This window comes from Acinonyx jubatus, chromosome B3 (genome assembly GCF_027475565.1).
Source record: "Acinonyx jubatus isolate Ajub_Pintada_27869175 chromosome B3, VMU_Ajub_asm_v1.0, whole genome shotgun sequence".
In the NCBI taxonomy this organism is placed as follows: Eukaryota; Metazoa; Chordata; class Mammalia; order Carnivora; family Felidae; genus Acinonyx; species Acinonyx jubatus.
The window spans coordinates 65,240,534-65,384,712 of NC_069386.1; the positions used below are offsets into that span (position 1 = coordinate 65,240,534).

Here is a 144,179-nt window from a genome sequence, read left to right on the forward strand (position 1 = left end):
CCACACACAATTTTCATGTTTGCTATCAGGCATCTCTTTTCTCTCCAATAATCACATTGATATTTACATTGAAATTACATTTGATTTATAGGTTCATTTATGGAGAATTTCATTTATACAGCATTAATTCATCTATTTAAAAACAGGTTTGGGGCACCTGGGTGGTTCAGTCAGTTGAACGTCCGACTCTTGATTTCCGCTCAGGTCGTAATCCCAGGGTCGTGGGATCAAGCCCTGCATAGGGGTCCATGCTAAGCATGGAGTCTGCTTAAGATTCTCTCTCTTTCTCTCTCTCGCTCTCCCTCTGCCCCTCTCCTATGCTCAAAAGCCCTCTCTCTCTCTTTCTAAAATAATAAATAAATAAATAAATAAATAAATAAATAAAATAAAAACAGGTTTTATCTTTCTGGTTTCTCCCTCTTTTATGTCCTTTAACAGTTTAAATTATTTTTTTTTCCAAACAAGTCATATGTATTTACTGTTATATTGTATCTCTAGTCACTTTGACTTTTTTCTTTTTTTTTTTTTGTTACTTCTTAAACTGTGATATTTCCTTTCTTTATATCTTCCAACTCATTTGTGAATGGGAAAGTTATTGATCTTTGTATAACACCTTGCTGAGTTACTATTATGCTTTACTTGTTTTTTTAGTTGATTCTCTTAGAGTTTCTGTGTACATAATCATATTATTGGCATATGGAAATAATTTTGCCCCCTCTATTCCAATATGTGGATCTCATGTATTTCCTTCAGTTCTGATTGGCCAGGATTTGTTCCAATTGATTGGTATATGAGTCACACAGTTTTTAAAAATATTTTGCATGTCACTTCTTGTGTTACATGACAGATTTCTATTCTTCATCAGAATAGAAGGTATATGTATATGTGGTTCGTAATGAAATCTTGTAATGTTACTGCACTTTATGTCGCAATTTAGCAGGTATTTCTTTCATTTTCATGCTGTCCCCAAGTTGATAACTTGGTTACTTTGACATTCTCTCCATCTGCTTCTTTCAAAGATGGCTCATCTGAAGGCTTTCCCCTAGGGTTTGCTTCACCTCAGACTGCACATTAAAAAAAAATGTTAATTAGGGGAGCCTGGGTGGCTCAGGTGGTTAAGCATCCACTTCAGCTCAGGTCATGATCTCATGGTTTGTGAGTTCGAGCCCCATGTGGGGCTCTGTGCTGATGGCTCAGAAACTGAAGCCTGCTTCGGATTCTGTCTCCCTCTCTCTCTCTCTCTCTCTCTCTGCCCCTCCCCCGCTCATGCTCTGTCTCTCTCTCAAAAATAAACATTAAAAAATTTAAAAATAATTAATATTTAACAAGATAAAATAATACTTGCACTTGGTAAAGTTTTCATATAGTACTAAGTGTACATATTAGCGTAATGTAACCTTGACATACATAAATCTGCTACATTCTTTTTAACCACTGTATATAGTTATTTCTAATACTTCATTTAGCCACTCTTTCATAAAAATGTATGGAAAGCATTGTTTAGACCACCTTGTGTATTGCCCACACTTTCAGATGTAACTATTCTAACTATGACAGAGCTGCTTAGGACTTTTGCTGATTCAGCATCCAGAACCTTTAAGAAACACTGCATCCTAGAGGAGAACCATCGAATTTTGCGCATGTTCTCGGGGCTCTTCTTTAATTTCAACCTAAATTCAAGGTATTGGCAGCTAGTTTTTATAAACTGAGGCCTGGGGTTTTGACTATGTCTTGGTTTTATAAGGAGGGAGATTATTGTTTTTATCTTTTTATTTTTCAATTTTTTTGATGCGAACGATAGAAGTGAAGGAAAACTCAAATCATGCGACAGTCTTCATTCCTAATGCAGCTGGTTTGCTTTATACTTTATCTTTTAATAAAGCTCTCTTTCATCTTATCTTGTTTGATAAAGTTTATGTTTTCTTATGTTTTATTGAGAACACAAAGTAATGCATTCTAAAATTGATGCATTTTTCATTTTTCTTCTTTATTGAAAAATGATTTTTATAGGTGTCATTCCTTCTAACTCATTAGACCAATTTTTCCTTCCTTCCAGGTTATAGATTTTTTTTTTTAAATACATAATCACTATCTAGCTTGTTGTTTGCTTTGCTTATACTTGAAAGTGGGGAGAATTTGCCGGGTCTTGCCAGACAACAGACTGTGTATAATCTCTTTGATATTTTTTATGGTTAATGTGGGGATGGGGTGGGGTGTTAGAATACACTGTTCAGGTTTTTTCCTGGAAATAACATGATGTTTGTAGCCCCCAGCTAAATGTGTAGTCTGGCAGACATTTATCTAATGCAGCTTGGATGGTTTGAGGTGAGATTAACTTTGTCGTTGAGTAGTATGTGTCTTTCTCTTTACTAGCTGGTTCTCTAGCTGTTTGCATACCAGAGTTCTACAGCAATTTATAATTTTTAATTTTCTGAGGCAGACGTTTGACTATCTGCTAGAGTCGCCATTTTAGAGTGTAGTCTGGCCTCGAGTAAGCCAACTCACCGTTTTAACATCCACACCACAAAAGATCTTATGGGTCAGTGTAGTCTAAACAAAGCAAGGCCTTCGAAGCGTGAAACAACTGCCATGTCTTTTTGTGGTTGTTGGTATAAATGGCTAGCCTTGAAAATGAATCCCATTGCTTTATAAATTATTTGAATCCTGCACTTATGGAATTATTAAAGGCTTTGAAAGCCTTCCTGTATATTATTGAATTTCATGGGGGAAATTATAGGCTAGCTCAGTGTTAAAAATGTGACTCTTTGAAGATTTGGACATTGTTTTGGCCCCTTACATGTCATGATTTTTTTCTCCCAAACTTCTTGAAGAATTTCTGTTTTGTTGTTGTTGTTGTTTTCAGAAACAAATTATCTGATTTATTTCTTGCCTCAGTTTGCTGCCTCTTGGTTTTGTTAATACTCCTTTAGCTATTTTACTGTTGTGTAATTTGAATCACGTCTGGGCTGAGCAAAGGAAGCAAGAAGAGAGGAATCTGATTTATGGTCTTGCATTCGCCTCATCAACACTTTGAAATGTTTGGACCTATTTCTCTACTACTAAGAAGAATAAAAGGGTCCTCTTATGTTTGGTGGTGATATTTCTATGTCTCAGCAATTAGAATACTTTCATCTGGGCTTTGAGATGTTAAAATCATTTACAGAAGTGTCAGAGCTGGCGCACAAATATATTCAACCCAACTCTCCTTTTAAGTGGGAATTTTCATAACAGTTGAGTCAGTGCCTAATTTGATTCTCTGTCAAATGCCTGTGGTTTAGGCTAATCCATGCCAGGCTTTTACCTCTACTTTTTAAGTAATCAAACACTGCTTGGATGTGCAAGTTAGTCTAATTCTATATTCATTCACTGAACTATAATGTCACTCTGAGAAACTCTTAGATAAATGACGCCCTCCCCTACCACTGAGAAGTGGATCAGAACGCGACACTCAACCTCTGTCCACACAGGCAAAGTGAAGTGCAGCCCTGAATCAATTAGCCAGATATTTCAGATAAAACTAATCTATTGAGGGGGAAAGTAGGAGTTTGAGGCTGGATTTTTTCCCCCCCAAATTGGCTAAATTCAGCAGATAACTAACTGCTCAACTCACAGGTAATTGGCAGCTTCTCTTTGTGGTTGTAGGTGTCTAGTCTCAGTCTTTCAAGTATTCAAATCCTTGGAATAAAATCCTATTAGAACTAGAGTTACTCTCTCCAAAAACTCTACTCTATTCTCGCTGAATTTAAACTTCTGTCCCCGACAGGCCAATCCTCTTTCCTTTCAGGATTACCTAATTCAGCAGGAAGGGCTAAGTTGATATTTAAAGTCACTCTCCCTAAAATGCCTCTCATAGTTTCAACAAGAAAAGAAGAGAAAGAAAAGAAAAGAGGAGTTCTTTTTCATTTTAAAGCCTCCCTCCTTCTCTCTTTTCTAGGTAGATAACGCCAACATCTATGAGCTTCATCATTGGTAATGTGTTTGAATGAACACCAGCCTCTTTTCTAAGTAAACTAGATAAGGTTTTCTTGGGATTAAAAATGATCATGGGCACGTTTGAAAACATGCCTGCAGTTAGTCACTGAGGCCATAACGAGAACATAATATTGGTTGATAATGAAGAGATGTCCCATATTTCCAAAGTATTTACCATGTAACTGGGGTTCAAGCCTAACTGGCAGAGAGTCCAAGAATATTCTCACATATACCATACCTGCCATACTAATTTGAGGAGGAACACCCAGAAAATGGATGAAATTCATCAGATCTTGTGGACTGGAGCAAGAAAGCCTCAGGGATTGATTTTCAAAGGCAAGTTTATAGCTTAAGTGACAAAAAAAAAAAAAAAAGAGGCAATTCTTTGTAATGGTGGTGGGGGGAAAGGTATCAAATATAAAATTTAGGAAAGAAAGAAGGTAGCCAAGCTTAATATAAAGTCACAGAAAGCCGAGTTAGTCCGAAACAGTAGGTTTTACCTCTAGGAAAATAAAGGAATCAGACCAACAGGTCGGGAGGAGATGCTCCTGGCTTTTTAATCCATATAGGTTTTCTGGCGGATTTAAGGCACACATTTCCAAGGTGTCCACTGAGCTGCATGGCCTTGCCACTTCCAAGATGCTGACATAAAGAGGACAGCAGGCGCTAAAGTAAAATTTACGCTGATCTGGTCATAAATGCCTAAATGACAATTCCTTGGGGTTCATGTTTTCTTCCTCTCTTGGGTCAACTTGAAACTAAGACACTCTATTTTAATTTCTTGATGGTGTAAAACTATCCAGAAATGAATATCCTGGGACCCTTTTTAAGCCAATAGCCAACAGAGCAGCAAATCTGTTCAAAGATACATTTCTTATGTGGTACATGCTTAGCATGAAATACCCAGAGAAGGACCATGAAAATCAGTGTAGCTTTTGAGAGGAAATGATCTGCTAACATTTTTGTATATCAGATATTAAAAAGAGAAAAACTTCATTGTCTGTAATAGAAGCTGTAAAACAAGTAATAAGAAAACATTTCCATTTACTTTAATCTACAAATACAAACTGAAATCGCATGGCATATTTGAACAGTAGTAAAGTTTAATTTTTTTTTTTTTTTGACCAAGTTAAAACATACTGCTATATCCATAGAGGACACAAAGGTTAGTGATCAGGTCTTCTTAAATCATTGTACCTTTAGGTTTGTGACTCCAGAAATGCTGAAAGAATCTGGTTCTATTCATTGCAACTACTATGTGCAACTACTATGCTTAAAATGCTGGGAGGAAACCAAGATGAATCATATATAAATCCTGCTCTCAGGAGACCTACCTCCTAGTAGTCAAGTGAAGGCAAAAATAACTAGGAGGCAATTAGGGGCTACAAGAAAGTACCTGGGATTGAGGATTAGGAAATGTAACAGGCAATGCTTTCTTTCAGCCAGGTAGATTCCAGGCAGTATAATGGAAGGTGTGAAATTTCAGCTACACTTTGAATACTAAGTAGCTTTTAAACAAACAAATGGAGGGGCACCTGGGTGGCTCAGTGGCTTAAGCGCCTGTCTTGATTTTGGCTCAGGTCATGATTTCACGCATCCACGAGATGGAGCGCTTCTCGGGTTACACACTCTGCTGATTCTCTCTCTCTCTCTCTCTCTTTCTCTTTCTCTGCCCCTCTGCCTCTTTCTCTCTCTCTCTCAATAAATAAACTTAACAAACAAACAAACAAAACAGATATCTCCTCCAGGCTGAGAGAATGAGCATGTCTATTGGCTTCTCTCCTGTTTACCATAAGTACAGTACTGGGCACATAGTAGGTGTTTAAGAAAAATTGACAGACTGAGTAACTGCAATAAATAGTTTATTTAGCAAGAGCATGAAGTAAGGAGAAAGAAGATGGAAAATGCAAGGTGGGAAATACAAGCCTCACGTGATACTTCAACACGGATGTTTGGATTTCATTCTCCAGGCCGCAGGCAGTCATTGAACACTTGTTTCTAAAAGTATGTCATTTTAAGCAAGAGATGATGAGTGACTGTTGCTTTAAAATGATCTTCTTTGCGGGGCACCTGGGTGACTCAGTAGGTTAAGCGTCTGACTTCAGCTCAGGTCATGATATCACGGTTCATGGGTTCTAGCCCTGTGTCGGGCTCTATGCTCACAGCTCAGAGCCTGCAGCCTGCTTCGGACTCTGTGTCTCCCTCTCTCTCTGCCCCTCTGCCACTCATGTTCTCTGTCTCTCTCAGAAATGAATAAACATTAAAAAAAAAAAAAACTCTCTTCTTTGCATGGTGAGAGTATGTGTGTAGATAAAGGGGAAAAACTTCCAGTATGGAACGAAGATTCCTCTCTGATAGATAACTGTAAAATAACCACACCAAAAATCAGATCTGATCACTCACCTTCCATAGAAGAGAGAGTCTCAGGCAGCAGGTTTTAAATGCTCCTCTTCTACAAGCAAATATTTTCACATTACAGAGCCTAATGTGACATGATGTGTTTGAATACTCACCATATAGACTGTCGACTAAAGTTGGTATCGTCATTAAACTTGTGTTTCTGTGTTTGTGTCGGCCAAGTGGACTGCACATCTCTTGAAGTCAGGGAACACGTTTTAGTTGCCTTGTTATCTTGTGCGTCTTCACAGGTGATGTTCAAAATCAGGGGAACAACGAATTGAGGAATAGACTTCCCATATTCCAATTTTCTGATGCCCTGCGTACCTAGGAACAGAGTTGCTAAGTTAGTTAAAGGGTTAATCATGCCACCAAGAAAAGAAGTTGGTTCTGTGCGTCAGTCTCCGCGAACTTTGTTGATCACATCTTCCCATGACCAGTAATTCCTTTGTCCCCTTGCTGACAAAATCGGATTTCTGAGCTTGCACAAATCAGAGGACCAGAGCCTGGATTATAACAACTTTGCAAGGTAAATGCCATCTTGTGTGAGAGAGAGGAGGCCTTCCCCAATGACATTTTGATCTCATCACGCCTGACCTTCCAAAGGGTTCAAATTAGACACAGTGCTAAGTTTTCTTACGTTAAATGAGAACAAAATAATAAACAAAGGTACCTTTGTTCCAGAAGGAGCAACCTGGGCTAAGTGGAAAGAAAAACTTTTCGACAACTGTCATGTGCTTTTCCCATATTCTGAGTTTCACTTTTTGAGATGTTAAGAAACTATCTCTGGGCCTATAAGGATTTGAATAACCTAAATGACCTGGGGGAGGTATGGTCTATGCTTGCTCTTTAATTCCGTGACGCTGTAATTTTTTTCTACCTAATTTGCTTTTCAAGCTTTACCAACGTACGAAGGCGAGCTTTACAAATGCATTAATAGCAAAACAGATGACAACTTTAGTATAGGCCCCATTAGCCATGTCAGTATAAACGCATATACTGAGAAAGAGAGCATTTTATTAAATATCACCTGAAGACAGCAGAATAGAAAACAGCAGAGAAGAAAAATGGTCCCTGAAAAATTTAGTGCTGAGGAACACACGCTATATTTTTTACCATTTGCCATATTTACTGTAAAATCAATGGCAGATCTCCCGTAGTATGACTGTGATGTGACAAACTCTTATTACAGGTTAACATCCTATTACACCAGTTCATTTGTGTAAAACTTTCTGCTGGATTGGCAAATATTAGTAGCATTGTCAGGAAACAATAGCTAGCATCTTCCAAGGATGAGAAGGAAAGGGGAATCTCTGAGAACGGTGATATTTAATTATTGCTTTTATTTTGTACAAATATCATACTCAACAAAAGATTAAAGATTACTTAAGAAAATGCACACAATCCAACGAGGTAGAATAAACATTTAAAGTAGTGAAGGAATGTAGTAAAGGACAAGAAGATTAGACAGATAGTAAGAAATGAGAATTGAGAGTAGTGTTTGCATCCCATATTGGGAGGTGTTTTTCTGGTTTTGTTTTTGTTTTTTAATTCTCCAGTGAATTGGGCCACGCATGTGGCTTTAAAATTTTGAGCAGCCAGCTTAAAGAAGACCCGATCAGCTTTATGATTCACAGTGTTTAATGAGATAAAAAAAAAAAAAAAAAACAACAAACCAGGTCATTGCTCATGAATATTCTAATTTTTTCCCATTCTATGCCCAGAGATAAATTTCTCTTGTGGATTCTCCGAGAGAGCACTGGAACATGGGAGACTTATATTCTTACAGTACTTTCACAATGAGCTTACTTATAATTTTCTACTACATAGCCTGGTGGAATTATACCCCAAAGCAACAAAGTAATAAATCTTTGGGGAACTAATAGAATGTGCTTGAGGGGTGGTGCTTCCTGCTGGAATGGTATAATGAAAGACAGATTTTAAAGTATAGTAAGGACTGGATAGGCTCTGCCTCCTCTCGAGGTGCGCTCTCTCTCACTCTCTCTCATTTTTCCTATCGTCTTTTTTATTTGAGCTTGAGATTTTTAAGTACCTGGCCTAGGTAACTGGCTAGACTGAGCCATACGCTTCAACTGTTAGTCCCGCTGGGAGTAAGATTAACATACCTTTATGAAAATCGAGGAGTGACAAAAACATGTACGTGAAGAGGCCATTCGCCTCCCACAGAGGTGACCTCAGGATGTGCCAACATTTTCCCCAATAAGAACAGTCTCTTTGAGGACGTGAAGAAACATCTTGGCCATGATGTTCAGAGGGAACCAAATTCATTTGGCAGCATCATGTCAGGGAGTAAATAAAAACTGATTTGTGTTCTCATAAAATTTTCAGTGGGAACTGACAAAGACAAATCAAATAGAAATGACGTCAATCACTAAAATTTAAATCCGAAAACTGATAGCACACACTTACCTGGGGGATGCAGAATTTCAGAAATTAAGAACCATGGGAATGAAAATATCAGGGGAAGAAAACACACTCAAGCCTCCATCACCATCTGCTTGTTCTTCCTTTGTGTACCTGAAACACCCATCTCGGGTCCTCAGATTTATCTGTCTTATAATATCCCCCATGGAACTGGAGCCCCGTGATGACAGGATTCCATTCGACTTATGACTTTACAGAAATTAGTATCAATTTTGTTTGTCTATTATGGTAGGGAAGTCAGTATTGTTTGAATGAATTAATATTGCTGTTTTTTTTAGCCCCATTTACTTAAGTGAAAACCACTTTGCTAGTTTAGGAATGGCCAAAAGTTGTATTCATAAATCGGTCAACTATTGAAATATTATACTTGCATTATAGATTTAGGATGGGGATCAGACAGGAAGAAAAAATAGGGGAATAGGTGATAAGTGTAAGAGCCTAGAACTTGACGGGAAGAAAAAACCCCTAACAATAGTTTTTTGTTTTGTCTTTTTCTATTTTTGCACATCATATTTCACATAGTTGAAACAAAACGGAACAACAACAACTAAAACCATTCGGTCGCACCCTCGTACAATATTGGTTCAATATCTGCCATCCAACATTTAATTCTGGTCTGGCTAAGACGAGAACTTTGAATTTTGATGCTGGTGGGCGGGGCTGCGGCTGCGTGGAGTGGGGTGGAGCGTCTGCTGGATCGGTGACTTCTGGATCTGAGTCTGGGAAGTAGGTGCACTTGCCCTGATTCTCAGCCGGTAAATGGGTATCCTCCCGACAGATTCAAAGTGGTTCTGGCCGTGTTTAACTTCTCTCCCCGTGGGGGGCTAATCTCATAAAGATTTCAACCACACAAGCAACAGTGTCTGGGGTGTAATGATTGCTTTGAAGTTTGTTTGCTCGGCAGTGCATTTAAAGCGTTTAAATGTTCCAGGAATAGGATTAGATGCCCCAGTGAATTCATTTCATTTACCCCCAGCAGTGGTTTCCCGATGCTACCAGGGGTTTACATGGTATCAATTTAGAGGCATGCTGCTTTTGAAGATTTTCCCCTTCACCCTCTCAATTTTCTCCCTCTCTCAAGGTCTTGCCTAGAAAAATATTAGGGGTCAGGGCTCAATAGAAAGGGGCATTATTGCGGCGCCTTTAGGGCATGCTAAAGATAATTTTCTGCATCATCTTCTGAAGTGTTGTTAGCTCCATGAGGAGAAAGAAGAAAATGAGAACAAAATTAAGGCTATTTTAAGCTTGCGCAAAAATTAAACGTGAGTGTTGAACCACTGTTCGGTCGCAACCTCTGGGTCAGTCATGCCTCTTAGAAGTGGAGAATTTTGAACCCGAGTCAGTGCACAAGCTATATCGCCGGTTCCTTTCAGATCGCCTTTTGAGGCTTCCCCCTTAGGAATTACGATGATGCTATACCATCAAAAAACCCACATACTGTCTTTGAAAATAAGTAGTTGACCTTGTAGTGGGGCCTCAATGCCTAGCACTTTTATACTGAGTCATGGCGTCCTGATTTACCAAACAAGAAAAAAAAAAAAAAGATTTAGTCTTTCTGTGTACATGGAAGGAAAAAAAAAAACGTTCTGCTCAGCTACTGTGCCCACTGCAAATCATCTCTGGGACCAGCAGGAATTAATATGGAGGTACTATTCTAATATTCTACATGTGGAAAATTTTCATGAACTTGAACAAGATCTTCATGGCATAGGGATATATTATTGTTTTTCAACATCCACACCCTCCTAGGTAGCTCAAATGATATATTGTAGCTAAAGGGAAATTTTGTTTTTGCACAAATTGGAGGGGATATTAATCCCGCACTTGTCAGATAGACTTTTCACTGAGTTTCTGGTCTTAGGGGATTGATGTATTTCTTAGGCATTTTGGTTGTTATCTTTTTCTTGAAAATAAATTGGAAGTACTATATGCTCATTTTAAAAAATTTAAAAAAATGGGAACTTATAAAGAAAAAACAAAAATTACAGGTAAATTTCCACAATGTTGATATAACCACAATTAAGATAGTGAGATATTTCTTATTGTTTTCTATGTATATTTTTCCATAATTATGATTGTGCTATAAATACTTTCTTCATGTAGGTTATATCATAAGTATTTTCTCATGTCGTTAAAATGATTATTCAATGTAATTTTAGTGGCTGAAGAATATTTCAGTAGATAAGTATACCGTAGTTTATTTCAGTATTCCTTTATTGTTGTTGTTGACCTATAGAATTTTCCCAACCTCTTGGTATATAGTTTCTATGTAGTTAGCAATAATTCTTTTATTAGGATGGATTTCTACAATTGGAATTATTGGGCCAAAAATTCTGAACATTTTAAGAATTCTGATATGTATTGTCAAATTGTTTTTCAGAAATGCTCTATCCGATTATGAGAGGTTTAATGTTTAAAAATATGCTTATTAGCTTTTTGTTCCTTGCCCAAACCCCAATCATTTGCCAATTTTTTTTCTTTGAAGATGTTTGTGTAACTCTTCATTATTTTTTTAAAGCTCATCACATTGGGGACATTACCTTTTTCCATGTTTGGTATACATATTTTCCCCCAGGCTGAGAACCATTAGATTTTGCATCTCCCATCACATTCTTATCTTGCTGTCATAGCCTCTGAATAAACTTGTTTAAATGACAGATGCTAGAACTTACATATATTATTGGTGTAAAATATAATTTTGTAGTTAGAGATTATTAGTAACCATTTCAGTGTTACAGAGAACCAATCACAAATTTTTCTACAGGTGTGAGAAGACATTTTCTATGGGAACCAGATACATTTCAACTAATTTGGTCTTTAGTAGATGATCATGCTTCTTCCATTTTCTCCATGCACCCCTCACCCACCTTTACCACCTTATCTCTGTTTTTCCCTGAAGGAAAAGACTTTTCTTTCTTTAAAGTAGAGTGAGCAATCAATTGATCTTGTTTTCCCACTGTCTGGTTAGATCACCTAGGGACCCGCAGCAGATCTTTTAGAGTATGGTTTGCTTACCACACACAAAAAGCTCTGCATGCAGAAAATGTTAATATCATTCTGCTTGATCCTATTTTAATAGACTTGGAACCTTCCATACTTAGTGTTATGATACGTAATCAACTAGGCAATGTGGCTTGAGTGCATTAATCTTTGTGGAGATACATCTCTAGATATTTCATTCATTATGCCAAAAGTGAATTTGTGTAATCTCTCACTGTAGTTACTTTATAGTTATTATATGCTTAAGAGATATTCTAGGCACTGGCCAGTTTTTTGTTGTTGTTGTTGTTGTTGTTCGTTTTTTGTTTTTGTGTTTGTTTTGTTCTGGTTTTTTGATGACCCAAGAGAAGTAGGTGGGAACTGCTTTTGACCTTGAGTTTAGTATTTCTGTTTTCCCGTAGTCAACACCAATTCATGATCAAGATATATTTTACCCTCACTTGAAAAAAGGGTGCCTTGGTTTCTTAGTTGGTTAAGCGCCAGACTCTTGATCTCAGGGTTGCGAGTTCAAGCCCCGCGTTGGGCTCCATACTGGGTGCGGAGCCTACTTAAAAAAAAAAAAAGAGAGAGAGAGAGAGGGAGAGAATTAATAATGGACAGCCTAGAATATATGCTCAGATAGCAGACAGTTAGAAATATTTGTTGCCTTTCCTGCAGTTATTTATTTTCATTGCTTTTTAAAAATGGTTATAATATACTCATTTACACAATTACAGAAGTATATTAAGCTTATGTTTTAGGGTAAAAAGGCTTGTTCCATGGCATGACCTACGGGAGAGATTATGGAGGTCTTCAACTATACACGCTGAAGGAACAAACACCACTTAAGCCAGGCTCTGCTTCCTAAACAAGTATTTAATCTCCTCATTAAAGATATATGAAACTAAAAAATCAATGAGCTCCGGTGGTTAGAGCTTTTTAGTGGAACTAATGGATACACCTTGTCTAACATTAGAAACTTCACTTGTGGTTTACAGCTGCACATGAGGAGAAAACATGAATCTAGAAATAAGGTCTCTGGCTAGAGTAATAATTGAGCTGTGAATTCTGGATATGCAGGCCTCATAAATATATAACGTATGGAATAATGTATTGCCAATTCACATTCTCTCACATTAAATAGATATAGTGAACTCTTACTATAAAGCTTAAGATTAAAGTCGGCAAAATTCTGCTTGGATACATGCCCTATTGAGCCCCATTAGACAGACTCTTAACTGTGTAAATTTAAACCTCTGACACGCTGACATCATGAACTATTTAAACTGAAAAATATTCCACAAGATGCGTTTGGAGATATAAAAAACAGACTTCCTCTCACCAGGAGAATGTAACTAAAATGTATGTTTCAGGTAAACAATATCTTGGTCATTTGGACAAACATCCAGAGCCTGAAATGACTCTCCTATAAACCACTTTATCAATAAAACTCCAGTATCCCTAAGAAAATCTTAGGGCATTCATTACCTATTCATTTTGCTGTTAGATATCAGCAGGTTTTTGGGCTTTTTTTTTTTTTTTTTTTGCCTACGCATATTATAAACGATGCAAAATAAAAATGATGAACACAGAAAATAGATAATAAGCTCCATGAGGCCAGAAACTGTGTCTGTCTTTTTCAAAACCTCAAGTGGGGCTCACTGCATAGTAGACACGCACATTTTGGCTAAATTAGTGAATGGGATAGTGAAGGTCATACAGGAAGGCTGGTCAGGGTGTGCACGAATGCAGTAATCCACCTTGGATCATGAACAGTTTTCAAGATACCATTGCACATAGTCCTGACTCCATTCATTTTTTCAGTCTTGGCTTCAATAATCTTTGTGGAGATCCATCTCTAGTCATGTCATTCATGCGTTTGGAGCTCTCACTTAGTAAGAAATGAAAGAGCCGCATGCATGCAAAACTCTACTAAATTTGCAGCCTGACCAAAGGGATTTGCTTTTACTTCTAAGCATACAGCCAGGTGTCCAGGAAGAATTATAGAACAAAATGTCTCAGGGAAAATGGACAAGAGTATTCCATGCAGAATTTTAGTCCATGTCCCTTTTCTCTGAACACTAGTGAAACTTGTACCACTACGGGTGCAGAAAGCATTCATGTAAGTTTGTCAGAAGGCATTTTTAAGAAGTTCAAAAGGATCGACTCTTCGGTGGTTATAACACTGCGCAAGCTATCGAAGCACACAACACAGAATTAGCAAAAGGAAAGAAGAGACTCCACATATAGAACAGATATGTGACCCTTGACCATACCAGAGAGGCTTCTACCAAAACCTAGCACAGAGTTCACTCAAATGTGCCACTGTACCTTTTACTTATGTCTATAATCATTTCTTGCTTTTTCTCCTTCAGATAAATATTTAGTAATCTGTCTGTGGTTGTTTTCATAGTGTAGGTGCAAATCCCAACTTTAAAGAACTCCTTTGGCCTAGAGGACTGAATTATTAGACCCAAATGACAACTTCGTCATTATCTATCCTGCTTTTCCAATGGGGCCGATACAGGTGAGCACACCCTTACAAGCTACTCGTCATGAGCTCACATAAAATGGCATGTAATGATGAAACACCACTCAGAATGATTCATTATAGCCATGCCATTCTGGGGATCACCACGTATCTGGGCACAGCTGCTGGACTTCTTCAGAAATCATCATAAACAGCTAACAGATCCTTGGGTCATTTCTCAATTTCAGTGGGCAAAATTATACTCACCTAATGACTCAGCATGAGAGAAGTTTTGAATCTCAAAATAAGGAACAAAGAAATTTAGCTGAGGTCTGGCTCAGCAGAAATATCTAGGCATTGAAAAAGAGCTCTCCTTTGTGAGGAGCATGAATTGATCAAACATTTGTAAATAAGATGGCCAGGTTCCTCCTATATGACTTTCATTTTGTGGAGTCTAAGGAGAGCAGAAAGCAGAATCTTCTTGCCAAGAACATAGCATCCCTACTAATAAAATGCCCTATCTTCTCCCAATCTTAATGAATTCTGTCTGCGAGATAACCTTTAGGAGAAGAATGAAACCTGTTTTTTGGCTCCTAGATTAGCGGTTGTATTTTTTTTAACGAGCTTATGTGATTTTACAATGGTATTTTTAAATCATTATGCTGACTAACAACTGTTCTTGTTTTATGTTTTATAGCCTTTGCAACTCCATAAATTTTATTTTGATAATTCACCCTAAGGCAATTCAAAGCCAGATATATAAACCAAACATATAAAGTAAATATTGTTGTGAGGGCATGCTTTTTGGTAAAGAAGACACGGTTGCATATGGTAAATGATAGCCATATGGGGTGCAGAGAGAAAATGATTGTCCATGATTTTGAAGAGAGGAGTCACGGAAAGGAGTGAGAATAGATGCTGCTTACCGTGAGGTATTGAAAGGGAAAAAAAGTAGCTTTAAAAGTTACTCAGAGTCTATAAACAGCAGGTTTATCGTAAAAACGCAGGCCGTTGTCTCCCCCTTTGTAAACTCCTCTTTAGTGGGAGGCCTTGCTGTTTCTTGAGCTTTCCTTTTACCATGTTCTCTACACTGAAACATGCATTTAGATCTCAGCTCAACTGTTACCTTGCGAGTGGCCCTTTCCTGAGGACCGTATGTAAATAGCAAGAATCCGTCCTACTTTGTGCCCCTTCACCCTGCTTCTTCCTTTATTTCTTCACATTGTACTTACCTGTCAAATAAATATATTACAACATATATATAAGAAATATAAATTTATATGTAATTTATAGATTATATTTCTGTAGTATTGGTCATCTCTTACTGTAGTAAGTTGCATGAGAAGAAAGCACCTTCGATTTCTTTTCTGTTATCTTTTTGGTGCATTAAACTTTGCCTGGCACATAGCAGGTGCTCAAAACATTTTGCTGAATGAATGAAATTATAGACAGATGGCAAGGAAGGGTTCTTAAATAAAATCTTAATGTTTAGAAAATAAATGTACACTTTATAATACATTCACAGTAAGCAAAATCCCTATCTAGTCATTGTTTTGTTGATGGCTTAACATGCAACCTTCAACCATAATAATTCATGTCATGCAAAATAAAGTGTGTATTCTACACTTTTGCATTAGCAAAAATTAGGCTTTATTTTTTAATGGAAAAGAAAGGGGATCAAAACATTAATGTTAAGATAAATACACAGTAGAAACATCTGAGAATTGAATACTGTTAAAAAATGATGTGGTTCTTGGGGCTCCTGGGTGGGTCAATCAGTTGAGCATCCGACTCTTGATCTCAGCTCAGGTCATGATCTCATGGTTTGTGAGTTTGAGCCCCACATCGTGCTTTGTGCTGGCAGCATGGAGCCTGCTTGGGATCCTCTCTCTTCCTCTCTCTCCGCCCCTCCCCTGCTCACTTACTCTCTCTCTCTCTCAAAATAAATAAATAAGCTTTAAAAAAAAAGATGGGCTTCTTTGCCAGAATGTAATTATAATTAACTTATTTTTTGTAAAGAAAATTGTTGTGTGTGGGTGTTTAACAGAAATTTTAGAGAATACTGGAAACTGTATGCACATTTTATTTTTATCATCAGAGGTAATTAATGTTAATTTGATACATACCTCACAGAAGTGTTTTAGATGAGATTTATAAAGAATTAGTATTATATTTTCTGTGTATTTTGAAACATGCTTCTTTTTTTCTATTTAATCATATATCAAAATATCTTCTCATATTGTTAACTGTTACTCTACATGACATTTTGGTAGCTTAATAGCATTTTACTTTATGGATGAAAATTGTTAATTTAGGTAGTCTCCTATTATTGGACATTCACATTATTTATTCCCTTTTCCTGTTAGAAACAAATTGCAAAGAACACCCATACAGTAAACCTTTATACCTACCCATGATTATCTCTTTAGGATGAATTTCTGTAAGTGGAAATTCTAGGGCATAGGGAGTATACCCTTTTCATATACTTTATGCTTACTCCCAAATTATTCTCCAGAGAAATTATAGCACATTATTTTTCCTAGTCAGTGTACAGAGTATAAGTATAGTAATTTTATATGATGGGGAGAAAATGTTGATATTTTGACAGCCAAAATTGAAGTTTATTTTCAAATGAAATTGTTTTTTATTTGAAAAAATGACTTTAATTCATGCTTATGGTAGAAGGTAAGCTCCCTGAGAGCTTACAAGTCATTAGCCGCTTTGTATGAGGCAACATGGTGAGAGGTCTGGGCTAGCTGAATGGTCGGTGAAATTCCATGGAGGTCAGGAGTTTCAATGGTTTGTGAATATAATTATTAAAACAAACAAGCAAACAAAAAAATACTATTGTAAAGTTGTTTGCAATCCTGTTATAGGAACTTATCCTTTATATAAAGCTAACTTTACTCATAGAGGAGCTTGTGTGTATAAATTTTTCAGCAAAATTTGAAGGGGGAGTTGGGGGTCACTGTGAAGCAGCATTTGAGTTGATAAATCAGGAGACAGGAGCCCAGGAGAAGAGGAAGTCATGAAAATCAAGTCCTCAGGACTGTGTTGAAATCTTGGCAAGAAGCTTATATTTCCTGTCTCGTTGAGACAGTGGAGAGATGGCAATGGTTGAGTCAAGTTCATTAAAATCCCAGAGACATTGAGACTCCCACCTGATATCTGGCTTGTATAGTAGTAAACTCTGGATATCATTTTTGAAGACCTTTTAACATGAATATTAAAGTTGTCACAGGAGACAATATTCAAAGTCAGTTCTGTTATAGTTGCCAGGAGATCAAGAATAGTGAGGAGAGTAGAACCTCTTAATTCATGTTTTCTATGGGTCATGATGAGATAGTAAAAGCATATAGTGACTATAAAGACATATCAGCATGAAGAACCTTAAACTTGGGCAGAGTTGCCAGATTTGGCAAATAAAAAGATTGCTTATTTATACCAAAAACTTGTTTGTTTCTCGGAAATTCAGATTTAGCAGTGTCCTATGTTTTATTTGGCGAGCTTAAGCTTGTGTGTCTTATACGGATGAAGTAACCATACAGGAGATGCATGAAATGATAACAATGTGAATTCTGTTTGAAAAACACAGAACATTCTAAACCAAAGTGGTAGATTCAAGGCCTTGCAGATGAAAGTTCTATGAGATTAAGGTCCAGTGTAGCAGTTGTGTTTACTGACTAGTTATCTCGTGAGCCAAGCAAACTTCACATAATTCCCAAATTACATGAAAATGGGATTCATAACAGTCTTCATTGGCCTGTGGCTAGTTCAGTACAGATGTGCAAGACTCTGAGGCCAAGGAACATAACTACTTTAAGTGGAGACCTACAAAACTTTATATTGATCTCTTGAAACATAAAATCGCACACACTCACTGCCATTGGCTCACTGTATCTGCCTGTCTTAAGAACAGGACGGATGAAAACCTCAGAATTTCCCTAATATAACTGATACCAGTACCTAAGAAAATCACCTTCCTGGTTTTGCTCAATGTTTAAATCTCCTGCCTCTCTAATATTGAAGAAAGTTACTGATATTATTTATCATTATTATTTATAATGAGTTATCTCGATAAAGCCAGCAGCCAAAAACAACTTTATCAAAGCATAATCTATTAATCTCTATTTCTATTTTTTAATGTGATATATCCTAGAAATTTAATGCATTCCATTGATTTTGGAATTAAAGAGACACGGGCTTGAGACCCCAGTTTGCCACTTCGTCTACCAATAATCCCACCTTGAGGTATATACTCAAGAATAGTGCAAGTCTATGTTGCCACAGACATGTATGATAATGTTTATGGCAACTATATGGATCTTCTTTGCAATATTGTAAAGTTTAGTAATAGACAAGAAGTAGAAACAATAAAAATGTCACTCAATAAGCACGAATACGTCAAAAAAATAAACTAGAGCTATATGAAACAACATCGTTGAATCTCACAAAGACAATGTCGAATGAAAGAATCCAGGCGCAAAAGAAGATATATTGTATAATTCTATTTATGTAAAGTTAAAGAAAACAGGCAAAAATAAATGATAAGGGTGAGAGATACATGCTTAGACATAAAGGTAAAAAAGAGCAATTTCCATAAAATTTTCCATAAAATCAGCATAATGACTATGAAAAGGATAATGAAAAAGAAGGGGTAGTGATTGGGAAGGGAAATGAGGGCACAGGCAACGTATTCATTCTTGATGTAGGGTACAGGTGTTTGGTTTATGAAAAATCATTGAGCTGTATCTCTTTCCTTTGTATGGCCTGTTTGTGTGTATATTTCACAATAAAGAGTTTTAAAAATCAGAACACAAAGCAAAATTTCAGCCCGTTATGAATGAAATGATAGGCTCTTTTAATTTATGGGAGCATGAATTAATGAAATTTTCTCACATTCTGCTCACGACTGTGATAGTTGCCTTGATTGTCCCTCTAATATGAAAAAAGTGATATGTTCAGTTACAAAAATGGCATCTTTAGCAGGCTGTCTAATTTCTTCTAGATAAAAATAAGAAAATAAGAGGTATCACTCGTGATATTATTAATTACATTCATATTTGATTTCAAAACATCTCTTCAAGATACTGCCCAGGATTCTTTCAGAATAATACAACTGAATATCTTCCATAGAGCTAACATGTAGCAATCGAGGTTTCTAAAGGCACCCCCAACCTAGACTGTTATTCACTCTAATTAGCAATACATAAGCCCATGTTCTGTTGAACAAAATGTATTATATTGTTTCTGACAGCTATTAATTTTAGCAGATAATTTAAACAGAAACTTAAAATTATAAATCCTGTTTCTTCTTTCTGATAAGGTCAGTCAAATAGATGAATAGCCAACCAAAACCAATGAACTGGGTTCAGACCCTAGATTTGTAAGCACTTCAAGGAGCATGTGTACATTTAAGGGCTTTTTTTTTTTCCTCCTCTGAAGTCTTGTGATGAGAAATGTCACCCACAGATTGGCTTAGGCCTTTAGCACAAACTTCGGGGCTGAGATAGGGGTAGAGCCCCACCCAAGCACTTAGACTGAATGGAAGGTGGGAGGCGCCCAAACCAAACCTAGGCTCTTGCCAAAAAAATAAATAAATAAATAAAAAAGAGGGAATAAATGCCAGAGTCAAAAAAACATGCTCACCACAGGGTTTATGAGTCAGCCTTCTCTTTTCTTTGGTATACATCCTTTAGAGAAACAGGCCAGAGGCCTCTTCTACTTCAAATTATTTACATGTAAGTAAATTCGTGAACCAACACCATCCCCTGGTCTACCAGCTCTTTGTGTAGACAGTCCTGAGGCTGAGGTGTTATCATTAGCCCCACTTGTACCGAAGTCCAAGCCGATATGCTTTGACAAAGGAGAACACAATGCATGAGAGGCTATACTGCCAGCTGGGCCAGCTCTACATGAAGAAGGAAGAATAAATCCGGACTCCTTGTTCCCATTTAGCTCAATGTGAACAGACAGCATTTGGTCCCAAGCTGGCCAGATGAGACAACCTGGTTACAGCTGATTTCTACAAATACTTTTTCTTCCATTCGTAGCCTGGCTGTATTGTGTTTGAGAGATATGAATGACAATACAGAGGTCAAAAAGACACTCTAGTTCCAGTACATCAGACAATAAGGACACAAACAAAGCTCCTTTTACCGGCTTCCATTGACGCATGAAGAAACCCATTATTGGGCCATTTGTATGTTTTCTCTAAAATGGCAACCCTTGGCAGTGATGTCTTGGTAATGATATGTTACAATGCCCTGCAAAGAGCTCATACAGGAAAAGGCTGTGGAAGAGCTGTCTCCCTCCTGTTTGGAGAAAGGTCAAGCTCGTGTCGCTCTTGCTGACATGGCATGAGTACTAATCTCTGCACTTCGTAGTCAACCAGAAATGGAGTGGGCACATTAGCTTGTTCAGGGTTCCTGACTGCACTAACGGTAAATTAGCTCAGTACTACACATGCACAAGCAAAAATCCCAGTTTAGACTTTCTTGCCTAAAGTACCGTAATGATAGTCCTAAAGCCTGTCATTACTTCTGAAATTACAGTCAAGTGGCTCTGATTCGGCAGCTTCCAGAGGATAAAGGTTCTTTTGTTGGGGCGGTTTGGCTAGATCATTCTGCACTGTAGCGATGTTGATGAAGACCACCTTAGAAAAACAGAAAGGAGGGCGGATAAGGAGAAACAAATTGGATCGGAAATGTTTTCAGAGCTTGTAAGCTGTTTGGAAATTTATAGTTACTGACTCTTAACGTGAGAATAACTACAGGCATATCTTAACTTAGGTTCACCTGCGTATGATCACTTTCTTTTTGATTTGAACCTGAGAATTCTTATAAAAATGATGTATAGTTCTGGTGAACTGAAGATGCCAAGATTTTATTCATTAGACAGGACAGCTTTAGGCAAATAAGTATCAATCTACCCTATTTAAAATATGCTCTCAGGTTTTGTTTCTTTTTCTTCTTTTATTACAAATAGTGTTCATGTAAGATATTTATATGTATTTTTCAGGCTTCAGATTTTTGTTTGTTTGTTTTTTCTTTTTTACTACTTTGTAACAGAAAATAGCCAGCATTTTCTCTTTCTCACATTTTGGTCCTCATTTTTGTTGTTCATTTTGCCGCTCTAAAGAAATCACAAGCAGTGATATGGTTAATCCATTCTTGCAGTTTTAAAGCTATTTTATTCCTGGGAATATTTAGCGTTTTATTTTTTTCTTTCATATTTTGGGAGAAAATTATAAATACAGCAGTGTAACAGTATTCTATTTCCTATTTGCTTTTCTCTTACTATATTCATTTGTGTCCAAAACTTATTATTGATTTTATATTGTGTAACTTTGGAGATCTGTGTCGTCATGATTGTCCTTCATAACATATTCTAATGCTCCACAACGGTCTGGAAGAAAAATTTTGCAATCCTCATGATTATTATATCTGTATCACATAATGTCAAATCCTTATATCAAAGTTTGGTCTAACAGTCATAAATAAAAGTAAGCATTAAATGGAAAATGGAGTGTGAAAGGATCAAAAGAAACAGAGGAGAGGAGGCTGGGATTGGGTCCAGGGTGAAAAATGACAAGGGAGAAAAGATGGTCCCTGATTTACGATGGTTTGGCTTTGGATTTGTTGAGTTTTTGGTGGTGCAAAAACAAGAATCTTGCCGTAGAAACTGGACTGCAAATTTTGCGTTTGGGATTTTTTTCCTGGGCTGGTGATACATGGCACAACACTTTGGTGGTCTTGGGCAGAGACAGCCAGCTGCTGCTCCCAGCCAGTCACACACTCGTGAGGGTAAACAGCCGATACACTTATGACCATTCTGTGCCCATGCAGCCCTTGTGTTTTTCACTGTTAGTACCGCATTCAATAAGTTACAGGGAATATTCAACACTTTCTTGTAAAATGCGCTTGCATCAGATGATTTTGCCTAACTGCAGACGAAGGTAGGTGCCCAGAGCACATTTAAGGTGGGCTAGGTTAAGCTATGATGTTGGGCAGGCTAGGTGTATTAAATGCATTTTTGTCTTAGGATATCTTCAACTTAGAATGGGTTTATTGGGACACAACCCCATCCTGAGGTAAGAAACATCTGTATTCACTTACAGTTCATAAACTCCTGAGTGAGGTGTGGAAAAGGAGTAATTTAGTTCTTAGCTGTTGTTACTGAGTCCTAAGACCTAAATAATTTAGGTACTTTTCAATGATTAATGTAGCCTTGTAAGAGAAACAATTAAACACAAGAAAAATGTTCCAGTAAAGAATGAGAGCGAGATTGAGAGAGAGAGAGAGAGAGAGAAAAGAACACATTCAATCCACTGTTTTTCTTGACATTTTTTTGGTGCCTACTTGGTTTTATAGTGGTTGATAGTGACCAGCTTTTTCCTATCTGACAAACACTAAAAAGAAACCTTTATAAAGCTTTAAGCCATTTCAGGAATTTGTGCTCTATTACATTCAATCTGGGAGGTACTTCAAGGAAGCTATGAGTATTTTGCTTTTTGCCCTCTGTCTTTAGGAGCAGTGTAATAAAATGGCTATAATAATAGGGAAAGGAAATGGGGAAGAAATCATGTGACCAAATGACTTATGGAGAAACATGTTTCCCTGGTGTTCCTATTCATTTATCTCTACTGTATAATGCATTTTTCTTGTTTTACTGGGTAATTAAACCTTCAACACTCCCAAGTTTGCGAGGAATCTGAATCCCATTATGGGGAGATGCCTGAGTTTGATTCGCTTGTATTATTATCAGGAGTTGGCCTCCTTCAAAGGGAATGCGTTTGATAATGTTTGGAGAGGTCTCTAAGGAGAGTCCCCACTCTGGGCAAGTTAAGCACTGTCACATGTCTTGGCAAGGTTTACTGAACTTTAGGTTAATTCCTACAGCTGTTTCTCCCCCTCTCACCTAAATTTTGTTTTAAACTTATTGCCTTGTCTGCTTCTTAATAGAGCAGGATCATTTTTCAGAGGTAGAGCCATTCTCTTCTTTCAAGTTACATTTTTATGAAAAGGAAAAAAGAAGAATCCACATCAAAGCCCTTATGGGAGAGACCACAGGTTTTCTGCATGTGTCTTCTCTAGTATAACAGTAGTCTGATACCAATCCTAAAAGATGAATTACTTAAAAGTTACACTTTCCATTCTGACCCCTTGGATTTAAAGCCAACTGTTGTGTCATGTGTCTTTAATCTGAAATCCACAGCGAGGACCAGAATTTACATTCATTTGTTTTCTGATCTAGAGAAGAAGGGAAGGGGAAGTTACACACTTCGGTTCTGAATGTTGCTTCTCCTTTGGATACTTCGGTCATGCATCTTTATTCAACTTTTTAAAAAAATCATAAATAAGCAAATGTAAGTGGTTCTAATTTTTTTTTTTTCAGAAAAATTACCTACAGAGTCAGCTATATGTCTTACCTACCTTAGACTTTATTTGGAAACTAAGAGACTAGGCAATTTCACAATGTGCCAGTTTGGGGCAAGAGCTTTGTAATATGCAGATGCTCCCAGAAATAGAAGATGAAGTTTGCAAGACCAAATACTATTTTTGCCTCTTTAAAGAAAAATCAGGAGATTCTAAAAAGGAGATATTCTAAGACTTCAACAACTAAAGGAAATAATGGATTAACAAGTAAAGGAAGATTTTTGAATCCTGAAGTAAGTTGGGTTTTTTTGAAACATTTATTGAATTACCTGAGCTTTCAAAAATATACTAGGCTTGCACAAAGCCAAATAGTTGGATGAAAAGAAACAATGAGGCACTGTCATAGGATTGTAGAGCTATATATGGAATTTTTATTAGTGTTTAATGATGTTATAATAAAAGGACTAAATGAGAAGTAAAATTCATATTGCTTAGATTTTTTAGTGAAAATTTTCTGTACAGCATTTTAATTTTTAATAAATGTTTCTTTGGGAAAAACCAATTAGAACAATTGGTTTATTGGTTTATTAAGGAAACCTAGAACTGTTATTTAATAGAAAAAAAAATCACTTGACAATTTGGAATACCTGGATTGTGGTGGCGGTATTTCCAAGAATTATGATTATGGATCAGACACTGAATTTCTGTGAGTCTCAATGTTCTTATCTGTAATATATCAGTTTAGGCTCTAGTCTGTAATTTTATAAATATATATTTTCTGAATGTATATTTTCAATGAATACCTCATTAATACTGTTATTATAATCCTGATTCCAGTTTTTCTCCCTTAAATCGTGGGCCTAAACTGTATGTTTTAACACAAGGAATGATTTTATCCCCCTCCCCTCCAAAAAAAAAAAAAAAAAAAACAAAGGAAAAAGAAAAGAAAAAGAAGAAAGAAAAGAAAAGAAAAAGAAAAAAAGGAACTCTCTTCAAGTGTACTAAAAGCTCAGAAGCCAGATGTGGTTTGTGTAGGTATTCATTATGAATTTGCTGCAAATTATAATTATAGAGACAGCCAAACCCAAAGGCACACTTTAAAACAGAGTAATAGGGTCATAGATTTAAGTGATTCTGAAAGAAAAAGACTTCTTAAGAAATATTTAAATGTCTTCATTATTTTAGCTTGGTAAGATGGTGACACGGATTAGGAGGAGTTCTCCTTATCCTTTTACCTTGACAAAAACTTCTGTCCCATTTCGTGGAGTCTTAGGTCAGTGTGTGAGGTTCACTTTGTTCCCTGGGGGGCATGACACATCAGAAGTTACAACAGCACGCTAATTTAAAATGAGCTGGGATCAGATCTTGGTTTGGCCATTTGCTAAATATTTCACCTTGGAAAATTTAAACTTTCTGAGTCTCTTTTCCCTCATTCAGTTATGAATTTGGACAATAACACCTACTTGGTAGGATTGTCGTTAGCATTGGAGATAATCTTTACGTGACACAAATTATATATCCAATAAGCCAGAGATGTTAGTAATATTATTAGTTGGAGAGCTCACTCTGTGTGTCCTTTCAGGGATAATTGGAAAGCCCTGGAGATTGTTGATCAGGGTTGCATGAATCGGGAGCTCAAAGACAAGAGGCACTATTTGTATGGGGGATGGCTGAGGAGCAGACCCCAGCAGCAGGCTTTGGGGAGAGCTTAAACCGTGAAAGGTGGAGAGATGCATAAAGTGCAAATAACTGAGTTATTGTAATGACTCCACTGTTTTATTGATAGCTGGCTCCAGGAGGCTGGCTTCGTTGTTGGAGTGGGAAATTGCTTTATGTCCTTCATATCCAGATGGTACAGTGAGACGGAAAAATACACATTTTAACATAGTAACTTTTATTTTTCTAATATTACAAACATCGTGTGCGTGTACAGTGGATGTTTATATTTTCTTTCCTTCCAGGATCCTTCCCACTTCTTCTGCAAGATGCCTTTGAATATCTTTTAGAAAATAAATTGCCCTCCTTCCTGACTTCAGCTAACTGGCTTGCATGAGACTGATACCACACTCAGCTGCTGGAGATGACCTCGAATGGTTTAAGCCAATCAGCATTAAATTACATCTTTTAAGGGGGAATGGGTTTGGGCTGGGAGCTTGAAAACCTGTGAGTCTTGTTGGAGTCTCAAGACTTTTGCTTGGAATTCTGGGGCTTGGATGCCATTTTCCCTTTTGGACTTGAAGGAAGAGGTCTAGAACCTTGAGAGTTGCCAGAGCCACCTTGGGATTACCAGGAAAGAAGATGCCCAAGGAAAGAATTAACAGCACAAAAGCAGGACATAGAAAGGAAAAGGTAAAATAGATACATTACTTTTAATGTGAGTTAGCTAATTATTCAAGCACATTGACAAATGTTAATCTTGTTCACTATATTACTTCATATAAGCTAGTTTTGGTTAGATTTTCTGAAACTTTGTAAGATGCTCATAGGATACCTGTTAATAATTGAAAATTTAGAAATAAAGAGAAAAACATACATTCTATTTATAATTCTAAAGTCTACAAGCATCATATTATTCATGTAATATATACATGTAGTCTATTTCATTTTAATAGTTTCATAGTAGTCTATTGTATGGATATACCATAACTTAACCAATTTCCTACCTTAGACAATCAAATTATAACTCTTTTCATTACTGTAAACAGTGTTGTAATGAGCCTTGTAGTGAAGGCTTAAGAAATGTTTTTAAATATTTTCAATAGGAAAGATTCATTAAATTGACTTCTCAGATCCATGTGCTTTACCTGTTTTTAAGCTACTGGTAATTTATGTGCCTTCCAGATGATACATACTAATTTATACTTGTAATAATGATTGTAAATTCTTGCAGTCAAAAAACATCAATGTTACTATTAGAAATTTGTTAGTATGGTAGATACAAAACGCTAGCTGTAAGATGCGTCCCATACATAAATGTGTAGATATGGGGTAGAGTTTTTGCAGGGTGCATCAAGATTTTTGTTCTCTTAAAAGCTGTGGGAAGTTTGAATTACGGGCATATTTACATGGAGCTGCAGGATTAACTAGACTGGTGATCCATTTTAGTTGAACAGATGTTTTATGTATTCTTACTGATTTATTGTTTATATTAACTATTTTTTCTTGCAAATTTTAATTTAAATTTTAATTAGTTAAAATGCGGTACAATATTGATGGCAATCGAATTCAGTGATTCATCACTCACATACAACACCCAGTGCTCTTTAGTACCCATCACCCATCCAGCCCATACCCCACCCACCTCCCCTCACCAACCCTCAGTTTTTTCTCTGTCTTTAAGGGTCTCTCATAGTTTCTCTCTCTCTCCTTCTCCAGCTCCCATCGCATTTGTCCATTTGTTTTGTTTCTTAAATTCCACATAGGAGTGAAATCATATGGTATTTGTCTGTCGCTGACTGAATTAATTTCACTTAGCATAATAGAGTCTAGCTCCATCCATGGCGTTGCAAATGGTAAGATTCCATTCTTTTTGATGGCCGAGTAATATTCCATTACATATACCACGTCATCTTTATCTCATCAGTCATCATTCAACGGACATTTGGGCTCTCTCCAGAGCTGGCAATTGTTAATAGTGCTCTTATCAACATTGGGCTGCATGTACCTCTTCGAATCTGTATCTTTGTATCCTTTGGGCAAATACCTAGTAGTGCAATTATTGGATCATATGGTATTTCTATTTTTAAGTTGTGAGGCAACTCCACACTCTTTTCCAGAGTGGCTGCACCAGTTTGCATTCCCACCAACAGTGCAAAAATGTTCCCCTTTCTCCACATCCTCACCAACACCTGTTGCTTCTTGTGTTGTTAATTTTAGCGATTCTGACAGGTGAGAGCGGTATCTCATCATGGCTTTGATTTGTATGATGGCTTTGATGTGATTTCCCTGATGAGTGACGTTGAGTATCTTTTCATGTGTCTGTTAGCCATCTGGATGTCTTCTTTGGAAAAGTGTCTAGTCACGTCTTCTGCTCATTTCTTCACTGGATGATTTGTTTTTTGGGTGCCGAGTTTGCAAAGTTTTGTTTTGTTTTATAGATTTTGGATACTAATCCTTTATCAAGTATGTCATTTGTAAGTATCTTCTCCCACTCTGTAGGTTGCCTTTTAGTTTTGTTGATTTACATGAACTATTTTTAAAGGTAGAACACTTCAAAGTCAGGGAGAGAGTGTAACAGAAATGAAACAAAAAGTTATTCTATACAGTAGCAGCTGGGGGTTTATAACCGAATATGATATGGCTTACCTTGGGAGAATAAAAGATGTACGGAAGCTTTTAGCGATGGATGGTTCTGTGTAACTTTTTTTTCCAGTATCTTTGTTCCTGTTCAAATAAAGGTGCTCTTTAAAGGTCCTTTGCAAAAAGCTGATGTAGTTACTTGAAATGTTGCATTTTCTAAGACCACAACAGACATGATTTTAAAGATTCTGAGCCAAAGAATGGAAAGAAATATGGTGGAAAATAGTGAACAACAGAAAAGGAAGATTCAGAGTAGCATTGAATGATACGACCCAATTGTGCCTCGAAGTCACTGTGTTCGGCTGAAGAAAGTGTGCAGGTCCTTGTTTTCAAGCCACCAAACTTCCCTGTCTCGAAGGCTGAGTGATTGGGGTCACCACAATGTAACACTTCAAAATGCTCATCTCGTTTGGTTGAAATATCCTCTGAGAAACTCACTAATTCTTTTGGGTCAGGGTTAAAGTACATATGACAGCACTGTTACTGACCAGAGAATTATCAGACCCCAAAAGATGTAATTGCTAGCAATGTGAGGGGCTGCAGGAGATAGAGATGATTTTTTTTTTAAATCCCATTTCAAAAATGGCTATACCTTTCTCACCTTGACAGGGAAAGTAGATCTTCTTGAAATGCTTCAACTGGCTGCTTTGTCTGGGTGACTATGAACACCTGAAGACAAAAACCTTCCCGATCCCTATAGCTGTTTCCGTTAACTCCTTGAAAACCAAATAATGTGTGCGCTCAGCTGCTGAACTGTTTTAATGAGGTGCCACTGATTTTAATGGGGCAAAAAGATGGATGATTTACACCAGATGTCCATAAGGGCCATTCGGGGATTGCTTTGCTGGACACATAGTACATCATGTTGCTCGTTGAATTCTTAAGGGGTTAACTTGACCTTTCCCTTTAACACAGCACTAAAAATAATGTAATTTCCATTCTCGGTGTCTCTTTTATTTATATAGAAAAGCTTCATGACAAACCCATCAGGCCTCTGAGAGCAAGTTTCTCATTTATGTCTTTGCCATCCATAAACCCCAGTGGGTGATTTTGAAAGTGAGAATAGACACTGGTGGATGCTTCACTCATGAGCATGAACCGGGCTTTTATTATCAACACTTCAGGCATTGAATCATTCCAGGATGAAAGGTATTATTTTCTGAAGATTGCTGGTCAGTGTTGTATGCCTCATCTGTGAAAAAGTATTTCAGCTCAGATAATCAATACTCTTGCTCCTTGAAGTATGAAAATAAAATTTAAAACAAAGAGAGTGAAACATAAATCTTCTTTGAAACATAACATCACAAGCATTATGTAACATTATTGTTCCTTATTTTCCAGATTTTGGTGGTAATATATGCTGCACCATTTAAGTTATCAAATAGTAAGATATCGTAGAATTTATAAAATGGAAACTCGACTGACATTTATCAGGATTCTTCAGAACATTTTCTGCTTAAAAACGGGGAACCAAAGTTCTGAGTGTTAACGTTTTGCCTCTTGCTTGGGCCCAACAACTAGATTTGCATTCTACCCTTGGTCCTGATGCATTGCTTCAACTCCTCATAAAAATAAAAGAACTTATTTATTTGCCGGTTATCCTGGCCTTTGCATCAAGAAAAGATTCATCTTTGGCTGTCTATTTCCTTTGAAAATCAGATAGTAGAATGGATTGAAAAAGAAATCCAGAAACTCAAATGCTTATAACAATCATCCAACTGTGCAGGCACATTGTAGGAGATGTAAAGGTTGACCAAATAATAATCCGTCACTTCTATTTTTGTTTCTTCTGTGTTTTTAGGGTTTACCTATCATTTTGGACTCTGGATGAGGAATTTCTTATCGCCTTCAAAGTAGTATAGCAATGTCCACATAGCCAAAAACAAACAAAAAACCCATGTTTATCTTGTTGCAATTTTGTCTATTAAGATTTTTTTTAGGTCTATGTATTCGATATTTTTTTTAATACGGAACAATTTATAATGAGATGGTTTCCTTAAAAATCTTGTACAAGCAAAATAAAATAAAAAAATACCCCGCTGAGGACCAGATATCCCTCCCCTTTTGTTTCTCTGATATTATAGATTGTAGGTTTTTGTTTGAGGGCTAATAGATTTCTCTTTTTAGTCTCAATGTAGTATTTACTTCTAATGGGAGTTTGCTAGTTAATTAAGCACAATGAACTACTTCACTTTTTAAGAAAAAATTTTAATGTTTATTTTTGAGCAAGAGAGAGAGAGAGAGAGAGAAAGCGCTAGCAGAGGAAGAGCAGAGAGAGAGGAGACACAGAATCTGAGGTGGGCTCCAGGCTCTGAACTTTCAGCACAGAGCCCCATGTGGGACTCAGACTCATGAACCGTGAGATCATGACCTGAGCCGAAGTTGGATGCTTAACTGACTAAGCCACCCAGGTGCCCCAGAACTCCTTTCGCTTTTGCTCAATGTATTACTTCACTGTTGAAGTACAAAAAGTTTTCATTATGTTAGCAATCTCATTTCACCAATTACTTGTTTGTATTCAGATGAAAAGAATGTGAACTTTGTTACCAATTATATTTAGTGGCCTTACTGTAGTTTTCCTATCTTTGGTATCACCTATATCTATGTGACCATATAATGCTGTGTTAATGCAAGCTAAAGTTTTGCAAAATTTTGCTTTATAGGCCTAAACCTACCTCCATTTCTTGTAAAATTTTGATCAGATTGTAAGTATACAGTAACATTAAGGACAAAAGTGACCCCGAATGTCCAGCTGACCTTATATATTCACTCATCCAGAGGTAGGGACCCCTTGAAACTGGACTGGCCTTGTTAGGCTGTAATTTTTGTTTTCAGTAGAATACAATAGAACTAATAGCATGCCTGTTCTGAGTCTAAGCCTCTAGAAGTCTTATATATACGTGTGTGTGTGTATATATATATATATATATGTATGTATATATATACACGTATACATGTATATATATGCACGTATATATATACACATATACACACATGTATATGTGTACATATGTACGCATATACATATATATACATAAATATGTATACATATACACAAATATCTGTTCTCTCTTTCACTCCTCTGCCTATACCAAGAGAGTACACCTGGAATAACCTGCTGGATGATGAGATCCACATGGCTCAGTCACCGACATTGTCCCATCAGCCATGTTAGTGAGGCAAACCTAGACCAGAAGAACTACCCAGGTGAATCCAGCATAATGGGTTAGAGCCCCAAGCCAGTGGGTTAGAAACACACAATATCATAATCCAAGCACAGTGCTTCTTAAAGCTTATTTATCATGTGTTTTGCTATATTGCAATAGCTTTAGATTCAAATAGATTTGGGTTTAAATAAACTTAGATTCATATGGCTTCCAAAGAAAAGACTGGACATAATTATACTCAACATTGAACTACCTATATGGTATATGGAGCTTTGGACCCACCTGAACCTGTTGGCTTTTGCTGTACTGTGCTCTCTTCTGGGTTTATAATTTATCTGCCAAGTACACACTTTTAAATGACCGTGTATCGTTTTCTCTTCTCTAGAGTCCGTTATTAGTGTCCACAAAGGGTTAGTAAAGACAAAGAAGGAAGAATTTCCTTGCAAGCCCTTCTTATTCTTCGAGTAGTAATTCCCAATATTTTATAATTAAAACAGATTGTTTTCTGCTTTTGGTTTTGCTGTGTTATTTTTATCCATACACAGCTGTGTGGTATCCTTTTTATAAAATTACATGAACTAATATCTGGAAACATTGAGAGCACTGGACAGTTTTTGATATTGAGTAAGAAACTCTCGGTTGTCACAAACTTCTATGGGAGTGTTACAGGGGCAAACCGCAAAAATTCCAGTTTATTAAGCAAAAACTGAATTATAACAATCCTCATAATGTTAATTTATCCCCAAAAGATTTCCCTGACTAGCTGGATAAGGAATATCTAACTGCTTTGCACTTCTATAATAGGTCTTTGCTCCCATTTGTTTTGGAATGTGTTGTGAATAAGAAGGAGTTTTAAATTATAAGCAGTCAAGAAACAAATGTCTTTTCCTATCTCTTTTGCTATCTAACATTCTCATGTACCATTTCTCTTCCAAATTTTCTTATGTTAAAGATAAAAGCTTCAGGAGCAATGACATCATTTCTGTGCAATCAAAAAATGTATTTATTCCCTCCTTAAAAGAATAGCAAACAAAATCTTATAATTGACTCTACCATACCTCAAGTCTAAGAATATTAGTCTTATCTCTTTGAATCTTTTCACAATCTTAATATTATATATCTCATGATTGAACTATGTTTAACAAGCAATGTATTATCTTTAATAATGAAGGAAAAAGGAAATGGCTTAAGTAATTGCACACATGAATAGCGAGAAAATAAATTTGTGTAGAGGCCACAGTCCTTGTTTTTAGATTTGTTGATAAGGACTTAAGTAGTATTGATAACTTTCTTCCACTTTTCATGCTTTCTTTGCTTTCAGCCAATACCTCATTTAATTGGTACTTTTTATCCAGTTGGGTGTCCACCATCTTTGTTCCCGAAGAACTATAGCTTTTGATGGCATTGCTTCTTTGTGACGCTAATACAACTTTCTGTGATGAGAAAAGTGTTCTACATCTGCACTTTCCAGTATGGTGGCTATTGGCCACATGTAGCTATTGAATGTTTGAAATAAGACTAATGAGGTGGAGAAACCGAATTTTATTTGTTAATTAAATCTTAAATAGACACTTTTTAGACAATATAGCTTCAGTAGTCTTTCATTTACTTTAACCCACATCTAGAAATACCTGAAGGCACTCCAGAAGATCACTTGGCTTCTATTTCTGTTTAATACTGGTTTGAGAGTCTTCTAGGTCCTCTTAGATGATATAATTAGTTTGTTGTAAGGTGTATGATACATGATAAATCTACTCCAATATTTTTATCTCCCTAATACTTAGGATTTTATCTTCTATTTTAAGTCGAGAGACTTAGGGCATTTCATCCTAATTTGCAGTGAATCTGTCTTATAATTTAGCTACACTGACTAGGTAATCAATTAATATCTACTTCCAGTTACTCAAATAAGCAAATTTATTTCATAAAGTAATATCAGTTCAAAATCTGTTTCCTCCTCCTATTACGGTCTGAATCTATTTCCACATATACTCTCAAACATCAGATATCTCCAAATATCAAATGTCTCAAAATAAAGTAGCAAAGGTCCAAAATTGACTTGGGGTACAGCCTTTTTTTGAGTTTTATTTTCTGTGAGAACTGCTGGATTGCAAATTTTTGTTTGGAAGATGGTAAAGGAGGGATGCATGTGTGTGGTGGCTGGGGCAGTAGGGCATGTAGAAAAACAGATTTCCTCTTAAGAGATCACCACTTCAGAAAAAGCAAGTAATGAGTCTCCAAGGAATACTGGACTTTAACTGTGTTTAACTTGCATTCCAACCCATGTTTCTCTCCATTTCCTTGAAATGCTCTTGTCTGAATCCCATTCTGTTACCAATTTCATTAGTAGTCAAGATTTTTATTTTTTGCAAGAAACAAAAACTGGTCCTGATAAACTTAGACAGGAAGAAACTTTACAGATATCAGAATCAACTGAATGGCTGGAGGAATAGTCAAGGTTAAGGTACAGTCAGGATCCCATGACCAGTTGCTAGTGTCAACATCATTGGGCATTTCCTGCCAAAGCTGCTGCTTCTGTACCCCTGGGCACTCATGGCCATGTCATTGAACTCTCTCTCTTTTTTGTAATGAACATTTTATTTAGAATGGTTTTATTGATGAAGGGATACAAACGTTCGATCCTTAATTGTTTCTATATTTTTGTTTTTGTTTTTTGATATACGAAAGTTCTGTTATTCCAATACCATTTCTTGTAAAGACTTTCCTTTTTCCATCAAACTGTCCTTGCTTCTCTATCAAACAAAGATTGGATGAATGTATTTGCGTGGACCCACATCTAGTCTCTCTATTCTGTTCCATTGATCTATGTGTCTACTTTTGTTCAAGAGTACCACACTCTCTTGAGTACAACAGCTTAGAGCAAACTTTGAAGTTTTGGAATGTCAGTCTTCCAAATTTGTCCTCCTTCCTCAGTGTTATGTTGTCTATTCTTGGTCTTTTACCTTTCTGTATAAACTTTAGAATTTGCTTGTTGTGTCTGCCAGGTAGCTTGCTGTGATTTTGATTGGGATTGTGTTAAATATAGGGGTCAAGTGGAGAAGATGAATATCTTGTTAGAGTCTTCTAATGTAAACTTGGAATATCTCCCCATTTATTTAGATTTTTAAAATTTCTTTAGTGGTTTGTAGTATTCTGGATGCAGACCTGTATATATTTTTAGACTTGTATCTGTGTACTTTAATTTCTGGTACTATTGTGAATGGTAGTTGGCTTTTAATTTCAAAATTGAGTTGTTTATTGCTAGTATATAGGAAAGTAATTAACTTTTGCATATTGTACAAGTCCACTGTAGTTATTATTCTTGTTCCTCTAGTTCAGGTGCTTCTTCTTACTGGCCCCCAACTTCTTTTGAGATTTTTCCTTTGTCTTGGTTTTCAGTAATTAGAATATTACATACCTCTATGTGTGTGTGTTTGTGTGTGTGTGTGTGTGTGTGTGTGTGTTTTGTATATATCCTGCTTTGTGTTCTCTGACCTTTCTGGATCTGTGCTTTTGTGTCTATGATTTGTTTTGGAAAGTCCTTAGCCACTATTACTTAAAATACTTTTGCTTATTATCTTTTTTATTTCTTTCTTGTGCCCCAATTATGCAAATGCCACACTTTTTGAAGTTGTCTCACAAATCTTACATGTCCGTTCTCCTCCCTGATGGCTGCTGTTCTCTTTTTCTCTTTGAATTTTAGTTTGGAAAATGTCTATCAATCTCTCTTCATGCTCTCTGATTCTTTCCTCAGCTCTGTCATGTCTACTGAAGAACACATTGAAGGCTTTCTTTGCTACATCTTTTTATTTCGAATTTTTTTTTTTATTTCTTAGTGTTTCCATATCCCTGCTTATATTGCTTATCTCTTTTTTCATGTTGTCTACATTTTCCATTAGAGCACTGCACATATTAAATGGGTATTAAGGAGGGCACCTGTTGGGATGAGCACTGGGTGTTGTATGGAAACCAATTTGACAATAAATTTCATATTAAAAAAAACAAAAAATGTGATTGCAATTATCAGAGTCATATTGGAGTCCGACTCTAATACTTTTTCCTCTTCGGACTGTTTTCTCTTGTCTTTTGACATACCTTTTCATTTTTTGTGGGAAGTCTGACATGTTGAGTCAGGAGTCAGGAACTGGAATAAGCCTTTAGTGTAGGATTTATGTTAATCTGACTAGGACGTGGGTCATGTTAATGTTTTTTGTGGGGTCAAAGGCTTCAGATTCCTTTTCTGTCCTTCTTTGTGTCTTTCCATGTGACTTAGGGCTTCCCTAAGTTCTCCTCCTCAGAGAGAGTATGTGTCTGGCAGCTTTTTGAGTTGTAATCTGTTGTTTTATCTCTGTGGTTGTGAATTGTGGGGGAGAGGGAATATTCTATATTCTGCAAGTTATCTTTCAATCAGTTAGTGGGCCTGTGTCCCAAGGCCATGGCCCTCACAAGTATTTCTCCACTAGGATAGCTTTTATCCTCTGCCCCCTGTTCTCTTCCCTGGCTGTATCAGTGGGTGATATGGGAAGGCTAGAGTGGGAAGAATTCCCTTCCTCCATCCAAAAAAAGGCACCAGCAAAGTCTTTTCTTCTGGAAAGTGGGTTTTTGTTATGGGGAAGGCTTCTGGAGAATGCTCTGGATGTATTCCTCACTGATCTCTCTTCTCTTCTCCTTGCCAAAGCCAAGAGGGAATCTTTCTCAGAACTCTACCATGAGAACCTGATAGGGTTTCTGGCGGCAAAGCAAACAAAAGTGTGGGAGCTTCCCTAAAACTGTGGCTCCTACAAGTTTCTCACTTTCATAGTAGCCTCAGACCCAGTCTCTGGCAATTGGCCGAAATTGTCATTTAAGTTCCTAGCAGTTTATGGCACAACAGACCTCAGCTGTGATGATTTGGATGTGCCTTCAGATTTTGGTGTGGCTGTTGGCCACAAGACCTTAGTTCTCTGGTGGGTCTGAGAAATACCCCTGATTTTCACTTGTCCAGCTTTTTCTTGTCGTAAGGACAGAATGAAGACCCCCAAGCTTTTTTCCATGGCAGAATTGAAACCACAAGTTCCTGATGGAACTCTTGGATCCACTGAAATAATTTCTAATGTTTTTGGCTGATCTGTCACTTTCTCAATATTCATAGTTCTCCCTTTTAGCAGGCTTCTCTGACAGCAGAGAACTAAGCTGTGCCTCTCACATGCAAGATCTCTTGGAAAGAACAAAACTACCTTGTGTCTGTGTGTACCAAATATGTGATGCCGTAATTTGAAGGCTGTTTTTCCAATTGAGCGTATACCATTAAATTTGTGTAATTAGAATTCTAGGTATCTTATACATACCGAGTGATATTTTGGAACATTTAAGATGTCGTTCTCCAACCTGAACAATCGTAAGTTGCTTGTCATTTCTTTTAGGACACAGGCCAATGTTATTCCCTGATCTGGTGCTACCTCTGTATGGCCTGATTGATGATGCCTCCCTCGTTCAATAACTTCTACATTAGACTATGTCTACCTGATATATACTTTTACAGAAACTTGTATATATATTTGGGGAGCAATATTGCATCTGTAATAAGTTATTAAATTATCAGGTAATTCTTTCTTTGATATCTGCCTCTCCCATTGAATATACATGCCAGGAGGTCAGGCACGGCCAGTCTTGTTCACTGTTGTATTCTTTGCACCAGCAGAATCTTGGAAGACATTTTTCATGTGCATGAATTATGAGTGAATTCAATCTTCATTTTCATTTCATGGCAAAGTGAATCCTTGATTTGTGCTTGAGGATGAGAAGCATAGAGAGGCATGAATGACACCACTAGGGGTTCTTGAGGAGAAAACTAGGAGCAAGAATTTAGTTTGAGTAATAATATATAATTTCTCCCCTTGAGAAACCCAGAAATATTTGTAATATTTTATTTTCTGCAGTTTTACAGATGTGGACATGACTTGCTTTCTTTGGATACCCAAGAAAAGGATAAACTGGTGAATTCAGGGATGCTCAGCTTAAAACAGTAGTAAAAATATGATTATTGTTATTATTGACTAGCTAATCTTTTCTCTTTAAGTTTCTCAGTGATAGCAGTGAAGTGTTTGAAAAATTCCTCAAAACCACTGACAACAGAATGATTCTCTGGGTGAGTTTGGTGATCACATTGAGTCTCCTGAGGTCATTTTAGGACTTCAAATTTGAAGACGGCCTTCAGTGACCACTTCTGACACTTCACTTACTTGTGGGGTGAGCTGTGGCCACACAATTATCTTCTCAATAACACCTAACATAAAAGGTTTATTAGGTAGAGATTTAAACTCATTAAACTCATCAAATAATTACATGGTACTCAGTGTGTTGTGTTCTCATGTATTATCACATTCAATTTTCAAAAGAATTCCATTGAGTAGGCATCTTTTCCATTGTTCACAAATAACAAAACTGGTTTAGGATGATTGAGTAACTTAGCCGTGATCGTAGAGTTAACTTAGTGCCACAGAGAGGGTCTGAACCTGTTTTCTAACATCATCGAGGTTGTAAGCCTCATTTTGTGAACAGCTTTGTGGTCATTGTCAGTACCCATGGCAGTTTTGAAATTATTTTCTTTTTTTTGGCACTGCTTTTCACACTTAAAATCTCTTTAAAGATTGATAACATTACACCTGGTAATTCATTAAGCAACAACACAAATTAATACTTTTTGTGCCAGATTTTATAATGATTTTCTGAACCTCAGTCCAAAGAAAGAATTCCCTACCCCCAACACCAAAGTTCTCAAAAAAATGTACATTAAACAAACAAACAAAAAACCCATGGAAATGTGTAGGATATCAAAGTTCTTAAAGCAGCTGTTATGCATAGAAAGTGAGCACACTTTATAGCAGTTTTTAGTATCTGTTCCAGCTGCAAATGTGCAATATAATCTGAAAATTATACAGAGTAGTATTCATTTAAATGTGTAAACTTTATTGACAAGAAGACAGCTTCAAAAGAAATAGTAAGAGCACATTGTGTCAATTTTGTTTGAAGGGATTTCTTGGTAAATAAGGGCAAGAACAGAGCATGATAACTTATATGATATTCTAAATTGCATTTCAGGGCATCCAGCCAATTCTGCAACTTGCATAGCATGAAGAAGAAAGCAATTTGGTCTAATTAGAACACAAGACAATCTTAATAAACATGTTATGTATTGATATTCATATATATGATGTGAATGTGTATTATTAGATACACTTGTTACACACACACTCACACACACACTGATATACAGAGCTTGTTTTTGTTATAAGAAAAAACAAGTGACAATGCAGGTGATTCTGGGCAAACCATTAACGGAAAAAATGTGAAGTTTATTCCCTACAGGAACTAATGCCCCATGGTCCACTTTATATATAACTATTTTCACATTGAGAAATTTACCTTCTATTAGTTTAGCAACAAGACTATTTCACCTTGTGCATATATTAAGATAATCATAATTTCTACTTAGTATTGCGAATTATATCACTAGGTTTTTTCATACTTGGATACGGTAGAAATAATGTATTATCTATTCCTTGAAAACTACAGAATTCACCTAGAAACTAACTGAACCTGGGTTTTGAGGTTATTGGTCTATGCTAATTTTTTGTCTTGTACCACTTTTTTTTCAGAGGTGTATTTATTTCCTTTGGCTTTCAAACATATTAGCCTATACGTTTTTTGATATTTTCATTATTTTAAAAGTGCTTTTTTAAAATCTGGAGTAATTTTCTTTATATAATTTGAATTTCCTTTATTTGCATGCTCTCTTTTTTGTTTAATCTGTCTTACAAGAGGTTCATCTTATTTTAAGTACCAGCTTTGTGTTTTATGAGTATTCTCTATTGCTTTTTTTTTTGTTCTGTATTTTATTGAGTTTTCTTTTATCTTTATTGTTTCCTTCTCCTTTGTCGTTTTTAGTTTTGTTCTGTACCTATTGTTCAAACTTTTTGATCAGAATGCTTAGATCCATTTTGTTTTGTCTTTCCAATTTTTCTGCATTATGTATCACAGATTTTGGATTATGTAGTTTTTACTGTTTAATCTTAAATATTTTATTATTTCTTTTGTATTTCCTTTTAAATACAGAGAAGCACATTACTTATGTATCACATATATAGAATTTTTAGCTAGTCCTTTGTTAATTTATTGTACTGTCTTCAGAGAATATGACCTACATGATTTCATCCTCTATAATTTATTGAAGCTTCCTTTATGGCTAACTACAGGAACGATTTTTATAAATGTTAAATATATATGTATATATATATATGTTGTAAAATATACATTCTCTGTTTAAGTGAATACATTTTTTAAATGAATATACTTTTAAAAATATAATGGTTTGGCATTATTAGCTGATTATTTATTCATTCATTTATTCATTCATTCATTCAACCATGTCATGGTTCCCTTTGCTGTACAGAAACTTTATTTAAAATTTTAAATTACAAAATAGTTAACCTACAGTGTTGTATTAGTTTCAGGTGTACAATGCAGTGATTCAACAATTTCACGCATCATCCAGTGCCCGTGGTGAAAAGTGCTCTCCTAATCCCCATCAACTATTTCACCCAGCCCCCCAACCACCTCCCTTCTTTAGTCACTGATCACTGATTTCTTCTTCATGGTTAAGAGTCTGTTTCTTGGGTTGTTTCTCTTTTGTTCCCTTTGCTTGTTTGTTTTGTTTCTTAAATTCCACACAAGTGATATCATATGGGATTTGTCATTTTCTTACTGCCTTCTTTTGCTTAGCATTATACTCTTTAGCTCTATCCGTGTCATTGCAAATGTCAAGATTTCATTCTTTTTTATGGCTGCATTTTCATTGTGTATATATACCACCTCTTTATCCATTCATCTATCAATGGACACTTGGGCTGCTATTGTAAAAAAAAATGCTGCTATAAACATAAGAATGCATGTTGCCCTTTGAATTAGTGTTTTTGTATTTTGGGGGCAAATAGCCAGTAGTGAAATTACTGGATTGTAGGACAGTTTTATTTTTAATTGTTTGAGGAACCTCCATACTGTTCTCCAGAGTGGTTGCACCCCACCATGAGTGCCAGAGGGTTCCCTTCTCCACATCCTTGCTAACACCTGTCATTTCTTGTGTTGATTGATTTAGCCTCTTTAAAAAGAATATGTTAAAATCAACAACAACAATTGTTTTTTCTACTTTTACCTGTGAATTTGTTAGTTTTTGCTTTATATATCTTTAGATAATAGTGTAAGTTGCAGACATGTTAGTTTCTCTCTATGTAGTAACTCTTGCATTTGGGGTGGTGTTTTTTGGGGGGGGGTGGCGCTTAAAGTTCTCTTTTGTCAGAAATAAGGATTATTACCTTAGCTTTCTGTTTGTTTACACTTGTCTGACACATTATTTCCATCCTTCAGCTGTCAACTTTTTCATATTATTAAAGTGTGTACCTTGTCAGTGCTTCTCAAAACAGCTCTGGTGAAGGACCAGGTTTTCTAAATTTACTATTCTATTTCCCTTGTACTTTTGTTAAATGCAGTAAACATGGTTTTCTAGAATAGAAACTAAAACAGAGTCATACAAAATACATGACTACCTTTTAACTATTAAACTCAATAGACAAGAAATTTCCATGTCAAATTTCTATAAAACATTTTAAATGGCCTCTATTTCTTCACTAATTTTGTCATAGGATGGTAACAAATAGGTTACAGACCAATATTATGCTTCAGAACATACTTTCAGTAGCCCCATTGTAGGCAAATATTGTTAGATCTTAGTTGTTTTTTTTTTAATCTGTCTTAATTGGTGATCTTTCTTAATTGGTGAGTTTAATCTGTTTAATTTTATTGTAATTACTGTTAAGATTTATTTCTCCTACCTAATGTCATATTTTTTATTTACTGTTTTTTTCTCACTATGAATATAAACAGTATCAATTCAGACTGATACGTGTAAGTTCTGTTTGTAATTCAGATACCACAGTAATTTTGCTGATGTGATATTTCTGAAATAGTGAATAATCTTGGGTAAAATTCTGAAAAAAAAAAACAAAGCATATTGATTCCTTGAAACTATAAACATATCTTGAAATTATGCAGAAATACTTGGTTTATAAAAAGTTATATTCTGGCTTAGATAATTACACAAATATGTAGTAGAATATTAGCATGTCATTTAGAAAAGAAAAATTAATTTTGTGGGATTGTTCTGTGTATTATAGAACATGCATTATCTCTGGCTTCTGCCTCTGAAATGCCAACAGTAACTCTCCATTATTGTGGTAATCAAATATACCCTCACAAATTTCCAAAAGACCTCTTTAGGGAATGCATTACTTTCATTTAAAAAAAAGTTTTAATGTGTATTTATTTTTGAGAGAGAGAGAGAGCAGAGAGGGAGGGAGACACAGAATCTGAAGCAGGCTCCAGGCTTTGGGCTGTCAGCACAGAGTCTGATACGGGGCTCAACCTCAAGGATGATGAGAACATGACCTGAGCCCAAGTCAGATGCTTAATCCACTGAGCCACCCAGGCACCCTGGGAATGTGTTACTTTTATTGAAAACAGTAGCCCTGAGAGGTGGCACCGAACTTGAACTAGATCAATTGCAGTCCTTCTCCCAGGATATCAGACAGGCACTGTGCAAGCTGTGAGGAGGATTGTGGAGACCATCAGTAGTATGGTCTCTGCTTCCTGGAATGGTTAGTTTGTAACAAGACAGATTAAAACTGACACACAGAAGGAGAAGCAACAGATAGAACTAGACTACACTGATATTTCCCTGCTTTCCCCTCCACTTAGTGATATTTCTTTTTTTTTTTTTTTTTTGCTGTAGCTAGTTCTGGTTGGGTTTTTGCTACTTGCTACTAAAATAATCCTAAATGAATCTAGGTACTTAATTGTGCATTATTATTTTACATCATGTATAATCGGTTATTGTTATAATATCCTGGAAGGAACTGAATAAAAGCGATGTTCAATAAAGGCAAAAGAATGAGACTAACAGCAAACAGAAAGTCATTTTTACGGTTGTGATAGATTAAACTCTAAAAATAAATTCCCAGGAACACTTAGTAGGTGAAGATGAAGGTTTGTACCTGTACTTTTAAAATGAAAATAGATTTGGTATAGAAATTGTGTACTAATTTTAAATAGTAACCAAGAATAGGTATTCAAGGATGACTAAAACATTATATCTGTTCCATGTAAATTCTTTTCTTGAAAATGGAAAGCTAGGGCATTTACTTCTCACACAAATTTTAATAGGTGTTATTAAGTGCTCTCTGGCAAGGCCAGTGTTTTCATTGGAAGTGGCTGCCTTGTTATATAGTAGATGCTTCCAGGTATGATACCAGCGTGTATCAGAATTTTGTCTTGGATCCAACTTTGGTATGGATATTCTTTGGAAAATCTGCAGAAAAGATTTGCGTTATAAAGAATGTTTCGTTACATAGAGATCAGCTGTAAAACGTGTGCTAGAATGTCTAATAATGCACCCCTTCAAAACAAGGAAATGCTAAAGAATGGTAAATAACTCTATGTCTTGTGTTGTTTCTCCAGTAGAGTATGGTGCACATTATCTCTGGCTGACAATCAACTGTAGTTAGAGATAGAGGACATGGATATTAGGATTTAAGGGGGAGGGAGAAAAAAAGATGTAGTGGGATAATCATTTAAAGGAAACTTATGAATAAATTCATAACATATTCTCACTTTATGTTTTTAAAAGTCTGTAATATTCAGATACATGTAAATGTTGATTTGTGAAGACTGCAGAGTGAAAAAACAAAGGCTGACATATTCATTTCTTGGTTAATTTCCATTTATCCTTTTTCCTTTTACTGAACTTGCCCTTTATTACTGAGAACCAGCCGTCTCCCAGCTCTTCCCTGGTCTCCTGACCCATGATGATTCTCCTGACTTCATTTGCTGGTCCACTTAGCCTGGATCTGTAGGTCAAACTTTAAGAATTGGCACACATAGGATCAAAAGAAAAGTTACATAAATAATATGTATCAGAGTGGGGGCTCAAAATCCAGCACTCCTTGCTGCCAAGGCCTTTGTAACAGCTGCTACTACTGCCCTTTCCATCCTTAATGCTACGATGTCTTACAGACTCTTCCAAATAAGAGCTGAATGTCCATTTTTATCTTTTTCATAGAGCAGAATAAAACATCTGACCTATGATAGGAAACAACATATTTTAGAGTAAGGGAATGATATTGTCTGTTTTTTTTTTTTTTTTGAATGCACACTTGAGTAAGATATTTTTGATGTTGATTCATAATCAAGAATCTGACTCTACACACGTATGCACTCTTCTTATTTACCCAGAAATTTATTAATACTATGAAATGAAAGCATTGGATGGTAGAAAAAATTCCTTCATTTGTGCAGCAATTGTTTGAGACATAGAAGGACTAATATTCTTAGAATATTACTCAGTAATCTTTAAACGCTTAGTAAGTAAGCTTTTTAAAACGCCAATTAAACAGGAACAAAAACAGGAGTACTGTAGGATTTATACACCTTAAAAGTAGTAAAATGGTTGGCAATTATCAAATTTAATTATTGGAAAGCAAAGCAAATAATTTTAGTATGAAATTTGATGGAAAGTACTTTTTTCCTTTTATCAGATCATTTGCCTCTCTATCTGATCCAATGAAAGCACCTCCTCTTTTCTTCATTGTGTGTTACACAGGCCTTAAAGTCTTGAAAAAAAATCTGGAATTCTTCAATACAATCTGTAAGTTACGATCTCATTCTTCAACAGTGTTAAGTTGCAGGATGCATTTCAGTGTTTTGCTAATTAACTTCAGCAATTTTATTGCTGTTATTATGGTAATATACAGTTATTTATAATATTGCATTATAACTCTATTTGTCGTTAATAGTCAGAAATGATATAGATCAATAAAACTTCTATATTGTTTGCATGTCTGCATTATTTAAAATGTAATAAGTTAGGAAAATATAATGGTGAAATATTTTTGATGACACACCCCTTTCTTCAAGAGATATGTTGGAAACTCTATGTCAGAAACCAGAACCCATGTTTCGGTCGTGTAAGATTAGAGTAGAAAAAGCTTTCAGGAATAAATATTATGAAAAATTAAAGTGTCTAATGAGACTGGCAGGATGACCAACCCAACTGTCTTCTCATCTTTAAATTTCATGGTATCTTTTAAATGGATTGCTATATCTTATTTCCAACAGTTTTTAACTAGTTTGTTTCCAAGCTACTATTGAGCATTTAACATTATAGATAGAAACATCATCAGAACACTTGGAAACAGCACCTTTGACAAGGCACCTGAGTTTGTAAAATTATTTCCTGCGATACTGCATATAAATGAAAAACATGAAATAAGTAGTTGAAAATCTATCTGAAGTATGTGATTAACATTGACCAATAATATGACTCTTTCGATTCCAAGATTTTAATCTTATTTTTCAGTAAATAGTATTTGTTTCTGGAATCATCTAGACAGTCATCTTAACCCTCTCCTTTGTTCGAATCAGTGCTACCTTAATATATTCACCTGTGTGTGTGCGTGTGTGTGATCAAAAACAAAGCTCCTTGCAAATATTCTGAGAAAATCTATCCATCTCTTTGAAATAGTCTTACTTGAATCATTTTACCCTGGAAAAATAATGAGATAGAATTATATTTCAGTTGTTATTTCTTTTGAAAAGTCGGTTATAGGTATAAGAAAAGTTTCAAGAAGATTCCAAAGTCTTATCATTCTATCTCCAAAAAGGACTTAACTTCCCATCTAATCTAGATTGTCCATAACAGCGTCTTCTACGTCTCTATCACATATTCTGTGCCATTGTTTTGTATATTTACATTCTCTCTCTGCTTTATGTATGTATGTATGTATGTAAAAGTTTCTGTGTATTTACTTGCTTTTTGACTCTCATCTCCATTAGACTGAGTGTCATGGAGGCATGAACTCTCCAATCTTCTGTGTTTCCGGTACCTCACCTAGAGACGAGAATGTAAGGCAAGGATCTTTGTCTGCTTTGCTTGCTGCTATATCCCTAGCATGTAGAATAGGCAATGTCATAATTTAAAAAAATTGTCATGGTGATGGATAGAATGGGCATTTGGTAACTATTTCTTGAATGAATATATTAAATTATTCCTCTGATTGAAGATTTTATTTCTGGACAGTGTTTCTAAGTATGGATTGTGCCCAGATTTTGGTTGTTCACATAGTAGCAACATGTTAGTTTTGCAAAGCAGTGCTGCAGGCCTGTCAATCTTGAGCCGGATGTGCTTTTGTAAAGCACTGCATTCAGAAATCAGAAATTCCCTTTTTTTTTTAGAAACTTTAAATTATGATCTGTAGAGGTAGAAGGCTTTTCCAGAAGAAAACATTTTTCAGGGGAAGCCATCTGTGGGCCTTGATTCATGAACTGAGTTTAAGAAAACTAACTGCATCTAATATACTCTACTTACTGGTAAAAGGCAACAGTTCACAAGCTCTTATCTATTGTCCATATCCTTGAGAGAATCTGAGGAAGAAAGTGGGGGAAGAAGAAGTTCTAGCTGTTTCCAGGCTTAGAGTTTCTGTGTCCTCACCAGGCATTTTCTGTATTCCCAGAAAGGTTATGGACTGGGATGGTGGGCATAATTATGACAATTCTCCAATTTAATAGTAAGAGTTTTCTTTGAGGGAGAAACTTTAATTATTTGGTGATGATAGAAGATTTTATGAGAATACACTCACTGATTTAGAATTGTCCTTTGTATTAATGCCAGGTAATAGATGAGAAACTTCAGCATAAAATTAAAATTAATTGGCTCTTAAAACTATGCCCACATGACCAACGATTATTGCATCTTTGTGTCAAGAAGATCATGGCTCAACATAATAATTTGGGGTAAAAAAAAAATACACTGTTGCCTCCCTGCTCTCTGCCCTTTTAACTCTTTGAAAAACCTCTTTCTCTGGAACTTGAATGGTTATTTTTCCCTGGTAGCAATGGGTCTAGAAGAGAGGAGGTGAATGGCTAGAAATGGGAATGGGGAAAATGAAGGAGGAAGGAAAAAAATAAAATAATTTCTCTCCTAAAAAACACCCAGAAGGATAATTTAGTTGATTTCAACGGATTATGGGTTATCTGCCTACTTAATCTCACCTTCCCCCGGCTCCCCAATTCACTCACACTCCTGAATATTCTTTGAAAAAAATGAAAGGAAAATGCATGTTGAATATATACCAAGTCAAGTTATGTTGATGTTTTCCTTTCTTCATTTCTGTAACCGATTTTGGCACCTTAATACAATGATGATAGCATGCAAATCTTTACACAATAACCTAGTTATGATTCCTACAATAAATAATTCCCATATCCATCACTTTTAAGCATCGTCACAAAGAGTGGAGTGTAGCAATGTGCCCTTATGTTTCTTATTTTCCAGATCAATCTGTTTTTCTTAATTTTAATTTATAATCAGCACAACTGAAGCTTCCTAATCATATCAGACATGCCAATCCTTTCAGAAGCAAATCTGATTTAACATCAAGGATCCTGGCTTGTGTTCACGAAAGAGTTTTTCTCCCACTGCTCTCCAGAAGTTTTTGTTGGTACTTAACACTTTTACACAGCTGAAATTCAAACCAGTTTCCTAATACTTGGTAGACAAAAATCTCTCTCAGTGGTGCCAGGTAATCTATCCAGTCAGCATAGCAGAAGGTGCACCCAGGCAGGTGATGCTGGAGTTTCCTTTTGTAGTTTTGGTAGAGAGGAAGAAAATCAAATATGCACACAAAAGGAGATTGCTCTTGAAAAAAGTCTGGAATAAAATAGAAGATACTGCTTGGAGGATGGAGATGCGTTTACCTTGAGCTTTAAACAGATGCATGGGGAAGGATAGAACATAAGCTTTTTGTCCAATTTTGTTTTGCATTTCAGGACAGTTTAACCTAACAAATACCACTGATCCTATCTTAAGGGATACACAATTTTGCAAGAGGGGACTTTGTGGGTATTTTTAGCCTATAAAACAGATAGCAAATAAGCTCTCCTTGCTAGCTGCAAGCTGGAGCGTGTGTCAGGCTTCACTAGGCACACAAGGCTCTGATTTTGTATCATTAAAGACTCATTATCTCTTTTAACTTCTGTTGAAAGCATTCATCCATAGCTCTAGCTACTACTGAAACAATAGAGGTTCCTAGCCCAGTAATAATGCTTCCCCCCACCCCCAACCCCCAGCTTAAAGAGCCTTTAAAGGATGGATTGGCTTCTGCAATGCAGAAACAAAAAGCTACTGCCCAGGAAAATATGAAAGGTTATTTCTGTAAGTAACTTCAATTTTAAGGAGTGGAGGAAAATCATCTGATCTGAGTTTCTCAGAGCTGGGAGTCTGAGTATACCTGCATGCTAAGTTTCTATTGGGGAAATATTACATTTTCCAAAGGAGAATGGCATGTCTTACTTATGTTTAGTCTCAAAGAGAAAAATAGTTTAATAAGAACGAAACAGGCTTGGTGTATTGATCTTGCCAATTTGTTTGGTATTAATATATATTTGGCAGGGAGGTAACTCTCCATTGAATTCAACAGTGGATTACATGAACAGTAATTTCTACATTTACCGGCTTTGTTTACACTTTCATTATACCTCTACTGCATTATCTGATGCCTTCATACAGTTTTCAATCTTATAGCCACTTTAATCTCCTCCTGCACTCAGCATATCTGAGTGAGTTTGTTGGCATAAGGGAATTTTGAAGGTTATATTACAGTACATGAATCAACAGAAAATGAAATGCACTGGAGACACGATCAGCCAGTTTTAATTCATTGCAGAAAGTTATAGATACCAAAATGCATTTAATGTAATCTGATCTCTTTATTCAGTCCTGAATTTATGAGCAATTCACCAGGAGTCAAATGACAACTTTGTTTTAAAAATAGTAGTCTATATCGGATGCCATTTTAATATATCTCTGACATATTTACATTTAAAGAGTAGGGAAAAGTGGAATCTTGGAACATAAATTTCTCTTTTCATAGAAAAGAAAAGCCTGAGAAAGATGCTACTTTTGTTCATTGAAACATTATTTGTCATTGTAACATAGGTTGGGTTGATGATAACTGTTAAATAAATCCGGCTCATCTGTATAGCTGGTAAGCAGATTAGAAGCCCCCTAGATTACTGTGCATTTCCTTTTAAGGAGCAGCAACATAGCGTCATTGTGCTCAGGTCTATAAAAAACATTTTATGTCAGTAAGCCTGCTCTTTGCCTAGAATGATCAAATGTTCTTGGTTCAGGCTGGTCAACAAAAAGCTATGGACAGTGGCTTCCAGACTATTTCCAGAGCAGCAACACAAATGGATGTTAAACATCAGTCAATTATTGTCTGGTTAGAAGATGTGATCTTTCACTTGGGGTCCTAAGTCATTTTTGGTAATGCTGACCCCATGAAATCCCTCGTCTTACCTGTGAAGAGATAAAGTAACCCCCTATCATTCATATTTGAGACCTCTCCTTTCTCACACACCATAACACTGGCATTTAAGTGGAAGGGTAAATGTGGGAATACTACTTGCTATTTTTATCTCAACATACAAAATTTGTAATTCATTCCAAAGCAAACAAAATTTCTTTTTTCGTGTCTCAAAAAATTTCTTACTCTCTACATAGAAAAATTTCTTACTGTCTATTTTATTAAGCCCAAAGGAATAAATCATGTTTTTGCAACTGGTACATTAACAATATCTTAGCTTGCCAAATGTGGGAATTATCATTATTATGCAAATAAGAGATAGTACTTACAGACTATAAATGTATTTTCTATGTGTATATTAGTTATAAATATAATTATATAAATAATGTGCTTTTGTTAAGTATGTGAATTAAAATTTAGGCTTCCTACCAAATTTTATGTAATAACAATGGCATTTGGATAGTGTTCATTTTGAGGAATTGGTCTAATCAATTTTGTAAGTAGAACTAAATTCTGCATTACTTTAGAATTGCAGCATTCGTAGTAAACATTTCTTAACAAGAGTCAAACGGCGAGTTTTTATTTAATAGATGTAAATTTCCATTCCAAGAATGCTGCAAACCCAAAATGGACCCCATTCAAATACTTTTGTTTCATTTTACTCTGGAAAATAATGAAATGGTGCTAGATGTCCTTTGTGTCCTTTAGAAGTAGATCATAGGGTTGGGAGAAGAGCAAAAAGAGTTGATGCATCAGAGGGGGAAGAGTTTGTTTTTAGAATCAGTGGCCAGATGACCTAAAATTTTTGGTTCACAGAAATCAGGAGTAAAATCAACTTATTAGGATCCTCCCCTGACAGTCTGTCCAAATAGACTCATACCCCTTGAGGGAAAGCTTGATACAATCCAGTTTAAATGAAGTAAGAAAAAACGGTTTCACCATTTCCTTTGAAAGGGTGACTTTTCCAGAGTCAAAACCACCATCAGTGTTAAAAAATACTTCTTAATACACAGCCCAAATATTTCCTCCCACAATTTCATTCAATTGCTCCATTTCTTCTGTGTTCCGTTCCCAAACTGGTTGACTGGCCTTACCTTCCCTCAGTTTTCATCCATTCAAGCTACATTTCGTTCTTTGTGTGTTCACGATGGTTCAATTCCTCTTCTCAAAGGTATTATTTATTTATTTTTTCGTTTTTAACTTTTTTTTGTAGTTTTGCTAAATTTGTGATGGCATTTTAATTATGTTCTTTAAATGGTAGGAAGAAAGAGGATTTTCTAGCTTGTGAACACTGAATCTCTACTTAAATAGCCCAACTTGTGATGCCCAGGAAAATCAAATAAATACGGGAAGTTTTTCAGTTTTAACAAACTGTTGCAACTTTTCCTTTTGAATATTCACCTAGTTTGAATTTTCCAGGATAAATCTTGAGTGATCTCTGTTTTCTCTACCTGTGCAACTTATCTTGGTTATGCTCTGCCAAATAGAATGAGAATTTTATATGATTCATCTTTGTTCCTCTGAGCTATCTTTTGATGATCTTAAGAATTACTTCAACTATATTTAAATTACAAAATGAATACAACAAAATACATACTTGATAGAAAAATAGAAGCATAACACCATCTTTGGGTATAATCGTAAAAATAATAAATGACTTAAGTTGTCATTATCTGTGTTCATAGAATCTTGAGATGAAGGGGCAAAAGCATTTGTCATTAAAAATGATTTTCTTTTATTTCCAGGCGAGAAGAATGCTGTGCTGTTGGAATAGAATAATTGAAAGGTAAGGTTTGTGATGGGGAACCATGAGGATGGAGTCTTAAGCCACAGTCTGGAGGAGGATGTACCTTTCACTTGGAAGCTAGGGCTTAGAACATAGAAATGGGTATTAGCGGAGGATGAGTCTCTCTAATCCACTTACACTATTCCAAAGCTCAAATCAACAATCTCCCACACCATCTATGTCTCGCATTCTTTCCTCCTCCTGAGCAGCATCTTTCTCATGTCTGTCTTTGCAAGTGCGCTTCTAAGGGAGTAAGATTTTATCCTTTCTATGAAAGTTCAAATTTTAATGAGAGTTTACAGATAAAAAGACTTCAAGGTTTCAGGTATGCAGAAGATACTTCTAAATAAGTTGTTACTTGCATAGATAATTCCAAGGTTCTTAGGGGTGGAGTCAATTCACCTAACCCATCCAAATGTCAGTTGTCTTCCAAATGTTCAAAATCATCTAGATACAACAGGATAATATTTTGGAAATCTCAGAAATGTGATAGAACTGATCTAAGTGCATGAAACCAGTGATGCAAATTGGCAAGTACGAGTAAGGATTCTCTATTTCCCAACGGTGCTAACACTGAAATATTTTCATCTTGGTAGAAACTAGTAGCAAGGGAAAACCCATGAGGATCAACTTTTTTGAAAGATCAATCATCATCTTGTCCTGACAACCTGGGCCTTCTCCAGTTTTTGTTTTGTTATATCTCTGTAGTATGCTGTCTCTGGCACCCCTTAAATTTGCCATCCCTCATTTTGTTTCTTCTTTAAAACTATGGGTCTTCTCAGCAGGGTGAATGTTATGAACAGCGATGCTTTCAATGGGAACAAGGAAAGCAACAGTTAATTGATGACACTCCTAAAAGAATAAATATACAAATGTTAATCCCCAACCTGTGGTCGTCACACTATACTTTCAAATTTGGTTTTGCCACTGGTCAGTAATTAAATACAATCAACCTTTGTTCCTTCTGTGTGTGTTAGTGCCAAGTATTTATAATTCTCTTGCTTTGGAAATTGACGGTCTAACTCTTTTGCCAGTGCTATCCCAAAGTGCAAAAAGAAAAGAAAAAGCACCGATAGAAGAGTGAGAATAGAAAGTCAAAGCCCCTAGTGCAGTTGAAGCTGAAGGTTATGGGGCAATGGTGTGGAAAGGAAAGCTGGGTACAAGATCATGTCTGTTAATTCATATAGCAACTGCATTCATCCATTTGAGGTAATGCAAATGCATGATAAAAGTAAAATAACCAAATCCAATTATATGCATCAATTCTATCTTCTTGAGCAATTATCATTCTTTCGTAAACTGCAATTTTGGCCACTTGTGTGTACCAACCCTTAATTGTCAGTAATTCTCTAGTTTTCTAGCATTTTGTAATGAGATATTTAGCATACAACACTGCTGCTGACAGCTATTCACACTGTGGAATTGAATTACTAGACATACAAAAATCATGGGAAGCAGTCACTGGGAGTATTCTTAAGTATTTGGCTCGTTTAGTTGATATTTAATACAGAAGATTACTGACCAAATCAAAGGTAATCTTAAGGGTCCTGAGCCATGGCTACTATTTTCCTTTCCATGTCCCAATCTCATCTAGATTGATAGAGATCTTCTTCCTGTAGTAAATGCTACCAGTATAGACAAGGAAAATCATGACCGCTTCTGATGGTTATTTAGGTATTATTAAAACTCTTCATTTTTCTCAGAAATATAATTTTTGATAAACAGCAGGAATAGAAACTAGTGATAATGTACAAACCAACATTTCAAAAAAAAAAATGACCATGTGGAACTCCTGAGGACTGTAGTCCTGAATGATGTTTTCTATATAATCAAGTCAGTAGGTTGGTGACATTATATAGGAATTTCTAATGCCATGGAGAATCCAGGGTGGGCATGGTTAGAAAGACTCTAGATTGCTTCACTCTTTCTTTAAAAAGGAAGCAACTGGCAACTTTAAGTGCATGTTACTAAGTGAATGAAGCCAATCTGAAAATGCTACATACTATACCTCTCCAATCAGATGACGTTCTTGAAAAGGCAAAACTATGGAGATAATACAAAGATCATTGGTTGCCAGAGATGGAGTGTCAGGGGAGAGATGAATAGGCAGAGCACAGGGGATTTTTGCAGGAGTGAAAATACACTGCATGATATCAAAATGATGGGTATGTATCACTATATCTTTGCTTAAACACATAGAATGTACAATATCAGGGGTGAAGCCTAAGGTATGTACTTGGGGTGCTTGTGATGAACAAGTGTAGGCTCTTCTCTGGTTAAGAAAAAAAAAAGTATCATTCTGGTAAGTGGATGTTGATTAGAGGGAGACTATGCATGTGTGGGGCCAGGAAGTTCTGTGCCTCCCTCTTAGTTTTGTTGTAAACTCAAACTAATCTTAAAAAGAAAGGAAGGTATTGCCCTGGTTCTTCTCAAACAAGCCTTCACAGGGGACTAAGAGTGGCCTTTAGTGATACTTTAATTGGTTAGTAAAGGTGATGTTGGTGGCTAATGGAAGGGAGTTGGCCCTGAACTCACTAGTTACGCAATTCATGTATGCTGCTTGGGGTTTGAGCTTTTCATCTGTCCCCTGAAGACACTGAATTAGATTTGTAAAATGCCTTCAAATCCCAAGTTTTTTTTGACTGCCAGTGACCTGTAAGTGGTATATTTTCTTAAGCATTGCTTTGCTCATTGTTCTTTGAAGCTCCTTTTTATGGTATCTTTACTGGTTTTTTTGTTTTTGTTTTTTGATTGCCTGTTCTTGTGTTTTTGTTTTTGTTTTTGTTTTTTCTTAAGTCTGAATTTGAACTACTTTGGAATGAGTAGTTTCTTATTTCTTTTATTATCTGAACCACTTTTTTCCCCATTATTTTTGGACAGCTAAAATGAAAATACTTTCAAAAACCTCTTCTGTTTTCTGTTCTCTCCCCATTTGGAGTGCCTTATGTTTGAATTTGATCTTGTTTTCCTGTTTCATTTAGTCTGGACATCCTGAGAAGTTCTTTCAGAAATCAGTATTCTCCCCACCTTATTCTTTTTTGTGTTTTCTTCACTGCATATTCATCAAAGCGTGGGGTCCCCATTCAGGTTTGGAATCTCTTCCAACTTACATTGTAATTTGTATTCATTTTTACTTCTAATCAACATTCCATTTAGTCCATTTCCATCTGGATATCCATCATCTTATATCCAAAACTTAATGCATTACCTTCCCATCCCAGCTTGTTCTGTGCCCTCTCCTCTTTTACAGAATGTCATTATCCATGATGTCTCCACTACTAGAAACAGAGCAGCATCCCAGCCTCTTCATCTTACTTATTCCTCATCCAGTACGTCACCATTCTTGTTGTCACAGCCTTACTTGACACATTCCCATCCCACTTTAGATGCTCCCATCACTTTTGGAGGTATAATCTTTATAAAGTGAAAACTATGTGAGCGGTGGTCCTGAAGATGGAGGACGCGTGTAAGAAGGGAGAGTGGAATGTTTCTCAGTTGGTCATGTGGCTGGGCAGCTGGCTTAGTCATTTGCCCTCTATCTCCATGGGAAGGACAAAAGTAAGCAGAGAGAAAGACATGACACAGGGGGAACAGAGGAAGGGAAGCCTTTATCAGACACACAAAGTGTATGTGTTTCCTACAGGACAGTGGGCATCCCAGAGGCCTGGAGGCTGGGACAAATGACTCAAAAAGAGGCTCCGTGGTATTTTGAGAACAGGAGAGGGAAGATTTGACAGAGGTTGATGCTTGCACACAGAGATTCATAACAGCCAGAAGAACAGAGATAGGCAGCCCAGACAGATGGTTATAGAATTAGGCCTGGAAAATGAAGGGTGCATCATGTGTCCCCTAGAGCAGACGACACGAACCCTACAGGCCCCAACAACAAGATCAGGGAGGGGGAAGAAGAAGGAAAGAAAACTTTCCCTTTCCTTCTTCAGGTCCCTGTGCCATGAGGCTGGTCTAAAGTGGGTAAATGGATATTTGAAATGTGATGAAAAAATAAAGTTCAAAGAAGATAACAACTGAAAATGAAAAATTATAACTTTAATAACTAGAAGTGCTTGAGAGATTTTGAAATTTGCCCAAGAGCCTACACTGATACATCACAATCATGTCTTGGGCAAGACTTTGAAATTTGCCCAAGATACGTAGACATATATTACAAGATAGGGAGATTTGATGCAGTGCAAGGGGCACTGGGTTTAAGAAAGAAAAGTATATCATGTCATCATGCTACCAATCTGAGACAATTCAGTAAACCATTTAGCTGTCACCATATGGCATGGCATTTTTCTCTTTACGTGTCTGTTCCCCCTCCCAGGGCACCTTTATCCCCAGTACCTTGCATTTCATACATGCTCGAAGATCTTTGTTAACGAATAAAGGAATACATGCATGAACAAATCAGTGTTCAAACCAATGCACAAAGGTGCATGTGAGGCACTCAAAAAAGAGAATTAGGTGAAAAGAATAATCTGCATTCCTAAGGTAACAGGTGCTATCTTAGTACCAAAACATGTATATTCATCACTAAAAATGAAATTCATAACAAGCTGCCTGCCTGTACTCCATCTACTCTCCTTCTCATCCTGAGCTCTCATTCTTTTTCTAAATTCTTCTCTGCCTGTGTACAACCTGTGATTGCTAATGTGCTTCTGAATAACCCCTGTGTTTCTTGGTCATAGTGTATTGACTGGCTAGTTCTAGATGTTAACTCCCATTTAGTTACTGGGAGGACTGATTATATAAATTTTGAATCAAAGAGGCCATCGTTTTTTTCCTGGGCCATCATTCCCCCCCTCCACATTTCTTCGTGCAATATTCGCACATCATCTGAGATAGTTGCCTAATCAGGTTTTGAAACTGCAAACACAAATTTTTCATGGCTTTCACCCATGCCTACATGAGGCTCTTTCAGTAGATAGAGTATATGCTCCTTTTCTTTAAAAAAAATTGTACTTTCCATTGCTTTCTGTTTTAGAGATGCAAACCAATACTGCCATCCACTGTTCCTTCGGATAATCTTTTCCCCACAGTTCTCACCAAGATGTTTTGGGAAAATAAAAAGACAGACAGATAGAAAGAAAATTGACAACAAAATTAAGTTCTTGGAAAGAATGGGGAGTTTGTTACTTTTGAGCAAGCTCACTGAAGATCGTAAAGGAATCAAGCATCATGACTTATCTTCTTTTTCCAAATGCTGCAATGGAAAATACCCACTCTCAAAATGTGACCAAGTAAATGAGCAATCTATAGAGTCCCCCTTTCCCCGGACATCACAGGGAGGGAAAAAATTACCTAGATCCTCTTTGGTCACAGTTTAACTTTGCTTCATTCAGCTCCCTAGGCTCGAGGCCATTTCTCAGCCTAGTCACATTATAGTGTTTCCGGAATAGAGTCTGTCTTCTCTTCCAAGCCAGTAAGCAGGGTATCTCTGTTTGTCTCACTGCTGTCAGAGAAGCCCTCTGACTCTGCAAGAGGATCACGTATTGCGAATGTCTCACACTTGCAAATGATCGTATTCCATTTTGTTCCACTCCACATCTATCCCACACAATTCTTTATCTCCTTTTAGCCTCACTCTTTCTGTCTTCAGTTTCCAGCTAATACTGGAATTCCTTAGAGATTCCTCATAAAGATTATGAGGAATTCCTTATTTTCCTCTCACATGAAATAGAATTGACCTTTCAGGTAATACAGGCAAAATCAAGGTACAGGCTTTAAGGCAGATAGTGTCATTGTTGGAAAGCCTTGAGGTGACCTGGCCTGATTCCCTGACTCTGTGAGTAAAGGAACTGAGACCTAGAGAAAAGTAAACTACCTGGAGCTATAGAGGCAGGAGATGGCAAGGCCAGTGGTGGAACCCCAGTCTCTCAAACCCTAGTCAAAAAACCTTTTTACAGCAAAGTGTTCTTCCCAGAAGCACAGTCCATGTCTCCATCCCTGGGTTATAGGACATTGTAAATGGCTTTTTAAAAAAAATAACACAAACCCCTCTGAAACCATTTTTGTTCCTCTATGCCTTTATACTCCTCTTGACTCCCACCTCCTGGAAAGGCCGCAGGATGTTTAGGTTGAGAGCTCACATCCTTCTTCCATCCTTCTTCCATTTCATTCAATGGTAACATCCTTCTTCCATTTCATTCAAGAGAGGAGAAAGTATGTGAGTGAGCATGATGGTCTGGAAAGGGGAACAGGGAGGAAGACCATCTGTCTTAGGCCTGTTTTCATACGCGGACAATCGAATGTTATTTTACTCATCTAGATTTATAGCTCCGACCTTAGGAGATCTCAATTCCTTCATTCATTCAGGCACCACTTATGTTTGAACTGTTCTTTGGATTTATGCAGGTCATACCTCCTTATTATCTTTTGAAATAGCTCTAAAGCAGGCCACATGATAATATTAGAAAGCCAAGTAGCTCTCTCAATGTTTGTTTAGTGCTATTCATTCAGCAACCACAACCTGCTTGAAAAAAACACCCCAACATGAAGCTTCTGTTCCCATCAGATTCCAATTCGACGGGGGCGCTGATACTTTTCACTTTATGGATTGTTATTGTGGGGGCATCAGGCTGAGCTATACAAAGTTTTACTGCTGAATAAGATGGTGCCAAAATGCTTCACAGAAAGTTCTCTAATGAAAAGATTTTTTTCCTAAATGAATGATTTAAAAAGATAAAAGTGAGTTAAAGAAGTTATTGGAAGTTGGTAGGTATAAAATACACTATGAGAACCTAAGTTTATACCTAAAAGAACTGGAAAAAGAACAGCAAAGAAAGCCCAAAACCAGCAGAAAAAGGGAAATAGAGATTATTAGAGCAGAAATCAATGATATTGAAATAAAAAAACAAACAAACAGTAGGACAGATCAGTGAAACCAGGAGCTGTTTCTTTGAGAATTAACAAAATTGATAAACCCCTAGCCAGACTGATCAAAAAGAAAAAGGAAAGGATCCAAATAAATAAATAAAATGAAAGAGGAAAGATCACAACCAACAATGCAGAACTACAAATGATAATAAGAGAATATTATGAGCAATTATATGCCAACAAATTGGGCAATCTGGAAGAAATGGACAAATTCCTATAAACACATAAACTACCAAAACTGAAACAGGAAGAAACAGAAAAAATTTGAATAAACCCATAACCAGTAAATAAATTGAATCGGTAATCAAAAATCTCCCAACAAACAAGAGTCTAGAATGAGATAGCTTTCCAGGGGATTTCTACCAAACATTTAAGAAGAGTTAACACCTATTTCTTTGAAACTGTTGCAAAAAAATAGAAGTGGAAGGAAAACTTCCAAACTCATTCTATGAGGCCAGTATCACCTTGATTCCCAAACCAAAGGCCCCACTAAAAAGGAGAGCTACAGACCAATTTCCCTGTTTAACACGGATGCAAAAATTCTCAACAAGATAGTAGCCAATCAGATCCAACAATACACTAGAAGAATTACTCACCACAATCAAGTGGGATTTATTCCTGGGATGCAGGGCTGGTTCAATATCCACAAATCAATCAATGTGATACATCACATTAATAAAAGAAAGGATAAAAACCACATGATCCTCTCAATAGATGCAGAGAAAGCATTTGACAAAATACAGCATCCTTTCTTGATAAAAACCTTCCAGAAAGTGGGGACAGAAGGATCATACTTCAAGATCATAAAAGCCATACATGAAAGACCCACTGCTAATATCACCCTCAATGGGGAAAAACTGAGAGCTCTCCCCCTAAGGTCAGGAACACGACAAAGATGTCCACTCTCACCACTGTTATTCAACATAGTGTTGGAAGTCCTAGCCTCAGCAATCAGGCAACAACAGGAAATAAAAGGCATCCAAATTGGCAAGGAGGAAGTCAAACTTTCACTCTTCACAGATGACATGATACTTCATGTGGAAAGCACAAAAACTCCACCAAAAAACTGCTAGAACCAATCCATGAATTCAGCAAAGTCACAGGATATAAAATCACTGTACAGAAATCGGTTGCATTTCTATACACCAATAATGAAGCAGCAGAAAGAGAAATCAAGGAATCAATCCCATTTACACTTGCACCCAAAACCATAAAATACCTAGGAATAAACCTAACCAAAGAGGTGAAAAATCTATTCATTGAAAACTACAGAAAGCTTATGAAACAGATTGAAGAAGACACACTCACAAAAATGGAAAAACATTCCATGCTCATGGATTGGAGGAAAAATATTGTTAAAATGTTGATACTATCCAAAGGAATCTATATATTCATTGCAGTCCCTATCAAAATAACACCAGCATTCTTCACAGAGCTAGAACAAAAAATCCTAAAATTTGTATGGAACCAGAAAAGACCCCAAATAGCCAAAAACAATCGTGAAAAAGAAAACCAATCCCAGACTTAAAAATGTATTACAAAGCTGTAATCATCAAGACAGCATGGTACGGGCACAAAAATAGACACTGAGCTCAATGGAACAGAATAGAGAACCCAGAAATGGGCTCACAAACATATGGCCAACTCATCTTTGACAAAGCAGGAAAGAATATCCAATGAAATAAAGACAGTCTCTTTAGCAAATGGTGCTGGGAAAACTGGACAGTGACATGCAGAAGAATGAACCTGGACCACTTTCTTGTACACAAAAACTCAAAATGGATGAAAGACTTAACTGTAAGACCGGAAGCCATTAAAATCCTAGAGGAGAAATCAGGCAACAGCCTCTCTGACCTCAGCTGCAGGAACTTCTTACTTAACATGTCTCCAGAGACAAGGGAAACAAAAGCAAAAATGAACTATTGGGACCTCATCGAAATAAAAAGCTTCTGCAAAGTGAAGGAAACAATCAGCAAAACAAAAAGGCAACCGACTGAATGGGAGAAGATATTTGCAAACGACATATCAGATAAAGGGTTAGTATCCAAAATCTGTAAATGACTTTATCACAATCAACACCCAAAAACCAAATCATCCAGTGAAGAAATGGGCAAAATACATGAATAGACACTTTCCAAAGAAGATATCCAGATGGCTAACAGATACATGAAAAATGCTCAACATCGCTCATCGTCAGGGAAATAGAAATCAAAACCACAATAGGATACCATCTCACACCTATCAGAATGGCTAACATTAACAACTCAGGCAACAACAGATGTTGGCATGGATGCAGAGAAAGTGGAACCTTGTGCATAGCTGGTGGGAATGCAAACTGGTGCAGCCACTCCGGAGAACAGTATGAGGTTCCTCAAAAAATTAAAAATAGTACTATCTATGACCCAGCAATTCCACTACTAGGTATTTCTCCAAAGGATACAGGAGTGCTGATTTTAAAGGGCACATACACCCCAATGTTTTTAGCAGCACTATCAACAATAGCCAAAGTATGGAAAGAGCTCAAATGTCCATCAACAGATGAATGGATAAAGAAGATATGATATATATATGCAATGGAATATTTCTTGGTGATCAGAAAGAATGAAATCTTGCCACTTGCAGCAACGTGGATGGAACTAGAGTGTATTATGCTAAGCGAAATAATTCAATCAGAGAAAGACAAATATCATATGATTTCACTCATATGTGGAATGTAAGATAAAAAGCAGATTGAATTGGGGAAGGGAAGCAAAATTAATATGAAAACAGAGAGACAAACCATAAGAGACTCTTAAATACAGAGAACAAACAGGGTTGCTGGAGGGGTGTTGAATGGGGGAAAGGGCTAAATGGGCAAGGGGCATTAAGGAGGACACTTGGGATGAGCCCTGCATGTTATGTGTAAGTGATGAATCACCAAATTCTATTCCTGAAATTACTATTATACCATATATTAACTAACTTGGATTTAAATTAAAAAAAATACACTGTGAGAAAAGGGCAATGATCCATTTGATTATAAGGTCTAAAAGGTAGTAAGAAAATGACTGTTTCCCTAAATCAGGTTATGTACCGGGCATCGTGTTAGGAATTTTGAATTTATTATCTCATTCCTCATAAAGCTGTAGAAGTAATTGTAATTATACCCATTTTTTCTGGTTAATAAGTGAAGACTGGGAAACAAGTGCTTTCCCTGAGATCGCTTAGCAGGTAAGGGCCAACGTGAGGAATGAGTCTGTGAAGGATGAGGTGTGTTGGAAGCCAAGCAGCTCAGGACATACACAGGCCACAGGAAGCCGACTGACTCGTCTGGAGTTGAAAAATATTGGGGCAGGGGCCTAGAAAGAGAGAAACTCTGAATGTTAGGGTGAAGTAATTTTATTCTGGAGATAATGAGGAATTGTTGGTGCTTTGAGAGATAGGAAGAGTCGTCAAAATTGTGTGTTACAAAAATAGATCTGGTAGTCTTGTGGACAGCAAACATTGTAAAAGATGAGACCAAGGGGAGAGCTGCTCCAGCAGCCCAGGAATTAGTAGCTAACGGGAAGATGAGGAGAAACGGTTTTTACAAGGTGACCTTAAAGCATAACACAAAGTAACCTGACAATGTCAATTGCTCATTCATTCTGCTAATATTTACCACTGCTCTAAGTATTGTCATCTTCTACTTCAGTTAGGAACCTATGCTTTTCTAATTGAACATTTCTTTTGGAAAGAACTATAGATTCGAATACAATATAAGAAATGATGCAGAGATATCTTGTGTTCCCTTTACCTTGTTTCCCCTATTGGTAAGCCTCTTATAAAATTCTAGTATAATATCACCCCAGGGTACTGACGTTGCTACAATCCACTGACCTTTTTCAGATTTCCCCTGGTTTACTTATACTCCACAGGTTTAAAAAACATTATTTATTCTATAGGCTTAGTACACTACTACTATGCTCAGTTAATCAGTTTCTATCATAAACCCTCACTACTTCCCTAGCTCACTGCAAGGAGAGTCTAAGAATGTCATTAAATGTACCATACAACAGCCCTTCCTTTACTCAGGTCTCAAACTAACAGTTCTGAAATGGTGTTTAAATCTTCCTTTTTTGGGCACCTGGGTGGCTCAGTCAGTTGAGCTTCCTGCTTCGGCTCAGATCAAGATCCCACAGCTCATAAGTTCGAGGCGCACGACGGGCTCTGTGCTGACAGCTCAGAGCCTGGAGCCTGCTTCGGTTTTTGTGTCTCCCTCTTTCTGCCCCTCCCCTGCTCATGCTCTGCCTCTCTCTCTCTCTCTCTCTCTCAAACAAATAAACCTTAAAAAAATTTAAATCTTATTTCTTGTGGTTAAAGTCTTCCTATGCTTTCCTTCAGGTGGCCTTTGTCCATCCTGAAAGTTAGTGGGGACTTGTTACGTATTTTTCTTCCGTCATTGAAGTAAATGTAGTCCATTTATGTACTAGAATGGTTTTCGTTCTTAGAAAGCTGGGTATTCTGTTATGCTCAGGATTCAAATTCTCCTCTAACCTGTGTAGATCTGTCTACTTGAGGACTTCCAACTGGAATATACCAGTCTCACAGAGGTTATTTCTGATTCGGCATGAAGAGTGTGACTTTGGATGATGTTAACCTCTCTGGTCTTCAATATTCTTGTTCCTTCCACTTCAAAACGTCATGATGCTGTGGGAAGTGGACCCTGCATTTTCTGTCCTTGTCACATTTGTTTTGTACCTGCTTTTTAGATTCTTAGGCTCCCAGGGCTATCATTTTCCCTGCTGATATCCCCAGAAACCTTCTCTTGCGAGATGATCTGAGGACTTCCTGCCACCATATACATGGCTTATGTAGCTAACAAGTAGCAAATGTGTAGGTGTCAGCCAGACCTTGGGCAATGGCGTTGGGGGAGATCCAGGATATCCTGTCTATGGGAGGTGGTATAATGGAAAGAACACTAGACCCTGATGGCAGACTGTCTGAATTTGAACCCAGGCTCTTCTGTTTACCAGTTATGTAACCTTGGAAAACTATTTACCTTATCTGAGGCTCAGTCTCTTCATTTGTATTATGTGAAAAGTTAATAGTACCTTCTTCACAGCATTGAAGTAGTAAGTAGTAGTAATGAGCTGTTATAACTAAAGCACTTAGCATTGTGCGTGGCACACAATAAACATTTAACTATTAGTATTATAATTTAAAAGTCATAGATATGAATGGCACAAGGCATTTATGTAGCACCTGTAGACCTCCTGCTGGGTGATTATTTTTGAAAACTGTCTTCTCTTATTTCTCAAATTTCCTCTCTTCTTCATAGTTGTATTACTAGATAATATGTCACAATTTTACCAACGCATGAATTTTATACTGAAAGGGCAATGAAACACATTTTAAACGGGAATTTTCTTATACCTACATCATGCCACAAAACTATCTGTGTGTTTTTACAAAAAGGGAAAGGAAAAGTGTAATTGAACATGTATTACCTATAGTCTTGTATTAACACCGTAGGCTAGTTAACGCATATAATCTTTAATTCTTTGGAGCAGGTATCCAATTCCGCATTATTTAGAAGAGCATACTGAGACTCAGAGAGATTGAATCCAAGGCCAGAGATCTAATCGCTGGCAGATCAAAAGTAGAACACAGTAATCTTTACACTATGATATATCTCCGCCTCTGTTTACTCGGTGTGCTCTTGGAGAAGCTACAGTACAAAGAAATAATGGCTTAATATAAATATCTTAATGCAATAAAAAATTCAAAAATTTGATGATCATTTTGTGAGAAAATAGTTTTTAAAGGTCTGTTTTGAAGTGGGACTTCCAAGTCTACGTTTTCAATTGCCAGTTCGAGAACAAGTTCAACCGAGGGTGTTAAATAAAATTAACTTTCTAGAAAATTCTGTTTTATTTTTTTAAGCTTGAGTTAGAACACTCTTAATAAATCCATGAAATGTTTCTCTTTTTAGTATCTTTGTTTTTCTTGCCTTGGATCTTGTATCTATGTAACAGTCCCAAAATAATATTTTGAGAGAGAAAATGAAAACAGTAGAACCAATGATTTTGTGGTCTTTGTTGATTTTCACCATGTCTACCCCCTTTCCTTTTCCCTACCCTTCTAGAATTCTCTGCCAGCAATCAAGATAAGGTTAGGAAGATTACCAGATGCAGCAAATGCTAAAACCGAAACTGAGTTAATAGCTAGGCAAAATGCCCTCTGAATAAATTCTTGTCAGGGTCAGAGGGGATTCTTCATTCTAGGAAGGGAAAAGTCCTTAGAAGGAAGGAAGGGTGGAGTTCAGCAGTCCCTGAATCCATACCTCAAAGGGCCCTACCCTCTCTTCCAATCACAGGCAAACACAATCATCTACCTGTGGTCCAAGGCCTTCTGGATTCTGAAAGTTATCACAGCTTTTTTCCTGATTATTTGTAATTAGTCTTTAGGCTCTGGTATACAGCCTCTTTTTCCTCATTGGTTATTTAATCTTGATTTTAGTTGTATGACCTCTGGTTTTGTTTGCTTGTTTTAGAAGTGACAGAAAATCAAAGCAAATTCAATTTTGTGAAAAGAGGAGTTTATTGGATCATGGAATCCATGAAAACATTGATCACTAATTAAACTTGGGATCTAGCTGAGGATCCATTGGTGTTAGTAATGACATTTGAATTATTCACTAAATTTTGAATGCGCAACTTTTGCCCTTCATAGTTTGCCTAAGATTTTTATAAAAATAAATATGTAACAATTTGCTTGTTTGTTTAGCGGAACTGATACAGTATTCTAATAAATTCTAAGCAACTGCCAGATAGCACCATCATGTCATTAATTAGATTTCTTGCCACATGATTTTGATCTCAGAGCTTTTGCTGTTGAAGCTGTATGTAATCTATGCAAATTTAGTTTAAATACAATCATAATATAAAATTTAATAAGGCCTTATAAAAATATTGGTAAAAAAAATTAGAAAGCAAAGCACCACATGCACTTGAATTACATCCAGCTATAATGAATGTGTTTTTTTTCAAATAACAGTCATTAGTCTTACTTCTAGACTTCCAATTATATATCCCATTCTGAAAAATGTGTACCCATTCAATTATTACTTAAGAATGCCCAGTTCAGCACACCCTACAGCTTAGTTAATACCTAGAAAAGCTGAATTGTTAACATATTCAGAAGACAGTCTTTCCACAAAATAATCATTTATCTCTACAAATACTCTGCTGATATGGTATAAGTGGGTGATAAAGAATTAAAAAAAATGACATACTGGTTTCAATGTTTTTAATGCTTCAATTTTGAAACTATTTTTTAGTTAAAAAGAAAATACTTCGCTATCATTGTACATTTCACATTAACATGTTATTTTCATAAGGGCTGGCATTATCTGCCAAATTTTCAAATAAAATTATACACTTTAATAAATAGTTCTTTTAACTCAATCAAAACATTGTTAGAAGGACTTTCATATGGGAGTAAGATGGAGTCGTTGTTGCCATACCAAAGCTCCCACTGAGAACAAGTAGAAAAGATAGACTAATTAAAGGATCCTATGTTTAACAGTGTTAGAGAGCTACTGAAGCAATGAAGGATAGGGGGTTTTAAGAATGGAAAGAAGAGAGCCATGGAGAAGTGGGCTGACATTTTGTAGTTTTACTCTGGCTATATTTGCAAACTCTGGGTCTGAGCAAGAGACCGAGTTCAACTTTGCCCAGACAGAAAGTAGCTGCTGCCACACTTAGAAGTCAACAGGGTGTTTGGCAGTCTTGCAGGACTGCATTGACAAAATGGGAAATGTGAAAGACCTCAAATTCATGGTCAGTTTCCCCCTTAAGACATCTGCTGAATTCTGACATTTTGGGTGTGGGAGGATAAATAGCTAGGTAGAAAATAGGAAAGCAGAGTGGAGTTTTCTTCAGTCTTACGTAAGGAGACAAAAACTCCATGTCCTGAAAAGAAAGGGGCTCTGGTAACGCACAAGGCTCTCACTGAAAGCCTTGGTAAGCTATGCCACATGCAGAAGAAGGGTGAATTACAATTAGACTGTATTCATCTCTCTCCCTAATTAGATCATGTTGATAAGCCTCCACATTGACTAGCTGAGGAAAGAGTCGAATAACTTTGGAGAATGAGCTCATCCATAGCCTCTACCATGTCTATCAGCAAACTTATGGCATAAAAGTTACTAGGCCTGCCAAAATATAGGACCATGAGACTAAAACCCAAGAGAATAATCATTATACAAGAATATAAGACCCAAAGGTAATCCATATATTGAAGTTAGCAGACATAAACTTTAAAGTCGGCAAAGATGAATAGTTTTAAGAACTAGATAAAAGATGAAGAAATATAGATGAAATATGAAGAATTTTACTAGACACTTTAGAATATGTAAAATAAAATAAATGGATAGTTTAAATCTGAAATCACAATATCTGAAATCAAATCAATGGCTACATTTATCCACTTATTCAACACAGCAGAAGACAATTTGAAAACCAGAAGACAGCTTAATAGAAGATATCCAAACTGAAACACAAAGGTGATTGAGAATACAGAAATGAGCATAGCTATATGTAGAACAATTTCCAAAGCTCTAGCCTATATGTGACTGGGGTTCCTTCAAAGGAGAAAGAACGAGGTTGGAGATGCATTTGAAGAGCTGACGGTGGCGAATACTCCCAAACAGGTAAAAGGTAATGACCCACAAATTCAACAAGCTCAGTGAATTCTAAGCAACATAATACAATGAAAACAAGATTTAGGAACATTATAGTTAGACTGTTGACAACCAAAACCAAAGAGAAAAATCTTAAAAATATCCAGAGAAAAAAAACATGAAATAATAAGCTTATAGTTGACACCTCAATATAAACTATGACAACTGAAAGGAAATTGAAGTTACCAAAAGAAGACAGTGTCAAATTATCCAGCAGTAGTGCAAATAAAATGAAAGGGAACAAACTAACCATCGATAAGTGAAAATAAAGTAGTGAAAATTAAGTTTATAAAGATCTGATTGTTAATGAAATGTTTTCTCAAGAAAATGGAAGCTGAGAGATTTTGTCACCAGCTGACCTTCTCTAAAACAAATATCCAAGTGTTCATCAACTGATGAATGGATAAAAAAGACATGGTATATACATACAATGAAGTATTGGCCATAAAAAAAGAATGAAATCTTGCCACTTTCAGTGATCTGGATGGAGCTAGAGTGTATTAGGCTAAGTGAAATAAGTCAGGCAGAGAGACAAATATATGATTTCTCTCATGTGGAATTTAAGAAATGAAACAGATGAACATAAGGGAAGGGAAGGAAAAATAAGATAAAAACAGAGCGGGAAGCAAACCATAAGAGACTCTTAACTATAGAGAACACACTGAGGGTTGCTGGAGGTGATGGGCTAAGTGGGTGATGGGCATTAAAGAGGGCACTTGTTTTGATGAGCACTGGGTATTGTATGTAAGTGATGAATCACTGAATTCTATTTCTGAAACCAATATTGCACTGTATGTTAACTAGCTAGAATTTAAATAACAATTTGAAAAGAAAACAAAGAACAACAACAAAACACAAAATGTCTCACAGGTAAACATAAAAATGCAAAAAAGGGAGATAAACTAAAGCATTCCAAAGTTCTAGCATTACTGGGGAAGAGATAAGAACAGTAATGTGTAGTAGTCTGTCCTAGGTCAAGGTTGTATACTGCAGTCTCTAACATCACAAAGGATAATAAAATAATGCATATCTAAGGAATTAATGGAGTGGGATAAATAATAGTTTTTTATTGATCCAAGGGAAGACAAAGGAAGAAGAAAAAGAGTAAACATGAAACCGGTAGGTCAAACAGAAAACAAATAGCAGGATAGTGGATGTAAATTTAAAAATACCAGTGATTACGTTCCATACAAAGAATATCTATAAATCTTTAAGAAAGGGAAAACAGCCCAGTAGAAAAATAAGCAAAATATTTGACTAGTCACTCACAAAACAGGATTACCAAATGGCCGATAGATGTGAAAAGTTCTCAATTTTGTTAGTCACCATGGAAATGTAAATTACCTTGTGATATGATTACATATACTCTGGGATGGGTAAGATTAAACAGGTAATGTTAAGAATTGGTGACAATGTGGACAAATTCCAAGTCTTATTCACTGCTTGTGGAAGGAAAAATCGGCAAAAGCATATTGAAAAACTGTTTGGCAGTTCCTTCTAAAACTGCATCTACTAAATCACATTATCTAGTTAATAGGAATATAGTAATTCAGCAATTCCCCCACGTTTATGCTCAGTAGAAATGTATATGTAAGTTTACCTAAAGACATGATAATATTCAATATAGTACTGTTTATAACAACCCACATACTATAGAATGAATCAGTAAATTATAATGTGCTGGAGGTAGAGCCCCTCCGTAAGGAATGTGGTGGGGTCCTCAGAAAAAAGGAAGGCAACCTGGCCTAATCAATTGCCATCCATGTGTGCATAGCTCTGACACGACTCTGTAACTTGGACTGTGTCCAATCAGACTATATGTGTCACCATTATATAGGAGACAAAGAAGTTGAAATTGCATAAAAGGCTACCCTGCTGTGCTCAGGGCTCAGTTTTTTGGGTATGAACCCGTTGAGCCCGTGCCAATGTGACGAATAAAGTTGCTTCCTGGACAAAGAAAGCCTCATGTTCCATCTCTCCGTGAGAGAATCCTGCTATAATAGCATATTCATTGAGTGGAATAATACATAATATTATAAATGAAAAATCAAACAAACCCCACAGGTACATGCAGTAGTAGGCATTGACCTCATAACACCAAGCTGAGTGAAAAAAAAACCTGCCATGAAAGGGTACCGATTATATAACTGCATTTTTGTAAGGCTTAAAAACAAGCAAAATTAATCAGTGCTGCAAGAAGTCAGGATACTGTTGGTACTTGATAGGTGTGATGGGTATGGACTTGAAGGATTCATGAGATGGGCTTTTGGGACGCTGATAATGTCCTGTTGTCTAAACTGGTTGCTGGTTCCATAGATGTCTTCACTTGATGAACATTCCCTTGAGCTGTGCATTGGAAGTACTTGCATGTTTCTATGGATATGTTATAAAGAGTTGACTTACGAGTTAAGTATCTTCTGAATGCATGGGACTGAGCTATGTGAGTCTCCCTCATGAATTGCTTTTATAGTATAAATACTCTGCTAATAATGGCCTATTGTTACATGCCCTGAAACATTGGAGAGTGGAAAAATAATAATGGTGATGCAGTATTTATACGTCGCTTTCCATGCCATGACAACGTACATATATTTCTCCTAACTTCACAACAATCCTGCTTTTAATAATATTACAAGAAAACAGTTTGTTTCTTCAGAGAGTTGAGTCATAAAAAAGACAAAACATTTCATAACAAAATCATAAACCGTACCACCAAAACTTGTGTGATTAATCAAAAAGTTGGAATCTGCTAAACCACGTAGCCCAGCATCTAAAAATTTGTGAATTGCATCTGTTTGCATGGCAGTTAAATAATTCAATTGCTAAGTACTGCGGAAGTTACAAAAGAACCATATACTGTGGTTTCATCCTTCAAAAATCAAATACTCCATTCAGGGACACAAGAGTTAAATCTTCAAAGCAATGAAAAGAACAAAGAAATGTAGTTTAAACTACTAAACTGTGTCAGGTGGTCCATGGATTGTCCAAAAATGACAGATATAGATGTAGGATGGAGTGATTGGAAGGCATATTGGAGGAGGTGAGGCCAGAGCTGGACTGTAAGAAGGTGACTGACTAGCAAAGTTTCTTGGAGATCTAATTAACACATGTTGTGTTGGACAGTTGAAGATTACCTTTTTATAATAGTCTGAATTGATATCAGGAATGGTTCTGATGCCATTATGATGTATCTGGTATGAATAATTCATGCATAGACTAATGGAGCCATACAATTGAACTGCAGGGGTGTTACAAATTAGAATTTATGTGCATTGACATAGCTGTGGTTAGAAGCTGGTATAGTGTTTGTCCCCCTCACTAGTGATTTTGCCTCACTCATACCAGGGCTAGTGTGTGTGTGTGTGTGTGTGTGTGTGTGTGTGTGTGCATGTGCACACACGTTTAGTTGTTAGGAAAACAAAATCAAGCTATGTACTGAATTCACAAAAAAAAATTTTTTCAAAATCATTCGTATAAAGAATCTTACAATGTATACCCATTGAAGGAAAATGGAAGGAAAAGGACAAAATCACTTGAGGTAGAGTTTTATGAGAATCTGTATCTTCTGCACATTATTTTTAACTTCTCTTAGAATTTTAGCTGAGAATATAATTTGGTTAACTTATCTTGAAAGACTAAGCTTTATTAGAACATTTCCTGGATTAGCCTACTGTTCATTTCATATTGCCATTGGATTTGTCTTTTTGGTTCTGAAATTATCAAAGCTAATGTATTAGTTTGCTGGGCCTTTCTGGTGGTGGTGGTGGTGGGGCAGACAGGGGTATAATTTAACCCATTACAACTGTTATGGTGTTTTGTAGTTTAGTTTCATGACCACAGAACACTGTAAATGCTATGCTTTGCTCATGGGATGTATGTTGCCACTTGGAAGTAAAGGAAGTCATTTAGAATAATAAATTCACAAGGCAGAGCACTTTAGCATAAATAGCTATTATGTCCCTGGAAGAAGGACCAAATTCATACGTAGGTACTGTCAATGCTCACTCAAAGATTCAGAGTCTTAAAATTGAAGAGGAATTGAAAGTTTCAGTAATTCCCAAATGATGATCAACGGATTCGTGTTAATCCGTGACAAGAGTTTTGCCATTTTGTATCAAAATGAGATAAATAAAACTCATGCCATCTCTTGATTTAGCTAGCTAAATTTGTGTCTGATAAAGTTAGGAAGGTTGTGTATTTTTGCAGACCGCCCTGAGTTTTCGTACTACATCTCCTTAAGTTTTCATTTAAAATATAATTTATTTTATGAAATGATACTGGTTGTTGGTTTTGGTTTGAAGGTCTTCACTCAGTATTACAAAAAACTAGTGAGCATTTTTTTTCCATTTTCCAGTGAATATATATAATATATATAACATAATATATATAACATATTATATATAATATATATAACATATAATATATTATATATAATATATATAACATATAATATATTATATATAATATACAATTATATATAATATAATTATATATATAATTATATATGATATAATTATATATAAATAATTATATACAATTATATATAATATATATTCCTGGTCCATGAAATTTTTGTCCAGGCATCATTGACCTATTCAAATGACCCATCTGACTCTTGAATCCCCTGAACTATATGCCCACCATACCATGGTTAAACATCCCTAAAAAAAAAAGAAGAAAAAAGAAATTCCAACATACTCCTTTCCATCTTCAGTTTTCTTAGAAAACTATTTTTAAGAATTTAGCTGAGATTTTCTTGAGAATTTATCTTTTTGTTTTTTACTTCTGAAATCATACTAAAGAAATATGCTCCCTATCCTAAACACAGCCCTTCAAATATATGAAGAAAGATACTATTTTCCCTGAGTCTTCTCTTTTTTTTTTGACTTAACAACGTAATTTGCTTTGTTCTTCACACAACAATGTTGCAAGTCACTCAACTTTTTCTCTCCATCAAACCTGTTTTAGTTTGTCAGTAATGTTCAAACTCCTGACACCTAGATCTGAATTAAAGACTAAATTGATATAAATATCGAATTGAAGAGACTATCTCTTCCCAGTCTCTAGATACTATGTTGTGGTACCATTTACTATCTTATTAGCTATTCTGTCAACTGCAATTCATCTCAAAATTTTCAATTTAATGAGTTCTTGCAATTATTTCTGCCTTTGGCGTACTGTTTTGTTCCAGAAAACTAGAAGGTATCATACAAAGAAATGACAACTAAAAATTCGCTTGTCGGCAGTTTACGTTAGGCAAATTACAGAGCCTTTTTACTTTTACTTATTTTTATTTATTTTTTTAATGTTTATTTCTGAGACAGAGAAAGACAGAGCATGAATGGGGGAGGGGCAGAGAGAGAGGGAGACACAGAATCGGAAGCAGGCTCCAGGCTCTGAGCCATCAGCCCAGAGCCTGACGCAGGGCTCGAACTCACGAACCGTGAGATCGTGACCTGAGCTGAAGTCGGACGCTCAACCGACTGAGCCACCCAGGCGCACCCAGAGCCTTTTTAAAAAGAAAAGATAAAACCAAATTCTTTCCTCAGTGTCCAGGGCCTCCTGGATGGCCATCTTCTTGTTAAAATCAGTTCTTGGTAAGGAAAATAAAATTGGATGGTAGTTAAAGAGAATTGTTCCACGGGCCTGCTCATTTTAGCCAAGTTCAGAGCCATAAACCAAAGCAAGGGTCAGCATACTACAGCCCAGGGGCCAAATCCACCTTGTGTGCCTGTTTTAACAAATAAACATTTATTGAAACCCAGCCACACTCATTCATTTTATATTGTCTGTGGCTACTTTTGCATTACAATGGCTGAGTTGAGTAGTTGCTACAGAGGCTATATTACCCACAAAGCCTAAAATATTTATTATCTGGCCCTTTTAAGAAAAATTTTGTCGATCCCTGAGGCTGCATGAGCATTTTTGCTATGGAAGTTTTAGAATAATAAACAGGTCAGATGAGTTGAAGCAAAGCATTACACAAGGTGAGACAAGGTTTCATAGACACCTAAAATTAGAGCCAGTTCTCAGTCCACCCAGCAAGAGGTCAGTATGGTTTGGGAGAAGAAATGAAGAGCACTGACCCAATTATTGTGGATTTGACATTTGCTTCAGAAGAGATCTGTTCCATATGGTAAAACTAAAAAAAATTAGATGTCAGCGCTGAGTTGCTGCAGAGGAGGCTGGACTGTGTGTAGATAGTGTCACTTATGACATGAATTACATTAAAGTTCTTTCTGTCACCATGCTCAAGCCCCCTTCAATTTGGAAAGAAGGTGGACCAAATAATCCTATGTTTCACCAGGTAGTGCTCACCAAAGAGATTTTTAAGTGCTGACGGAACAGATCCAAAAAGAAGTCATATTAACATTCATACAAACTGCACTGCTTTGGGTGGTACAGAACTAGCATCTGAAGAGACCACCATTTGTGATGAAGTCAGCTTTATCAACTATGTAGCAATAGGATGCGGATCACATATAGATGTAATTTATCTCTGAGTGGTGGTTTTTAAAAAGATCCTTTTCTATTATAACAGTTTGGACTCTTTTCTATCTGAAAAACAAATAAGAAGTCAACATATTCTTCATTTCTTTCCATGAAATGCATCCCAGCCTCCACAAAGGAAATGCAACAACAACAACAAAAAAAAAAAAAAGGAAGAAAAGAAAAAAAAAACTATGCTTTGAAATGATGTTAAAAATATCTTTGTGGGAATTGACAATTTATTAACAAACAAGTAGACAAATGAAACTCTACCTCTGCAGTGGAAGGAATTAGCATGGAAGACCATAAGCTAAAGAATGACCTCGACAAAATTATTTTCCATGCTTCATCTTCTTCCCTCCATTTTTATAGTTACCTCTGCCTTCCCTTCCCTAGGAATTGAATACACTGTGCTGCCCGGGATGGTCCAGGGTGTCTACAGTCTTGCTGATTAGACTTGATCTCTTTAGTGATTCTGGATACTTCCTCTTCATCAGAACTTGGTCCTATATGCCATTCTCTCAGGGCCTCTAAAGGATGTCGCATCCTGCCTAGGAGACCACAGAAGCTAATGATCACATGTGGCACCAACTTAGGCAGAAAAGTAGAAACTCCAGTTCCTACGGAATACACAATACCTACATTATATGACGTTCCTTGACTAAAGAGGTTACTGATCTACAGTGCCTTGCTAAGCCATACTGATACCTGAGGCTAAAAATAAAATATGTGCTCCATACCTATGCATCAAAATATCTTTCCACAATTTTAAACAAGTGGAAAAGTTAATAAAAACCCTGCAGTTAAAAAAAATTATATGTATGAGGCGCCTGGGAGGCTCAGTTGGTTGAGCATCCGACTTCGGTTCAGGTCATGATCTCACGGCTTGTGGGTTCGAGCCCCGCGTCGGGCTCTCTGCTGACAACTCAGAGCCTGGAGCCTGCTTCAGATTCTGTGTGTCTCTCTCTCTGCGCCTCCCCTGTTCATGCTGTCTCGTTCTGTCTCAAAAATAAATGTAAACATTTAAAAAAATTTAAAAAAATTATATGTAGAACTCTGTGTTGTGCAATCTCTTTACACACTGATAAGCCTTGTAAACCTGCCTTGAGGAAAACATCCTGATGTGATCAGGAACTGGACTGATTAGAAATAACTGTTTTCTTTGCACAGTAATGCATAAAACAAACAAAACATGCTAAATTAAATTCTCAACTCTCATGCAAATTAAAATTTTTTCTTTTTCTTTTTTTTTCCCCCTACTGCTTCCTCAGGTCAGGCTAGACACAGTTTAGCTTTAAACTACATTTCAGCTCACCTTTCCACACTTTGTTCCCAATACCCTATGATGTCATTGGCTTCTCCAGGATTTGAAATTGGGGAGAGAGAAATCAGAGACTGAAGGTGTCTTGCTTGATTGGCACAGTTGGTTATCTAGCATTGGTACCCTTTGAGTTTCACTGAGTTTCATTCTTTCTTTCAGGAGTCTTTTGTGGATCTTTCTGGAGCATCACACACACACACACACTGCACACAATTTTGCACATATCTCTAGACTTCTCACTGAATTTTTCCAGCACAGGTACTGTATTCTTTGCTGGCTGCTTATGACTTGGTACCTAACTTGTGAAAGTCCACTCACACAAATTTATCTTTTGAGTTCACTTTGTCCTGCTGATGTTTCTCTCAGGCAGCATCCAGGACAACCCAAGTCTTCTCTGAGGACACATCTTACCACAGGAATCATCCATTGTCACACTTCATCAAACTGCAGATACGAGATACAGGCTTTTCCTGGGGTAGGTGAGGCCTAGGAGTCACCAAGTCAGCTTTCTCCATCTGTGAATGCCTATGAAGTCCCAGCATGCCATTTTAGGTGGAAGAGTACTGAGATTTCGTAACTCTGGAGTTTTAACCAAACTTAGATAAGAGGCAAGCTCTCATTGTAATATTCTTTATAGCTATGTAGCTAGTTTTTAAAATAGATTTTGGGCAGGAATCTTTTGTTGATATTCTCCTGAATACTTCTTTTTTTATATTAAATATAATTTATTGTCAAATTGGTTTCCATATAACACCCAATGCGCATCCCAACAGGTGCCCTCCTCAATGCCCATCACCCACTTCCCCTCCCTTCCCACCGTCCATCAACCCTCAGTTTGTTCTTAGTATTTAAGAGTCTCTTATGGTTTGCCTCCCTCCCTCCCTGTAACTTTTTTCCCCTCCTTCCCCTCCCCCATGGTCTTCTGTTAAGTTTTTCAGGATCCACACAGGAGTGAAAACCTATGGTATCTGTCTTTCCCTGCCTGACTTATTTCACTTAGCATAATACCCTCCAGCTCCATCCACGTTGCTGCAAATGGCCAGATTTCATTCTTTCTCCTTGCCAAGTAGTATTCCATTGTATATATATAAACCACAACTTGTTTATCCATTCATCATTTGATGGACATTTAGGCTCTTTCCACAATTTGGCTATTGTTGAGAGTGCTGCTCTAAACATTGGGGTACAAGTGCCCCTATGCATCAACATTCCTGTATCCCTTGGGTAAATTCCTAGCAGTGCATTTGCTGGGTCATAGGGTAGATCTATTTTTAATTTTTTGAGGAACCTCCCCACTGTTTTCCAGAGAGGCTGCACCAGTTTGCATTCCCACCAACAGTGCAAGAGGGTTCCCGTTTCTCCACATCCTCGCCAGCAACTCTGGTGAGGCCTGAGGTGGTATCTCAGTGTGGTTTTGATTTGCTGCATACTTCTTTTTATTAACCCACTGGCCTCTGCTTATTTCAAGGCCAGTCCTGGTAGTGACCTGTGTGAGCTAAATCTGAGTCAGAAGAGTGTATGTTAAACATGCACTATGGGAAATTAAAAAGAAATTAGAGTTCTTGTCCTTGACTTACTTAATTTCAAATGCATGTGGCAGAGCTGTCACAAATAGGTTCCCAGTAGCACAACTGAGAGACATACATACAACTGTTGGTAGCTCACCTCTAAAACATATTCTTTGGTTGAAAGGGGGGAAATGAAGACAACAGAGAGTCAGAAAGTTGGAGAAGATCTAAAAGACTTCTTGAAAGAATATGGTCCAACTTGCAATATGCATTGTTAGCCTACTTTGAACCAGGGAGATAGTATTAAATTCTGGATTTATGTAATACAAAGATCCCATAAGGAGTTTATAATTGGATAGAAGATATGAGATATGTAATAAATATAATGAAAAGATATTATAAATTTAACATTAATTTAGATGCTGCATTTTTCCGAACATAGCTTGCTTCATCTTCAAAAAAAAAATTGACTAGAGCAGATCATTAACACTAGATTTTAGACTCTGAACTTGAAGTTACTTCCTTCTTTTGAAAAGGGAGGTGGAGTTGGGGGCAGAGGCTTCTGACCAATGAACTCAATCAAGTGGTTTTTCCTAAGGCTTCTGAAAGCTACTTGGGGCAAAGTGTTCCTTCATAGATTTCACAAATGCTTTAATCAAAAGTGCAAAACATTCATGCCTAATTTTAAGTGCTCCCCTTATAACTGCTTTCTATTTCTTCCTTTCTTTCTTCCAAAATCCAGCTCTAATGTATCCATTTTTACGTGTGGTTGTAATTCTCGTTTCCCTCCATGCATGTTATTCAACAGTATAAGTTCAGTGCAGTGAGTGAGTCAGTTTTATGACTCGACAAATGTTACCCTGAGAGATAGGTAACATTCCATGATTTTATGGTTGTTTTATATATATATATATATATATATATATATATATATATATATATATTTTTTTTTTTTTTTTTTTTTTCTTTCTAGTCCTATTATTGCTTAAGGGAGTGATCAGGCAGCAGATAAGATTGGGTCAGCAAATTTCCAAATGTAAGAACTGCTCTTTTTTAAAAAAAAAAATCTCGATTTTTTTAACATGTTTTTTATTTTTTTTATTTTTTTTAACTTATGATCTGACTTTATGATGTGGTACAAACTTAAAGTTCCAGGAGTTTTGCTGGAATTATGTTCAAAATCTTTAAAGTGGCCTACCAGTTCTTGAGTAAAAGAACATACTTCTTTTGTGGTAGCAAAAGACGGTCAAGGGTAAAAGCCTCAAAAATAAGCCTTGAAGAGCAGTCATTCTCTTGCCTCAGAGTCTTCCGTTAGGTAGAGTTCAAGGATTCTTAACAAAATGCCGAGAAGACTCGAAGAGAGCTTATGGCAGGAGAGCAATGAGGTACGGTTGGAGGTGGTGTAAGCTAAGTTGGGGTTAAGCTGTGTCAGCACTCAAAGACATGTGGGTGTTTCGTCTTCATCCTGTAGGCAGTAAGATGACTTCAAAGAATTCCCGGTGATGGTATGGTGTGATTAAATCTGTGGCTGACTGCAGTGTGGGAGAAAGATTTGAAAAGTGAAAAGTTGGAGGCAAACGAGGGTTAAGAGGCTGTTATAACGATCGTGGTCATGTATGACAGACACATTGTTTAGTGGAAGGTTACTCTGAATTATTACCATTGATAATTAGCCTAGAATTGCTTAAAAAATACCATGAAGTTTCACTGGTAATTATTAGGTCAAGTGTATTTAGGGACATCAGAGAAGTTTTGTCACTGGCTGTGAGCTAATATTCAATGATAATTCAGACATGAGTCAAAGATTTTGGTGTAAAATCTGAAGAATTTTGCTGCCAGCCAACCTCTCCCTTTGTCCTGCCCTTGGCCTCCAAATTCCACAGTCAGAGAAGTCTAAGCAATGAGAAAGTCAGAGTTAGGAAATTTTAGAGTTTAAAATATTTAACTATTAGTGTTTCACCGGAAATCCAGTAAGTTTCACAGCAAGAGTTTTTCTTTCTAAGGCATATTCATGGTTTCAAGGTTAGGAGTAAGACAAATCTGAAGACTTGGATGATGTGAATCGAGTGTGTTATTGATAGATGAACAGTGTTTAAGTGGTTAGAAGGCCTATTGGGGCATATATTCCTTTCTACTTTAGTTATTTAGAAGATAATGATGTACTTTTATTCAGGTTTATGCAATGATCACCCAGAGGAATATTAAGAGAAACATGATTCAGAGAATGATAGAACAACTTGTTGGAACAGACAAGAGATACGGCTTTGATATCACAAAGATCATGGATCTAGATAAAGCACTTAAATAATAATGAAGGCTTTAGATTCTCTTGTTGAATGATTCAGTTAAGCACTATAAAGTCCCAGGATATTCTGGCTTTTACCACCTGAAGTTAGTAGAAATGGAATTAGAAAGATCTCAGCTTTGTATTTATATTTAAAATCAGTGAAATTCTATCTTTTAAGAATAAAGAGATTTAGATTCAAGTGTTTAGACGGTCTGGAAGTATGTGTGTGTGTTTGTGTGTGTGTGTGAAATGTTAGCTTTTAGTTGGCAAAATACTGATCTTTGATGAGGGAAACCAAAATTGTTTCAAATTATATGTCACAGACCTCAATTGCTCTGCAGAACTATTTTCCAGTTTGGTGAGTTGTTTTATTCCTTGATTCCTGTTTATGCTTTTCCAATCCAGCAAGGGAAAATGAAATGGATCCTACTCAGCCAGAACTCTGTCCTTAAGTCTTATGAACTCAGTGGCCTGTTAACCGTGCTCCGGCACAAAACAAACCAGTCTTTCTATTGGAAAATTTCTAAGCAGGCTTCATCTCAACTCTGCTCTATTAAGGGGACCCACAAGCATTTTCAAGGAGCATGGATTTTATGACTGCAGCTTGAATGCAGCTGTGTCTTTTCCAATCTAGGGCCAAGAGACAAAATGCAACATGAGATTTTTAAACATTCCAAGGCCCATCTGCCATGTAACCCACTTATCTTTGTGGCTGCAAGTTCTTTATTGATCCAAAATGGTAAAGAAAAAAAAAAAGGCAACAAAGGGGTAAAATGTAGGGGGAGAGAAAAGCCATAAATCCATTCTTTTGTTGTTCTTCCAACAGCATCTGTGAGCAATTGTCACAATTACTAGTCAAACTGTATTTGACTTGTTGCCAACATGAATTTTCCAAAAACCCAATGTAAACAAACTCTGCAAGTACTTCCTCATTTGCCAAGCCAGTAATTATTTACTTTGTTTGGGCCTAGCATTAATGTCAGTTCAGCTTTACAGCCTGTAATGTGTTTGTTAATGAAACCGTGAGGTCTAAAGCTACATATTAACCTTGCCACCCTTCAATTTTGAGCTCAATAAAGTTGCACCATGGTTTTGTAAACTAGTGTTGGGGGACAGGCAAATGATTAATTATATTTTTCCTTTTTCCTTTATCCAAGCAAATTGTTAATCTTTAAACCTGCCTCTCATTTTAAAGTTAACAAACCCACATCCAGCCGCCGAGAGATATGATATCATTGAGACAAGTCACTGTTGCTGTTGTGATGCCATATTTGGAAGTCCTCGGCGATAGTGCTTGCATTCATATTTAGTAACCTTACAGGCACTGTGTACTTCTTGAAAGAAAGGGAAAATTCCTCAGGGAATCGGGGAATATCAATTTGGTAGGGAAGTGATGGAATGCATAGTTGGGACGTAGTATTCATCTTGTGGAGACTAAATGAAAGTCAGGTGTTTTGAGGATGTCTGAGCAATTCAGCTAGCAAAAGAGATAAAAATTCCTGATCTGCGTGAGGAAGTAAAGAGGTTGGGGAGAAGGAAATTTAGCCTAAGGATAGGATATTTTTCCCCCAAACACAAGCGAATCTGCCTTTGTCTCTGGTCTCTTAAACCTGTGTTGTGCATTGCTGGTGACTTAGAATACAACAGAGGGCACGCATAAGCCCTGTTCTCATAGAACTTATATTCTAGTGGGAAATGGGGAGGCCATGTAATAAAGAAATAGGCAAATCTGTTTCAGATCACAGTGAATAGTACAAAATTGGTGAAACAAAGGGATGAGATGTGAAATCTCTGGTGAAGCCACTTTTGATGGGTGGTTAGGCCTCCCTGGGAGGGGTACATCTGAGCTGAGACTTGAACAATAGGACAAAGCCCTATCAGAATGTATGGGGACAAGACTTTTCAGGTAGAGGAAACAATAGCAAATATCCAAGCAAGGACCAAGAGGAGGAAGGGCAATGTGGGTGTGCCCAGTGAGGAGGAGGGGGTGGGGGTGTAGGAGGAGACGGGCCTGTGTATTGCTCTCCAAACAACTCTGGATATGAAAGGAAAGAAATGATAGGGTTTTAGGGTTATATGTTCTCAGAAGATGAATTCTGCTGAAAATGAACTTGGCAGTCTTGATTTGTTTTGAGGAGGGACAAATGTAAAGGGTGAAGCATCTGGCTAATACTAGATAAAAATTTCCTGGAAAAAATACCACTTTTCATAAGCTCTTTCATGACCACCTCCTTTGAGTATTTGAAGGTTTAAATGCCTCAGGAACCGTCTAGAAATTTGACTTACAGATGAAATTTAGTTCTTCACTGTGGAGCAATGACTACTTGATTTACCTGACATGGAAATTGACTCCAGATAGAGGTGTCTGTTTTATCTAATGTAAAACTATAATGTTTCAGGAAGTTAGATGATTATTTTCCCCTTTATCTCTGGAGAAGGTGTGAATAAATCCCCCCAAAGGGATCATTTTGTTTAGCATCAGAAACTGATGGTTGTGTTTGATTATGTAGTTCTGAGCTCAGAATAGGCATTTTATGCAAAAATCAATATGAATTATGGAAAGAATCTAACATTTTAGTTACACAGTGTAAGGGTTTTATAGTTAGCTACAGTGAGGAAGGAAACTACAGAAGGCAATTTCAAGACTCTTTCAGGAATCCTTTTTTCTGGGGAAACACTCTACACTTAACAGTAGAAGTTGATGAAAAATGCACAAATTGGACATTCTCAAAATAAATGGTGATAGAGAATGTAAAGAGTCTTATGAATAATGTCAATTCCTTATGAAAAATCATATTTTAACTCGTATGCCAAGAGTCCTTGCATTCATATCTTGTGGATTTAATTTAACATATTTATTTTGAGGTAATCTTAGCTTATGAGCTAAAATTTTCAACTTGTCATAACCAAAAATATTTTTAAAACAACAACCCTCCAACCCTAGTATACATAAATCAGGAACAGAACCTAAATTCGTGGATAATTGGATTGAGCTCCCAGCTTTAAAGATGAAGGAAACAAAAGCATGTCCCAAAGCAGCGTTTGATAGTCTTAGTCTTATCTGTGGATGTTTTACACCAGGCGTAGAGACAGTATTTGTTTACAGTGGTTTGTGCTATTTGCAGTGACATTTTATTTGAGCTAGTATTCTGTATCCAAGCCAAAACATTTATGTGTAATGGCTTGTTTTTCCCTCTCCCTTTGGTTCAAAAGCGATACTAAAGCAACGTTGCCTATTCTGATGACCATGTTGGCAAACCGAGAAGGTGGTTTGTGATGCAGCGACGCAGGCTGTAGGGCAAGGATGATAACGGAAGACAATGACATGTCACGGGAGCTTTGTGACAGCTGTAGCCTACTCGGGCAGATAATGGCGTGGCAAGCACCCTTCGTAGATACAGCGTGTGGAACGCCGTGAACTCAAACTCACTAGACTTAGGAGTAATTGCGAATGGACAACCTCACTGCTTGTACTTCTCAAGTCAATCTTGAAAATCCCCACTCGTATCTGAGTTTTTTTAAAAGCAGCATAGTTTGTGATAACTGATCATTGGAAGATGTACAGTGAGGCAGGCTCTTCCATACTGTTCATGGCTGGGATCTTAAAGAACCACTGTTTTCTTGTTAACGTTCCTGAGCTACTCATGTTTTCATGCATGTCACGGAGCCGTGCTATACAAACGGGCACTGAGCAGTGCTCAAGGCATTTCCCACTTTTTTTTGTTGTCCACAGCCCTTCATGTCTTTTTTCTTGTCCACAGTCCTTCATATCCCTCATTTCTGGCCATTGTTTCTGGAAAGTTCTCTGCTAAGTCAGTGATGACCATCAAGTGGAGACTGACTTTAGCAGGTGTTATTCAGCTAAATGGTCAATGACTTAGTGTTTTAAAAAAATTTTAAGTTACACTGGTGATGGCAGAAATAGTTTTGTTTTTACAAATTTATTTTTAAAATTTCTGCCCATCTCTAGAAGAGTGAGGAAGGTTCAGATATGTAGGAAAGGGAAACCATGGTGAAAAATTAAAATCTATTCAACAAAAATGCTTGCTTGTTTTCAAGCCATACTCCTGGAACCCAGTGACAGTACCCATATTAAAACTAGGTTAAGAGTCATCCAAGATTTCTATGCCTGTATGAAAGGCAATGGCTTGATTTAATCAGTGTTGTAAACTTGAAGAAACTCTTGGAGGCAACGCAAACATTTCAGATTTGTTTCTATTTCTTTTTAAATTCTTTGGCCTATGTCTTTGATTAAGAAACCCACATGTGGTTTAATTACTTCATGTTTATTTGAATATCAAAGTCATGGCTTACGATATCTTACCATACACCCCAGTTGTATATTCTCCTTTCATCTGTCCATCTGCTTATGCATTGATTCACTTTTTGTAAGCACCTACTATGAGAGAAGTACTTAGGGTATAAGAAAAAATAAGACCCAGGCTCTGCCCTCAGGGACCTTCTTGCTAAGATGTATGCACCGCCCCGTCACTTGCACACACATATATATTACCAAAGTGTTTTATCTGCCAAACTGTGGCCTTGTTTGCCTCCTTGTTATCTGGTCGTGGTGGTCAGGGTGTGAAGAGAAACTTATTTTCAGCCTTAGGCCCAGAAAGTAACAGATTTGTCTGACGAGATATAAAATAGTCATGAGGATTCAAGAAAGAATTCCCTTTTCCCTTTAGAACGGACAGTATTGAACCGATCGAGTGGGGGAAAAAAATCTTAGTTTTATGTGTCTTCAATTATTCAGGTCTCAAAATACACTTTTGTTGTAGGTGTTAAATAGGTTATAATGTCTCACTTTGAATACAGACATATCAGACAGAATCCTTCCCAATTCTACTTCTCTAAAACCTTAGAAAACTGAAGGATCCAAGATATCTCAAATCCCACAACTATGTACATTGGTATTTGTGATATTCTCTCTCCCTCTCTCCCTCTGTGTGTGTGTGTGTGTGTGTGTATATATATATGTGTGTGTGTGTGTGTGTGTATATATGTGTGTGTGTATATATATATACATATATATACATATATATGTGTGTGTATCTATATCTATATCTATATCTATGCCTTCTGAATTGCAGTTTTGAATAAAAAACCTAGCTGTTTTATGTATTAGTGACCTAATATCCTGGATAAAAATTACTTTTGTTCATTTGGGAGGGAAGCGTATTTATGCTGAAATGTTTGAGGAGTGCATTTGTTTATAGCTTGGATTCTTCCAAATATCATTTGAAGATGCTGGAACAAAATACAGTCTTTAGCTCACATTATGTCTATGCCTATTTACATAGATATAATGGCTTCTCTGTATGTGTGTATGTGGAGTAATTTGATTAAAAGATTTTTTTGTAACGTTTTATTTTATTTTTTGAGATAGAGACAGAGCATGAGCAGGGAGGGGCAGAGAGATAGGGAGGCAAAGAATCCAAAGCAGGCTCCAGGATCTGAGCTCTCAGCACAGAACCTGATGTGGGGCTCGAACCCCACATGAGATCTTGACCTGTGCTGAAGTTGGACACTCAACCAGGTGCCCATGGAGTCATTTGATTTTAACAGCTTAAGCATCAACTCATGTCTGCAAGATGAATATCTTTGTAATCACATGTCTTATACTGCATTATAGCTCTACTCTTACCGTCAATCTGACAGTGAGTCCATTGAGCACACGGATTGTCTATCTTTCATTTCTACAGCTCCAATATCTAATTCTGAAACATAGGAAAACCTTGAATTAATAATATCTGAAATCAAAGCACAGAAGGGTCAATTTTGAAGGTGGCAACAAGGTGTAATTCTCAATGTAAATCATATTTTTGAAATGCAAACACACTTTCAGTGCCTGAGAAGCAAAGTCAGCCTGGGGAATAGCATCTACTGAACATACGGAATTTGAATGTCTGCTACCATTTATTGAGCTCTTAGTTTGAATTGTAGTCTGCATGCCAAGTGCTTTATATATATTATCTCATTTAATTCTCTCAACAACAGGAGGAATCGGTGAAGGCAATTACAGTAAAACAAAAGAGCTGTGTGATAGCCAAATAGGAACTATCCATGGAAGTGAGCATACTTCCTTATACTGTGTCTTACACTGTATCTCTGATAAATAGAACAGTGCCTGGCCCCAGAGGTAGATTTACCACAAAGGAAGGGACTGTGCTTGGGGCTGGAGGGGAATTGAAATGTGTAAGAGACAGTATTTACTCTGGAGGCCTGCGTAGAGCTTTCTGAACATATTTGGCATTTAAGAGAGCATTTATAAGTGTGGTGACAAAAGTTGCATCAGAATATTTGGGATTAAAGCCAGACTGCAATGGGCTGAGAATGAATTCAAGCTGCAGAAGTCAGCAGAATGTATTGCACATTCTTTCAAGAAGTTTGGTAAAAAGAACAAGAGAGAGAGGAGGAATCAGGGTTGAAAGATTTTCTTATCCATTTTCTCAGTGAGGAAATCGAATTCATCATTGGTAAACTGAAGGCAAAGAAGATGAAGAGAATATAGTAAAAATAACAAGGTGGGGGTAGAAGCCCATTACAGGAAGAAGCAAAAAGAGATGAGAACAAGAACACTGGTGTACAATTCTATTCAAACATTTTTGAAAATTTAAATAAATCTTATTTTTATATGCTTATTTATACCCTATGAGATATCTAAGGGGAAGGCTCTGCTTAGACTCCTAATTCAACTCTTATTAAGCTTATTATTTATGATGCTTCCAATGAATTCTGCAAGATGGTTAACATGCTTCTAAAGAATATTTTATTAAAAATAATAATTGTTCGAGAAAAACAAATGACACAATTAAAAGATGAGCAGAAGACATGAACTGACATTTCCCCAAAGAAGACATACACATGGCCAACAGATACATGAATGCATGCTCATCGCTCATCATCCAGGAAATGTAAATCAAAACCACAATGAGATATCACCTCACACCTGTCTGAAATTGAAAACACAAGAAACAACAGGTGTCAGAAAGGATGTGGAGAAAGGGGAACCCTCTTACACTGTCGGTAGGAATGCAAACTGGTGCAGCCGCTGTGGAAAACAGTATGGAGGCTCCTCAAAAAGTTAAAAATAGAGCTACCCTATGATTTAGTAATTGCACCAATGAGTATTTACCCAAAAAACATAAAACACTAATTCAAAGGGATGCATGTACCCCTATGTTTATTGTAGCATTACTTACAATAGCCAAATTATGGAAGCAGCCCAAGTGTCCATCGATAGATGAATGGATAAAGAAGATGTAGTATGTGTATGTATGTATGTGGGGAGATATATATATACACACACACACATACATACATACATGCACATACATACATACACACACACACACACACACCAAACTCCTTACATGCTGTAACACAGATCAACTTTGCAAACCTTCCAAGTGAAATAATCCAGATACGCATGCCACGGTATCAGTCAGGATTCTCCTGAGAAACAGAATCTCTTGTATATATATCTACATGAGACTTATTTTAATGAATTGGCTCACATAACTGGGTTCCATTGAAGTCTGGAATACAGAGGGCAAGCCAGCAACTCAGGCAGGAGTTTTATCTGCTGTCTTAAGGCAGAATTCTTTCTTGTCCACGAAACCTTGGTTTTTGCTCATCATCCTCAGCTGTTGGGATGAGACCACCTAGATTATCAAGGGTAATCTTCTTTCATTTAAGTGAACTAATTATATATGTTAGCCACACCTAGATCAGTGTTTTACTGAATAACTGGTACTACAGCCTAGCCAAGTTAATTTATAAGATTAACCATCGCAGCCTCATGTCGTAGGATTCCATTGACATGAAATGTACAGAATAGGCAGATCCACAGAAAGCAGATTAGTGGTTGCCACGGGCTGGGAGAAGGGAGGGTTGGGGATGGCTGCTAATGGGTATGGGTTTCTTTTTGCGCGATGGAAATATTCTGGAATTAGATAGTGGTGATAGATGAACAAAATGTTGCCATTTGCAGCAACATAGATCTAGAGAATATAACGCTAAGTGAACTAAGTCAGAGAAAGATAAGTACCATATGATTTCACTCATATGTGAAATTTAAGAAACAACAAAAAACAAAGGTGAGAGAGAGAAACCAAAAAACAGACACTTAACTGTGGAGAAACAATGGATGGTTACCAGAGGGGAGGTAGGGAAAGAGATGGGTAAAATGGGTGATGGGGATTCAAAGATACACTTCTTTAGATGAACACTGAGTAGTGTATAGAATTGTTATTGTATATATGGCATATCTGAAACTTAATATGTTAACTGTACTGGAATTAAAAACCTTAATAAAATGTTTTAATAAAGATTCTCAGAGTAACATTAGCATAAAGTTTCTTCATGTGCTGGGGGAATGAGCCGGGTCAGTGTAAGCAGCAAAATTCAGTGTTAAGTAAGGTGAAGAAGCCCATTTTCCCAAAACCTAATGCCCCCAAAGTGCATGTGGATTATAGACTTAAATAGACTACAATATTTTGATGAGGCTGGTCTAACATGGGAAAAACATGGTGCAGTGTATTGGGAGTTGAGACTGAATATAGTCCCACCTCTGTCACCAAATAACTGGGTGACACTGGGAATCATGAACTTCTTGGCTTTCACTGGCTCACACATGGGGTAGGGGCCATCGCCCAGTTGATTTGAGGTCATTTTATAAATATTGCATAAACACCATGTGCTTGTATGTCAGAGATTACTTCTTGTGGAGACAAGGAACAACACTCTGATTTTATTTCTTGCATTCCTTATGGGGCAAGTAGGAGAGCATCAACCATACCCCCTTGTCCTATCATTCAGACATTCATTGCTAAGAGGGTAATATGCACAGTCTGAAGAGGGCCCTACTCTCTGGTGTGATGGGTTCCTTCCTGCCTATCGAGGAGGATTTGGACACTGGACCGTGAATGGGAAAACACATTGAATGAATGATGGTAGCCCCTTCTAAATCATATGTAGCCTTATGTGTTAAGAAAAACTAGATGTAGTCAACTTTCCTGATTGCAATGATGGGAACGTGCTGGATACCTGAGAGGGGAATGTGGCATTAGGGCCTTGCTTTCTGCCCTCTAATTTAGGACGGCCCTGGAGATGTTCCCTGAGAGCTGCAACTGCAGGACAGAGGACAGCGAATCTGATGAAGCTTCTGCCTCAAATGGGGGAGTCCTACCTGAGTCTGGACCACAGGGAGCATTCAAATCCACTATCCCTTGCTTTCAGCCCATCCCACCTATCACAAATGTACTGTAGAAAAACTCTGGCCTCTGTGTGCAAGGACGACAGGGAGGAAAGGTAGAGACTTCACTGACTTGTCGCCAAAGCTCCTGAGTGAAAATGAGGTGGGTCAGGTATTGGCCAACAGCAGGACATGGAGTTGCGGTACAGGATTAAAAAAAAAAAAAAAGACAGGACTATAAGAGTGGATGAAAATAATAATAGTAATAATAATAATAATTGTTGATAAAAGTAATACATGTTTGTTGTAGAAAATTTGGAAAATATAGGTGAGCCCAATAATTTTGTATTTTGTATTCTAAATATATTCATTATTCTTCCTGCATAGGGATTATGAGTATCATATATCATAATCACCACTGAACCAGTCTCTCTCTACCATTTATATTTTGAAAAGCTTTATTCTTTTTTTCTGAAACAAAATGGAGTCCTACATCAAACTATTCTAAATCTATTCTAAAATCTGTTTCTTAAATGATATTTTTTAGTAAATTTTCACGCCATTCCCTATAATGTCTCATCATTTTACTTGCTGAGGAGAATTACATTGTATTTATTATAATTTATTGAGTAATCTCTCACTGTTAGATGTTTCAGTGCTTTTAGAATTTTATATCGTAACCAACCATCCATGACTATCCTTAGAATCCTAGGAATTAGTTGCTGAGTCAGAATATGCATCATTTTATGACTTTTGTGAAGTTTTTCCTGATCGTTCACCATAGGGGTTATATCAGAGCACACTATCGCCAAGAGAGTATGGGAATAGTTGCTGCCCACACCTTGGCCAATTCTCAGAATTAGCATTAAAAAACCTCTTCCAAGGGCACCGGGTGGCTCAGTCGGTTAAGCTTCCAGCTCTTGGTTTTGGCTCAGGTCATGATTTCATGGTTCATGGGTTCGAGCCCCACGTCAGCTCAGTGCTACCGGTGTGGACCTGCTTGGGATTTTGTCTCGCGCTCTCTCTCTGCCTCTGCCCTGTGCACGCATGCTCTTTCTCACTCTCGCTCTCTCAAAATAAATAAACTTAAAAAAATTCTTTCCAATATCACTTTTTTTAATGCAAACTTCATTATTGTCCTACTTTGCACTTTTACTGTAATCAGGTTTAACTTATTTCCAGTGGCTTTTTCTCTGTCATTCCTTGCTCACTTAAATGGTTATTTGATACATTTTGCATTAGGGTTGAATTTCTCAGCGTGTTGCAAGTACTTTTTAAATGTTATATATTGAAATATGAACCATTTAGTAGGCATTTATATTCTGTAAATATTTCCCCTTTTTGTCATTTGCAATTTACTTTATATGATTTAGGTCATGCGTAAGTTTCAAATATTTGATATATTAAGCCTTTTTCTTTATGGTTTCTACTTTTCCTGTGAGGCTAAAGGCTATAAATATTCACCTCGTATGTTTATGGTTTCACTTTTTACATTTGAATCCTTAAACCATTTGGGATTAATTTCATTGTATGGTATCAGATGTGCAGTTAGAATTTAAGATTATTTTTATGTTTGGCCAGTTGTCTAAACACTACTCATTGAATAATCAATTCTCTTCCTCACTTATCTGAGATGTCATTCCTACCATATATTAAGTTCTTATAAATACTGCATTTTAGGTCTAGATATTTTAATTTTCTCCATTGATATGTCTGTCATTTATTGTAATCATATCACATTTTTATATTGTAGATTTAGAATGTCATTTGGTTAAGACTCCCTCATCTTTTACACTTTCAAAAAATTTTGGCTCTTGTAACACATTTATTCCAGCAGTTACCTCACAGTCATTTGGGCAGCTATGGCCATATTGTGGAATACTATCTAGCAATAAAAAAGGAACAAAGTACTGGCACATTCTACACCAAGGATGAACCTCAAAAGCATTATGTTAAGTAAAAGAGCCAGACACAAGAGATCTCATCATGTGTGATTCCAGTTATATGAAATGTCTAGATAAGGCAAATTTATAGAGACAGAAGGTAGATTAGTGGTTCCCTGGAGGCTGAATTGGGAAGGGGAATGAGCTGCAAATGGGCATGAGAGAACTTACCGGGGTGATGAAAGTATTTTCAAACTCATTTAGATAGATGGCTTCACCCTGCGGTGAAATTACTAAAGATCACTGGATTGTATACTTGAAATGAGTAAACAGAATATACCTCAGTAAGGTTGTTATGAAAAAAGAATCATCCTGGAAAGTTCATAAAAAATTATTATGATGTGTTGCTTGAAATTGGATTACATTCATGTATTAGCTTCAGAACTGACATCTGAAAAGATTTTCTTTTCTAAATGATGGTATTTATCTCTGAGGAAATATTTGTAACTTTTTTCCAACAAATCTACAATTTTCCTATTAATTCCTTGGACCACCAGGTTTTATTTATTTATTTTTTGTTTTATTTTTAGGTGGTTGCTATTGTTGGTGATATTACCCCTATTGAATAGAGTAGCTGGTTGTTAGTGATATAGTAGGGGACTGCTTGATTTTTATGTATTTATTTTATAAACCCTCCCATTAATGAAATCACTTATTAGTTCTAATGTTACAGGATGCACTGAAAGGTGGGAGTTACATTAGCAATCTGACTGACCTCTGGCCCAGACTTTAGAATGACAGCTAATAGATCTAGCCGCGAGTTGAATAATTTCACTGTGAATTTTGCCCCAAAGTTGTTAGACGAAGGTCACTTGATCCTGGTGATTTATCAACATCCAGTCTGTCAATTTGGTTTAAATTTAGAATATCTACTACCAATATCAGACCTTAAACCTGTGACCTACCGACTTGAAAATAGAGCTGTAGAGTGGGAAATTTTATAACAGCATGTTCAGTAAATTAACTATCTAATGTATAACAGTGATTAGAATTTCATTGAATTCAAGCATATGTCAAGAGATCATAATCAGAACACTGGCCATCAGGTAAATTAACAAGCCATTTGGCCGGGAATAGAATGATTAGCACAGGGATAATCTACTCTGTTGCTGATGGTTATTGGACATGAGACAGTTATCTGAGATCTACATGTTTCAGTAAATACTAAGCAAACCATTGCCACTAAGAAAAAAGATAAAGGTTTTGGTTGCTCACATTTGGTTGCTGACATATTTTCCATTTAAATACACTCTAACGTACTAATGTACACTCTAATTACCAGATAAAGGTATAGAAGAAGTCAGAAAGGTCAGGTGGTGGTAAATTTATGAAAAAGATTTTTAAAAAAGAAGATATTATTGTAGAATTCACTTAGACATGTTAGAGGATATTTCAGGATAAAAGTAAATTTGGACAAATTGTAAAGCTCTGGGGACTGTAGCTTTATAGTGGGCAAGTTACACGACAGAGGGTCAAAATGGTGATCTTAACTTTAATCTTCCTGGTACATCTAATATATTTAACCTAAAAATTTTTATTGTATTAATTCAGTAGAAAAAGTTTATATCATTGTCATATATTGAGCCCAGAAAATCATTACATTATCCTGCTAGTAAACACATTTCTGTATCGGTCAAAAGTTTTGTTCCAGGCAACAGTGACTCTGGAATCCTTGTGCAGAAAAACTATGTATTTAGGGGCACCTGGGTGGCTCCATCGGGTGGGGGTCTGACTTCCGCTCCAGCCATGATCTCATGGTTTGTGAGTTCCAGCCCCGCATTGGGCTCTGTGATGACAGCTCAGAGCCTAGAGCCTGCTTCGGATTCTGTGTCCCCCTCTCTCTGTCCCTCCCCCATGTGTGCTCTGTCTCTCTGTGTCTCTCAAAAATAAATAAATAAATGTAAAAAAAAAAATACAAAAAAAGAAAAAGTATGTATTTAAAGGATATTGTAGCATAATAGCCCTGCTTGTTTAGATTTGTAGTAACTTTCACTGACTTCTTATCACTAAATGTTGTCATCTGAGAGGCATTTCAGAAATCTGCTGGTTCCATTTAAACATTTTCCATTGTATGGCAGTTATAGAACATTTCCCTTGACAGGTAGGATTATCACTGTAGCCAGTATTGTAATCCTTTATTGTTGCTGTTTGCCTTTTGGCACGAAGTCTCCAAAATTGCTAGACTGCAGTCTCAGCGTATCATTAAGTTGTCGATGCTTCATGGTGGAAGCATACATCTCAGAGTTACTAAACCTCTAAACCAGCAGAACCAAGAGTTAGAAGGATGAGGTAAAAGGTTATTAATGAGTCATCACTTGTACAGGCAAGAGCCACAACTTCTGTGTCCATTGCTTGGTTTCCAGGTGCTTGGATATGGCTATAAAAGAGACAGCCTCGTATATTATTTCTGGTTTGGAGCATACCTTTCCTTTCCATGTAAGTAGTCTCTATGCATTGAGATAGATTATAAAGTTAGTGAAGCCCATGGAATGTAGCCCATTGCACATTTTATTTTGCTGTGGAGTTTGTTCTTATTTAGGAGCAATATCGTGTAGCATTTCTGGAGGGGGTATAAGTGTTTAGAAGGTCCACAGATTCTAAAGTTAGATATAGCATGGCAGGTAGAGAAAAGAACTCAAATCCAGATTAAGTGTCTAATCTATGTCATGGATTGGATTCCATGGGAAGCAGATTCTGAGAGAGATTTGTACGCAGCATGTTTACTGAGGAGTGCTTTTGGGATCGTCACCTATGGGAGATTGAAGGAATGAGATTGGAAGGGACAGGTTGAACAGTGGGACAGATATAACAAAGTCCTTGGCTCATCCCTATAGGGAGTTCTGGAGTGGAAGTGGTCTCCTAGGTTCGTCCTGAATTGGGGCACTGAGGCTGAGGCTTTTATATAGCCCCAACAAATACACCTCAGTTATATCAAATGTAATCTCAATTAAATCCCAGTAGGATTGTTATAGTATTGGACAGCCAATCCTAAAATACATACGGAAATATAAAAGGCTAAGAGTAGCTAAGATGTTGAAGAAGGAACACAAGGTAGTAGTACTTGGTATTCTAGATACCAAGATTGAAAATAAATCTATACTAACTGTGAACTGGCATAGAAAGAAGAGGCAGAACGAGATTCCTGTGTATATGGATGATTGAAATGTGACAGACATAGCTTAGTAGCTCACTGGGGAAATGAAGACCTTTCTATAAATGGAACTTTGGGAATGGAGTACCCACATAGAAAATAAAATTGGACCCTTTCTCATATCAGAAACAAAAATAAACTTGCAATGCATCAGAGAGCTAAATATGAATGATAAAACTACATGACCTTGGAAGTTGCTGCAAGAGAACAAATTGCACCATTCAGATTGGTTAAAAAATTTTTTTAAGTCCGACAATACCAATGTTGGTGAGCATATGAAACAATAGGAATTCTCAGGCTGCTTGTCCAAGTGTAAATTTGATCCATTCAGTTTGGAATGCACTTTGGGAATACATATTAAAGTTGGCTGTAAGCATGCTCGATAACCCAACAGTTCCACTCTTAGCAGCAGCACTAGGCAGACAATCAGAAACAAACCCAAATGTCCATCACTAGTAGAGTGGTTAAAAAAAACCCAAAAAACTGTTGTAAGTTTATACCATGGAATATTATACAGCAGTGGAAATAAACTAGAATGATATGCAACATCATGAGTTAAATTTAAAAATATGATATTAAGCCAAAGTAGCAAATAAAAAAGAAAATATACAGTATGATTCCATTTGCATTAACTTCAAAAGTCAGGGCTGTGACTATTTCTGGAGGAAGAGAGGAGTTTTAATTCTGAAGGGACACATGGGGAGAAGATGTTCCTGTGGGGTCTGTAACGTTCTACCTCAACCTGTGTGGAATTTATGTGTATTTGCTCTAAAATTATTTGTTAACTTGTATAAATATTTTCTGTACTTTTTCTCTGTGTAGGTTATATTGCACACAAACAATTTGAAAAGCAAAGCACACACACAAAAAGAAATGTTTGGGCACTTATTCAGGACTTTTGTGTTCACTTGTACTTTTTCTGAGCTTTAATAGAAGATGAAATGCATAGCGGTAGCCTTTTGGCCATGAAATCCTTCTGGGAAGTTGGCGTCTTGAGCACTTACTCAGCCTGAGTTGTTAAAGCAGTCACGCACCAGGAATGGACTTTCCGATGCCGTGATTGTAGTTAGTATGTAAATTTATATCCCCAGCACCTAGCTCAGTAACTAGCACGTAAAACTGCTTACTGTTGTGTTCTGAATGGATGATTGAATAAATGAATGAGTGAATGAGGGAACAGTGCCCCTTACTGACACCTGCTGACTCATTCCAGAGCCTTCTTGCAGATTAATCCCTTATTAGAAAACCATAAATAAATTTTAAATTTTAAGGAATTTTAAGGAATAATAACCTCCAATTCTTTGGAGTTGGAAATAACTTTCAGAATGGTGTATGGGCCTTTAAGAAATGGGAGAAAACTGAGCCTCACCCAACAACAACTGAATTTGTTTGTTGAGGTAGGACCTTAGCTGTAGTGTTAAGAAGGGTCAGAGATTAGTTTAATACATTTCTCTGGTAAGATATGTGGCCTAAAGAACAAAAAATAACCAAGCTTGTTAACCTCAAAATTATCTAAACTTACCTGAAAAATTGGGAATTTTTGTTTCCTTTTCATGTTTATCTTCTGATAGATTTCTCTAAAATATACCACTTTTAGATTTCTCTAAAATCAACCCACTTTCTACCTTTTGTCAGTGACAGACTCCCATTCAGAAGCCAAATGGCTCTCCATGGTAAGCAAATATGTAATTAAGATTTACTGTGGTTCAGTGAAAATATGCCTTCTTTATATAGAAGGCCCCAGGCTAGGTTCAGAGTAGGCCAGGTTAGATATGGTGGATTTATTAGCATATTTAGCTCAATTTAAGAGGCATGCCTTCAAATCTATTAAAGATGGTACGTATGCGATATTCTGTGATGTCTTCCGCCTACGGATTTGGGCAATGCATGCAGTTTACTTTAGCCTTGAAAGTGGATTTATATGAGAGAAAAGGAAAGTGCTGAGAATTTTTTTCGTCTAACATCCTCCCTTTGACCACATAATAGTCCAAAAACTCACACAAGCAATTCCATATGGAGATGAGGAATGTCTAGCCAAAACAAGTTGTTCAGCTTATTAGCCTTGGGCTGAATAAATTACTCAGACTATCTGGCATGGTTACCCCATTTAAAAAGGAAGGGCGGGATGGCTATGTTTGCCTTTTCTTTCTCCCCCTAGAGTTTTAGATGAAAAAACAAACGGTTAGTGGGGCGACGCTGCAGGCCAGAAGCCCTGTGCTTGACTGTTTTCTCTGAATATTTGAAAAGCCTCGCAAGTGCAACCACGCAGATTTCTTTGCACTTGACTGGCTGCAGAGAAGGGCACATTGCACAATTTTTACTGCCGTCTAGTTTCACATTCAATCCTTCTTGGGCAAGACTATCAAGTTGCTTTGGTGTGAATCTTGGCAGAAAAAAACTCTTCTCTCCAAGAATTTGAAATACTGTGAAAGGCAAAATAAATTGGCTCCAACTGTAAGCTCTATTGTACAGGAGAGGCAAGATAGCAGAAGGAGAATTAGAATACATTTTATTTTTGAGATCTTCTAGAGAGTAAATTTAAAATTTTTGTAAGGGGTAGGCTGTATAAAATTGCATTCAAATTTAATTGTAACGCAATCTGAAGATTTTTTTTTTCTCTCTCAATCAGGCCAGTAGGAAACTTAGTCGATCCCTTTGTCTCTAGTTCAAGTATTAATTGGAACATCATGCAATTATTTGGCTTGCCCATTTTGGCATCATTCAGATTCACAAAATAAAGGACAAGTCATTTTGTATTACTTTTTCCACCAACTCTTACTCATTGTGCCCATATGTTTAATCTTTCTGCCTTTCTGTTTCTTTCCCTCTCTCGCTCTCCTTTTCCTTTCCTCTCTCTCTCCCTCTTCTCTTTCTTTTCAAAAACCACATGCATTCACTTTCAGATAGACTTTAAGAGAGTCCTTGAGAATAATTCTGAAAACCATGAAAGGTGTATAATATAAAAACCCCTTTATAAAAAGTGTTCAGAAAAGTGAATTTTTAAACATTTTCTAGACGACCACCAATTTCTAGATTCCCTGAGTTTTTTTTTTTTTAAGTTATTGGCTGTCTTTTGAGGGAGACCATCTACTAAATAATTCCGATGTCTGCAGCTTGTTAACTAGGCCAACCCAGCATGACACCCAAATGGAAGACTGGTGATAGAGCATGATAGGGCAAAGTACACATTTGCTTGGCCTGCGATGTAATTTTATGTCACATCAATCCAACCCCACAAAACCCAAGAGACTGAGAGACACTTCTAGGCAGCAGTTAAGAGTAATTGTGGCAACCACCCACAACAGGGTTCATTTTGCATGGTTGCAAAGCATTCTCATGGTGTACAATTTGCCAATAATTGCCTTGATATTTTGACGGGCCCTGACTTGCATATTTGTAAATATTTGTGGTTGCTAAGTTACCAGCTCTACTTATTTGAGTTTGTGTCCCATGTCATTTTGTGGCAAAAAGAGATGTTTTAGACTTCGTAGCAAGGGACTTCCTACCTTCTGATGGATGGATGCCTTCTTAGAAGTTTCCAATGGAAATCTTTTATACCATATAGTATGCTGAAAACTTCCAATGCTTTTAGTGACTGAGCATTTCTGTTTATTATGTTGCTATTTTGTAATAGACTGTTTCTATGGAATAAGATGAGATCATCGCTTATTCTTTCATTAATTAATTTAAATTTAATTCTTTAATTTTTGCAAGACCCTATCTTAAGTTCGTCCGGGCAATTTGAGGAGGTGTCTAAACTTCTAAGAGCCTAAGAAGGAAAATAAGATCTATAAAAATAACTCAAGTACACATATAACCTAATTGCTCCCAGTCCTCTCTAGCCAATGCGGATTGAAATCTACCTGCTCCCACAAGAACTCCAGACCAGCATCCCTTCAAACATTTCTAGAAAAGCCAAAAGCATGCTTCCCATGTGTTCACAAACTGGACTGTCAGCTTCAGTTATTAGGAGGCATCTACCCAACCTTTCCTTTTATCTTTGGTTTCCCTTATCATTGTCTTCTTTTTATGAAGCTCCTTGAGAAATCTTCACAATCACTCATTTCCTTGTTCAAGAGTGTCATCTGCTTCTTCTGAGGATAAGAGGTGAATACAACAGAAAAAATCTCCTGACTTAGCACGTGTGTGTGTGTGTGTGTGCGCGCGCGCGCGCGCGCACGCGGCGGGGGTGGAGTGGAGGGTGGTGCTAAGGAAAGGCAAATAAGATGATTGCAGATAGAGACAGAAGCTCCAAATAAGGATAAATGAGCCTAAGGCTGGTGGAGGGTATTAGAAAAGGTGGTAAGAGCAGGCAGGTCTCTCTCATGAGAAGCTGCTAATAATGTTAGTGTCCATCACTGTCCAGGGTACCATGGATACATGTTTCCCACCGCTAATCCTCATATTGCTAAAATTGTTATGGATTATGGACACACTCCCAACTTTTGCCATACTTTGTTATCCAAACCCTGAAAAGCACACTTGTTCCCAATTTCATGCTGTCTTTCGGCAGCATAACCCCTTCAGCTCTGGGTCCCACTCCTGTCCTCATGCCCCTTCTCCCCAGATGCTAATCAGGCTTTGTGGGGACATATACCTATACAATCTGGGACTCTCTTCAAGAGAAGGAAAACAAGAGTATGAATTTAAGTACGGGGAATTGGAAAGGGCCCAAGGTTACTCTTCCTCGTGTCCAAAACAGGAGCCCCCATGCAAAGCAACCCATGCATATACACCTCCCAGGGGCATCCTCTGCCCTTTATGTCTACATATGCCACAATATGAACCTCAGTCTGATGACCTAAACTACACAAATAGAAAGATATTTTCACTGTATGGTAGATAAGGGCAAATAGAGATGGGAGTTTATAAGAAGGAAAGATTACATCCCAGTGAAGGCAATCGGGGACACTTTATGCCAAACGTGCTATCTGAACCACATCTTGAAGGATGAATAAGATTTGCACATTCAGGAAAGATGGAATGATATTATTGAGTGCCTGATGTGTGAATGGCTCTCCATATCTTATATTACCCTTTTAAGTACATTGCACAGTGGGAAGCTTAATTTTACAGATGATGAAGCTAAAGTCCCCAAATTAAATAAATATTTCATTGCATAAGTCACTTAACTTGTTTAAGCCACATTTCCTACTCAAGCCCATCTAAGTTAAAGGCTCCTTCCATGATTTCAGACTGACTTTCATTTTGAGAGAAGGCATAGTGTTACAACAATACAGGTATAAGCATGGGGAATAAATAATTAAGGGATTGACTGAATCTCAGGAAGTAGTGATAGAGTATGAAAAATAGTCCAGGATCAGGTTATAGAGGGTTTAAATGTCATGAAGTAAGTGACATTTTATGTTAATACATATTAATAAACAATATCACAACTAATGACTAAGTTGCATCAGCAGAACCTCTTGTATGTGTAAATATAGTAAAGGCAAATCATAGAAGAAACTGTTTGTATTGACTTCCATCAAGGCTGCTCATATGCTATCGTTTCAGGAGTGCTGAAAAATCACCTTTACCATTTTACCAACTTTTGAGATACCACACTTGAAGTTTCCCCTCTGCCCCACTGTTAAGCTCTGACCTCTGAAAGAGGCAGACCATAAATGTCATAGCGATTTTTAGCTTCTCACATGGGAGCAGCTTTAAAGAAGAGGGGGACAGAAAGGTAGAGAGTGAGGGCAACTTAACATCACAAGTGAGAAAGCTTCACAATGTTTTGTTGTATTTTTCCTTTCAATCGGATGGATCAGCCCACTCTTGCTCTATTCAAAGTGGTGACTCCAGAGCCAAAGCCACAGGGATCAATGGGGCTGAGTTTTGAGTAAGGAGTTGCTGCTCTGTTTTGTTGAAACCATCTCCAAAGCCTCTTTTCATTTAGGGCAAACCCTAACGTGGGGAAGTGGTGTGTGGAAAACAAAGAGGAGGGAGAAGTCTGGTAAGTAGAGGATGACAGCAGAAGCCCTCCCAGCGACAGATCCTGTGGTCTCAGTGCTGGTGGGCTGTCAGCATCTTCCCAGCTGCTTCCTAGCTCTGGCTGGGTGTGTCTGGGAAGCTTCACACACTTTGATTCAAATTGCATTTTGTTCTTCTCCTTGAGAGCTTTCTCATCTGCGATTCCATGGGGGGACTGGCAGAGGCATGTGTTTCTGTTTTTGAGACTACAGTAGATGTTGAAAAAAAAATGTGAAAGGAAGTGCAAAGACCAGGTCCTGTGGCGGAGAACCTTTGGCCTACTTGGTACCTTTACATGGCACCGAGCTCCGTCTGGCAGCTCAGCCTTGATTTTGCTGTCAACCAAGAGTAAACAGCATTCCACAGAGTTGTGCAATCTCTTTTGAAACAAAAATTGATTGGACTTCACAGAGTCACTAAAATTATAAAGGGATGGGCGTCCACTAAGGTGTGCATAAGTGTACTTAAGTGACTCTAGAACATGAACTTCTGAGAGCAAGGGCCACATCTTTCAATCAATCACTGAACCTAGTATAGCATCTTGATTTAAATTTGTGGAGTGAATAAGTGAATGATCAGATGCAGTCCCTGACTGAAATGAATTTTGACATGGAACTCTTCTGCAATGGTCTTAACTATGTTGATGAAAACGTAAGAGTCTCTCTGATTGTTTATGGGATAAAGGCATGCAACATAGAAAACAAATTCTGAACTGAAGCTTTATTCCGTGTTTTGACTGTAAGTGAAAAAGAAATTTATCCCCTCCATCAGGCCATGATTATTGTCAGACACCTGCCATTACAAACAGAGTAAATACGGTGAAATGATCTGTGAATTTCATTTGTGCTACTTTCCTATTCAAAATGCTTCAGTGGCTCCCCACCATGTCCTGGAAAATACCAAACATATGAGTCAGATTTGCATCACCATTTTGGAGTAACTACTTTTCATCTGAAGGGAGATGTTCAATTAGACAGACATGAGTTCAAATCCCACCTTCTCTTACTTCCCAGCTAGGTAACCCTAGGCAGTTTCCTTATTTTTTTAAGCTTGTTAATTTGCCTGAAAAGTATTGGGGGAAAAAATAGCCATCTTTATCAAGGGTTTGATTTTGAAAGGTTTCATATGATCAAACCTAGAAGAAAAGCACCCAACTCAACTCCTAAAATTCAAAACATAATTAGTATCAACTCTATTCATTTGACATTTACTGTGGATTGTTTGGAGATGAGTTATTCTTCAATAGTAGAGTATAGAATATCTACTACTTACTGAAGTATGTAATTATTTAAGTGTATCTTTTCTATTCCATGCATCTGTTTTTTCACTGACAAAATGAGGGTAAAAATTTATCAGTTGTTTTAGTTCATGTAAGATGCTTAGCACAGTGTCAGGAACATAGTAAATATTTACGAAGTGTTAGCTACTATTATCAGATATTTACTATACATCAAGCTTTGTATACCTTATGTCATTTAATTTCGTAATAACCCAGTGAAGTAGGCATTACTATTCCCATTTGAAGATTAAATCAAAGCAAAACTGTAATTTACACAAGTTAAATAACTTGTTTGATGACATTATATTAAATGGTGGAACCAGGATTCAAGCCCAAATGTATGCTTTCAGTGCCCTAAGTTGTGCCTCCAGACTCCCAATTTTATTTGTCTGGGGTAGGGTCAAAGCATTGATACATATTAAAAATTCTCCCGGTTAAAAAAAAATCTGATGATTCTATATATGTGTATAGATGTTGTTGAGAAACACTAAGCTTTTTATCCCTTTCTTTCCCCTACCCCAAATGAATTAGAACTTCTAAGGATAGAACCTGGAAAACTGTATTTTAAACAGCCATCCCAGGCGACTCTAACGGTCACACAGTTTTGGTGCGATTCCCCTGCGTATGTTTTTCTCTTCTATCAGATGATCAGTTGCTTAAGATCATATACGTTTTTCTTTCCTTGTCTCTGTAGCACTTATTTTAATGCATTATAGATTTAAGAAAATAAGTTATCATTAGTGATTGAATGGTTGGGAATATGGTAAGAATGAGGCTTAGAGTTTGGCTTTAGAAATCACTGGAGGACAATGTAGGTGTGGACCCCACACTGTATTTGCTTGATGTGTTTGGGTAGAGGGGGTGGGGGAAGCAGGATATCTGGTTTCTCTTATAAAAGCACTGATCCCATCATGAGGGCCCACCCTCCTGACCTCATCTAAACCTAATTACCTCCTAATTATCTCTAAACACCATCACATTGGGAGTTAGGGCTTCAATATATGAATTTTGAGGGGACATAATTCAGTCCATAGCAGAAATATCATATCTTGCTAGAATGTATTTTTTAAAACTCATCAAAGCATACATACACTTAAATCTTTGCATTTAACCATATATAAATTAAACTTTGATGTAACAAAATTATATGCATATTCAATATCCATATATATACATTCATAATTATGTACATATACATTCAAAATTTTATATATATGTTCAACTTTGTATTTATGTGAATATATATGCATATAAGATATAGTCCAGGAATAAACAGAAAGAAAATTTAGAACTGAAGAACTTCCTTACCTTTAGGTTGAAAGAACCTACCAAATATAAAACAGAATGAATTAAACTAACCCACACATATACACATATTTTGTCCAAAGTTCAAAATTGCAAAATTTGTCCAAAGGACAAATATAAAATTCTTTAAAAGTTCCCAAAGAGCTTTCATATCTGAAAGGAATGAAAGTCAGATTGACATCAGGCATCACATTGGCAATGTTAGATGATAGTAAACCTAGAATTCTTTACTTAGATAAACTACCATTTGAGTATGTATAAAGAATAATCACACTTTTATATATCCAAGGACTTAGACAATTGCCACCCACAGACTAATTTTAAAAGGATTATTCAGGATGGTTTTCCATACAATAAAGCAAACACATTAACAAAAGCAGGGTACACACACACGCACACACACATGCAGAGCCAAGATGTAAATATAAGTTACTGAAAAATGTAGGAAAAAGCAAAGTATAACCTAGAATTAATGTGAAATACTTGTTAATGCAGGTGGTATAATTGTATATCTGGAAAATCAAAGAAAGTCCATAACAGAGTTCAGTATAAGACTAATAGCAATATCAGTATCAAAAAATATATATATTTCCAGTGACTTTGTTATATACCAGCAATAACCACCTAGACAACAAAATGAAGAAACACCCTTTTTACAATTATAATGACAAAAACTAAATAGAAATAAATTTAAGACATGTACAGAGTCTATATGAAGAAAGCTAAATCAAGGAACATGAACAAAATCATGAATAAATTTATACCATAATAGGTACCATTTCCTTGTATAAGAAGAATCAACAGTATCAATGTACACCTGCCTCCTAAATTAACTAATAAATTCAACAGTAGTCACCCCCCCCCAAAAAAATCCCAATGACCTAATATTTTAGAAACTTTACTAAATCATCCTGACATACAGCATAGACTGTATAGCAAAACTCTTCAGAAGAAAGAGTAATGGAAGGACTAACCCTATCAAATATTAATGTATTTTAAGAAATTATTGTCATTGAAAAAAATGTATTGTCGCTAGGGAAAGATACACTGATCAAAGGAACAAGACTTATGATATTTTAGATTGGTGTTATTGGATGAACTACATGTCCTCCCCACTCCCAAAACTCATATGCTGAAATACTTATGCCCAATACCTCAGGATGTGAACTTATTTGGAAATAGGGTCTTTGCACATATAAGCAGTTAAGTTAGGATGAGGCCATACTGGGGTAGGGTAAGTCGCGAAGATGAGTGGAATCCTTTTGACAAGGGGAAATTTGGACACAGAAACACACACAGAGAAAAAGATGAGGGCAGAGATGGATACGATGCTTCTTCAAGCCAAGGAATGCCATAAAGCCAGCAGAAGGTAGGGAAGAAGCATGGAACAAACTTCCTCGCAGCCCTCAGAAGGAAGAAACCTGGTTGACACCTTGAGCTCAGACTTCCAGCTTCCAGAACTGTGAGACCATACATTTCTGTTGCTTCAGCCAGCCAGTTTGTGGACCTTTGTTATGGCGACTCTACAACACTAATAGAGTTGAAAAAGAATGGACTATCAATAAATGATGAGATAACTAACTAGCCAGTTGGAGAAATAAATTGGATATTTGCCTCATTCCTTACACTGAATTCAATTACAGCTGTGATCAGGTTTTAATGTTTAAAAAGTATTGGAAGAAAATATTGATGAATATACTTTATAATCTTAGAGGGGAGATTTTTTTTAGCATTATAAAAACTTTAATAACTGTAAAAGACTAACAGCTATCAAAGTAGTAAAAATTTTAAATATTGATAATATAAAGCATTGGCTAAAGTTTTAGCAAATGGTACTTTAATACACTGGAGATATTTTCTATCTGACAGAATATAAATTCCATATACACTATATATATATAATTTAAATACATATATAAATATACATTATATAATTACATGTATCCTCTAGTTCAGGAAACACACACACACACACGCACATGTATGTACATATGCTTTAGCTCAGTAAAGCTATAATTTATTCCAAAACAGATCAAATATCCAAAGTTACACACACACACATACACACACACAGACATATGTACAGGTGTTTGTGTAGCATTATTTATGTGAGGATAACCAGAAGTAAAGTAAAAGTTCATCAGTTGAGATTGGTTAAATAAATTATTCTCCATTTGTAAAATGGAATTGTCTTCATCCACTAAACATGTGATATATTTCTATTTAACATTATGGAAAGATCTCCATGACAAATTGTAAAGTGAAAAACACAGGTTAAAAAGGGCATGTGAATATGATCTCACATGTGCAACCACCCTATACACACACAAGCCCCTCAAAAAGTTTAGTCATCTGAAGTCTAGAAAAAAAATTGGAAAAAATTATAGTATTGAATACAATTATAGTAGCAATGGAATTTAGGGTGACTTGTAATTCTATACTTTTCTATATTATTTGAAATTTCAACGTGAGTGTTCATTAGTAATAATTTAAAGCTATATTCGTTAAGAACTTAATTAAGAATAGTTTATAATATCCATTCTGTTTTCCCTAATAATTCTATTCCAGAAGTATGTCTTAAATAATAGAGATGCTCACACAGATTTGCATCCAAGGATATTTGCTTATAATTTTGAAAATTAGCAAACACCAGAGTAGGTAACAGAATTTGTTATATAAATTATGCTATATCCAACTGACAAAAAACTATGCAGCTATAAAATACAATATTGTATAAGATAGTGTATGGTCACATTTGTGGGGAAATACATATATATGTACAAATACCTACAGAAATTGAAAGATACATAACCATACCTTGTATTTTTCCTTCTGAAGAATAGAATTACATTGGTAATATTTCTTTGTAATTCTTTCTAATTATTACATAAAATAATAAAAATACATAGCACAGACAGGCTTTTGTTCCAAGTGTATACTCAGACACACACACACACACACACACACACACACACAATCTATATATATTATGAAAAACCACAAGTTTGAGATAAAAGTTTCTTTTTCCCTCCCTTCCCAGATCCGTCTTCCTTTTCCCACATGTTGCTCATCTGGAGGTAGTCCTTTCTGCAGCTCTTTTACTCAGAGCTCTGTAAGAGTGCAATGTACTCAACAGGAATCAAAGAAGTGTACCATCCAGGAGACAGATAGCCATTTCTGAGAAAAGAAGCTCTATTTTCACCCTTCCTTGCCCCTCCTCTTCTCTTTATTTGGGTACTTTTGGAGATTAGAGATTTTAATTGTATGACTTGTGAAATGCCGTTTTTCTTCCAACAGCTGTGTTTATGGTATATAATCTATTACCTGCCTATATGCCAACATTTAAAAGCATTCTGATGGATAATGCTCAGCAAGGGATTAATCTTTTCCAGCGTCACCCTCTTGACCTGCAAATGTACATTAGTGGGGGGTATAATGCCTGCTCTGACATTTGTTTGCAATGTATCCAAATACATTCTGGAATGCAAGCACATTCAGGTTTCCTGGCATTGAGACAGACAAGCGAAGTCAGCACTAAGACATATAGTTCCCATATGTCAGGGTTAAGGGAGCTAGGACTTGTGGAGCCTTTCCACTGAACTTTGTACTGCATACTTTCACATCGTCCTTCCCTCAACATTTCCTCTGCTACACGTCAACCATACCACCCGAAGTATGGTGAGGTCACACGGTAAATAAGATGTACTAGGACACGTTTGGGTCTCCTCTCGTGGGTTCTCTGCACATCATCTGGTCAGGATCAACCTAAAATATAGGTCAGTAGAGGATTGCCTTTGGGGATCTTCCCCACTTCACCCTCCAGTTTATCTGAAATTTCAGTTTCAAATCCTGGCTTGGCTGTCTACCGTCTGCATGAACTGGGATACATTACTTAATGTTTTCAAGCTCTATGACAGATACAATATTGTTACTATCAGAGGGACTGGAAGAAAATAAAGCAAATTGTGTAGGTAAACTGGTATAGACCTGAAACGTAAGAATTGTTCTATGCATGTTTGTGGAGAAAAAATAACATCTCATGTTTTAAGACTGATTGTTTAGAGTCATAAAGGAGTATTTTGTTGGGTGTTGATGATTTCTCTGTTAAGATAAAACTATTCTTGGGAGGAGCAGTACTATGAGCTGGGAGTAGCAGACAATTAATTTAGGTTAATTGACAGTTCCTTGAAACTAATAAGACCCACTGGGGAGGGATCACAAAGTGAGTATGGAGCGGGATCAAAGAAGCACACTTTTCCATTCGTCAATAGATCCAGTCTTCCACCATCAGTTAAAATCATTTAGCCCAGGTAATGTTTTCAGTAAGGCTTCTACTAAATATAAGCAATAAATTTTCTCTGTAAAAACAATTTACCTGCTATTTTATTTAGATATCTAGCTTTGTGACTTGTAAGCAATTTTAGTCTCTTTTTAAAATAATTTTTTAATGTTTATTTGAGAGAGAGAGAGCGCGCGAGCGCACGTGTGCGCGCACAGGGGAGGGGGAGAGGGAGACACAGAAACTGAAGCAGGCTCCAGGCTCTGAGCTGTCAGCACAGAGCCCGTCGCAGGGTTCAAACCCACAAGCCGTGAGCTCATGACCTGAGCTGAAGCCAGGTGCTTAACCGACTGAGCCACCTAGATGCCCTTAATCTCTTTTTATTAAACAATTCAGAAGAAGAATAGGGTATAAACAACACTAAAAATTTAGGTCAAACTGTAATGGTTTTTCCTCCTTTGAGTCAGTTTTGGAGTTTGAGCTTGACCTTTCTAGTTACGAGACTTAAAAGGGGAATGGAGAAAGCCTAAACTTTGAGATCATCCAGATCTTGGATCAAATCATGCTATCACCTTATTAGGTGAGTAATTTGGATCAAGTTCCTTAATCTTACCTCTGTTTCCTTGTCTGTTAAATGGCGATAACAGTATCTGTTTAAGAGCATTGTAATAAATATTGGATGAGATGAGATATGGAAGATGCATGTTTTACAGAGGTTGATGTGTTGACTGGCAAAAATGGTAGTCATTATTATCTTGTTATTTTGCTAGCTATGGTCATCATTCACACTCAACAGGAATGTTTTGAGGGGGGGAAGAAACCCCCATGGGTTACCCCAAGTGTGAGGTCCACTCTAAAATCGTGGTCTGAAGTAGTAATCAGTTCACTAGAGGGACTAAAAAGAGATGGCAATTGTGAATAATTATAAATGCTAAGTATTATTTTCTGCTTAGAGAGAATTTCAAATTTTAATTTATTTTTGAGAGGGACTAACTTCAACACGGATCACTGAATATGAATACTGCACTATGTCAATGTCCTCTAGCCAAAGAACACCAGGAACACACCTCTAGAGAAATAAAGTTTGATTTATTGGCCCATTGCAATGAGGGACACTATGGACCTCTAAGAATGATGGCATTAGGAAGGACTCCTGGGCTTTGAGCTTGCAGTAGGTGATTTGGGGGGCAATTTCGAGGAAGTGGGGCCTTGTGTTGGATTAGATGCTGTTAGGAGGTGGGTATGACTGGGTATTTTAAGAAATCCTGTACAGAAGATAGAAGGCCTAACGCAAGTCAAAAGGACAGGCAGTCATATCGGCCAGAATATTCTTGGTGGTTTTGTGGTTGAGTCTTTAGTGAGAAGTTTTCTTTTTGTCTTGATTCATTGTGGTCATAGAGTGGCCTTGTCCGATGATCCTGTGCTGTGAAATTGTTTATGTTCAACAGAAGAACGCCACAGCCTGGCTGTGAGTGCTAGGACAGGTCCTGGCAACATTAAAACCTGATAAGGGGTGCTTGGGTGGCTCTGTAGGTTGGGCGTCCAGCTTTGGCTCACATCATAATCTCAAGGTTTATGAGTTGGTGCCCAGCATCAGGCTTGCCACTATCAGTTCAGAGCCCACTTTGGATCCTGTGTCCCCATCTCTTTCTGCCCCTTCCCCACTCATGCTCACTCACTCGCGCGCGCTCTCTCTCAAAAATAAATAAACATTTACAAAAATACTTAAAAAAAAAAAAAAAAAGACCTAACTGATTTTGCCAGGCCAGTTCCCTGCTGCCAGGGGCTGCTTTCCTCTCTCAGTTTCTCATTCTCCAAGAATAACACTTACAGGTCAAGGAGGCATTCCCAACCAGCTATTTCAAGTTGAACACCTGACAAAAGTTGTACCTGCATCAAAATTTCCCAAACTTCATTCAGTGCCCCATTATATAGTTAACTTAATATTTTTAACCATTTCCATTCTAAATTAAATGAATATATTCTATAATGAAACTTCATATCATTACTGCAAATGGACATTAATATTACTCAAAATAGGTAAAAATAAAATAAAATAAAATCTGGGATAAAATAAAATAAAATAGATAATATAATAAATTTTAGCTGGATGACTTTGCCTGTTGAAGGTTCAGAGGCTGAAGCCCAGTCTCTCTTTGTTTTAAAGGGAGCCTTGAACTCGTAGAGAGATGTAAAAACTATAACCAAACTGAGGTTTTGTACTTGCTATAACTTGAAAGACTGAAAAATAAGCAAAAATGAAATAAATGTATTGCTATGGTCACCGCTCTTTAATACCAAGTCTGCCTGCTACCTAACACAATCGCACTTGCTACCTACCTTATCATAATTGTATACACTTCTTTCATTTTGAGAAACACCAGCCTGAACATTCTGAACATCTGACTGGCTCTTTTTGTCTGAAATATCCAGGAAAAAAATTTGTCTTTGGTGATTCGTAACAGTTGCCTTATTGAAAACAGGGTGCCTCTATGACTTGAAATCATGAGTTGCTCTAATCCATTTCATTAACTGTTTAACACAGTTATTTTGCCCCTTGAGAGAAGGACCTTGTATGCTGCATGGGGATTTACATAAAACTTGGTTTCTAATATACACCATCTTATAACTGCTTTTTGTTTACAATCGTCCATGCAGCAATTTCTAAAGGAGAAAGATCAGATAGTGCAAAAAAAAAAAAAAAAAAAAAGAAAGAAAAAGAAGCCAAGAAACAGGACGCTTGAGTCCCCCCTTTTAATAAGTATCACTGTGACATTGGGCACATCATTTGCTTTCATTTTTCTCATCACTAAAACGAACAGAGAAACTCCAACTCATGTCATTGTTGCAAGGATGAAATAAAATGATACGCTGAATAATAATATTATTTACTAATAAGAATCAACAGTCATGTACTCTCACAGCTTGTGTTGTGCTCTTAGGCGTATAGCCCTAGAACTGTCTTTCAGCAAAAGATTCCATGCAGCAGTTTTGACCACCCAATAGTTAATCTTAAGCATGTAACTTTTCACGATCATCTAAACTTTAGTTGTGGATTGTGGATTGAATGCTAAGTTGTTTTCCTTTCTTTTGAACTTTGAAGGCCTTTTTCCAGATGCTGTCATGTGGCACACTGCTTGTGCTGTAGTTACTGATGATTTTGAAAGCTCATTCCATCCGAGATGCTCACCACCCCACGAGGGACCCAGAATCGTGAGCCTTCCCATATGTTTCTCCATCCAGTTCTGTTGCTGCCTTGCCTGCATAACAAATATAAATATGGTTCTGGACCTGGATTTCTCCCAGATGAGCAGACTTCAAAGCATGTGTGAGGTCTCCAGGAGAAGACTTTGTCTTTGTCCATCTGTATACCCATGGCCAGCTATAGGTCTGGTTTTCTTAGCAATAGAATGATTAAAGGTGGTGGCAAAGGTAGGGAGAAAGTGCTTTGGATAGAGCTGAAAGCAAGTAGAGGAAGCAAGACAAAATTAAATTTTCCATCTGGAACAACAAATTAGGTTGAGAATGACAAATTTAGTGCAAGTTGCAGGTTAGCAGTGACATGGTATCAACACGTATACTGTAACTTTGCATGTCATTATTTAACATGCTAATATATCACTATTATATGCTCATTACTGGCAGCAGCATCACACTGAGCAAGAGATCATTATTTACTCGAGGGCCATGTCAGTGACTGATGAGGATTGTATAATGCAGCAGCTATCCTAGGTTTTTCATGATGGAAATGAAATAAGACTTATTATTTTATGCTTGCATAGAAGTTAAACTTGAGACATGATGGAGTGAGGTAGAAAGGTCTTCTGGTTCTTTTGTGGGGGCTTTAATATCATTCCAGTCTGAGTACATAAAATTCATCTGCATTATCCTTCCCCTTACGAGTTTTCACTTTGTCTCCCCCTATCATCTTTCTTTTATTTTTAAACTCTTTTTCCATTTTTTGCCTTTTCATGGTTTTTGTTTGTTTGTTTTTTTCCCTTATAGTCTCTTCCCCTTGGACTAAGGAGTATTCCCGTATAAGTACTCCATTTCTTTCTATTCTTAAACAACCTACAAGCATTCATTGACTATCTATTAGGAGATCAGTGCTCCCCAGTTATGGCATTTTATTCATGGCTGTTGCATCTAAACTGTCTTCCTTCAGAGATTGTACATAATGAGATCATGGGATGGATGGCTTGTTTTAATGTAATGGTGCCTCTTGGTAGGAGGTATGACGAAGGGCAAAAAGTAAGAGCCAATAGAAGGAAAAGTTCACCAGACTGTGACCTTGTAAGCAGGGCTCATTAGCTTTCTCATGTGCCATTTTGTAGCAGGGTGCCTTAGAAGGTGCTTAATAAATAATGCTTACAAAAAGAGAGTCATTTGCATTCCATGGAAGATGTTCACTAACAGTTTGTAGAATAAACAGATCAATGAATGGATTGAATAAATGATCGCGTTTGTTTACCTACCCTTGTTTAGACCGTAAGTAAATGTGAGAGAAGTTGAGGGAAATTTGGAACTAATTATGTCAAAGCAGTCTTTCTCTTATTGCTAGCTGTTAACTGATGGGGATATGAAGCAATCTATTCCATTTCTTTAGGGAGTGACATGATTAAAGATCACATTTGAGTAGTAAGTAACAGTTTACTTATTACCACAGATTTAGGGAATCTGGTATCCTCTTCTTCATCTTCTTGATCATATTTCGCTATAAGAAAAATGAGACTTGTCTAGAAAAACATATTTTCTAGGACAGTGTTTCTTTTTACCGTTTGTGTATTCTGTTAGAAGCACACGAGTTGCAGATTTGCCCTTAGGATTAAGGTCCCATAGAGCTGGATGGAGGGTAGCCAGGACCATGTGGAAAGCTCAGAATCAACGTCCTGTAAGTCCCTTTTCAACCTAATATCTACTAATTCCTGTTAGGTCACTTAAACTTGGAAACTGAAACTCAAGTAGAAAAATTTAATATGGTATAAAATGTTGGCACGCGTTTCAAATATTTACTGATTTACATTTTTTCCTTTTATTGGTTATTTTACTTTAACATGTTTTCAATTTAATATTCATGTGTAACCATTTCTATATTGTTTATTTTTCTGGCCTCATTACTATGATCGTCCCCACAGTAAAATTTTTCAGTATTTATTCATCTAAATGTTTATTGATATTACTGCCATCAAATCTTAATGGAAATACTCTAAGATTTTATTTGAAAAAGCAATATGTGTCAAAAAGCAAATGATTAATGGATTATAAACAGGTTAAAGAAATATATTATTCATTTTGAAAAATGCAAATTTTTACTGCCCTCCATGGATTTACTGACAATACTTCCTGCTTAAATTTTACTACTGGAATAAATATCTTTTTTTGTTGTATTTAAGAATCTAGTGAGCACTTAGCCATATTTGAAGAAAAAACAACTCTTCTTAAACTATTAAATAAAGATATTATACCCTTTTTTATTGAATGACAAGGAGGCAATATGCAGTTTTCTTTAGCTCACCTTGCAAAATGCTATTGGGGCACGTTAATTCATCTCACAGTACATGGACACGCGGAGGACCAAGGCGATGATAAAACCTGCCTGTAGAAAGCTTGCCCTGCTAGTGAGGTACATTAGAGGTAAACATCTGTTCCCTACTTCTGCCATGGAATCCTTGCCAATAAACCATATCAGACAGATGATCTATACTACTCATTATTTATTTGATTCTTTTGAAGGGTGGTGGGAAGATGAGGTCTAAAGTAGCCATTAGACAAATTTGGGCTCCAGTGTGATTTTTCACATAAAAACTTCAGTGAATCCAACTCATCACTCCTATTTCCCCCAACCCTTTTGATTTTTGTAGTAAAACACATTTTGGCAGTGGCACTTTTTAGGCCTTTGTCTCGCAACCCAACTGAAATTTAAAGAGAGCACCGTCCATGTATTTTGTTCTTATTTATGATTAATTCATCCATATAGTATTTTGTAAACATCAGTTCATGTCCAGAAACTCACAGGACTCTTCATTTATAAATATAGAAGAAACCTTCCTTGGTCCTTAGGAAGGTGAACTTTGACTCCAAATTATAAAATAATAATGATAGCAGATTCTAAATATGAAAGGCCTTGATTATAATACTTCAAGTACAACAGATATTAATGTAAGGCTCTAGGCTTTGGTTAATTTAAGTATATATATATATCCTTCTCTCTATATATACTGTATAATATAGGTTAACACCAATCATCCAAAAGCTATGATTATTTTTGAGATAGACCAAATCTAGCATGGGATTTTTGGATAGTTTTCTTTAATACATTGAATTTATATAGAGGAGATTTTCTTTAAAACTCACTAAGGATTGAGGTGCCTGGTAGCTCAGTTGGTTAAGCGGCAAACTCTTGGTTTTGTCTCAGGTAATGATCTTGGCAGTTCTTGGGCCTGGAGCCTGCTTGGGATTCTCTCTCTCTCTCTCTCTCTCTCTCTCTCTCTCATTCTCTCTCTCTCTCTCTCTCTCTCCCCCCCCCCTTTGCCCCTCCCCTGCTCACACTGTCTCTTCTCTCTCAGAATAAATAAATAAACTTAAAAAAACTCACTAAGGATGTGTATCTGTCAGTATCTAATAAAAAAAATAGAAGCCATGTAAATATTTCACTGGAGAGATTTACTATAGGACTCACGTACTTAGATCTCGGACAGCAGCAAAAGGAGAAAGGGACCATGGATGTAGCAGAGAGATAATGCGTGTGGGAAGCAGCTATTGACCCTAGGGCTTAGGGGGTGCTCGGGAGCAGATGGGGTTTTCAGAACCTTGAGAAGGGATGATGTGGAAGAAGGGTCATTATATCAAGGAGTTTCTCTTTTAAACAGGAAGTGTTGCCCAACTCCCCAACTCCAGAGCTTGTAGGAGGGGCCTACAGAGCTAGGACACAGCCACTGGAGAAGGGGAGGACCTGTGTGGAGCCCGTACCTCTGAGGATGGGCTCTACAGCTGGTTCTCAAGCAGGTTGCTGGAATGAAGGGCCACTGTGCAGGCAGTTCTAGCAAATAAAACAGGGATGAAGTCCCTTCCCCCAGCCCCTTGTCTTCACACCCTCCCTAGTGCCCCTTATTAGCAAAGCTTAATCGATGAGGAATAATTGATGGAGTCCCAGAAGCAGTGTCACAAAGCAGAGAGAGTGACAGCTGATAACAGCAGAATAACTGAATTGGGACTGGTATCACAAACACCTTAGCTGTAGATCTGTTTTATAGTGAGAATAACCATGCTACATGGATGTCTTTGTAGGTTTCCTTTTTAAAAATATATGTTTTCTTAGATTGACACAAAATTTTATGTCTTAGGGACATGTGCTAAATCCCAAATCCAGGTAGCTGCCTTTTGTTCCCTTGCTGCATCCTGCAACAGACCCTTCACTTCCAAGACATACATCCTTATGGACACGGAATGCTGAGTTTGACCATGGAAATAAAAGCACAGTGTTGCCCTAAACTCATTGTCTGTATGGTCTAAATGTATTTTAAACACTGGCTAGCTGAAACATAAGTTCAGAAATGGGAAGTATGGGCTTCCCAATAAAAGCTGGTCCTTGACGATTTTCAGAACTTTCAAAGACCAGTTTCTTGCCAAGGTGGTGGCATCCAGCCAAGGAGCAAGCAGGGTTCATCACCTGGATGCCCCATGGAGTTTGTAGGGAGGCAGTCTCATCTTTCATCACCTTCTCCTTCCTTGGGCTCCAGGTACTTTGAAAATTGCTTCATTTGTTATTAAAGGAATTCCTTACTACTTTTCCCCTATGTGTTTACATGATATTTTATACATACCTAATCTGCTTTACTTATTTAGTCATCTAAAATAAATTTGGCTTTTTGAAAGGCCCCTAAAGATAATTAAATAAAATTATTAAGTTCTGATTTTGTAAATTTACGTTCTTTAGATAGTGCAGATTTTCAGATATAAGAGCAAAATGGTAAGTTAAAAATGGAAATACACTGAGAATAGGTCAAAAACTGTAGGTAGGTAAACAGTAAAGGCAGTTGGCTAGGACTCAAGAAGAGGTGTTTAAAAATAATAAAGGGGGGGGGGATGAGCCAAACTGGTGAAGGGCAGTGGGAGATAGAAGCATCCCGTTATAAAATGAGTAAGTCACAGGGATGAGAGGCACAGCATAGGGAACATAGTCAACGGTATTGTGATAGTGTTTATTGTGATAGATGATGGCTACACTCATAGCATAACATATAGAGTCGTCGAATCGTTATGTTGTACACCTGAGACTAATGTAATGTGTGTCTACTCTACTTCAATTAAAAATAATAATACTACTCTTAAACAGAGATCTAAATTCTGCCACTTTCTGGCCAAAGCCCTGGGTCAAGATTCTCGACCTAACTGAGCCTCACTTTCTCATTAAGAATACTGTTAGTATCTATTGCAGAGAAGTATGGCGAAGAGCGAATGAGACTGTATATGAAAAAACTTAGTCTAGTACCTGGTATACTATGAATAATCCTATACTCTTATAAGCATCATTCTTTGATTAAATGTGATGAAATGGCTCTTACTTCCTCCTCACTCTATGTAAAATGTATAAGAACTTAAATTCAGTTTTCTTTCAACTATAAGCTCTCAAAATAGTTGCTTTTGTTCTTTGCAACTTTGACTTTTTATTTGAGGTGCTTTTTGAGCAGGGCGCCTGGGTGGCTCAGTCGGTTGAGCATCCGACTTCAGCTCAGTTCATGATCTCACAGTTTGTGAGTTGGAGCCCTGCATGGAGCTCTGTGCTGACAGCTCAGAGCCTGGAACCTCCTTCGGGTTCTGTGTCTCCCTCTCTCTCTGTCCCTTCCCCGCTCATGCTCTGACTCTCTCTGTCTCTCAAAAAACGAATAAATGTTAAAAAAAACTTTAAGTGCTTTTTGAGTTATTTTAAAGGTATTTTAGAAAATATTACTATCTCTAGATTTTTTTTCCTCCATAAGAGAAATTTAGGACAGCAGATTGATGCTGGGGAGAAGGAAATCTGAAGGCCTATGGGCTAAGACCCCAAGAGCCCCGTGACTTAACAAAGGCAATCTGCATTACACAATATCGTACATCCTCTAATCTCAGAGCAATGAGCTAGTGCATAAGAGCAAGGCAATCTGGGGTGCTTGGGTGGCTCAGTCGGTTAAGCGTCTGACTTCAGCTCAGTTCATGATCTCACAGTTTGTGAGTCTGAGCCCCGCATTGGGCTCTGTGCTGACAGCTCAGAGCCTGGAGGCTGCTTCGGATTCTGTGTCTCATTCTCTCTCTGCCCCTCCCCCATGTGTGCTCTGTCTCCTTGTGTCTCTCAAAAATAAAGATGTAAAAAAATTTTTTTTAAAAGAGCAAAGACAGTTTACTTTAGGGAGCCTTATTCAATTTAGTCTAACCTACCTCCCCCCTTATTTGTTCATGATCTGGTGACTGAGTTATTCTGAGCACTATAGAAACAGGTGAAAATGAACCATGACCGTTAATATTATTTTGTTTCTTTTCTCCTTTTTGTTTTTTTTTTTTGGAAACCTGAAGGATCCTTTTTGTAATGGAAGATTTAAAAGTTGAGATGTAATTGAAAAGTCAATGAATTTGGAATTTTGCCATGATCTTCGTTTCAGTCATATTTGTTCTGGGTCTAACCAATTAGAGGCTAATGGAGAAGAGGCTGATCCTTCTCCCCTGGGCCTGTCGAACTAGGCATACCCCATTACCTGCCTCCCCAGCATTTTTTAAGCCCTTGTTTTAAATTACACTCAAATGTCTCCTCCTACCATGACTCCTTGCTGTAACCCAGATGCTTTTCCCCATGTGTAGACCTCTGTCTCACTTGCATTGGGGTTACTTCTTTCATGTCTGCTTCCCTGTTGGACCATAAGCAGCTTGAAGGCAGTTTCAAGTAGGCTTTAGTGTATTTAGTACTTCAGAACCTAGCTGTGCCTACCACATAGTGGGTGCTTAGTAAAGGATATATTCATAAGCAGATGAACATGGTTCAAATGGCTGAGCGTGGAGTAAAGTCTAGAAGGAACTGGGAAATGGGAAAAATAAGAAACATTGGAGTTGAAAAGACTATTACGTAGCTGGATAAAAAAAAAAGATCCATAAAACTATGTTGGGGGTAAACGGAGATAGGGATTAGAGGATTTGTGAAGATAAGTTAATAGGATCTAGGTTTTTACTTATAAACATATTTTTTTCTGGCCCTAACCATATTCAGTGGTCAAATATAGGTCAAGGTAATTACAGAATTTTTTTAGTAGGTCACCAAGGAATCGGAAGGTTGTTCAGAGCAGCAGTTTCAAGTTTGACCACACTTTGCTGATTAAAATCTTGTAAGAGATAACAACACAGTACATAAAAGCATGAAGAAAAATTTTTAAAATACACGTTAATACTACATGCAACTTAAGAAGTACTCACAGAATCTGAACAATAAGTGTCACAAGTATCATAAAAGAATATGCAATGAGCACTGGGTGTCATACGTAAGAGATGAATCACTGGGTTCTATTCCTACAGCCAAGACTACGCTGTATGTTAACGAACTTGAGAATAAAAAAAAAAAATAAGTATCCAAGTTTTGTGTCTAGAAAAAACAGCTTGGAAAAATCTATAGTAATTTTTTTTGGTAAAATGTCAAATTTCTTGCCTAGACATACAAGATCCTTTACAATGTGCCTACTCCACTCCCATCCCTACCCATCTCTCCAACATCCTTTCTTTCTACTCTCTTCCAGACCTCACTGAGGGTGTCACCATTCCCTACCAGCCTTTTACATACATGTCCTTCTATACCTGCCATCCTTCAGCCTCTGCTCAAATGTCAGCCCTTCTGCAGAGCCTTCTCTGGTGAGTTAAATTCCAGTGTCTGTGCTCTTGTGGTTAGCCGTGTTCGATTTACCCCTCCGTCTCTGCCATACAAGAGAGCGTGTCCTGGAGATTAGAGGCCATGTTACAGTTGTGTGAATATTTTTACCACCTAGGATCATGGCTACTATAGAATATGTTTTCAGTGAATAGATTAACGCTAAGTGAGATTTCAGGAACTTAACGGAATAAAAAATGAATTGAGGAAACGTCGCTTTTAAAGATTGGATGTGAATATGTTACATTTGTCCTGGGAAGGAATAACCTAGGAAGAAGAAATAAGAAGAAGAAAATAGGCCCAGCAAACAGCTGAAGCCTCAGAATCAGAGGGCAGGCCTGGGCTGCAATATAATTTTGCCACGATATAAATCTCATGCGGTGATAAACCCAAGAAGATGTACAACACAGCTTTCACAAATCAACATTTTGTAGGTATATGAAAGACCCATTTGGAGTTCAGGCCTACCAGTTCAATACCTTTTCCCTCAATAACCATAGCAAGCAAAGGTATTTAACTTCATGAATTATAAAATGACAGGAAACATTTCTGTATTGGTTGTGGATTCAATCCCACAACAGGTTCAAAAGTTCAGAAGCAGCTAATACCCAAATTTATCATAGTAAAGGTTACTACATGAGCAGCATTTTTAAATAATATATACTTTAAATTATTGAAGGTGTGCATCAACAGGTAAGAACATGGTGTGTTTAAGTATTCTCTTGTTTTCTGAAATGCTCTAGCACTTTTCAAATATTCCTCAGAGCAACACATAACAGAACTATGTGCACTTCAATATTAGCAGATAGCTGCCTGGTATATTTGATTGTAAATAGATGTTTTCGATCTCATTTCCTTCAAGGATAATAATTACCATGAAACACTATCGAATGCTTTTTCTGTGCCTGGCACTACAGAAACATTTTATAAATACTAAGTCATTTAACAGTCTTATAAAGTGATTTCTATTATCAATTCCATTGTACAAATGAGAAAACTGCAGATGAGAGAGCCCCAAAAACAATCTATTCTTAGTTTGATCTCCAAAGGTTTGCTTATTCTGTTGCCTTTGCCTGGCAGGTTTCCTGTCTTTCAATCCACTATTCTTTTCTTTCTTCAAGACTAATTTAAATCTCTTTAATGCACTTTCCTGCAATCTTCCCTAGTGCCGTTTTACAGCACTAGTCTGACTCCTTCTCTGTAATTATTTACTAATTTATCCATCTGTTCATCTATCCATCCTTTGTTAGATATTGTTATCATAAAGGTTGTGGGAGTTTCCTGGAGATCTGGCATCTGTTTACACACTGACTTGTGTTTTCGCTTTGCGCAGCAGACTTGTCTCCCTCATTAGATCATAAACTGTTTGAGGGCAAGCACTGTATCTGAAGGTCCTTAGTAAATGAACTCGTAGCCTGTGTGTGTTAATAAATGACAAGAGACGAAGCTCTAAAAGATACGTTGGGTCAGGAAGTCCGAAAGAACCTGGAGTAGGAGAAAGGAGTGGTGATTTTTGATGGTATTTGGTGTGTCTGAGTGGTCTATGAAACTGATGAACAAGAAAAGACAATTCTGTTTGGATAGGGTTAGTTGGGGTCCAAGGCTCTTATGCCTGATATGTAATGCTTCTCCTGCCTGAAAGAGATTGGTAGTGTCTGGAAAGTGGTATCACTAGTTGGGATGAAAGTTAGATCGCACAGGAGTGAAGAGATTGACCGGGAAACGAAGACAGTTAGCTTTGGCTCCCATTCAAGTCATTGGCAGCAGAAAATAGAACAGAAGTAAGATGCTAACCATAAAAGGTCAAAGGATGATATTTTTAATATATGAGAACCTGTATCACAAAGTGAAAGGGTTGACGAATTTCCACGGTAGGCAAGAAACTGCCCCCCTCCTCCTCCTATCGGAAAAGAGAAAATAGTCCAGTTAATTCCTCTGACCTTTAGGCAAATGCCAGGTCACCCTCTGGGCCAGGCTATTTAAATCTGTCCTTCTTTACTCCTGGCCTGCCAGATGGAGCATTTCCTAGCCCTGCTGATGAACAAGGCTCCCTGACAGATATTGACCAAATACACTTGCTTTTTTTCTTTCAACACCATTCAATTTGCTTAAATAAAAAGTCCAATGAAAAATGACTTCCTCAAATACATCTACCCTGCATCCATCCTCTCCGTTATTTTTGGATGTCCCTCTGGAGTGATTTGGTTATATACACGTAACTCCCCATTCACCAAGTCTAATATGCAAGTCTTACATTTTTAAAATTGCCTGGGCGGTCTATGGACAGTACAGAAACAGTGCAGGCTGTCCGTTTGTGACTTGAAATCTGATACTCTGAATCCAAAGGAATTACCCACCATATCCATCTCTATTGCATTTCGTGTCTCCTTTTCCTCCCCGTCGTTCACCAGACAGTAATGTTCTCAGATCAAATATTCTCTATAAATTGAGAGAACATTTAGCTGATTTATGGGGCTTTTAGCTATTATATACTTACCTATTCAATAAAAGTAAGTACTTACATCACATGGCACATATGCTACCTTCACAATATAAGATCTTTCCTTCAAGGGATTCAGGCATCAAATTGTAATGAGATTTCTTGTAGCTAATACATCACTTAAGGGCAAACTGACATTCTGAATCTATTTCTCTCTCTCTCTCTCTCTCTCTCTCTCTTTTTCCCTTCTCATCAATGGAATTCATGGCACAGCATTCTTTGTAAGATTCTTAAAATTAGTAAGATTTTTATTTTCTTCAAAAAAATGCACATCTGTTGGCTAAAGAAAGTAGGTACAGGAATACTGGTTTTGCACTTAGGAATGGAAAAGGTATACTGCCTTGGTCTTTCATTCAACATCACCCATTTCCAGAACCAGAAGCAGAGGAAATGCTGCGTCGGCATCCCTGCCATGGGAAAAACTTTAGGACAAATACATCTCATGCTGATCTTATTTTGGTGTATCAATCAATACATCAACAATGAACAAATAGTCACTTTACATGGTACTTTGTATGTATAACGAAATGTAGGACATAACCTCACAGAGTAAATTCCTTGAAAGCCACTCGAATACAGGCTTTCTCAATGTGGGCACCATTAACATTTTGGGCCAGATGATACTCGGTTGTGGTGACTATCCTATGCATTGTATATAGTTTAGCAGAATCCCTGGCCTCTAACCCTACCCCCAGTTGTGACATTGTCAGTGGTCTCCTGCGGGGGTGGGGGGGGGGGACGCAACATCATCCTCAGTTGAGAACCAGTGCTCTAACTGGACCTGCCATCTATTAACTTTGGCTCCGTTGTGGGAATGATTATAGCAAAATTCCAGCATGTTTGCATCTAAGGATAGAAATTTACTCAGAAATTTACAAAGCAATCTTATGACTCTTGGAATGTGGGTGATACTGCTTTTGTTCCCCATTACTATGCTACCTGGCACTATGAAGGTTAGTGAATTAGTAAATTGATGATAAGCGCTTTCAAGAGTGGGGTTTTAACAAACTTAATTCCTACATTGTAGTTTAGAAAGGTTCAAAAATTGAAGCAGATCTGAATCAGAACTGTGGAGTAAATAAAGCTCGGTGCCAGTACTCATCCTACCATATACTCTTTTCTTTTGGAGTGACCAAACTCTGGCTAGAGAGTTCTCTGTTGCAGACCTAAGCAGTATTCATTATACATCATCTCATGCAACTCAAACAATATTTTCTAAAACTGAACTTAGTATACTGCTATATGCTAAATGTTGATGTCCCCCCAAATTCATTGAGCACAGCATGAAGATGATTGTCCATGAACCAGGAACTGGGCTCTCACCAGACACCAAATATGCCAATACCTTGATATTGGTCTTCCCAGCCTCCAGAACTGTGAGAAATAAGTTTCACTTGTTTATATAAACTACCCAGTCCATGGTATTTTGTTGTAACATCCCAAATGCACTAAGACATACCCATTACAAAAATAATGGTGTTTCCCATTTTGCCAATTTCCATTTATAGAGCCATCATTCTCTAAAGGTCTTATCTGACCTGTCTACCCCCCGCCCCCCATATCCCAGAGGTTGCCAAATCCTATTGATTCTTCCTTATCAGTGATACTCCAACTGAATATTACCTTTCTACTTCTCTGTTCCCAAGATCAGCATCGTTGTAGTCTCCTGGCTACATTATTACCACACTCGAGCTCCTAGCTTCAGTCTCTCCCTACCTCAGACTCTCCTGCATGCTGCTTTTTAACATGTGACTTTTAATAGTGTCTACCTCCCTCTTTGGCAACCTATATCATGTGCCTCTTACTCATTGCAACAAATACACATTCTGAGTTGTCCCTATGTTTGCTTCATTTTCTTTTTATTTTTTAAACTTTATATTTGAAAGAGAGAGAGAGAGGTAGAAAGAGAGAATTCGAGCAGATTTGCGCTGATAGTGCAAAGCCTGATGTGGAGCTCAATCCCATGAACCATGAGATCATGAACTGAGCCAAAATCAAGAGTCAGATGGTTAACCAACTGAGCCACCCAGGTGTCCCACTTCATTTTTTCTTCTCAGTAGAGATCTGTCCATCTCATAGCTTTTTTTTTTTGTTTGTTTCCCCCTAGTCAGACTAGATCCCTGGAACAGCCTGCCTTCCACATGGGATGTCTGGAAATGAACTCTTTTCCAGAGTAAGTTTGACAATCCATGAATGATTTAATTGTTCTATGGAGTTAAGAACATAAGGCCCATGCTCTATAGCAGTTTGCTGGTAAGTAAACCCAGAAGGCACCTGAGATAGCACTAATCAGTGAAGTCAAGAATATAACTGAAGAAGAGGAAAAAAAAAAGAGCACAAAGAGATAGCTTAGAGCCTGACTGTAAGATACGTAGAAGAGAAACATGTTTTCCTAGAAGGGAACAATTAATGATAAAATGAGATCTCTACCTCTGTTATAAAGAATTAATTGATATTTTCTTGATTTGGGTTTAATAATTTTGTTAATATTTTATTTTTTAAGATATAATTTATTGTCAAATTGGTTTCCATACAACACCCAGTGCTCATCCCAAAAAGGGCTCTTTTCCCTGCCCATCACCCACTTTCCCCTCTCCCCCAGCCCCCATCTACCCTTGGTTTGTTCTCAGTCCTTAAGAGTCTCTTATGGTTTGCCTCCTTCCCTCTCTGCAACCGTTCCCCCCCTTCACCTCCCCATGGTCTTCTGTTACATTTCTCAAAATCCATATATGAGTGAAAACGTATAGTATCTGTCTTTCTCTGCCTGGTTTATTTAACTTAGCATAATACCCTCCAGCTCCATCCACGTTGCCACAAATGGCCAGATTTCATTCTTTCTCGTTGCCAAGTAGTATTCCATTGTATGTATAAACCACATCCATTTGTCAGTTGATGGACACTTAGGCTCTTTTCATAATTTGACTATTATTGAAAGTGCTGCTATAAACATTGGGGTACAAGTGCCCCTATGCATCAGCACTCCTGTATTCTTTGGTTAGATTCCTACCACTGCTATTGCTGGATCATAGGGTAGTTCTATTTTTAATTTTTTGAGGAAACTCCCCGCTGTTTTACAGAGCGGGTGCACCAGTTTGCATTCCCACCAGTAGTGCAAGAGGGTTCCCGTTTCTCCACATCCTTGCCAGCTTCTATAGTCTCCTGATTTGTTCATTTTAGCTACTCTGACCAGCATGAGATGATATCTCATTGTAGTTTTGATTTGTATTTCCCTGATGATGAGTGACGTTGAGCATCTTTTCATGTGTCTGTTGGCCATTTGGGTGTCTTCTTTGGGAAAGTGTCTATTCATGTCTTCTGCCCATTTCTTCACTGTATTATTTGTATTTTGGGTGTGGAGTTTGGTGAGTTCTTTATAGATTTTGGTACTAGCCCTTTATCTGATATGTCATTTGCAAATATCTTTCCCATTTCATCAGTTGTATTTTAGTTTTGTTGTTTCCTTTGCAGTGCAGAAGCTTTTTATCTTGATGAGGTCTCAATAGTTCATTTTTGCTTTTAATTCCCTTGCCTTTGGAGATGTGTCGAGTAAGAAATTGCTGCGGCTGAGGTCGAAGAGTTTTTTCCTGCTTTCTCCTCTAGGGTTTTGATGGTTTCCTGTCTCACATTCAGGTCCTTCATCCATTTTGAGTTTATTTTTGTGAATGGTGCAAGAAAGTGGTCTAGTTCCATTCTTCTGCGTGTTGCTGTCCAGTTCTCTCAGCACCATTTGTTAAAGAGACTATCTTTTTTCCATTGGATACTCTTTCCTCCTTTGTCAAAGATTAGTTGGTTATACATTTGTGGGGCCAATTCTGGGGTCTCTATTCTATTCTATTGGTCTATGTGTCTGTTTTTGTGCCAACACCATACTGCCTTGATGATTACAGCTTTCAAATAGAGGCTAACATCTGGGATTGTGATATCTCCCATTTTGGTTTTCTTCTTCAATATTAGTTTGGCTATTCAGGGTCTTTTGTGGTTCCAGACAAATTTTAGGATTGTTTGGTCTAGCTTTGAGAAGAATGCTGGTACAATTTTGATTGGTATTGCATTGAGTGTGGTAGATTGCTTTGGGTAGTATTGACATTTTAAAGATAGTTATTCTTCCAACCCATAAGCATGGAATGTTTTTCCATTTCTTTGTATCTTCTTCAGTTTCCTTCATAAGCTTTCTATAGTGTTCAGCATACATATCTTTTACATCTTTGGTTAAGTTTATTACTAAGTATTTAATGGTTCTTGGTGCAACTGTGAATGGGATCAGTTTCTTTAGTTACACTTTCACATTGAAAGTGAGGCATTGGAAAACTATCTATCATGCTACTGGAAGTCAAAAGAAAGTTGGAGTAGCCATACTTATATCAGACAACCTAGGCTTTAAATTAAAAGCTGTAACAAAAGATGAAGAAGGGCATTATATAATAATTACAGGGTTTATCCATCAGGAAGAGATAACAATTATAAATGTCTATGCACCAAATTTGGAAAACCAAATATTTAAAACAATCACAAACATAACCAGTCTTATTGATAAGAATGTGGTGATTGCAGGAGACTTTAATACTCCACTTACAACAATGGACAGATCATCTAGACACAGAATCAGTAAAGAAACAATGGCCCTGAATGATACGTTGGACCAGATGGACTTGACAGATATATTTAGAACTCTGCATCCCAAAGCAACAGAATATACTTTCTTCTTGAGTGCACATGGAACATTCTCCAAAATATATCACATACTGGGTCACAAAACAGCCCTTCATAAAGGTAAAAGAATTGAGATCATACCATGTACACTTTCAGACCACAATGCTATGAAACTTGAAATCAACCACAGGAAAAAGTCTGGAAAACCTCCAAAAGCATGGAGGTTAAAGAACACCCTACTAAAGAACGAATGGGTCAACCAGGCAATTAGAGAAGAAGTTAAAAGATACATGAAAACAAATGAAAATGAAAATACAACAATCCAATCCCTTTGGGATGCAGCAAAGGCAGTCCTAAGAGGAAAATACGTTGCAACCCAGGCCTATCTCAAGAAACAAGAAAAATCCCAAATACAAAATCTAACAGCACATCTAAAGGAACTAGAAGCAGAACAGCAAAGACACCCCAAACCCAGCAGAAGGAGAGAAATAATAAAGATCAGAGCAGAAATAAACAATATAGAATAAAAAATAGTAGAACAGATAAATGAAACCAAGAGTTGGTTTTTTGAAAAAATAAAGAAAACTGATAAACCTCTAGCCAAGATTCTCAAAAAGAAAAGAGAAAGGACCCAAATAGATAAAATCACGAACGAAAATGGATTTATGACAACCAACCCCTCAGAAATACAAGCAATCATCTGGGAACACTATGAAAAATTATACGCCAACAAACTGGACAATCTGGAAGAAATGGACAAATTCCTAAACACCCACACACTACCAAAACTCAAATGGGAAGAAATAGAAAATTTGAACAGACCCATAACTAGTGAAGAAATTGAATCAGTCATCAAAAATTTCCCCACAAATAAGAGTTCTGGACCTACCAGACATTTAAAGCAGAGTTAATGCCTATCCTTCTCAAGCTGTTTCAAAAAATAGAAATGGAAGGAAAACTTCCGGACTCATTCTATGAAGCCAGCCTTACTTTGATTCCCAAACCAGACAGAGACCCAGCAAAAAAAGAGAACTAAAGGCCAATATCCCTGATGAATATGGATGCAAAAATTCTCAACAAGATACTAGCGAATCGAATTCAACAGCATATAAAAAGTATTATTCACCACAGTCAGGTGGGATTCATTCCTGGGCTGCAGGGCTGGTTCAATATTCACAAATCAATCAATGTGATACATCACATTAATAAAAGAAAAGGTAAGAACCAGATGGTCCTGTCAATAGATGCAGAAAAAGCATTTGACAAAATACAGCATCCTTTCTTGATGAAAACCCTCAAGAAAGTCGGGATAGAAGGAACATACTTGAACATCAGTGAAGCCATTTATGAAAAGCCCACAGCTAATATCCTCAATGGGGAAAAACAGAGAGGATTTCCCCCTGAGATCAGGAACACAACAGGGATGTCCACTCTCACCACTGTTGTTTAACATAGTATTGGAAGTTCCTAGCATCAGCAATCAGACAACACAAAGAATCAAAGGCATCAAAACTGGCAAAGATGAAGTCAAGCTTTCACTTTTCACAGATGACATGATACTCTACATGGGTTTAATAAATTTTTATGTGGAAAATTGCTTGTTATTTTGGCTCAACTAATTTATTTCTATTTAATATCTTTATAAAGAACATCATTTAAGGTATTGTAACATTGTAATGTGAGGGAATATAAACATTTGAAAGGCACTATCTAAGTGTACAAGGTAGAATTTCTTTTGATTGATTCTCCCAAGTTATTTGTTACATAAGAAGCCTCTTACACAATTAGCCTCAAAATGGTACAGTTTGCTTATTGCCTCATTCATAATATTTTATTAGGCACTGTGGGTAAGACGACAATGATTGTAACACAATTTCCAGTCCCAAAGGAACTTAGAATCTAGTAGGGTGGTTAAAATGATGTGACAAATAGGTAGAACATAATATGGGGTGCAAGGTATGTTGTAAATAGTCTAAAAAGAAATCCAGAAGAAAGGCACATGTAGTTTTCAAAACCATAGAGAATTTCTGGGAAAGAAACTTTTGAGGGGAGTCTTAAAAGAGGGGGATGGAAGATAGAAAGAGGAGATAGAAGAAGACATTTTAGGTGGGGGAAACACTGTAAGACTCTCGTGTCATATAAAGATATGAGTGTGGGAGTGGAGTCTTTTTCAATTGACAGCTATAGGTAGCTTAGGGAATTTCAACAAATTTCCTCAGCACTATCTGCATACCATGTGGGCTGGATAAAACTTGAGCTTGCCCATCAGGACCCAGGAGAAGCTGTTTGAGGCCAGCCCCTGGGGAGCTTTGAATCAGAGTTGAGACAAACAGATTTTCACAGTGCACAAGCTTTTAATGTTTTAGACAGGGGCCCATGTTGCAATATGAGTAGAAATGTGTTTTATACAAATGAGTCTCAAAGGCAGATGAATACAGGAATCTAGTCAGGTAGAATATTTAGAAGATTATTAAAATGGTCCAGGACAAAGATAATATAGGAACGGAAACCAGACTTATAAATGAGAATTACAGCAGGAGAGATCATCAAAATTTGGCAGTTGATTTGTTGACATACATGTGTTGGCAATGGTTTATCCCTTGTAGGCTCAGAAACTAAATTTATTTGCTTTTCAGAACATGGGAAAATATGATTAAATAGTTGTCTTCACCACTTTCTATAAACACAATTATACTAAAAATGGACTTGATGGGACCCATGATAGATGTATTTCAGGAGCAATACGACTGGGTTGGATCTTTGGCTTGAGGAGAAACCTGAAGGATTAAAATAAAGATTTTCTGGCAGTTAAAAAAAAAAAACTATGGAAGTGATAGATTATTTTTAAGTCACAAACAAAGCAAGACAAAACAAAATTGAAAAACCTCGTTCATCTAAACTAGTTATGTTCCAGAAATTGAGTTGGTAGAATTGATATAAATTTTCTCCTACCTCCCAATCCTCATTTTAAGCACGAATTAATGCACACAATGACGAGTTAGAACTTTTTTTGAAAAATTAAAACACAAATATTTTCAAGAGGAAATTTGCTTAAGAAACTTGCCCTGGCAAATCACATCCTGTTGATTAAATATCAAGAATTTTTTATTCTTTTCTTGTAATGGTGAAAAACAAAAATTTGCACTCTTAATGTCAACATTTAAAAAATGAGAAGGATAGCAGTAACGATGCCAATGCAAATACTGTATCAATACAATACAAGCATACCCAATGCCAGCCAGCTTGGCGGAAACATGCTTTCAACAGCGTTCTCAAGCCCAGTGCCAGCACAACTGCCATTACAGCCAAGGGAGAAACTATAAAAACATACCCTCATCTGTAGTGCTGTCTGCCAGGGTCTAAGGACACAAGGATTGAATTAGCCCTCTGGGAACTTTTCCTGAGAGGTAGCTCCTTCCACAGCAGGTGATGCGACCAGAGGACCCTTAACAAAATCACCGCAAAGGGAGGAATCGGTTGTCACTTGGGTTGCCTGGTGATACAGATGGGAAAACTGAGATATAGCTAGTTTCCAAATTCCGCCTCTTCACAGATAGATCGATGCTGCCAAAAGAATCAGTCGGTCCAATGAGGCCATCAGTCTTACCTGAGCTTGGCATCGTGTAGAACAAATAGTCGGTGGAATGTTCTCCCTAGTTTTCCTCTGGTTGGTTTAGTGTACTGTAGTCTAGGAAAAGATCTCTGAGGCACAAATTATATTCAGCGTTCAGGTTGACGTCGATGAAAGTGTTAGAGATGTCTACCCATGCAAACCAGTTTTTCTGAATACAGTGAAGGAAAACTTGAATTTAATCCCAAGGACTTTTCTCTCCTTGTTCCAGGTGAATCTACGTTTGAGCAAGGTAAATTACCTGAAGATTACTTTTGACCCCAAATGACATTGATATACTGTTAACAAGAATTAAGACCAATCTTTTTTTTTTGGTAGGGAGGGGCGTGGTTAGAAAGCCATTGTGTTCTTATTTTTAGCAGAAAATCAGCTAAGGGAAATTTCTAGTGCCAAATATGACATAGTCAATGTTGAATCCATATTACAGAATTACATGCAGTTGCCAAATTATAATGTGAAATAAAAGGACAGAAAACTTTGGATTTTGAGAAATATCACTGTAGGTTGGAATAAAAGGAACTAGCGTGGCCCTTTTGTACGTTTGGTTGGTCAGAAGCACCCAAGTGAAAAACATGACGATAATCACTTTTGAGAAACCTGGAAATAATTTTTGACTAATAAGCCGACCTGTTTCTCTCTCCTCTAGAGACAGAAAAAGATGAAGTGTTCTACTTCTACTGACAGAATTAAAATAAGCTACAATGAGCTTCTGGACCCAAACTGTCCAGTATAACTTTCTGCAGTGAACTAGCCACATGTTGCAACGGAATACCTGAAATGTGGCTAATGTGACTAAAGAACTACATTTTGGGGTATTTAATTTTATCTAATTAAAATTTGAATTTAAGTCGCTGCATGCAGCTAGTGGCTACTGTATCGGACAATGCAGTTGCAGACAATGCCAGTTGTTAAATATTAGGCATGGGGCTTTCAGTGATGTAGGAGTATGTTGCCAAGCACATTAAGTTAAGGCCCTTTGCTTACCATCTTCTGCATTGGGTTGGCCTTTCTCTACCTTAGCCTCCGGTCTCCCTTACTTATCTAATGAGGCTTCCGTAAGATAGAGTGAATTCTAGAATTTCAAAACCAATAGCTAAATGTAGAATTCACTTTTAAAGCTTAAGAAGTAGAAGTTATATTCAAAAGGCTACGTAGACACTTGGTGATGATTTGGCAAGGTGAAGAGCTTGAGAAAGATTAACATGATCCAGAGCCTATCTCTTGTGAACACCACAGATGGCAACATACGGTATCAACGTTACAGGCAGTGTACAATGTGAAATCCTTTTGTGTTTAGAAGTGCATTGATACCTAATAAAATGTATACATAGTGAATAGAACGCAAAATGCATTTTCCCACTGAAAACTTAAAATTAGATTCCAAATCAATCAAACTTGAAATTGAATTACTCTCTCAATAATATTACCAGCTCATACCAGGGTTGATATTCGGTGGTGTGAGCTGATACAGCTAGTCAAGTAGGGAAAATATTAAAACATTATTATTTACTTGCTAAAGAGCCACTGCTTCGCCCTACCTTTCCACTGCTGCTACCCTTAAGCCTCTCAGACCTCTCGCAAGCCAGACGCTAAAGGATTGACGGCTGGGCCACCAAGGGGCCTCCTGGACCCACCTCTAGCTGGCATTTATTATGGTTGGTCAGTGCCTATGCTGTACTGGTTGCTACGTAGTTTCCCTACCATCCCCAGATGCTCTTCTGACAGTACTATTATATGGCACTGTGATTTATGGAAACTTACAAGCTTTTGAAAATGGGTAGTGAGGGTGTAGGACTATACAGAAATCATCTGTTTCTCTCCCAGATTCTATGTCACATGAAGAAGCATATCTGTCATGTTGTGTATTCAAATACAGATGTATGCCCTCTGAAGCCCTGCTTCCTGTAGCTCTCAATCAATGATAATCCCTTTGTCTAACTGTAGCCAAGGTAGCCTCCTTTCCCAGCTTTGTGCCTGCTAACGAGAGCTCACCACTGGAAAGGTTTTAATAACCTAAATTACAGTGAATTATGAAGAGCAATTGAAAAATGGGGAAGCGCATTTTCTAGAGACCTGTTTTCTAAGAGGTATTTTTGGTGGAATTAAACGGTTTGGACGAGTTATTTGACATAGGAAAATCTTCTTAAATTTTTAATCCTGAAGAACTTGGGGAAGGAAAATCGTTGAGATGAAAACTGATACAGTTGAGGGTTTTTTTCTTCTTTTAGCATCAGTGTCCTTACTTCTTTGAGTTTCACCAAATTCTAAAATTCTTAGCAGTGTATGAAAAAGTCTATTCCAGCATTATTGTTAGATAAGCCTATGATGCATTATTTGAACAAGTTATGAAACATTTCTATCTCACTTCTGAAAGTCATAAATTAGGAACTACAGTCGGTGATGTCATTGAATTATCAAGGGTATTTTTATGAGGAATTAGATCACGTAACTAAAATGTTTTGAAATCTTAAGCTGTGCTTTTACTCTTCAGCTCCCTTCAAACTACGAACAATTCACACTTTATAATGTCAGTATACGCACATACTTGCAAACAACTTTTTCTCTAGACTCCCATCACTATAAAAAATGTTACGGAGCGAGGATATCTTATATATTAAATAGTGGCTGTGTCAAGAAATGGACTGTGCTTCATATTTTCCATTTTAGTTCATGCTTTCACTTATGTTACACATGATTCCATGTAGATCTTGGGACCCTGGCGCAAAACTAATTACTCTGATTCAGATAAAGGCTTTCAAAAGAAAAAAAAATGAACACCTCTATAAACACCCCAAATCACTGTTGAATGAGATTTTCCACTGGGATACTATGGATTTTTTTTCTTGGCCCTACAAAAATTATTATTACTATTTTTTTAATTGGAAAGAAACCCAGCCTCCCAAGTAACCAGGGAGGATGCTAGATACAATATTTATCTTTTTTTGTTTCTTTCCTTTTACTTTCGGGTCATTACTTTGCTTTCTGCCCTTGCCAACTGGACAAGTACAAAGCTTTTTACACAGAGTCAGTCAAAACTAATCCATCTTCCCTATTGGAAAGGGTTATGGACTGCCCCCAACCAATACTCTTTCATAAGGCAAACACATTTGGAAAAACCTCTTTCAAAAGACCACCATTAGTTATGAAGAATTGGCACCTCTCAAAGACTGTTCCATTTAATACCAGTCATCTAAAAGAGCAGGGCCAATTTTCATCCCCGTCATCAACAATCTATAACACGACCGCTGCAACCAGAAAGAAAGAGATTATTCCTTTGCTTACATGTTTGTGAACGAAATCAGCAGAAAGCAAATAGATGGCAATGAATAACTTCTCTGCACGGCCAATTCCTGACACACTCTATGCTGGCTATCCTCTCTCAGGAATGAACAGAATTTGAGTGTTAATAATTTGAATAATTTGAAAATTAATCAGCATCCACCAAACTGCCTCCTTCCCTGAATTCTTTAGGTAACTTTTTTCCTCTCCAGGGTTTGGAAGATGACCTAAAGTGATGATAACATTCACACAAAGCGTAAATTAAAGGTTTTAGAAGCTGGATTTGGAGGTTCCAAATGGAAAAAAAAATATGGAATTAGGTACGGAGTCATCATTAGCTGGAAGTGGGAGTTAAGCATTTCATTTCTTGAGCCTCACTTGCTACATCTGCTAAATGAGAGCATTTACTCATCTTCCACAGAAAGGCTATTATGAGATTTGGAGGAATTTGTGTACTGGCCTGACTCTCAAAAGGGCTATACGTACTCCTGGGGCACACTTAGCGGTGTTGACAGGACCTTGAAACCACAGAGTAAGAACGCTGCAAGTCCCTAGAGCCTCAATTTTTATTGTAAGATTTTGTAGGATATTTGCAATTGTTTTGAGTTTAGCTTGTCTTTAATTAAAATAAACACACCTATGTCATAGATTTTGCATGAACTTGGATGCTAAGCGGTCTCATCGGTAATTTTGTCAAGGAAGAGAACATTCTCAAAAATGCCTTTTATTTAACGTCACTCTTTTACACTGAGCCGCCAGTTTCTTCTTCTGTTTGGAATGTTGACTTTATCATCATCTTTTATATTTATTTACATATTTTTTGATTAGGCCTATTGCCCAGTAAACACATAGATCTGAGTAGCTGAACCAAGTAATCCCCAGAAATGAAAGGAATGACAAAGAGGTGCTGGCCATGCCCGGCTCACATTTTCATAGGGCAGGACAGGCTGGAGCTGAGCAGCAGTTGGCGGGGTCTGGGAGGCGGGGGTGGTATTCTCCAGTTGACCAAGATCACCTCTCTCCCATATCTCCCCTCCGGCCAGTCACAAGCATCTGAGCACGCATTCCTGCCTAGATGCAGCCTAACTTTTCTAATGGATGCAGAATATGTTTAAGCATCATGCAGATTTCAACCAAATAGGAATTCTGTAGACCATGTTCTGTGTTGGGAAGGTAGTGTTATTTGCTTTGGCGCTTCCAAAGTCTATCGAGAATGGTTATGCAGAGGTGAGAATAACTCCAGATGGCTAAACTCTAGCGGCCCTGCTCCACTATAATAATGCAAAGTCAGAATAAAACCTGTGGTCTCTGAGACCAGTGCAAAAACTTTACAGAGCACATTCCATAGCAGGGTGCACTATTTCGCTAAATCCTCACAGTAAACTTTAAGATGGTGCTTACCCATAGCTGAAAATTCATGGGTAAAATAAGGTTCCATGACTCACATTAAAACCACCTAACTACCAAGCATTTGAACCAAAACTGAGATTAGGTCTGCCTGTTCTATTGTCACTTGTAACACTTCTTAGTTACAGAAACTAGTTCTGCATCATTCATAAATTACGGGCAGGGTGTCACTTTGATTATTTATGTCTTAAATTATTTTTCTGATTGCAAATGAGTTTTCTAATATAGTCCCATCCCCAATTAAAAAAAAAGTCAAAATAAGAGGGAAGAAAAATTGGACAGAAAGCATAAATTAATTGAAAAGAAGAAATCCAGCTGGGAAACATTTGGCTGGGATTCCTGCTTGTTGGTAACTCACCTTTGTAAAGTGACCATATGTTCTATCCCCACTAACTGGCGGTAACAAGAAGAACATGTTGCTCCCGGTTCTCTTGGCTGAGCTGCTTCGCTTTGCAGTCCTCAGCCTAGAGACATCACTTACTGAACAGCTGTAATTGTGCCATTAAAAGCTGTACATATAGTTTAAAAAGAATCCCAGGCATGTGTCTACTGTCATTGCCAGCTCATCTAGCTCAAAGTTTTTCTGAGTGGAGCTATCGTTGCTGGCAGGGGGGGGGGTTGGATATTGGTTTCTGCCCCTGCAATTCTAAGGCCTAGCATTATGTACCTGTCTGTGGAAACAGACACAGAAGGGCTGGTAAGCAACTGGGAGCCAGAATTTAAGTGACATGAAATTTCAAACCCAGGGGACCCCTCTACATGAGCCCATCCTTTGTATGTGCAGTCTGTGGAATCTTGATGTCTGCAGTTGATTCACCTCCAAAAGTTGGTTCCCTGGGTTCTCACTGAAAATATCATTTCCGATATTACTAAAATTCTGCCTTTCAGTTTTAGTACATTCTCCCTCATCTTTCTCCCCTCTTCACCGGCAGCAGTTAATAACCTAACATGTCCTGATTCAACCCGTTAGGCAAAGCCAGAGGTCCAAGCTGGAGGATCTTAGAAACGTGAGTTTCATTAAATGTCAAACAGGCCACATTCAATCAGTTTGAAAGCTTCTAGGAATGGAGCACCGAGGTTAAAGTATCTCCACACTCAGAGGTTTACTGTGGCCAGACTAGAATGGAAGAGTCGTTTGTTTTATTTTGTTTTGCTTTTTTCCTGCCCCAACTTTCTCTGTCACAGAAGTTCCAATGAGTAGAAAGAGGTATTGAACCTTAATGAGGCAATTTCTTCTTGTATTGTTTTCCAATTGTTCTATGTTTGTATGTCTTTTCTCATTAGTAAGTCTGGAGGTGAGAGGAAGGTAAAGGCTGTTTATTTACTATCCATCATTCACAGTACTTTCAGAAGGTTTAATACACTCTTTTTTTAAAATTGAGATGTAATTGACATGTAACATTAGTCTCGTGTGTACAATATATAGTTTTATTATACACTGTGAAATAATCACAATAAGTCTGTCACTATACATAGTTACAATAGTTACACATTATTTTCCTTGTGATGAGAACTTTTAAGATCTACTCTCTTAGCAACTGTCAAGTATACAATAAAGTATTATTAAAGGTAATCACTATGTTGTACATTACATCCCCATGATGTATTTTGTACTTGGAAGTTTGTACTTTTTAATACCCTTCACCCATTATGCTTCCCTGCTCCCCACGTCTGGAAGCCACCAATTTGTTCTTTGTATCCATGAGCTCAGATTTGGTTGGTGGTGGTGGTAGTTTTTTATTTTTGTTTTTATTTTTTTTAATGACCATATAAGTGAGATCATACAGTATTTGTCTGTCTTCATCTGGTTTATTCGACTTAGCATAATGCCATGAAGTTCCATCCATGGCAGGATTTTCTTGTTTTTTTGATGGCTGAATAGTATTCCTGTGTATGGATTGGTGGGTAGGTGCTTACACACCACATTTTCTTTATCCATTCATCCATCAGAGGACACTTAGGCTGCCTTCATATCTTGGTTATTATAAATAATGCCATGATGAACATGGGATGCATATATCTTTTCCAGTGAGCGTTTTTATGTTCTTTGGATACCTGGAAGTGAAATAGCTAGATAATTTGGTAATTCTAATTTTAGTTTTGAACAACTTCCATATTGTTTTCCAAAGGGGCTGCATTTGTTTACATTCCTACCAACACTGCACATGGGTTCCCCTTTCTCCACATCCTCGTCAACACTTGGTTATTTCTTGTCCTTTGTGAGAAGAGCCATTCTAACAGGGTGAGTTGATATTGCATTTGCATTTCCCTGATGTTCGATGGTGTTGAGCATCTTTGCATATACCTGTTGGCCATCTTTGTGTTTTTGGAAAACCATGTATTCAGATCTTCTGCCCAGTTTTTAATTAGATTGCTTTCTGATACTGAGTTGTATGAGTTCTTAAATATTTTTGATATTAACCTCTTGTCAGATATATGATTTGTACATATTTTCTCCCATTTGGTAGGTTGCCTCTTCATTTTGTGGATGGTTTCCTTTGTTGTGCAGAGCTTTTTAGTTTGAAGTAGTCCCACTACTTTTGCTTTTGTCGGCTTTGCTTGTGGTGTCAAATGCCCACCCCCCCCCAAAAAAAAATCATCACTAAGATGAATATCAAGGAGGTTTCTGCCTATGTTTTCTTCCAGGAGTTTTATGGTTTCAGGTCTAACATTCAAGGATTCAATCCATTTTGGATTAATTTTTGTGTGTGGTGTAAGATAGGGGTCCAGTTTCATTCTTTTGCATGTGGTTGTCCAGTTTTCCCAACACCATTTATTGAAGAGACTGTCTTTTCCCTATTGTGTATTTTTGGCTCCTTTTTCATAAATTCACTGACCGTATATATGTGAATTTCTTTTTGAATATACTCTTGATTAATTGCTAAAATGTGTTTAATATTTCACTTAAGCTATTTTAATTATTAACTTCTTAAGTATTGATAAAAACTCTTAACAGATTGTAACTGTGGTTCTTATGAAATACTATGTCTGATTTATAAATAAGTAAATGCAGTGAATGTCTGAGCTTTTATAATTTATATCTGTAGACCATATTTGATATCCTAATTTTATTGGATAGTCAATTGTTGGTCATTTCTAGAACCAGAAGCCAAAATGTGCTTTTTGTGGCGTGGGACAGAAAGCTTTGGAAGCTGAAATAAAAAATCAGGGTAATACTGAGCAATCGGACATAATTTTGTCTGGGTTCAAGAATGTGCATGCCTTTGGTACTCCTACAGAATCTACCATGTAACGTGGTCTGGTCTGGCTATTTGATTTCCTCCCCTTAACTTGATCTTATCATTGTCTGCTTTGGTTCTACTATAGTCTGAATGTTTGTCTCCCTCAAATTCAAATGTTGAAATCCTAATGCCCAGTGTGATGGTATTGGGAGGTGGGCCTTAAGTCATGAGGTGGAGCTCTCCTGAATGAGATTAGCACTCTTGTGAAGTGAGCTCCCACAGAGCTCCCTAGCCCCTTTCCTGCCATGTGAGGAGACAGAAGTTGAGAAGTTGGCAGTCTGCAACCCCCCCGCAAAAAAAGGCTCTTCACCAGAACAGGACCGTGCTGATACTCTGATCCTAGACTTCCAGACTCCAGAATTGGGAGGAATAAGTTTTGGTTGTATATAAGCCATGAGACTGTGTTATTATTGGGGTAGCAGCCTGAACAGACTAAAACAGGCTTCTACTCCCAGCCTACCCCAGTTTAGACAACTCCCAATCTTGATCCCCAACAACAGGCTCTTGGGTGCAGGCTTTCAAACTATCATCTGTGTCTGCTCCCAGTTGGAAAACGAGCACTCCCTTCTCCTATCAGTACAGGCTAAGGTCATGAACTAGTCCGGGATATTCTATAAGGTGTATATGTTAACATGGCCTTTATAAATGTTTTTTTAATACTTGAGATAATACATGATCAAGGGGTGAATAGTGCATTTCAAAACCAATAACTACAGAGGAAAATTATAGAATTGCATTTACACACTGAAAAAATCCATTGAAAAATGAAATTCATCCAGGTAAAAGCAAAAAAAAACCAATTAGAGTGCCACAATAAGCTACAAAGGTATATAGAATATCATATAGAACAATAAATTACACACAAACGTGGCCAGGAATTATCCAGATGCCCTAGGTGAACAATGGAAGAAGGAGAAATCATGAGGAAATACTACTAGAGTGGTGTGGTCCACTTGGGCGTTATAGACTTCCATTCATGTCTGGGACTTGAGGTCTTCCAGACTCTGCAGTATTCTATATTAGTATTTCTATGAGACTTTAGTTACATATTTCCTTAACATTTTCCTACTAAAACAGTTTGTGAAAGGTTGGGTTTGTGTCCATTTGTCTCTGTATTCCCAGCACATAGTACAATGTCTAGAACACCAAAAGCAAGAATCAAAATAAAAATAAAGCAAAATAAAGGAACATATGTATGAAAAAAACAAATTAATAAATATATTAAGGAATTGGAAAACTCAGGATGAAGGTTAGTTACTGATTAATGGCAATCTCCTAATTGATCATGAAAGTTTCCTTATGCATCTGTAAGCTAGTTGTTTATAACATGCCTTCAATGACCTAAATTAATTCTAACTTGTTTTCGTATTGTATAGCATCCAACCCTTATGCTCGACAAAAACAATTATTAAAAGATCAAATCGAAGTCTTAAACGAACAATTTTTTAAAGCTATGCAAATAATAATTTTCTTCTCTAAAAGTGCTTTAGTCCTCCTCCTAAGACAATTTACAGCAAGTTGAAAATACTGTCTCAACAGAACTAAATATATGTAAGATTTTAGTTAGTATAAAATATAAGATGTATACAACATATGGAAAATGAATGAAAAGCCAGTACACTAAACTGGTAACAGTGGTTGCTTTTAGACAGTAGAATTATGGATAATTTCTGTACTTTCTACAACAACCACACATTCTTCATGATCAGTTAAAAAGTTACTTTGCATTTTCAAAGATATTCTTAAAATTATCACTAATTTCTTACTAGTATGGTATCTGCTGAATGCATGAAGACTGGCTTACAAAGTAAAGGAGTGCTAAGCGGATAGTCGATTTTTAGTTTGCATGATGAGAGACATCCTAGTGGAAGGGAGTTCATGCCTTAGTGGAAAGGCAGGAAGGGAGTTCTGGGTGCATCCAGGTTTTCTGGCTAGACTCACTCCAGCTCACTCTGGTCACGGAGACAAACCGATTTGGTCTGCACAACATGCACCCATTCAAGCAAGATCTGTTTGTTTGAATGTAGTCTTATACTTCAAGCTTGTGAGATACTACACAAAATAAAAATCACATTTCTGGCTTCTCTTGGAAGTTGAATGTATGGCAACATCGAATCCTTATTTGTGAATGGCATCAATGATCTAGAACTTTTCAGCACCATTAGTTGGTCACACTTTTCTCATTTTGAATGTCCCCCCTTCATCTAGCTCGCTAGAACAGTTTGCTTTGCCTGCCTCCCCTCTCTGGATCTCTGACTTTGTGACTCAATCCTAGCTGTTCTTTTCTTCAAAGGAGGAGGAAACAGAACTTTGGGGAAAGGAGAGATTTAGTTGGCCTTTTGTTTCTTACATGCTATCTTTTGTGCATTCTGTGTGAAAGCTGGGGGGGTGGTGAGAGAAGGATGTTGATCTGTAATATTTAACAAAAGAAATGATGTCATGTATTACTGTTTCCTTAGAGTGGAGTGGATTTGAGACTTGGAATTCCATGCTCAGACCAAGAGGGGAGGTTGCAGAATCTGTAGATGTCATAAGTGGCTGAAATTTTAGCAAAAAAAAAAAATTTTTTTTCTGAAGTTGCCTCCATATCTGCATTTTTTGAAAGAAATTAACACTCTAAGGCAAAAGTGACAAATTTGAGGGATGATTTATGAAATGGTTATTAGTATTTCAAGGTTCTTTTTGACCACAATGGGTTACACATAACTCTTTGTCCTTTTGTTGTATATTTAAGGGGTGCCTGGGTGGGTCAGTCCTGTAAGCAACCAACTCTTGATTTCAGCTCAGGGTCATGATGTCATGGTTCATGGGATCAAGCCCCACATCAGGCCCTGCATCGGGCTCTGCTCTATCAGATCTGTGCTATCAGGGCAGAGCCCACTTGGGATGTTTAGGATGCTCTCCCTCCTCTCTCTCTCTGTCTCTGCCCTTTCCCTGCTCATGCTTTCCCTCTCTCTCTCTCTCTCTCTCTCTCTCTCTCTCTCTCTCTCTCAAAATAAATATTTCAAAAATATGTATATTTAAATTATGCTAGATTAGAAATTAAAGACTTTTTCCAATGTCAAGGATGAATTTACCAGGGAGTAATTTGAACATTCCCTGGGCACTTTCAAGAACAACTCCATTGCCCAGGGAGTGGGAGTGAAGGAGATAGAGAAGACAGGACAAAATTAATGACCTCTGCAACTCCCAGATGTGTAGGACTCAATTTTCTTTAATATTTGGAGAAGGACAAACACAGGTGAGATGAAAATAGCCAACATATGTATCTCTTCTATCTGCGGGCATTCATCCTCCGCAACTCCCCAAAGATGTTGGCATTGCCACATGTGCAGCTGGAGCTGCTGCATGAACTACAGCAAGAATATAACCAAAACCTCATGATGGGTGTTTCTTGTCAAAAGCAAGGTAGTCCTATTCTAACTGGCCTCTGTCCTCAAGCACAATGAAGGAGAAAAGTAAAATCTCTTTATTTTTATCATCTTGGTATGTTCAAAGGGTTTTTCTTTCCATTTTCCAGTTATGGTTAACTTGCATTTATTTTTTTTTTCACCTCCTTAGTATATGTCACGATCATTAGGTCTCCTACCATGTATAAATCTGGCACATCAGGCCACAATTTGCACTGTCAGCTCCTATGAGTGAAATCTATTGCACTTGGCCGAGCTGTCCCGCTTTTGCCTTTGTAGCAACTTTTAGACCACAATAACCATCATCAGTTTAAAGCAGGCAGATCCATTACATTTCCTCTGTTCCTACAGCCCCACATTAAGCTAATATTATCTATTTCCCAAGTGAAAAGAGTCCTTCCAGTCCTATCAATTATTAATTCCTTGCTTGCAGCTAATGTTTTCTTTGAATTATTTAAATGCATCTTCATTTATCAATAAACATAAAATGTTAAACAAAGAATACTGATGAAGGGCATTATTTAAGCTATAACATTTTATGAGATTATTTCAAGCGCCCTTTCTGATTTATTAACACAATATATTTTATAATTATTTTTCCATTTCTAAAAAAATATTCTGGGTATCTTCTAGAGGTTTGGAGATTTTTGTGATGTGCTCTCTTCAACTTCTGTTATTTTGACAAGTTTCTTTTTAAATATTCTTGTGTGTGTGTATTCTTCTTTAAAAGTGCAGATATGGAAACAATTTCAGAAAAAAATGTATGTATATATATACCCACAAATATACATACAAATGTGTATATATGTAAAAGTACTAAAGTATTTTGTTTACTAATGCACATGTTCATTATCCTTAATATTGTCCTTAAACCATTAAGGTCACCATTGAGTTTAAATTTCCTCTTGTAAATTCTATAGTATTATGTTCAGCAAAACATATTTGTATGGGCATACAAACACATATGCACAAACATGAGTTAGTCAAGCAGGAAAAAAAAAACAATGCCCTTTTAAAGGTAAAATTTTAGCATTGAGGCAAATGAACAACAAAATTGTCATTACTGATTGATTGTTTTTCTTTTTAAATATTGCCAGTTACACCTACATGTGCACATGTGTGCACACACTCACAGAAATTAATCCTACTTGCTTATATTCTCTTTCATTTAGAAGTTTTATAACCCCAAATAAAATATTGGCTATTGAGAAGTCCAGCTGTAATATGGCTATGTTTTTATTCTGTTGCCTTCTGAAATAGAATAAAATGGAGTATTCAGAAGTAAATATTACACGTATGTCAAACGAGAAAAATTAAATCTCTGTGCATACTTGAAAAAGAAAAAAACTTTAATAATTAATATAATTAGCCAACCATGCCACTCTTTGGCCCCTTTCATTATCTTTTTGAAAAACAATGGTATCCTTCATTATAAAATTGGTATCAGTGGATCTAGTCAGTTCTTTCTTCAATCTACAGAGCTCCAAATTCTCTGTTGATCCAAATTATCCAAGAAAAATATCTGTAAGTTTATAATAATGTGCTATGATAAAATACAGACAATGATCGTTATGAAGTTATCTTAAATATTCAACACTTAGCATATTAAAGTTGTGATTGTATAAACATTTTTTTTTTTTGCCAACAAAAAACGTGCCAAAATTCGAGTATTGGTAACAAATTATGGTGTTTGTTGTGATTATCTGTAAGTTTTTCAATTATAGGACCTAAAGTTCTATAAACTATTAAGTGACACAAATTCAGGATGAGCCCTAGGCAAAATGTGAACTAAGGGCCACGTTATGTTCTCATCTCTTCTTTTTTTTTCTTTTTTCCTTTTTTAAATTTACATCCAAATTAGTTAGCATATAGTGCAACAATGATTTCAGGGGTATATTCCTTAGTGCCCCTTACCCATTTATCCCATCCCCCCTCACACAACCCCTGCCATAACCCTCAGTGACTGATCCCTAAGGCAATAGCTGATTGCTTCCACTTGTTACCTTGAATTTAAGGCATTTCAAAGGCCAGGTGTCAGGCACTATCCTAGACACTTTTATCATAATGTTTATTTATTTTTGAGAGAGAGACAGAGACAGACAGACAGGATCTGAAGTGGGCTCTGTGCTGACGGCAGGAAGCCTGATGCCAGGCTGGAACTCACAAACCGCAAGATCATTACCTGAACCAAAGTCCAATGCTTAACAGATTGGAGCCATTGCGGTGCCCCATCCTAGGCACTTTAAATAAGATGTTACAATTGTTCTGAACAACAACTATTTCAGCAAGATTTTATCATTTCTGTTCTATCGATAGAATTCATACTCAAAAGAGGTGAAATGATTCTCTTGAATAGATTTAGCTGGTAGGAAAATCTTAAACCCATATCTTCTCACTAAAAACCTTGAATTTTACCACATGAAAGCTTTCGAGAGCCACCGAAGAGGTTTTGTGGTTTTACTTTTTAACAGTTTTATTAAGGTATAATTGTCATACAAAGAAGTTTCACGTATTTGAAGTGTAACATTTGGTAAGTTTTGACCTGTCTACACACATGACAAGAGCATCCTAGTCAAAATCAGTGAAAATAATCATTACTATACAAATAATCTGTAGGTCAGATTGGGCAGAACTGACATCTTAGCAATTAAATTTTCCTATCCATGTACAAGTATATTTGTCTAGTTAGGCCATCTTTAATTTCTCTCAGCAATGTTTTATAATTTTCAGGCTATAGATCATGCACATTTTTTTCTCTGATTTATCCCTAAATATTTAACATTTTCGATGCCACTGTAAGTGATTTTTTAAAAATTCAATTTCTAGTTGTTTGTTGCTAATACATAGAAATAATTGATTTTTGAATATTGATACTCTGAACTTTAACTTGGCTAAACTCGCTTATTAGTTCTAGTAGTCTTTTTACAGATTCCAATGGATTTTTTTTTCCCAGATGGTCATGTCCTCTGTGAATGAAGACTGTTACTTTTCCCTTTCCAACAAAGATGGCTTTCCTTTTTCTTGCCTTATTATACTAGCTAAAACCTCTCATATAATGTTGAAAAAAGTGGTAAAAGACATCCTTGTCTTGTTTCTGATCTTAGGGGGAAAGCATATAGTTTCTCACTATTAAATATGATGTTGGCTATGTTTTTATTTTGTTTGTTTTTGTTTTTCTTTATGTGCTTTATCAGACTGAGGAAGGTACCTTCTATTCCTATTTTTGCTGGGAGTTTTATCATAAGTGGATGTTGGATTTTGTCAAAAGCTTTTTCAATTCTTATTAAGAAAATCCTATGGATGTGATTTTTTATTTTTTAGTCCATAAATAGGGTGAATTATATTGATTTTTAGTGTCAAACTACTCTTGTATTCCTGAAATAAGCCCTACCTTATATAATGCATTATCCTCTGTTTATATTTTTAGATTTGATTATTAAAGTTGTGTTTAGAATATGTTTATATCTATGTAAATTTTATAACTGTGCAATTTTAATATATCTATATGTAAGTAAAGAATATTGGAAGATGGTTTTCTTATAATGCCTCTGGTTTTGATATTAAGGCAATGTTGGAATCGTAGAGTAAGTTGGGAAGCATTGCTTTTCCTTCAATTTTCTGGAAGAATTTGTGGAAGTTTTTTTTTTTAACAGAAAAAGCCAAGTTTTTTAATGGTTATGCAGGTGTTTAGGTTATCTTTTTTTTTTTTCTTGTGTGAGTTTGGTAGTTTGTATTTTTCGAGGACTTTGCACATTTCCTCTAAGTTGTCAAATTTATTGACATAAAATTATTCACAGTTTTCCTTATTGTCCTTTTAATACCTGTCATATCTGTAGTGAAGACCTCTCTCGTATTCTTAATATTGGTCATTTGTGTCTTCTCTTTTTCCTGTTCAGGACTCAAAATTTATCAATGTTATTGATCCTACAGAAAGAGAATTTAGTTTCATTGATGTTTTTCTTTTCTATTTAAATTGATTTCTGCTTTGGTCTTTATTATCTCTTTTTTTTCTGCTTACTTCGGTTTAATTTGCTATTTTTGTGGTTTCTTAAGGTAAACGATGTGGTCATTGATTTGAGAGCTTTCTTCTTAAATATAGGCAATTAGTGCTACACATTTTCCCCTCGATACCGCTTAAATGCCATCCCACAAATTTTGACGATATTGCGTTTTTATATTCATTCAGTTTTAAATACTTTCTAATTTGAGGCAATTCAAATGCTGTTTTGTTTGTCTGGACTGTCCGGACATAGATAAATAGGTATGGAATAGTGTGGTGGCAGTGAAAAGGAAGAAGGCTCAGTAGAAGTGCTGACTTGCTTTGAGGACCACAGGAAAAGAAAGAAACAAAGTTAACAAGAATAGAGGTGTCTATATGGAATGATAGTTTTGGTCTTGATGCCAGAAAATATCCAAGAGCATTATTCAATATCCATTTGGAAATTCAGAACTAGTGTTTAGGAGAGATACCAGAAATAAAAAATCTTGGATTGAGTCACCCACAAAGAGATGAAGGCAAGATACTGGGTTAGATAGCTAAAGAACATTGTTCAGAGTGGGTGCCTAGGTGGCTTGGTCAATTGACTGTCGGACTCTTGATTTTGGCTCAGGTCATGATCCCAGGGTCATGAGATTGAGCCCCATGTTGTGGGCATGGAGCCTGCTAAAGATTCTCTTTCTCCCTCTCCCTCTGCCTCTCCCCTGCTCGTGCATGCATGCACATGCTTACTACCTCTCTCTCAAAAAAAAAGAGCATAGTACATAGAAGTAATTAACCTGTATATGAAATTTACTAGGTTCCAGGCATTATTCTAAGTACTTTTCATTCATTAACTAATTCAATCATCACATAACCTTATGAAGTTTCCATAATCATTTCCATTTCACAGATAAGTAAACAAAGACACCAGAGGCTAGTTAAGTCGTGGAACTGAGGTTTGAGCTAAAGCAATCTGGCTCCAGAGTTCATGCATTTACACTGTGCTGCTACTCTCCCCCCAAAATAATACATTAGGTAAAATCCAGAACAAGTGCATGGACAGTTATGGCAAAATAACTTCTTAAGACATTATCTTGTGTTTTGTTTTCACACTTGAGAGGGATCAGAAAGAATAAGCATTGGCAGGTTTGATTTCCTGTCCTATTGCCTTTCTCTCAGAGAAGGTCACTAAGGGCTTTTTGTGTGCTTACCCCAGCTATGGTTGTGTTCCAGGACCTAAAACAGAAGTCAACAGAGCAAAGCTTCACTCCCGCTTCCTTCTTCTGACAGCTTCAGCTCATCAACTCTCTGAAAGGATTGTGTTAGGACAGAGGCAAGGTCTAGTTGTGTTGGGGGAGGAGAGGGGCTGTGGAAGCAGTAGGAAAGAGTGTGGATATTCCCCAAGACCAAGAGTTCTGTATGGAAGAAGGCAGAACCTCGAAGGGTGGTGGCCAGGTGGTGAAGATAGAGAGGCAAGACTCCAGGCACTAGTTTCTAAGCATCAGCAGTGATGCCCTGTGCAGGCTTGGCACAAAGCAGAACCACCTGCCCATGAAGGCATGTAGGTTAAACAGTAGAAAACTCTAATAGCTATGGTAGAGGTAAAGCCAGGGCCCTTACCCTGGTTGGCAACTTAGAGCATCACATAAGATTTCTAGATTTGAGGCTTCCCAAAACGATGCGGTTAAAGTTACCATGAACTCATTAGGATAGAATAAGATTTAATTATATTTGATTAAAAAGATAATTAAGTCTATATTTCATACCTGACTTTTCAGGGAGAGGAGTTACCTGATACCTTCATTTTAGGAACACATGCATTCAATCCATTCCTTAAAAGTACGTGTAGAGGTCCTATTATGTGCCAGACATTATATAAGGTCTGGGATTACAAATAAATATGCATAAGATTTTCTCCTTGTCATTTGAAGGTGGCATAATGTTGGTGATTATAATTGGATGGAATAAGCAATAGAGTAGATTTATACGTGAAGCATCAAGAGAGTAAAAAAGATGGAGCACATTTCATAGAAAAAATTATATTAAATTTGGGTGCCGAACGCTAAATAGATTATCAGGTGGAGTACGGTAAAAGGGACAAGAGTGTTTCAGAAAGAAGAAACTTCCCTTGAAAGACCACACAGGCACTTTTGAGGAACACCAATCATCATGATGTCATGGGAAGACCTTTGAGGCCAACAAATCTGAGATTGAATGCCTACTCTACCATGCAGGAAATCTGAAATGGAAGTCTTCTGGGCCAGGACCTATTGTAGTTTCATTTTAAAAACTAGTTTAATGATGGTCTCTTCGTGGAGTTCTTATGAGGATGAAAGGAGATAACAAACACAAGACCTCAGCATAACCTTTGACCTTTTAAAAATATTCCCTTCCTGCCTTCCCAGACTGTTCTCAGTGCAAAATACTCTGCTCTAACTCTGCATGTGACCAGAAGTGAGTTTCAGATGGCGTGAAATGAACTTGGAAGTATGTTTTGGGGATGGATTGGAAAAGGCCTTGTGTACTAGCCTGAGGACTTCAGA

General features: G+C 37.0%; 1 long non-coding RNA gene across 1 annotated transcript; it reads left to right on the plus strand.

The window, feature by feature from the left end:
* The first annotated feature begins 23,261 nt into the window (after positions 1 to 23,261).
* On the plus strand, positions 23,262 to 115,595 carry LOC113601769 (uncharacterized). Its single transcript, XR_008299241.1, has 5 exons — positions 23,262 to 23,933; positions 25,602 to 25,989; positions 50,302 to 50,342; positions 97,720 to 97,776; positions 115,411 to 115,595. It is a non-coding gene; the product is annotated as an uncharacterized LOC113601769 (long non-coding RNA).
* The last annotated feature ends 28,584 nt before the right edge of the window (positions 115,596 to 144,179 follow it).